Raw genomic sequence first — 144179 nt, forward strand, 5'->3', positions numbered from 1 at the left:
GCAACCTGTGTATCAAGTTCCTCATCTATAAAATGGGAATACTAATAACATCTGTCTCATAGGTTATGAGGATTAAATGAGTTATGATTGGCAAAAGGCATAGGATAATGCCTGGCACAATCATGATTTCCTGACGTAGTATATAGACGTTTAAATAATTTCAGATAGAAACCCATAGAATTAACCTTGCTTTTATCCTTTTTTTTCATACCCTATGTCCACTCTGTCAAGAAATCCTTTTACCTTGAATATATATGTATATATCTGGATCTGACTTCATCTTATCACCTCTACTGTGGCCATCTTGGGTCAAGCCTCCATCATCTCAATCTAAATTGTTTTGATGATGGTCAGCAGATAGTTTTTCTGGCTTTCACTCTTGTGGCCCCTCCTACCCACCCCCCAACTCCCCGTTATTTTAGTCTGTTCCTAAAATAACAACCAGAGTGATCCTTTTCCATCATTTTTACACAATGTTAACTCCTTGGCTGAAAAACCTTCCAATGGCTCCCCATTTCCTTAGGGGTAAAAGACAAAGTCTTCACAATGGCCTACAAGGTCTTGGCCCCACTCCAAACTGTCCTCTGACTCTTTTTCTATGACATTCCCTCATTCAGTCCTCACTCAATGGCCCGTCTAGCCATTCTATAATGGACTAAGAGAGGAAAATATAGTAGGATTGTGAAAATAAGAATGGGTATGACAGTAAGAACGGACATAGTGAATGAAGTGGGGGCAGGTGTGGAGGGTTGGGTTTAAGTAGGTACAGAGCAGCCAAGAAAGAGTCAGAATAGGAGAAGGTCAGAAATTTTTCCAAAGCAAATCAAGTAAGAACAAGATCTATATCCAGCCACTTGGAAATGGGCCTAGTATGAAGGAGCCAAAAAAGCAGCCCCAACTAATACCTTGCAGAGAACCTGGCAAGCTTGAATGCTCCTGAGTCCTAGGTAGAACTGGGCCAAGTGTGGGCTGGCTTTGTTGTGGAGGTAGGTATTCAGTGTGAGAAAGCCTATGCATGTCTTGACAAAAAATATTTCCAAACCTGGTGGTATGCAGAATACACTCCACTAATAATATTGACCTCCTTCTCTACTAGAAAAATGATGAGAACTGAATGTTCCTTGGGAGCAGCTGGGATGAGTGTAGGATGAGGGCAAGGGTTAACACAGCAAAGAGCAAAACTGGCAAACAGGGAATTTGGAGAATTAGGCTTGATCTAGCTCATGGATAAACTTCCTTTTTTTGAGAGAAGAGAAGGCATAGCACAAAAGTAGATTATACCGAGTTTCATCATTAAAATGTCATCTTGATAGGGCCAGGGTTGTAAACCAAACAAGCAGATAGTCAAAAACAAAGCAAATCCAAAAAACAAGTCTTTTGCTTCTCCAACTGAAAAATATTGCACTAAGAAAAAGATCCTGTAACAGAATCTTTTGGAATCCTACAACAAAATCAGGGTGGGATCCTGACTATTGTCTTCTAGCCTAGCCTCATCCCTTGGCTCCTCTCTTTTCTGGTGCTGATTTCAGTCTTTAATGCTGTTCCAGTCTGCACATGTACCTTTTTTGCTGTGTTTCTCATCCATGTGCTCACTGTTATCTCTTTGTTGCTAAGATTCAATATCCCTTACGATTAAATGGCTGTGCCTTGTGTACTCACTACTCACTTTGCTTAGGTCTCTATGCTTTAGTTTCCTGTTGATACAGTTGAACCTAATATTTTAATGTTTCTCTTGCTTGCCTTGTTCTCACCTGCATCTACCTCATCCTGGTTTCTTCCATTCCATGTCCTTGGGATGGTAACTCAGATTACCCTCAGATATATACCTACAGAGATAGACTATGTAAATATCTCACTGCAGGATAGAAAATTCCATCATAACATATCCGGTCACAAAATAAAAGATTATGGAGTGCCAACAAAGTCAAAGCTTGGTTTTACACTACAAAAATTTGCTTTATCTGGGAGTTTAGGACATGGTGATGAACCATTTCTACTCAAATGCAGTCAAGCTGTTGGTTCCCTATGTAGTCTTCCACACAGCTAGTGTATCCTTCCCCCAGCTGCTGAGAGCACCGAAGCTAAGGCTTAGATCTACAACTTTTTGAGAGATTGCCCTTGGCTGATGGGAGCTGGCTCAGCTGAGATACTTGGGAAATTACTCTTCTCTTCTCCTACCAGTCAACCTGGATTCAATTTCAAACCTCATTTTTTGTGTAGGATCAGGTTGAAGTTGGAGGTTGGGGGAGAGCCCATGTAATCACTATACATGGCTCTTTGAGAAAGGTTATGTGTCTGTGACTTTGTGCTGACTGAGTGGTGCCAATTAAAATGATCCTTCCTCCCGTCTTTAAATAAAATTTACCTGGAAACTTAGAATTTTTAGGTGATTCAAGCATGAAAACCTTTCTCCAACTCTGATTAGGGTATTATTTCCAGATGAGGGCTCTGATACATCTATTGGACAAGCTGTCAAACCCATACTTCATCGAGTATGCCTTAACCCAGTAATGACTTGCGTCTTTTGAGGTAATATAGCTTCAGACTTATAAAATACAGGTAGGAGGTAGTATGTTAGTCCCCCACATCAAATTGCATTGATGTGAGGCTCTAGAGAGAGATATTGGATTCTGTTTCCATGGCAACTGCTTCACTGCTCAAGGGGAAAACAGGACAGCAATTGAAGTCTGTGTTAATAGCAGCTCTAAAAATAATCAGTAATGTGTTGAAACAAAGTGAAACACCCAGGAAGCAATAGGTAAAAATTATAACCACGAAGGGTGGGATTGAACAATAAGGTGTTGTGCAAATATTATTACAAATACAATATGCTTTAAGAATTACAGGATGGCTGATGACAAATAGATTTCTGAGGAGAATCAGTTATTTTATTTGTTCATTCAGGTGACTATTGAATACTGATTCTATGGCAGCTATGAGGTAGGGCCTGAAGACACAGAGATGTCTCTATCTTCCAGGTTGCCATGGCTTTCTAGAGACGATAGAATAAAAGTCCACCATAGTTATAACGGATGTTTCGTTTGTCTATCTAACGCCATTCTGTTTCCCACTGTGTTGCAGCCAGGAGATTAAGGATTTGTGTTGGATGGATATCACATCCAGCTCCAGGGGCAATTCAAAATCATTTACAGCAGCTATTGTTTTAGCAATAAGCATGTAACCAAGGTATAAACCTCTATGACACTCTTATCTATAGTGATTGTCTTTTGCACAAAGCTCAGAAATCTTGTTTGATGGTTGTGAGATGCTTCTAATCTTTTTTACCTAGATGCAAAAGAGGGATCATGCAGTCTGCTGTTTCTTCAAGAAGCCACCTTGTGATCAGGAGGAAAGTCAGCCAAGGATACAGCCAAAAAGACCACAAAGAAACTTAGCCAGACATGGCTGAACTGAGCTAAAGCCTACTCTACCTCTGGATATTTGAGGGCAACTAGCCAATAAAATTCTTTTTGTGGAAGCTTGACTAGGGTCTCTGGGTTTTCTGTTGCCTGAAACCGAAAAGCGTATCCACTAATGTCAAATGACAATACCAGGGGATGGGTGAAATAATGGAAATAAGCAGAGGGAATTATTGGATGTACAGAGAAAGAATAAATAAAGGGAGAAAGAGTAGGTAAAAACTAACTTAATCTTGGAGAAAGGAGTGCAGGAAAATCCTATTTCCTGTATTGTGAGGTACAGAATCCAACTTTTCTGTCAGCATGGTGCCTGATTGTCTAACTCTCCAGGATTTCTGGCTACTGGCAAAATGGGTCTCTCTTAACCCAAGCTTCATGGCATAGATGTAGCATGAAACTAAAGAGGCTTCAGCTCCAGTGCCCTTCACTTACACTGCCCCTCTGGGTTTGGGGTCAAAGTAGCAGGCCCAGCTACACATTGGCAGATTGTCCTAACTTAAAGGTCACTCTCTAAAATCTGGTAGTGTTTCTGGGCTGTGGGCAGGGTGGAGGTGGGCTGATGGCACCATTGAACTATTTCTATATTTTTCTGGCTTCTATTAAGCCCTGGTAAGCCTCATCAAGTACCTGGACCTTATATTTGACCCCAATGAACTACTCCCTGCTCTCATCTCTTCCTTGAACACTAAGAACTAGGCTTCCTGGCTGTTTAGCACAGCACATCCCCAGACTGGAAGAGTGCAGAAAAAAGGTGAAATCCGGCTGAGTTAGACCAGGTCCTATGGACAGAAGCTGTGTGTGTGTGTGTGTGTGTGTGCGCATGTGCACACACGTGCAAGTGCCTGCATGTGTAAATTATTTCATAATGTATACATATATCTAATGATCACATTGTACACTTTAAGCGCATATAATTTTATTTGTCAATTATACCCCAATATATCTGGGAAAAAAAAGCACTAAAGAAACAGAAATTGATTGAGTCACAAGATAATCATTGCTAAGGTGAAGGTAAAAGAACGGGAGTTTCATGGTCTCACATGCAGTGCGTAAGTGCTATTAAAAGACACCACCACTTGGGGCGCCTGGGTGGCTCCTTCGGTGAAGCATCTGACTTCAGCTCAGGTCATGATCTCGCAGTTCGTGAGTTTGAGCCCTGCGTCGGGCTCTGTGCTGACAGCTCGGAGCCTGGAGCCTGCTTCGGATTCTGTGTCTCCCCCTCTCTCTGCCCCGTCCCTGCTCATGCTTGGTGTCTTTCTGTCTCTCAATTGTAAATAAATGTTAAAAAAAAAAAAAGAAAACAAAACAAAAAACCAAAAACCAAACACCACCACCACCAAGCTGGAGATGAAAAGTACTCTGCAATAGAAAGTTCAATAATCTGAATTTCTGTTCCTGCTCTACTTCTAACATTAAGCAACCTGAGTGATTGACCTAGAATTACTTTTTTACACTATCAATCTGTTTGGTAATATGGAAGTCAGCAAGAAAGATTTAAAAAGAGTTTAATTAAGAAAACATAATTTAAAAATGATAGAATGATCTATATCTTTGGATAGTGCTGCTGAACATATAAAGGTAAATGAGAGAGAAGGTCTTGTATAGTGAAAATATTGCCTAATTTGAATTCAAGAATTCCGATTCTGGCTGTGCCTTATCTGTGCCTTTCCTTAGGTCATTTGCTTATGCAGGTCTCCATCTGCTTCCTCTCTAAGATCAGTGTGTCATATCAGCTTATCTCTCAGGCCTCTTCTGGTTCTAAGAGTCCACTGTAAAATACAAGTATGTTTCAGTTATCCAAACTTGGTATTGTTTCCTTTATATAAAAATGTTTGTTTGAAACAATCCTTGCTGGAGTTTGTAGCATTTCTTGAATCTGAACTCTCATGGCCATTTTTTTTTCTTCAAATACTGCTTTTGTCAGATTCTCTCCTTTCTTTCTATACCTCAAATTATTCTTGTCTTAAATCTTTCTCATAACCATGTCTAAGAAGTCTCTTATACTCCTTTATGTATTTTCTAACCTAGTAACTGTCTGTGTTTCAGTTTATATATCGTTTTCTGACCCACCTTTCAGTTTACAAATTCTCAACTCTATTTTGTTTTTAAAATTTTTTTAATGTTTATTTATTTTTGACAGAGAGAGAGAGAGAGAGAGAGAGAGACAGAGAGAGACAGAGCAGAGAAAGAGGGAGACACAGAATCCGAAGCAGGCTCCAGGCTCCGAGCTGTCAGCACAGAGCCCGATGCGGGGCTCAAACTCACAGACTGTGACATCATGACCTGAGCCGAAGTTAGACGCTCAAACGACTGAGCCACCCAGGCACCCCTCTATTTTGTTTTTTAGTAAACTGACCAGTAAACTGGTTTTCTTTGACATATCTTTCCTTGAGTTCAGTGAGTTTTTTGGAACTTTGAACTGATGTCTTTTGCCAGTTTGAAAATTCTCTGTCATTATCATTTCATTATCTCTTTCAATATTGTTTCTGCCACATTGTCTTTCTCTTTTCTTCTGGGCCTCCAGTTATGTATTAGATCTTTTAATTGTGTCCAATGTATCTCTTAAACACTCAGTTCTTATTTTTTTCCAACTTCTTCTCTGACAGTTTTTATATTTCTTAGGGACCTGTTTCTGATTTTACAAACCTTGCATTTTTACCTTGTCCAATCTGCCTTTTAAACCCAAATAAATACTTTTCATTGTAGATATTTTTTTTTTCAGATTAAGAATGTTCATTTGATTCTTTTTAATGGTCCCAATTTTCTGTTGAAATTTTCTCATTCTTCATCTTTTTTGTTCATTTTTTGCTTTTTTAACTTTCTAATCTTAGTATTTTAAAGTCTGAATCACCAGTGGATTCTTTATCTCTTTCTCTCTTTTTTTAAAAGTTTATTTATTTAAAAAAACTTTTTTTAATGTTTATTTATTTTTGAGACAGAGACAGAGCGTGAACAGAGGGGCAGAGAGAGAGACACACAGAATCTGAAACAGGCTCCAGGCTCTGAGCTGTCAGCACAGATCCCGTTGCGGGGCTCGAACCCACAAACGGTGAGATCATGACCTGAGCCGAAGTCGGACGCTTAACCGACTGAGCCACCCAGGCACCCCTAAAAGTTTATTTTTGAGAAAAAGAGAGAGAGAGAGAGCACATGCACACACACATGCACAAGCAACGGAGGGGCAGAGACAGAGGAAGAGAGAGGATCCCACTATCAGCGCAGAGCTCAATGTGGGCTTGGGCTGTAACTCACAAACCGTGCAATTGTCACGTGACCAAAATCAAAGAGTAAGATGCTTAACCAACTGAGCCACCCAGGCATCCCCCTGTCACTCTTTTTAAAATCATTGTCTCAAAAAAAAAAAAATTTAAAAAGGGGCGCCTGGGTGGCGCAGTCGGTTAAGCGTCCGACTTCAGCCAGGTCACGATCTCGCGGTCCGTGAGTTCGAGCCCCGCGTCGGGCTCTGGGCTGATGGCTCGGAGCCTGGAGCCTGTTTCCGATTCTGTGTCTCCCTCTCTCTCTGCCCCTCCCCCATTCATGCTCTGTCTCTCTCTGTCCCAAAAATAAATAAACTTTGAAAAAAAAAATAAAATAAAATCATTGTCTCTATTTTATAGCTCAGAAAAATAAGACATTGCATGAAAAATGAACTCCACCGTATAACGTGTAATACAGTCACAGGTCTTAAGTAGAATTTGGTGTAATGACTATCATTTCCCACGTTTAATCAATAAGCATTGTTCCTCTTTTAGAGGACCTGCAGAAATTACCCATATTAAACACACTGAAAATAAACATTAAATACCATTAAATGATGAGTAGCTCTAAATTTCTCTAACCTCTTTGCATTCATTAACTAGCTCTCCAGAGTGAAAATAATTATGGTTTTCTATTTCTTTAAAATATTGACTGAAAAAGATTTCCAGTTTCAGAAACATAAAAACTAATGTCATTTGGTTCTAAACAAAAATATACCTTAATTATCAAGCTAAAACCATAGCCAAAAAAAAAAAAATGACATTATCACTTGAGGTTTTCCTCAGCCTATTTGTTCACCATGTAATCAGACTCTCTTAAATTAATTTCAGCAGAAAGTCTGCCAATTCATGGACTTGCCCCAAAGCACATCAGGGGATCGTTAATACATTGGGCGGTTAGAAGAACAGTGGTAGTAGAACATCTTATTTTATACAGAAGTGGGAATCGTTATGAATTTTTTTTTCTTGTTTCAGTAACAAGATTATAGTACTTTATAGTATGGCATACTTTAATGTTTAAAGAATAAAAAAATGCAAGCGAGCACCATAATACACTTGAAAGAAGTGTATTTATTTCACGGGCCCAAGTGTATAACTTTCACAGGCACAAAGTTCCCTGTTTTAAGCAAATCTAGCTAACCCTCATTGTCCATTAGGACTGTTTCATATATGCCATCTTACAAATAAGCAACACTTTACAAAAGGCTCTTATCTACTACCTAGTTCTTAGAATAAATGTGTTTATACTTTGAACAGTCATGTCATGTGGATACTATAAAGACTATAGCACGCTATAGTCATGTGGATAATATAAAGATTACTATACTTGATGCAATTTATTGCCTTCTGTCATGATTTCTTTAATCTCTTTTTACAGTGAACAAATGACTTTCTAAAAAGTCTGAATCTTGTAAGTACAGGTCACCTCCTGGTTAAAGCTGGAGTACTTCTCAGCAGCTAAAAACGTGATGGGCAGCCATTTTTCCTGGCCTTCTAATGTATGATCCAAACAAAGTTTACGCAAGTCAGAGAGAAGGACAAAGTTTTCAAGTCTTATTTTATGGAACTATGGGGATTCCAGCCAAATTTCTTCTGACAAGAAATTTTCAGTTGCCTTTGGGGGAGATGACCACTGGCAGCCTACTATTGGAGACATTTGGTGCAGGAAGCCATTGACTTGCACAGGTGTATGGGAAGAAGAATGGTCAAGCAGTAGCCTGGGCTAGAGGAAGTCCAGTGTGAAGTGAGATGTGCTCCCAGGTGCAAAAAGTGGCCAAATAGCATTGGACTGGGCTTCTCCAGGTGATCAGGGCCAGCAGTGGTGACTCTGTGGTGGCCCTGTGGATGGCACCTATATCTCTTTATTTCTTGTCTTTTCTCTTCATATTGGTCATTTTCTTTTATTTTTAGCATGCGTATAATTTTCAGTTGCTTTTCAGATTATGAATGATAAACTGTAGAGGCTTTATAGAATATTCTTCCAAAAAGTATTAAGATTTTTGGTCAAAGAGTTACAGTGAATGACCTTGATCCAGTCAAGACTTGTTTTTCAGCTTTGTTATGCCTATTTCCATTTTGCTTTTATTCATAGGGGTGGTCATTAGCCCTAGGGAATGCCTAGGTCTCAGCGCTTCAAGTCTCTTCCATCTTGAATAACAATCTTTTAACACCCTGGTGCTGTCTGGTTGCTGAAATCTACCTCAGTTCTTGAGCTTTCTGTCTGCTGTTTACTAATTTATTCAGGATTGCCTTGCACATTCACAGTTCAGAAGCTGACCAGCCATTTGAGGGAAATTTGAATGCAGATTTTTGGGCACTCCCTCTGAAGTTCCTTTCTCTCCAATATTTTGCTTCTCAAATCCCATCTCCTTGGGCATCCCCAAACTCACTCTCTGACTCCTCAGACCTAGCAGCCCGCTGCTTTCTTATTGAGCTCTTTTCACTCTTGCCAACACTAGGAAAGTGCCCTCAGAAAAATTCTGAGTAGTGCACATTGTGTGCTTTCTTTTCTCAAGGATTCTTGCTGCTCAATGTTACTTGAGCTAGCTCTCCAATGTTTTCAAAGAATTTTTTATGTTTTCCCAACTTTTAAAGTTATTTTTGGTATAAGATTTAGTTCAACATAAGCTACATTATTGGGTCGAGCGCCAAAAATTTTATCCATTAAATTTTAATTTCAACAATTTGTTTTATTACCTCTGAATGGTATTTTATTTTTATTTTTATTTTTTGAGAGAGAGAGCATGCATGTGAGTAGGGGAGAGACAGAGAGACAGAGAGAGACAGACAGAAAGAGAGAAAGAGAGAGAGAGAGAGAGAGGAAGAATCTTAAGCAGGCTCTATGCCCATCATGGAGCCTGACTTTGGTCTCAGTCTCACGACTGAGAGCATGACCTGAGCCAAAATCAAGAGTCAGATCCTTAACTGATTGAGTCACCCAGGCACCCCACCCATGAATAATATTAAAAAAACTTTTTAAAAATATGTCCTCATTATTTTTAATCCCTTTTTATTGCATGCTCACTTTGTCTTCCTTTAAACATTTTATATATATATATATATATATATATATATATATATATATATATATAATAAATTTATATGTGGATTCTGGCAATTCTAAAATTTCTGTTTTTTTTTTCCTTCTTTGCATGCTTAGTGATTTTTTATATTCACCTCATATAAACTGATAATAATTTGTGGAAGTTTTAAATTTGAGAATCCTTCCTTTTTAGAAAACTTGTAAACAGTGGATTATATATGTTTTTCCTTATTTATTACGGGTCTAGGCTTAAAGTAAGAAGGCCTTTGAGTATGTAGCTTTACATACTGCTGAGGCAGAAGTTATATATTTTAATCTCAAATTATGCTTCCCATGGAAAATTTAGAAAAGTAATACAAATGTTTAGTGATATAGTTAGATTCACCAAGCTTCTTAGACATTTGAAAGCCTTAGCTACAGAAGTTCCAAACCCATCTATTAAACATTTATTTAAAAAAAATTATGTATTTGAGAGGGAAAGTTACCTACTTGCTAGCAGAAATTCAACCAATTTTAAAGGATTTTTTTTTCTTACTTAAGGAAAAGAAAAATCCCTTTTCCAGGATCCAATAAGAGAATAGGTGAAAATAAGCTTTGGTTCAGTTTGAAATTTATGATGGATTGGTAGGTAAATTATTCATTAAATGAAAATGAATAATCTATGAAACTAATCAAGCCAGTCTAGTACCATTACTTGGCAGATGACAAATTTGGCCAGATTAGAATTGCCATATTTGATGCTGGGTATAGGCATGATCTAGAAAACAATGGGAAGACTTGAAATCTGAACGTAGAAGATGTGTCTATTAGATGTGGGCAGATTCTAAGGGTGGTACGTGGGCGAGAAGGTGGAGAACTGACAGAACTAAAAGTTTTTAAAAGCAATCCAGTCTGGAAGGTTGGGTCCTACATGCTGCCCGACTTGCTAGACCACCGAGTATCTTTTTGGAACCCAAAGTAGCATGACTAATTTTAGCAGAATATACTCCTGCTTAATTTTGAAGTCTTTTGTTAAGTACAGAGGGAGATAGTGAGCAAATCCTGGATACCATGCTGCATTGGTAACTTGGTAAGACTGACCACTATTTCTTGAACCTGCAATTATGTATTCATCAGTGTTTTATTCCATCAATGTTTTCTTTCCCTGGTCTCTTTAGAGAGTGCTTAGCATCATCCTTCCAAGAAAAAAAGAGCAAGTACATGGTTTACAGATGGCTACCTTCTTTCTGGGTCGTCACATGGCAGAGACCAGAAAAAGGAGGCAAGCTCTCCTTTGTCTCTTCTTACAAGGGCAAAAATTCCATCATGAGGGCTCTACTTTCGTGACCTAATTACTTCCTGGAGTTCCCATCTCCATTTATATCATACTGGTAATTAGAGTCTCAACATATGAATTTTGAAGGGGCACAAACATTCAGTTAATAGCCCTTACCAAAAGCACCTAGCTAAGAATATTTTGTTTACAAATTCCTCAACTCAGTGGAACTAAATGTAGATCTATTGTCATAAACTGTATTTCTGGCTGTTTCTATATTATGAGCAATTAGTACAGAGGTAAAAAAAAAAAAAAAAGGAGTGTTGTCTTTGAGCTGATGATTACTTCAATCAAGTTTGCTTTATTGCCCAAAAAACTGCAAAATAATGTGCCTTCTTAAACCAAAGCATTGGTAATTTCCTATGGAAAAAGAATTGGGGTGTGTTATATTTAGGGAAATGACATGTTCATTCTTATACAAAAATTTAGTTTTCTTCTGTGTGTCACACTACTTTGTATCTGCTCATTTTTTATGTTTCAGAAACCCATTCCAGGCTTGTCACCAAAGCTTTTTGGCTTATAATTTTTGTCTATGCTACACATTATGTGGCCATGGGAACCCTAGGACCGCCTTTGGAAAACAGTGTGATTTTCCTATAAAAAGTGTCTTTATGGGTACAGATCTGGCGATGGCCTGCAGAGGATTTGATTTCTTCCTGTAATTTTCCTTAGACAGTCCCTCCACACCCAGGAGTGTTCCTGGTTTTCATTCTATGGTTTGTGAATTTTTGTCACTCTCAAATTTCTTCTTTTCCCAGTATCTACATGCTATGACCTTGCTTTGAGAAAGGGCTAGAATCAGTACGGCTGGGTAGGTGCGGGTGCCTGACTGGGCAGAACATATGATATTAGCACAGTCTGTCTTTTCCAAACCAAGGAATGAAGTGTCAAAGAGGAAATGAACTCTCATAAAGAGGAAAAAAGTACAGAATAACTTTACATAAATTACAAATGCTGTTTTGACACTTACGACAACTTTTTGCTCTTTTCTATTCTTCCTTTTTTGGCATTTTCCTATCGTCTTGCTGGCCTGCCCTGTTCTTTTTGGGGTTCCTCAACTAGAGCCATGGTTCTCAAACTTTAGCATACATCAGATTATCTGGAGGGCTTGTTACAATACAGATTGCAGACCCTCTCCTCCAGAGTTTCTAGTCCAGTAGGTTTTGGGTGGTTCAAGGATTCACATGTCTAATAAATTCCCAGGTGCAGTTGATGCTGATGGTCCAGGGCCACATTTTGAGAGACGATAGTCTGGAGATTGTGTTTTATCATCTTAACATTTTCATTCATTTATTCATTATTTCATTCACTCACTCATTCAGTCAACATTTATTGGGATATCACTACCCTTTAGTGGGTCTTTAATAAATGGTAAGTTGTTGTGCATTTCCCTGAGTCTCAGCAGCCTACGGGTACCAAGCACTCTTTAGTGGGAGGACTTAAACTGCACAGACTCTTAACCTCTCCTGCATAAAACAAGACCTCCAGCACCTCTCAAACAAGCATGCAACTGTGTCACAGATGCCAGGGTTTGTCACTCAAATGCTTATCACCCAGTCGTTTCCAGTTACCACATTCCAGCTTCTCATGGATGTTTTCTGTCTGTGCAGCTAGTAAGGGTGACTGACTCACTGCTGAGCCTGCTGTTGCTGCTGCTGCCTTCCACGTGAAGCATGAGGGTCCGTGCCACGGGTGCCGCCTACCAGGGCTCCCCAAAATTGCCAATACCTTGAAGCGGTCAGGAAAATGGGGTCATCCCTGATCCTGCTTCACATTTCCTTGCCTGGAAACCACAGCGGGCTGCTGATGCCTCAACATATCACAGAACAAGATGTGAAAATATATCCATCTGTGTTTGTCTGTGGTTATTTCCTGGGGCTTGAATCTACAGGACTGGGAAGGTGGGAATGGGTGGCTGGGCAGACAATGTGATATTAACACTTTCTGTCTTTTCTAACCCGGCTTCTCTATCAGTTCATGAAACGTGCATGTGCAGTTTTCACACCCCAACGACTTCTCAGATATGCAACACATGTCTGAATCGCAGTGGGGGGACACAGCTGAGTCTCAGAACGGCTAGATGCAAATGAAAAAAGGACCCCAAATTTCTGTCTAGCTTCTTCCTCTGTACTTTTAAGGTGTTTGTTTATAATCCCGTTGCATTTCTAGAATGCCAAATTTAATCTAGTCTAGCCAAGGGGACTTCCTTCCACTGAATGTACTTTGCAGCTTCTTTCTTTTATACAAACTCTGCCTTAGGTGAGGAGAAAAGAGATAATTTGTAGCTCTGCATAATTTTCTGCAAGGAGCCCAAGGATTCAGATGGCTTTATCCAATCTTCACTCATCGACATAGGCTCAAATGGTTTTGGTTTTCCTATCCCAAGCCACAAATTACCTAGGGCTGGCGTGTCTGTCCTCATTTCTGTCTGTGGCCTGGGAGTGGAGGTGGGAGGTAGGGAATTGAGGCCTTCAGCACCCATGGCTGAAAAAGAGGAGCTTAATTGTCTAGACTGTCCAGGGGCTTTTAGAGGGACCTCAGGGAGTTTCTGATTTACCTAATTCTTCTCTGACTCCATGATGACTCTGCATTCTTGGGGTTTAGAACTATAGAAAAAAAAATGCTGGCTATTATAACATGTGTAAATCATCTAATCATCCAGAAGGGAAATAAGAATGATATAAATATGCTCTTTCAAATTTATGTCAGGTTGGCTGTCATACATTTTATTTGTTCCTTGTATTATGCTCTCTCCATACAAACATTGCTTGGTTTCTGGTCATGTGGCAGGGGCATCCTGACGCAGACACAAGTTTATGTAAATAGAACAAATCCTCCCAGGGAAATGAGGCTAAAGGGATGATTATGGTAGATTTCCACAGCAGGAAAAGGCAAGGAGGCTCATGTTCCTCTTTGCCAGGTATAACAGTAGATAGAGGGGAGGATACCCAATGCAATGAAACGTCAGGCCCTTCACCCCTTGGAAATGTGCCTATGTGGTGCCCTCCTGGTCACACGTGAGAGATCAAGTTATGACACTCAGCGTCACTTCACAGATTTGTAAGGCGGGCTCTGAGAAGACAGGCAGTTTTCTTTTCGAGTGTTTCTTCTACCTACAGCAAGTGGATGTGGGTCGACAGGAAAGATGTCCTTAGGAGTGACTAAATAATCTAACATCAGATGAAAGTGCACATGTTTTTAAATCAAATATAACACAATAACTGTAACTTCTTTTGCATATAGTTTTAAAGACAGATATAATATAGAGCACAATTTAAGGAACTACAAACTTCTTGGTAGCAATCAAACACCTTTATGACAACATTTCAAAGACTATAAGCCTAAGGGTTTTTCAGGGTCAGGACAGGCCAGCTCGGGGATGCCCAGGCCTGGTGTTAGAATGGATAGCAAAAGTATTAGCAAATTCTCTCTTGCACTGTTGGTGGGAATGCAAATTGGTGCAGCTGCTCTGGAAAGCAGTGTGGAGGTTCCTCAGAAAATTAAAAATAGACCTACCCTATGACCCAGCAATAGCACTGCTAGGAATTTACCCAAGGGATACAGGAGTACTGATGCATAGGGGCACTTGTACCCCAATGTTCATAGCAGCACTCTCAACAATAGCCAAATTATGGAAAGAGCCTAAATGTCCATCAACTGATGAATGGATAAAGAAATTGTGGTTTATATACACAATGGAATACTACGTGGCAATGAGAAAAAATGAAATATGGCCTTTTGTAGCAACGTGGATGGAACTGGAGAGTGTGATGCTAAGTGAAATAAGCCATACAGAGAAAGACAGATACCATATGGTTTCACTCTTATGTGGATCCTGAGAAACTTAACAGGAACCCATGGGGGAGGGGAAGGAAAAAAAAAAAAAAAAAAGGACGTTAGAGTGGGAGAGAGCCAAAGCATAAGAGACTGTTAAAAACTGAGAACAAACTGAGGGTTGATGGGGGGTGGGAGGGAGGGAAGGGTGGGTGATGGGTATTGAGGAGGGCACCTTTTGGGATGAGCACTGGGTGTTGTATGGAAACCAATTTGTCAATAAATTTCATATATATATAAAAAAAAAAGTATTAGCAAATTCTGTATGACAAGCAAGACAGAGTGGGTGCCCAAGAACCTAGGCTAAAGCCAGGATTATAGTTCTAGAGGGCTATAGGTCCTAGAGAGTCAGGAAAGTTGTGAGCAAGGGTTAGGAACCCAGTGGAAGGATCTGGTCAGCACAGATCCAGGAACGAAGTGTCCATTTGTAGTAGGTGTATAATCTCTGTAACAAGCACGGGCCAACAAGGAAAAGCTTTAATACTTAGGTTTTCAGTGACCGGAGTCCTCATATATTCCTTTTCACTTTCTGAATGGCTCTGAGGAGGTACATGAGCCTGAGCCCACAGTAGCAGCAAAAGGTACATGTGACAGGAGTGAGGAAATGAGAAATGTGAGTGAGAAATCTGGAGCCCTACGCACTGCCCAATCTGGTCCTGGAATTTTCCCAGCTTCAAGGAGAACCAGCCTTTATTGCATTTGGTTCTTACAACTGGAAGCCTTGAAGGATTTAAAGATTATTTTACTGCTGATGAAACCTAAGACTTATCACTTAACTGCATAAAGGTGTTAATTTGCTTCTGAACCCAGCCATTTCACTTTTAGAAGAGTGAATTATAAATCCACACATTGGAAGTTTTTCAAACTATGGATTGCTGGGCTCTACCTCAGACCAATTAAATTAGAATCTCTGGGGAGGTGGATGGGGCCTAGGTGTCTATATATTCTAAAAGTTCTCAATGATATTTTTCTTTAACTTTTTAAATTTAATTTTAAATGCTGAAAGTATCATAGACTCTTCGTTGTAAATAAAAATATGTAAAAATTATTACTTCTCCTCCTTTTCTAGACAGAGGCAGAGCATATGCAAGATATAAAGAATATAAAAAGACTATTTGTCTACCTACCACCTCTTTCATAAATCATAAATGGATAGCCAATAGATTGTCCCCAGAGAAACATCCTTTCACAAATATCATACAGGTCAAGAAATCAAATGCTACGACAGGCTCCAGTTCCTGCTCATGTTGCTTTTCCTCACTACCTTCTCTTGCCTCCAGAAAGGTATAAAAAGTTTCCCAGGGAATTAAAAAAAATTTTTTTAATGCTTATTTTTGAGAGGGTGGGGAGGGGCAGAGAGAGAAGGAGACGGAGGATCTGAAGCAGGCTCTGCGCTGACAACTGCGGGGCTTGAACTCATGAACTGTGAGATCATAACCTGAGCCGAAGTTGCACGCTTAACCGACTGAGGTACCCAGGCACCCCAGAGTTTCCCAGGTAATTTTAGTGAGCCTTATAATTGTCTTTTGGGGTGCCTGGGTGGCTCAGTTGGTTAAGCGACCGATTTCGGCTCAGGTCACAATCTCACGGTTTGTGAGTTTGAGCCCCGCGTCAGGCTCTACACTGACAGCTCAGAGCCTGGAGCCTGCTTCCGATTCTGTGTCTCCCTCTCTCTCTGCCCCTCCCCTGCTTGCACTCTGTCTCTCTCTCTCAAAAATAAACATTAAGAAATAATGAAATAAAATAAAAAAATAAAAAAAGAATTGTCTTTTCACTTTGTTTTCCTCATGGATTTTTTTTTTTAATGGAGAGAAAGTACTTTACACATGAGGATTTGATCAGTCTCTCTGATCACATAATATTAATACCAGTAATAAGTATTTTGAGTGTTATATGTACACGCACATGTTATAGGTATGTGTGACTCTTATATCGTGGTAACAAATTTTCATGCCAGTATTCATTCAAGGAATTGAGGTTTATTTTTCCAAAACAAAATTAAACTTCTCTCTTGAGCCACATGACACCCGATGGTAGAATATACCTTTCTATTCAGTGTCAACAGTGACCATGAGGAATAGATTGCCACTGCTTCCCCCTTCTAGAATGAGGCTCCACCACGCCAAGGGAAATAGGTTGCTGCCTTGGGAAGCCAGGGGTTGCTGAGGCCAAAGATCGTGGTTGTGTGTATCGGGCCACTTGTGGGCGATATATACAGGCCCAAATGAGAAAACCACCGTGTTGGCCATTTTAAATGCTGAGAAACAGCCTGAAAAGAGATGACCTCAACAGAACAGAGGGCTACCAGATCCCAAGGGACTGAAGAGACATCAACAGCCAGCGGGAGAGACAGTAACAGGGGTGTTTTTGAAGCAACTGCAGATGCCCACCAGATGATCAGCTTTATATACCTGCACTAAAGTCCAGAGACCTTATAAATCAATTCACGACAATGTAATGGAGTAGCAACACATTTCTACTGTTACTACTTTTCTGTTCCCACTACCCTTCAACTCGGGAATAGCCAGAGAGACTCGAGTGGGGTGAGTGGGCATGTGGGTAAGGAATTGAAGGTCTTAACAGGAAAAAAAAAAAAGCAATCCAGGATGAATTTTCCCTCCCCCTTTTCAGTAGGTTTTGGCTATGCTTTTTGAGGGACAGATGATTTCTGGAAAAGGAAAAGTTAAACAAAATTTGAAAATTTTGACCCTGTTTGGATCAAACATTTTGATCAGGTTAGGTGCAGATTATGTGTGTGTGTGTGTGTGTGTGTGTGTGTGTGTGACTAAAATGAGTGGAGACATTTTAAAAAATCCAAGTATGACTAGAAAAGTCATATCCGGGTTTTTTACCCAAGGGAGTGGGAAAGCACTACTAAGCCACAGAGCAAGTTTGAATAGGCAATGGGGAGAATGATGAAAACTGTTTTCTGATTACATCTGACAGACAGTCGTGTCCACTGTGTTGGTTATATCCACATATTGACTATACCAATAATTCAATGAGTGTGTTCCTAAATCTACCATGATACCTCCCCTGACCCCCTGCCTCCTTGGTGCAATGGTGATTCTTGTTAAGATGCCTGGGCTAGGAGAAGGGCCTCTGAGAAGTTCAAAAAAGTGCTAGAGGAATAAAGAACATTAACTAGCATTTCAAATTGTCATTCCATCACCGCTATCTGCTTTAACCATTACAAGAAACCAATGGGGTACGTGCTGTCATTAGTCTTCTCTTAAAGACGGAAAATGAGGCTAGAGAGGTAAGGCTACCTGTCACAAGGGACCACAGCTAGGAAGAGAAGAAGGGCTAGAAGCCAGGCTTTCACTCTCTGGAGCCCATTCTCTAAATATCCTACACTTTAGCCTCTACTAATCTCTCTTGTGGCTGTAAGGGGAAGCAATGCACTGGTCTTCTTCTAGTAAAAAGACCTTTTTTGGGGAGAGTGGCAGCCAAGCAAATTTACTAACTCATGCACCTCTCATCTAACTCTGAAATGTTTCTTCACTAAAAATTAAATTGCTTTAGAAACAGCCAGCAGAGGCTTCTGTTTGTTACAACCTGGCGTCTGCTTTTAATTTGAGGTGCACTTTTAATTTTGAGAGGTCAGTTGTTCTTCTCGATGTGTGAAAATAATAATATGGTTATAATAAAGCAACGCTGTCATGGCTTCCTTTCAAGAACTTAACATTTAGCACCGAGAAAATAATCTTGTGCTCATGGAAGTGAGCTTTAAGAGTTTTGGAACACAAAGAAAAATGCTTTTGGAAAAATGCTTGAATTCTCATGAAGGTTAGCCAAAATCCACAGGTACTTCTAGGCCATTGTCAATAGTGGAATTGTTCCTCTCCTTTCTCTATGTGGCAGAACTTTTAAAAAAACAGAGAGGTCTGAGTTCGAGTGCTAAAGTAACAGTTGTATTAGAATTTTTTGGCATTTTATCACTTAGAAGATTGTTCTTTCCTTTTCTCTATATTTTAATTCCCTGATCTTTTATTTCTTATTGCATTGTAAAATGTAGTAGTTTTAGGATTATATATCATATGCTAATCTCTTACCCCCTCCCCACCCCAGGATCCCAAACTTCTTTTCCAGTGGGGAAAATGTTTCCTGTAGCCTTCCTGCCTTCTGACTCTATTTGCCATAGAAGCAAAAAAAAAAAAAAAAAAAAAAAAAAAAAAAAAAAAAAAAAAAGGAGCTTAAATGACACCCAGAGGTCATCAACCCTACCTTTGTGCCAGGACATGCAATCTCCCCAAGCCAATTACTAACCTGTTTTTAAAACAACCTCCAATCAGAGAGAATCCTTGACTTCTTTTTGTGAGCTGTTGCACTGTGCAAGACCACACTATAAATGTCTTCGCCTATCTGTACGTACTCTTATCTCACTGTTCTATTTTTTTCCTCGTGGAAATTAACCCTTTCTTACCTTTTTATAAACCTGTAGGCCCCTTCTTCTCAGAAGAGTTGGCAGACACATGTTACTCTGTAAACAGTCAAGATGGTAAGGTGAGTCGTAGTTCTGGGAACCTGGGTGCTCTAAATCCCCAGCTACGTGGGAGGGACAGCAGGGCAACGGGATTCCTCATTTTATAAAGTATTTATCCGGCTGCTGCCAAGCAAACACTCCCAATCCCTTTTTAACTTAGGAGACTGACATTTCTGAGTCTGTTTCCAAACAGGACACTAGAGGGCTCCCAGAGGTTAAGAATAAGTGGAAAATTATTTGAATGAAAACTGCTTCTGTACGGCTTTTGTTGTTCCAGAATTTAAAATCAAAGTTTATTTTTTAAACTATTAAAAAAAAAAAAAACTTAGGCATCTGAAAACTTGGATAGCAGCAGCCAGTTCACAAGTAACTGTTTTGCTTTGCAATCAGTAGTTTTCAAGGGAGCTTTTAAAGCTGAGCTGAAATATTTGAAATGTGGAACACTCTTGACCATGAAATATGTTCTACTTACATGCTTCAGCCTTTAAAAGTTCTTTGCATTACAGTCAGGGATTACATTCTTCCTGGAGCCAAGCATGGGGCCAGCTGTGTAAGTAAGGTTGCTTGTGAGTTCTTCTTTTTCATAATGTGAAAAAATAGAGCTTAAGATCCCTTTATTTTCTTTCAGCTGACTTTTGTGGGAAGAAAGGGAATGAAAAGCAGTCGGATTTGTGTTTTGTGTGTATGTGTGTGTGTGTGTGTGTGTGTGTGTGTGACTGAATCAATGTAACTTCTGTTAAGATATATGGATGTTTATGGTTTCATATTACAATAATTCCTAATGCAGGATGTTGAAACACTCTGAAGAAAAAACTGTACCATCAGATTAAGATAATATGTTTCTGAAACTGAATGTTAATACTTGATGCTTCTGCCCAATTTGTAATGCAGGACTTTAAAAAGTAAACACGGGATGGCAATAGATTGTTTTTAAAAACTACCTATCACTTGTCTTAAATTATTTCTAAATGTCAAAAAGGAAAAGCCTGGGTTGGTCAAATGTCAATACATTTCTTTCAGAATCAAATTAAATGACTCCAGCTACAAGTTATAAAATATTCTTGGATTTTAGGGCTTTGTTTTCATTACTCTAAACTGAGTATCAAATCTATACATCTATCTTGTGTCTATTTGTTAAACTCTCTTTAAAAAAAAAAACATTTCATGGTGGTGATATTTATGAAAGGAAAGGGTTACTTTTTTTTTTTCCTTTACTCTTGAAGAGGAACTGAACTCGTCTGAGATTGTGACTCAGTTAACTCTGTTTCCATTCATTCTCAGACGCAAGCCACACTTCTCCTCGGGGAAGCTGATAGGAGTTTAAAAGGTTTGTCTTGGCGAGCGTCGGAAACATTCCCAACTTCATCACCAACCCTTTACACTTCCACCTTTACTCTACCCACTGGAGACCACTTATATACCTAAGCAGAGGCGACAGCTGAATTCAGGAAACCATGCATCATGTCAGCAGGAACCAACGGCAGACTTTAAAGTCTGCTCAACATGTGGATGCAGCAGAGAAATGACCTGTCCAGACAAGCCAGGGCAACTCATAAACTGGTTCATCTGCTCCCTGTGCGTCCCGCGGGTGCGTAAACTCTGGAGCAGCCGGCGCCCAAGGACCCGGAGGAACCTCCTGCTGGGCACTGCCTGCGCCATCTACTTGGGCTTTCTGGTGAGCCAGGTGGGACGTGCCTCTCTCCAGCAAGGAAGGGCAGCAGAAAAGGGGCCGCACCGGGGTCGTGACACCGTCGAGGCGCCCTTCCCTGAGATACCCTTGGATGGTACCCTGGCCCCTCCAGAGTCCCAGGGCAATGGGACCACGCTGCCGCTCAACGTGGTGTACATTACCCTACGCTCCAAGCGCAGCAAGCCTGCCAATATCCGTGGCACAGTGAAACCCAAGCGCAGAAAGAAGTATGCAGTGGCATCTCCGGCCCTGGGGCAGGAGGCTTTGGTTGGGCCATCCCTTCAGCCACAGGAAGCTGCAAGGGCAGCTGATGCTGAAGTGCAGGGAGGAAACCCGGGCAAGGTTGGGGAACGACCCTGGAGGTTGATACGGGGTTCAGGGGTGCAGGTTGGTGGCTCAGATTTTCAGCGGCCAGAGACCAGGGAGAGCAACATCAGGATCTACAGCGAGAGCGCCCCCTCGTGGCTGAGCAAAGAAGACATCCTCAGAATGCGCCTGTTGGCGGATGGTGCCGTGGCCGGTCTTCACCCAGTTTCCTCTAAGAGCGGAGCCCGCTTGCTGGTGCTGGAGGGGAGCGCCGCTGGCTCTGTTCCCGGCTGCGGCCCCAGCCCCTGTGGACTGCTCAAGCAGCCCTTGGACATGAGTGAGGTGTTCGCCTTCCACCTGGACAGGATCCTTGGGCTCAACAGGACCCTGCCGTCTGTGAGCAGGAAATCAGAGTTCATCCAAGGTAACAGCTTCACATGCTTCGTTATTTGCAGCTGTTGGGGATTCGGGTTGATTTTTCTCTTTTCCCTCACTCTCCTTTTCGAAATGATTTTCTCCACCCACGTTTCACATTTGGACAGCAGCAGCATGTCTTTCCATACGTTTGGCATTCTTTACTTTCCCAGCTTTGGGAGGATATGAGAGTTCCAGGGAAATGCTGTACTCAACATGCAAGAGTAAGCCCACACTGTGTAATCTTTGCTCTCCATTTCCCTCCCTGCACTTCCCAGTGGCTTATTAAATCTAATTAAAGCCAGTGGCAATTTGCATGATGAGAAGAGGAAGCGGGGTGGAGGCAAAGAACTTGCTGACAGTCAGGCATATTATTAGAGAGGTTACTATGGAAGTAAGTAGAATTTCATTCGTTAGGAGTTTTTGAAAGGAAAGGGGAAATGGGTTATCTTTCTTCAGCAGATGGAATCTTCTTAAAAGGCCCGGAGCCAGACCATGTTAGCTTCGACCCTTTGATTCTTTTACAGTGGATTTAACCTCCTTATTTTGCAGAGAAAATGAAGCAAAAATAGGTAATTTGTTCAGTACATATGCTAACTAGCCCTACGGTTTCTTCAAGCCTGTGACTGCAATTTATTGAGCCCGATTTCTAAGACTCTCTCAGGTGACGGACGATTTGGCAGGTTCTGGGGATATGTAGCCAGTCACTTTAGTTGCAGGCAAAGGGGCTGATCTGTGGCCATGCTTATGCCATATAAAGGATATTCTCTGAATCCTGAGGCTGTTCCAGGCTTTGAATACCAAGTAGCGTGGGTCAGTGGCTCGTGTTTGCAAGCAGAATAATGCCAGAAATTGCCAGTATGAATCTAGGTTGGCCCAACAGGCTAAAAAGGACCACAAAGGGACCATAGACTCAAAGAGTATTTTCTTGCTTTGTGTCATAAAATTTAGCATTTTATGGAGCCTGGACTGGAGTGGATTAAGATTCTTGGGAGTGGCCAAGAACTAAACTGCATTTCCAATGACTTTAGCATTGTAATTTAGTCTTAAAACCAGTACTTCTTGAAGTACCAGTGATATACTTGGAAGTACTTGGTATTCCTTACTTATCCTGGTTCATGCCTAAGTGCTTCAGATTCACAGGTATGTTTCGATGTCTCCAGTTCACAAAATAGTCCATCATGATTGTGCTGATACAACTCAAACATTTAACAAAAGGTTGGTAAAAGCTAATTTTTATTGGGTGCTCGCTGTTGGCCATGCACGATAATAATTGATTCATACAATTCGTACATGCCTTGACTGTATGTTTCTCACAACAGTGCTGTAAGGTAGATACCACTATTATTTACATTTAGTGGATATGAAAATTGAGACTTATTTAGCCAAAATAATCGGCCTCAACTTCCACAGCTAGTAAATGGCTAAGCTGAGTTTCAAACATAGACCCGGCAAACTGCAGAACATAAGCTCTAAACCACTGGGCTTAGGTGACTGTGTTACTTATTATCCAAAGTGGAACACCCTGGAGTAAAAGAAGATATTAGTGGGCATTGAGATAATGGGTATATACCAAGTCTGTCTTGGGCAAAGCAACACATAGCATAGAGTGACTCATTATCCTATACTGTCATTCCCTATCCTGTCATAAAAGCCCCTGTGTAGAGAAGGTGAATTCTTGAATAGATCCTGAGGCATAGTACCCCAATATGGCACTCCCCTGGGATGCTCTTGGATGAAAGTCCAAAGAATAAGATAGTGGGTAGGAACTTGGAGCTGTTACCAACCATGGGACCCAGAAATGTTACAGTATCTCTGTATGGCTCAGTTTCCTCAACTGTAAAGTGACAATAATACCTGCCTCATGAGGTTATTGTTAGTGAATCCATGAAAAATACGTGGAATGAGTGCTTGTCACACAGTAAACCTTCAATAAATATTGTCTACTTTTGTTACTACGCTATACACATGAGGTACCAAGCTCACTGAGTCACTCACATAACCTCCAGTCCTCACATAGATATCATTTCTTTATGTGACATGAACAGGTCTAAAACCCTGGTTTCTTGATTGCTCAGTTAAACTTTTTCAAAACTAGGATTCCTTGAATATATTTCATTCTGTGCTCTGAATATCCAGCATTTTTGGGAATAAAGAGTGCAGTTGCATTCGATTTGAAGGAGAGGTTTATAATCCCAATATATCCTAGCATTCTTCTCTTGTTTCGGAAGTAAGTAGTGATGGAAAGAAACCAATGAGGTTGTATTGATATGACTCTCCATGTGATGAGTTAAATACCTAAGATTATATCTCAAACAATACTATATCTTTCTTTGTTTTTTCACTTCTCCTCTGTAGTTATTTAAAGACGTAAAATCAAGCCAATTTCCTCAGGAGTCTATGAGATGATTTAAATATAGTTATGAACACTCTACACAATATAATTCTACTTATGTAGGCTATTACATTGGTATAAAGTACATAAATAGTTCAGTTCTGCTCATGGTAGGAGATGTATGTGGACAGTCTTAGCTTCTTGGTATCTCTCTCTCCATCCACCAATTTCTAGGCTTTTCCTGACATGTCTTCCCTTTCTTGATTTTTCTTGTACTTTTTCTTGTATTTTTTCTTGTACTTTCCTCTGGGAGCCTCTTATTCTTCTTTTGGTCCAAGCTTAGATTTGTTTCAGCCTCCCTGTCTACATAAGGAGGTGATAGATTTTATCTAGTTACCCACGACCTATTTCTGCTTCATTCTGTATCATCTCTTTGTATTTTGGTTGTTCATTCAATCATCTTTTTTTCCCACTAGGTCTGTAGATGTGTGAAGGCAGAGATATTTCCTGTCTTGTTTTATCATTTCTAGATTCTAGTGGGGAGTCTGGCCCATAGTAGGTGTTCACTAAATATTTTTGAATGAATGCAGGAATATAGTCTGAGCCTGTTCCACTGACTCCTAACAGTAAATCTGTATTTGCTTCCATCTTCCCATACTGAGGACAAGGACTAACATTTTTAGCCCTAAACATTTGTTTTAGTACTAACAATTTTAGGCCTAGATTTCTCCTGGAGGATCTTACAAAGAGCTCATCCTAGAGGTAGTGGGAAATGTCCTTGGCAGTCTCTGTATCATGCAAATAATAACGTTGATAGAGCTTATTCTTATGAGGACCATCAATATAGTCTGCTGGCCTCATACTATAGTTATTCGATAATGTGTTTTCTGTAGGAGGAAGTGTTGGATTTAGTTTAGGTATGTATTTCTCTGATGATCTGGCTTGGTCTAAAAGTAGATATTTTAATATCTGGGAGAGTGAGTAGTCAGAAAGTCCTGTAAGTCATCCTGTCCTAAGCGTTGTTTCTGTTCTGACTTTTGATTAATGTTTGTGAAAATAAATTCATGCTCAGTACCGTTGTAAACTCTGGGTCTAGAGTTTTTTCTTGTCTAGCAAGAAAGCGGGACACAGGATTAAAATGCGAGAGATGGCTAATGTCCGGGAAAAGACAAGAGCCCCGATTGAGGGTCCTTGTTCCATTTTTATTAGGATCAGAAGGCTTACAAACATGGTGATGCACGTGCACAAAGAGACAATGAAACTGTGAACAGTAACTCATGGACGTGAAGGAAGGGGGGTTTTGAAGATATGCGGGGTTAGGGGTTTGCGTTAATATGAAACAAGATCCTGGTTCCAGGGGAAGGTTGTTTACAGCAGACTTAGGCACTATGTCTGTTAACCTAAACTGGTCTAGGGGACAAGAAAGACAGAGCATGCAACCTCAAGGTCAACAAGGCACCTTTCTTTTGCTAATTATCTCTGCTCTGGGCAACCTTGCCCCACAGCCGGTCTATAGCCCTATTTACCTGTTTACCTAATTTGGTTCTTCCTTCCTGTGAAAGCAGCTTTCTGCCATTGTACTAAGCTGGGGGGCGTTTCCGCCCTGAATACCTAATCTTGTTTACCGCATATACCTTCATATTGGGGCCTTTGCCCTGCCCTCTCTATACCTATTTACCTAATCTTATTTACCCACACTTGGGTGTGAGCATACTATAGCTTTCTGATTCTTTATGCCTTGTTAATAACCCATCAGTGCAGGCCCAGGGAATTCCTAACCTTATGGGAATAAAAACCAAGAACATACCACAGTACCAAGAACACAGCTAGTATGTATTGTGAATCAAATATAGATATTTGGCTTATCTAAGTAAATCTTTCCAAAAAACCTGTGCAGTAGAAGTTTTTTAACCTTCACTTTAAGTCGATAAAAGATAGGGACGCCTGGGTGGCTCAGTCAGTTGAGCCTCCGACTTCGGCTCAGGTCATGATCTCCCGGTTTGTGAGTTCGAGCCCCATGTCAGGCTCTGTGCTGACAGCTCGAAGCCTGGAGCCTGCTTCAGATTCTGGTCTCCCTCTCTCTCTGCCCCTCCCCTGTTCACACTCTGTCTCTCTCTGTCTCTCTCTCTCTCTCTCTCAAAAATAAACATTAAAAAAAAAATTAAAAAAAAAAAAGATAGAAGAAGATTGCTCTCGGTCATGCAATGAGTTGGATATCCAGAAAGAACTTCCTTGTCTTTCCTACTTTCATCAATCTGCTTCCTTCAACAAATCCATTAAGGGCCCTTAAGGAGGTCTTCTCCCTCCATCACCACAACATATTAGTGTATCTGGTTATTTAATATAGTGAAATAGATGGCTTACACAGTGATGCACCAGTACAGGCTACGAGAGCCTCTTTTTCTCTCAAGGAGTCAACTACCCTAACCACAGCAAAAGTAATGTTGAGGTTAGGATATACTAGGCACCGTTTTAGGTACTGTTCATGAGTTATCTCATTAAATCCTCATAAAAATTTTACAAGGCGAGTACTCCATGAAAAACGTTTTGTAGACACGGTGGTGGAGGCCCAGAGTAATTACGAACTTTGCTCGAAGTCATGTAAATTGCCTGTATGTAAAAAGGATACGTGAGATGCAAGAAGAGATGTAAAAGAGAATCAAATGCTATGATTAAATGATCTACCTGCCCCCAGCCTCTCAGATTGATCTTTCTGTTGATTCAGTCCAAAGACGAAAGGTCTCCGTTACAAAGCTTGTCTTCAGGTTTTGTTTGTTTCTTAATTACTAAAACTGTTGTGGGTGATCCTTTCAGCACAGAGCCATTAGCTCAGGCTAGCTTGGGACAGGTCCTTGATTGTATAATTTGATGACTTCTATGTGATTCTCCTTGAATACAAAAAATATGTATGTGAAATTAGTGGACTCGCTGACCTTGTACTGTATACCAACCAGTTTTTGACAGATGCTACTCCAAAGATAACCCAGAAAAGAGGACGGGTGTACTTGAGGAAAGGCAAGGTTGTAATTAGGTAGGGCGTGCCAGTGGTGTACCATACTACAAAATCTAGCAGTTATCACTGGAGCAGATGCCTATCCTGGGCCTATCTATGTGGGAAATGCACAGTTGAATCAGAATATACCATCAAAGGGCTGTTTTTAAAAAATCATTTTCTGAAATAATAACACCTTCTTCAATTGTGAATTTATAATGAATCTAGTGTTATGCATCACACCATTCCTGTACTGCATTTGGCGTCTTATGTCTATTGTATCACTTAACCATTATATAAAGCAGATACTACTGATACTTTAAATACGGGAATCCTGAAATTCGGCAAGATTTCTGAAACTTGTCCAAGGACACACAGCTAATGAGCAATGGAACTAGAATTTGTAACCATTCTGTCTGATACTAAAGCCTCCTCAAGTTGATTCTCTTAACCCATATTGCCTCTCAGATATAACTTGGTATAATTATGGGATAGTGGCAAAAATGGGCAAATTTTAGCATGGTGATTTCTAATTTGCCACTACACCAACATGTCTACTTAATTTCTTTCTTCAATTCAACAATTTAACATTGCTGATATTTTTATGCAAGAAAAGTAGGACATATCACTCTGAACATTGCTGCAAGCTTTTTGTTTTTTGTTTTTTTTTAATGCAAACCAATGCTTACCAGATTTTCTTGTTTTACCATAAATGATCATATAGATGCAAACGTGACTGAACATAGTAGTGTATTTTCTGCCAAACTATTGCAAAAGTCTTAAATCATTTCAAAGGTCACCAGATACTATACGGTGCTGATACATTTAATTTTTTTTTAACAAAATATTCTAAAATGTTTATCTAAGATTAGAAAAGCAGACTACATTCATATAAAAGTCAAGAGCATAAGAAGATCCAGCACCCCTCTGTGATCTTCGATTTAGCAGCTTTGCCCAAACTTCCCTAGCGGTCTGCACAGTAATGTGAATGAATCCCAAGGGACACCATTTTGGTAGCATTTAAGCATTATACTATTTTTCATGCCCAGCATGGAAGATGCATTATGTATGCTTTATTTTTAGAATGCTGTCTTATTGCCACAGAGCTGTCATACCGAATTAAGGTAGCCTGGTTCCAGGAATTCTGTATGTCAAGGCTGCTTAGATGACAAACTGTAGGCACCCCACCAACTTCCATATGAATTCATTGTAGATCCCTAGTTGCTCACTGTTTCCCAACTTGCATTGCCTCATTTTATTATAAAGTAGGAGAAATCTAATGTGTATTTTCCACTCTCTTTTTGAGTCCATGTGCACAGCACTGTATGTGCTGAGTGATGGGGCAGTTGCCAGAGCGGGGGGACGGCACCTGCACATTTCATGTGGTTTTAGGGTCTCAGGTGAGGACAGAAGCGTTGTGTAGGGAGTAATGAGCATAATATAGCTGTCCTACAACCTGGAAACACATGGACTCTAAATCCTAAAAATCTTGGACGTATGTACCAACTTTCTTAAAATATTTATTTGGGAGTGTAGGAGTCACGTTTTATTGTTAAAAATCTGGATGGAAAAGATTGTGTTCTTTATCAGAAAAGCCTAAGGTTTTATCTTTAGCAATCAAATTGAGCTGGTCAGCTTAGTACTTTAATTCACTGGCGAACACAAGTTTGCTGGCATCCCCTCCAAGCAGCACTCTGTTCCAATGTCCTCTTGTTTGCTCACTACATACCTTCATAGACAAGCGAGGGGACCTGGTAACCTTGTCTGCCAGGCCTCTGCACCTTGTCCCTTGATCCCACACATGGCTGCGATAGAAAGGACATGACTAGTTACCACAGCATAAAACATGCACGTGCCTCAGTTCCATGCAACTCACATTCGTCTTTTCTCCTTTTAAGAAATACATTATTGAGCACCTACTCTGTGCCAGCTGCTCTTCTAGTCATTGGGGGCTACATCGGTGAACACAAAAGTCAAGAATCTTTGTGGGGCTGACACCAGTGGCCTGTGTGAGAATTCGGTGGTCCGAATCTTTTGCCACTGATTTCAGGATCCACTCAGAACCTTCCTGAGCTCAAGGTTATGATCTTTCCATTAGTACTAAATCTGTTTCCATCTTTAGATTGGTCTATGGACCACACGGGTGCAGAAGGACTAGACAACCTCATTCTGATTTCAGTGAATGGACAAATATTGCAGTCATATTCAGTCATAATTGATAGCATTTACTTTCTAGAAGCACTGTTCTAAACATGGGGAAGAAGCTGTGAGCTCTCTAATTCAAATAGCTTTGTAGTTAAGGGTATGGATTGTCATATTAGTTTTCTAGGGCTGCCGTCACAAAATACCACAGGCGGGGTGGCTTAAACAACATACATTTATTTTCTCACAGTTCTGGAGGCTGGTAATCTAAGATCAAGGTGTCCATAGGTTTGCTTTCTTCTGAGACTTCTCTCCTTGGCTTGCAGATGGCCACCTTATCTTGTTCCTCTCACATGGCTTTTCCTTTGTGTGTGCCCATCGCTGGTGTCTCTTTGAATTCTAATATTTTCTTATAACAATACCAGTCATTTTGGATGAGGGTCTACCATATGGCCTCACTTTAACTTAACTACCTCTTTTTAAAAATATTTTTAAAATGGTTTATTTACTTTTGAGAGAGAGAGGGTGAGGGCAAGGGGCAGAGAAAGAGGGAGACAGAATCTGAAGCAGGCTCTGCGCTGACAGCAGAGAGCCCAATGGGGGCTCAAACTCATGAACCACAAGATCATGACCTGAGCTAAAGTTGGATGCTTAACTGACTGAGCCACCCAGGCACTGTTTAAGTACCTCTGTAAAGGCCTTATCTCCAGATACAATCACATTTTGAGGTACTGAGAGCTTCAACATATAAATTTGGAGGAACACAATTCAGTTCATAATAACTAGCAATCTAGACTTCTAGTTTGAATCCTGATTCTATACCAGTTGTGAATCAAGTGGCTGTGTGACCTGGGATAAATTAACTTAATCGCTGTGAGCCTTGTTTCTTCATTAGTATAATAAGGATGATGAGAGTGAAAATAATGATGAGGACAGTGCTTAGCTCATGAAGTTGTGCAAATGAAGTGAGTTGATATGTAAAAAAATATTTCTAAAAGTGCCTAACACATCGTAAGGCTCAGTACATGTCACCTTTTATTTTCATCCAGGTTTAAAGCTGATTTAGCCCTTTGTGATGCGTTTGCTTAGATTTTCTTAATTTGTTTATCTGGACTAATGTTTACTTGAACTAAGTAAACAGGCACCTAACATGGTCATTTAAAGAAAGTGCTTGGAGTTGATAGTGGATTGTAACAATATCTACCATCTGGGGAACACTGAACACTTTACATTTATTATGTCACTGAATTTCGCAGTGGCCCCATGCATCAGATATTATTAGACAGATTTTCTGTGGAAAAAAATGAGGCTCTGAATATAACCTATGTCCTCCAAAGGTCGAGAGGTCATGTGTAGTGGGGTTGGAAGAACCCCATAACCTTGTTCTTAATCACTGTACTATACTATCTCCCATAAGCCCTTCATATCATGTGTTAGTCTCCAAGGTTGTAGCCTGGGGCTTTCCCAGTTAATCACATATTGGGATTGTAACCTGCTTTTTCCCACTGTCCCGCAGTCTGATTCCTGAATGTAGCCATGATGCCTTAACTATTCCCCTTCTCATGACAGTGATCTGGGGTCAGGAGGAGAGAGGCCGGTGGGTCTTTCCACCACCCCCATTTTCATTATTCCAGTGACTCACAGGATTATGGAAACATGGAGTGACTATTGAGCACAAGCTGGATAGAACCTGGTCATGGAAATCTCTGCATATCCTCACCTCCGTTTCTCAAGTTTCTCTCTAATCTTTCTTAACTCATTTAGAGTGAGGACACTGTTTACTGCAAGGGTATCACACGAACCAAACTTCGATTCTGAGACAATTGACTATTCCTTGGATCTTCAGAGCTGTAGATAAAACTTGAGGGATTCTGAAAAATTCGTTCATTCATTCACTAACATTTTTTGAATGCTTGTTTTCATGCAGACATCATGTCAAGAGATGGAGGTCCAAAAGTGATTAAGAAATATTCCCTGTTCTCACAGAGCTCTCTCAGCTTGGAGGGTAGCAACAGCTAAGCAGATGTATCATATAAAATGGGTATAATAAGACTGCAGTGGAGATATTTTTAGGAGAACTTGCAGGCATAGAGAGGGAAAATTTAGCCCAGAATGTGTGCATAGGGTGGTGGGTGGAGCATTGTAAAAACTTTCCAGAGAGCTAATGTCAGAACTGGATCTTAAGTCCCTGTGGGTGGAGTGAGAGATGGGGTGGGTGTTGGAAGGGTAGAGAGAATAGAGATGTGGAAAACTTGTGAAGGCAGAGGTGCTTAGGAAACTGCAGAGTTCAGAAGGAGACTAGGGTTTGGGAGGGTTGTGGGTGGGGATGAAGTAAGATAAAGCTGTGGTCTGTGGAAAGTGGCTGGGTTTTATGTCATGTAAGGACATGGACTTTATCTTGCAGATAATGGGGAATCATTGAAGGGTTTGAAAAAGAGGAGTGATATGATGAGTTTTGCATTGTAGGAAGGTCACCCTGGGCAGGAATTCATGGCTCTTTTATCTACATTAATAAACACTACCTTATTATCTACATTAATAAATTGCCCAGGACTGGGTCACCCTAATGTGACCAGGACTTTGTTCACACAATATGATTGTTGGTGGAGCCTGGCTCCATCATAACCCCCCCCCCCCCCCCGGAAGTCACATTTGATTTCTGTTTTCAACGTTTATTTATTTTTGGGACAGAGAGAGACAGAGCATGAATGGGGGAGGGGCAGAGAGAGAGGGAGACACAGAACCGGAAACAGGCTCCAGGCTCTGAGCCATCAGCCCAGAGCCCGACGCGGGGCTCGAACTCACGGACCGCGAGATCGTGACCTGGCTGAAGTCGGATGCTTAACCGACTGCGCCACCCAGGCGCCCCGTGATTTCTGTTTTCTAAATGGAATATCGAGATAGGAATTTTCTGGGAGTTTTAATTTATACAGTGGCAGTCCAGAGCAGACCTAGAAAGCAGAAGTTCCTGTCCATTAGTCTGTTCAGAACAGAGAAGGACACTTTGTTTTTAAAGGAGAACTGATGATTTAGATTATTTAAGTAGTTTGTGATGGAGGAAGTCACAAGACCTTTTCCTTTCCTGCTTCCTCAGCTTCACACTTAGCTAACTCTTGAGGAAATATGGAGATTATTTTAACTCAGTCCAACCTAGAGAAAACAACTTATAAAATGAAAAACAGTTATATAAGTAAATAAATACTTTTTTGGTTGTTTGAATAAAAGTGTTACAAATCACCCAGAAATCTGTTTCTGGTACAAGTCCCTGTAATGAGGATTTGGTTGGCTATAGAGAACGTATACATAGGTTTTATACCTATGTATGTACCTATGCATAGGTTTTATGATTTAAAAAAAAAAAAAGAGAGAGACAGAAGAATTCTGCCTTTCTTCTGCCTCTCTTTTTTTTTTTAAATCATAAAAACCTAACCTAAGTTTGGTTCTTTTAAATATTTGACAGTGCTGTATTTTTCAGTATATCATTAGACTCTCACCCACCCCTGAGATAGATTTGGAAGGTACTCTTCTCAGACCTTGGGGAACTCAGTGCCTCAGTCAAGCTGACTGAAGGACCTGGCTCACGTCCTGTGGAGACCAGTGATAAGTCAGGGATAGAATCAACATTTGTGATTTCCTTTTCTACCACACCTCATATTCTCAGCTCCTTTTCAGCTAAATCTCTTCCCCTATTTATTGTGACATTTCAGCACACAGCTATTCTAGGGTACAGCCTTTCTTTATTTCTTAACTTTGCACTGAAAGCTCAGTCTTTATGTTAGTCCTTTACTCGTTCCCTTCAAACACTCATTCAACTGGCAGATATTTTTGTTTGGTTGTCATTTGTGTGCACACTTGTCTTTCTCCACTAAACTCTAAACTGTCTGAGGCCTGGGCCTTGCCTGACCTGGGGACCTTGCAAGTCTTCCGTGTTTGCTATGCCTCGCTGAATCCTTTCTGTCTGAAACCCATGAACTAATAGGTCTATTTGAGGACAATTGAGGGACCATTGTAAAAATTTGTGTTTTGAATAAGTAAATTAACAACATTTGAAACCCTGGGCAGAAGGACTCATCGAATCCTCCAAATTTCCTCCTTCCTCAAGGCTGTCCCAGAATCTTGTGTGCCTGTTTTATCCTCCCTCACATTCACTGACTTGTTCACATTGACCAACTCTAAGCCAAGAGATCTCACCTGCTTTTTCCCTTCAGCGTAATATTTTTAATTGCCAAAACCCTACTGGGATAAAAAAATTAGAGCAACCAGTACTTAAGGGATCATTAACAACTAGACACCTGCTACATCATCATTGGCATGACACCAGCACCAACAGTTGCTTTTAGCAATTAGAGATCCAAGACATTGAGGTTTGTCTTCAATGCGTTGTGGATAGTTGTGGTGGAATCTGGCAGAATTCATTTCCTATAACAAAGATGAGTCTCAAGTTTTGATTGGCCTTTGTTTTCTTTGATAGATTTTGTAGTCATTTTTAATGATGGACTCTGAACCTGAATTGCTACTTCCCTTTTTGTCTTGTTCGCGGGGAGCCTTGGAGCAGTCTTGGAACTTGGCCCATATGGTAGAAAGGGTTTTTGATATCAGAACTCAGGACATCTTTACTAATTTTTGCCCAGGGAGAAATGCAGACAGACACTCACAACTTGACCCAGCGTGCTTAGCATTCACCTTTAGTTCAACAAAACTAGGCAGTCAGTGTTCCAAGTGGAGGGCATTTCATAAATCCAGGCAAAGGAGATTGTATATAGCACATTCTTGGTGAATTTTCATGTTCATCTTTTCAGAAGAATGTCTTCTTTGTCTTTCGAATAAAGAATGACTTGGGAGAACACCAGCAGTAGAGGAGATATTCAGATTTGGGGGAAAAAAATAAGTTTTCTGGCAAGTCTCATTTTTAAGGCAGCTGTATAACCTTTAATTCACATGAACACCCACATATCTTTGAAAACCTGCTTTCTCACCACTCTGACAGTTAAAATTTTATCTCTTCACTGTTAAGATTTCTCTAGAGAGTACAGTACTGCATCATTTTGACAAACCTGAATGTGAAGAGATGAATGTCCCTCATCTCTGAAACACTTCAGGGTAAGTTGCTTTAACCAGTTTCCTGTTTTCAGAGGCTATTTTTCTGTCATCCCTTCAGATCTATCAAAGTTCATTTAATTCTTTTAACAGCCATATTTTATAAAAAGTGGAATTATTTTCACAGTAGTACTCATAGCCCTGAGATCTGGAGCCATACTGACTACTGTTATCTCAAGGGCCATATGCACAGAGACTCAGCAAGAAGACCAGTGTGTGGATGGGACCCACCCCACCCACGCTCAGCCTGAGAGGTACTACTCATCCTACTTTCTTCTTGCTTTCTAGAAATCCCCCTTGCCTGAGGTGCATGGATTTCCAGCAGAGCAGGATGGAATGTTTTTATGTTATAGTCAGTACTCAAAATATTTTGTTGAGGGGACGTGAATGGAGGTGGAGAAAAACCCGGAATACTAATTGAAAATGAATTATTCCTATCAGCTTAAAGCTCCCTTTGGAAGATTGAGAACAGCTTTTAAAATAATAGTTTAGAAAATGTATCATTCAAACAATTCGATGTGCTAAAGTAGAGAAATGGTAAATGAAATACAGTATGCTCATAGACTAGATCAGGGGCCGATTCACTACAGTCTGTGGGCCAAAGCTGGCCCCTCGCCTGTTTTGAATGCCCTGTGAGCTACAAATGCTTTCTCCAGTTTTAAATGGTTGAAAAAAATCAAAAGAATAATAACATTTCTATGACACTTGAAAATTCTATGAAACGCAAATTTCAATGTCAGTAATAAAGTTTTATTGGAACACAGTCACATCCATCTGCTGATATATTGTTTTTGACTGCTTTTGTGCTATAGCAGAGTTGAACACTTGCTGGGGGAATAGTTGTAATGGAGACTGGATGGCTGTCAAAGCCTAAAATACTTTACTATCTACCTTTGACAGTTTGTTGACCACTGGGCTAGATTATTGTATGGCAGTTAAAGTGATGCTACTTAAAAATATTTAATTATAAGAGAAACTCTTATGGTAAAATATTTAGTAAAACAATTGTGACACACTGTATATACAAGACAGTCCCAAATGTTTATTTTCTTTGCCTGTTTGCCTCTTTCTCCTGGTGGAAATGTAAACCCTAAGAAAATAAATAGAAATGGGCATTTATTTATTAATTTTCTTATTTGGAGTTTCTGGAACAATGCTTGGCATACAGTAGATACTCAAAAAACAAATAAAGGCAGCAGAAGACTGATGAACTGTGCAATTGCATAATGTATATGTGTAATAACATGTGTAATAATAATAATAGTTACAGCAAAAGCTTTCTGGGATGTGCATATATGTTAGGCATCAGGTTGAGGACTTTAAATGCATCCTAAAAGCCAGTTTTAGAAGGTGTGTTATCGCCACCCCCCAACCCCCCTTTTTTTCAGAGGATAAAAGCAAGGCTTAGAGAGGTTGCTTAACTTGTCTAATGTTACAAAGCTAAGAAGTAATGTGACCAGAATTCAAAAGATCTGTTGGATTCCAGAGTCTAGGCTCTGATCATAAGCTATACTTCTTAAATTTCTAAAAACAATTTCCATTTTTTTAGGTGAAAAGAAAGGGATGGGGAAAATACCAGAGGTCAGTATATAAATAATATAACCAATTACTGGGACAGAAGATTATAGATGATTTTTGTTTTCTTAGCCTTACATTTTGATGTTTTCCCACATTTCCTGAAATGAGTAGATTTGCTTTTAATTGCTTTAAAAATAAGAAACAAATGTTTCTAAGGGAAAGGAAAACAGCCCAGAAGGTTAACTGTTCCAATTGTTTATGTAGATCATTTCCGTGTTTCTCTGAGGGCCTCCTGTGACTTGCTGAGGAACCTGCTGGCCTGTCTCCTGTATTGATTTGTGTTGTTGAGCTTCAGTATTAGGTTTCAACTCCCTTTGAGTACTTCCTAGCCCTCAGAATCTAAAGTGCTATCTGTGTAAAACTTTTATGTAAAGACACTGATGGCTAGAACTTCTTGGTGTTTATCTTTAGAAATCTAAAGTACGTGTGTCTTTGAAAGCTATGTTGTGTCTTCCACTCATATTTGATTACACTGGTCTCTACATGTCTCCCACTGCACGATGGACTGCTTTTATGTGAATTTTATTACTATGATTTTTTACATTGGTGCAGTATTTGGGGTACACTCATTTAAAATTATATTTATCTTTTATCTAAGAAGACAGTTGGGTCCCAGCAGCCCCCAAATCATTTAGGAAAGTCAAAGGAAATAAAAAGGGGAGATTGATGTTACAGATGAAGTTCCTTAGTTTGGATCTATGTTGTTTATTTATTTATTTTTTAAATTGTGTGTCAATGACTGTTACATAATTTCCAAAATCTAAAGGACTTCTTACATACCCAGGTCTAAACTAAATTGCCAGGCTAAATGGAGGAAGACTTTTTTTTGAGCTAAACTGGAATGCAGGTTATCAGAATGATTAAGTGAATGCCACTAACATTACTGAGGTCACTGTAATAGCAAATTCAAGACAGGTTGTAGAAGATGATGGTTTCCTGTAGTAAAGACCACACAGACATAGGAACTCTACAAGAAGGCAAACAAGCTAGATGGTAAAACAAATGCCTTTAACAAAAAGGAATACAGTTATAGATTGAGTATCTCTCAGGTTATGTGAAAGGGCTTTTAAAAATTCCTGTGATGTGTCTTAGACATTCCAGTCATAATTTCAGAGGCCTCTCTTGTCCAGGCCTGTTAAGAATGAGTTAAGTGGGCTTTTCTAGCACTTTGTGACTTATTTATTTTTTTTTCCCAAGAGCATCATTCTGATTTTTAAGTGATAAGCAAAATCACTTAACATCATCTCTCAGTGACTTTACTTGGCAGAAATGGGGGCTTGAAAGCGATGTTATTGGTTTTAAGCTTGAAGTGTCATTTAATGGACCCTTCATGGTCTTTTCCATTTATGATGACTTCACTCAGGCTCATCATTCTTTATATAGTTTAGCAGTGGAATTTCTAAACTATCAAGAGTGAGACAAAAGCAATTAGGGTGACAGATTTTTTTGAAAACATCATCTGTACAGATGCAGTTGAAGAAATGACATTTGCTTAAAAGCACTTTGTGAGGTTATGTGTGAATAAACGTCCATTATGAAGAGTGCTGTTTCCATCAGAAAAGAAAAAAATTTCCATCTTGCTCCTTTTTTGTGTCTTTGGAGAATATAGTGACTGATGTGAACCAAACAATTTCACTTTTAAATTTGCGACTTCTAAAAATTCTTTTTCTGTGGCCTCAGAAAATCAGACAGTTGTTATTACAAATAGCAGCTCCACTCAGACATTGAATAGACAATTATAAATGCCTGGCTTCTTTCCTTTTTCGTGGTAGCTGGCTTTTAGATGTGGAGTAAAACCACATTAACCAGAGGACGTTGTTATTGGTGATTAGTGGCTTATTGCTGGGCCACATCTATAAAGCGTCTTGTTTCAAAAAGCTTTCCTTTCATTGTCCAGCAAGGACCATGAAATATCATTTGCTCAAACTCCTGCGTTTGGTAGGTGAGAGATTGAAGCTATGAGTGACTGCCTGAAGGCACATACTGAGTTAAAATCATGCTAAAGTATGTTTGTTTTTTGGATTCTGTAGATGGCCGCCCATGTCCTGTCATCCTCTGGGACTCATCTTTATCTCCAACAAGTAATGAGACTCACTCTTCTGTTAAGCTCACCTGGGGAACTTACCAACAGTCATTGAAACAGAAGTGCTGGCAGAATGGCCGAGTACCCAAACCTGAATGGGGTTGTACTGAAATACATCATCATGAGTGGTCTAAGCTGGCACTCTTTGATTTTTTGTTACAGGTAAGTTTATCAAATCACATTAGTGGTTATCTAAGACTGACACTGAGTTGTAGAAGTCTGACACGAAGGAATTTTCTGTACCTTGAGTTTTTGTGAAGCCAGAGTTTAAGTTCTACAATGCTGTATTTGGCAAGTATAATACCACATTACAAAATTTTGTGTTCTTTTGGGAAATATTCAGAAATGTCCCTCAGCTCTTTTATTAGTTTACGAAGGAGTAATTTTTCAGTTCTTCAGTTCTGCAATAATCATAGAACCGATTTGTTGAGGAAACCCATGAAAAGCTCTTCAAGGTGAATGGTCTTCTCGTGTTTGTGAGGTGGATAAACTGATGTTTGATGAGGCTAAGGAACTCATCCAAGTTCTTACAACTATTAAAACCTAGAGGCTGGAGCTGGGTTTCCCTGGGATCTGTTGATGGTAAAAATTTGTCTTCTTTCTACACCTGAAGTTCCATCATTCCACATTGTGTTTCACTGGTCCCTTGGCCATGTAGCTTATGGCCACCATTTCTCTTGTGTTCTTTCCAGTAGTTTTTTGCAAATATTTAATTAAGATTGGATATTGTAGAATAATAAATATTGGCCATCTACATAACTGAATGACTCAGAATCCTACAGGTTTCTTATAACTTATCTCCTTTTGATAAGGATCTCAATACTCTTGATCCCTTCATTCTGATTACTGCTTTTCCCTTTCTCCATTTTAGAAAAACTGATTGGCTGCTGTTGTTGCATTGTTAAGTAGTATTTTGTGGAAATTTAGGTCTGTCTTAGGACATTTTCAAAACATTCTCCTTTTGTTTTTAATTTTTTTACTTAAAAATTATTTTTTAATTTTTCTTTATTTTTGAGAGAGAAACAGAATGCAAGTGGGGGAGGGCCAGAGAGAGAGGGAGACACAGAATCCAAAGCAGGTGCCGGGCTCCAAGCTGTCAGCACAGAGCCCACTGTAGGGCTCGAACCTATGAACCATGAGATCGTGACCTGAGTCAAAGTCAGATGCTTAACGGACTGAGCAAAGCAGGTGCCCCTCTCCTTTTGTTAATTCTGTGTGTGTGTGTGTGTGTGTGTGTGTGTGTGTATGTATGTGTGTGTGTGTGTGAAGGAACTAGAAAGGGTTAAAATTGTAAGAAGGAAACCAGTTTAGTGCAGAGTCACAGTCTAAGGCGTAGGAAGTTTCAAGAGGAGGATGATATATGTTGTCAGTTCTGCAGAGCCATCAGTGAGAACTGACCTAGAGAGCAGGCCATTTGACAAGGAGGCAATCAAGAGTTACCAAAAAACTGTTATTGAGTCCAGCTATGAGGCTCAGACTGGTTTCAAGCATTGTATATATATTATATCAATATTCCATTTAATTAACATACTGACTCTGTGAGATAGGCATCTTTTCTCCATTTTATAGCTGAGTAAAAGGAAACTGAAGCATAAAGAGGTTATTATCAAGAACTGTGGAAAATCTGAGATCTTACCTTTCTTGAAAGCTAACAAATTAGCCAGCCACCTGTTCATAGATGCTAGCAGGTGACAAAAGATTCCTGGGTCAGAGACAGACAAATGACTTCATTACTCTTAGTAGAGAAAGTGGCATGAGCTTCATGTTCCTTTGCCCCTCAAGTCCCATTGGGTTGATTCAGGGTGGCCCTGGTGAATGCTGCATAAAGTGGGTTTGGGTCACTACAGAGAAACCCTAAGCTTAGGAAACCCCAATCTTATAGAGGCTGCTAGCAAACCTGCCCAACCTTTCCCTGGAAGGAGACATTATCGTGGTCAGCAGACAAATCAAATCTACTTTCCACATCAGAGGGAGATACTCTTTATATCTTCAAAGGCTATCTGCTATACTAACATCTTTGAAGAGACAGTGCAGAGCAAAATCTGATGTCAGATTGCATAAGGTTGCAATGGAGAATTGTTTCTCAACAGTTACCTAAAACTTGTTTGGTATTACATAGCTAGTAAGTTCCCAAAGATTGGGGTCAGCAGGTTTGGCTACATTCCATATTTTTTAACCATTACTGTGTGACAACTACCAGGTTATCCTTAGGTTAATGAAGGGAGTTGATGTGATAAAATGTATTAGCAATAAAATGAAGAATGAGTGAAGATTTCTAGGGCTAAGTAGGTAAAGATATTTACCATGAGGCCAAGTGTTTGGGGAGTGGTCAATATAGATCTTGAAGCTCCTGAGGGTGATGACTAGGGGCAGGATGGAGAGGAAATTCATGAGCTTGGCAGTGAAGTCTATGAGAAAGAAATGACTTTGAGGTTTGTAACTGAGTCACATTAAGAGCTAACTTACACTGAATAAAGGGCAAACCCTTTAGAAGTTGTCTCTAGTGACATTTGTTTTAATTCTGGAATCTTCAACTAAATCTCAACCTACCTTCTGTTTTTGTCATTCTCCTTTCTCCTGAGGGAAACAACAACTATGGTTCAACCAATAATAATGTATTTATGCAATTCCTACCGTGCATTATACTGTAGAAATTGACACAGGGTAGCAAACTAGTAAAGATGGTTTATTCCTCCATCCCTATCCCTGTTTTTTTTTTTTTTTTTTAAATCACTTAGGAAAGAATAGTGTATGAAATAAAGATAGATACCTATAAGAATGGCTGGATGAAATAATATAAAATTTCTCACTGGTATAAGGTTAGCAAGGGAGAGCATTTTGCCATAAAATAGTAAAGAGGGAAGAGTCTCACTAAGAATGCAGGCTGTAAATGATAAAGAGGATAGACACAAATGTGAGGAAGAATATGGGGTTGGTAATGTTCATAGGATATTTAGGGCATCCTGAATGTACCATTTGTCTGAAACAGAGTCATTTAGGGAAGTAGTGATACTCCCTGCCTATAAGGGATATCATAGATCACGGAGGAAGAGAGCTTTTTTTTCACAAAAGGTGTGTTCACATTGTCACACTCTCTTCATTACTTTGACTGAGTGAGAATAAATTCCAACTGAGCCGTGGTCTCCTGAGTATGTCAGCAGCTTCTATCATCATGTCCATTGTCTGTGGTCTTTAGGATGAATCTAGGCACATCACTAGTATAAGTTTTCAACAAAGATAAGTATTTTAAGTTCTTAAATTATTAATAATCTATTATATAACACTTTCTATGTGCTTGGTACTGTTCTAAGCATTCTATACTAAGCACTGAGATATTAACTTATTTAATCCTCATAACAATTCTATGAAGTAGATATTATTATTATTATTCATATTTTAGAATTGAGAAAATTAAGACAAAGAGAAAGTAAGTAATTTGGCTAGAGTCACATCTCTGGGACCCAATAGAATTTGGAGTCCAACTCATGAGTTCTGGCTTAAGAGACACACTTCTAAGCAATGCTTTCTTCCATTCATTTTATAGGACAATGGCACCATCATCTTCCAATTTCCCAAGCCAAGAATTTGGGAGTCATTTATATGCCTCGTGATACTTATCCTCACGCGCATACAGTGACCAAATCCTTGGTATCTACCCAATCCATCTTCTTGTAGGTATGGCTCATGCTCCTATCTTAGTTCAGGCTTTGCCAGTTATTACCTGGATGATTCCCTCCAGTACACTCAAACTGCGTGAGGCGAGATCACATTTGGCTTGAGATATTGGGCGTCAGGCTGCTGCTACCTCTGCAGAAACTGATTCTATTGGCAGGTCAGTTCTATTTGTAGTCTGTCTTCTCTCTCCTTCTGCCTGGGGGAGGTGGTAAGGGTGTCTTTCACATTCTTGATAATCCGTGAGGCTGTGATCTCTGCAAAACTTTACTGGAACCTGTTCAAGTCATGACACCAAGATTGGACTTTCCAATTTTGGCTTGGCTAAAGTACTGAATCTGAAAGTCAGAAGTTAATTCGATTGTTCAGAGTTAATTTGGTTAGTATCTAAAAGAGTATATCAAATTATGCATATGAGGATGTCATCTGTGAGAATAGACCTACTTTTTTTTTTTATTCATCCAATATTTAGTTACTTCCCAAAGTGCAACAGACAAAAGGCTAATCTCCTATAGGTGCTGTAGCATTTTATTATTTTACCAGTAAGGTGTGAGAATGTCTATTTCCCTCTCTGTTGCCAACCTTGGGAAGTGGAAAACTGATTAATATTTTTAGTGATTTAATGGAGGGTAACAAGATCTTGTTTACATTTTTATTTCTTTCATTATAAGTGAGATTAAGAATATCATATTTTTAAATATTAATTATTTACAGTTCATTTTTTTGTGAGTTGTCTGTTTAAATTATTGCCCTTTTCATTGCATTCCATAGCTTTTCTTTATTGATTTGTAAAGATGTTTGTATATCATGAAAATTAACCTTTATCAAGCTTGTATGTCTCAGATAATTTTTTTATTTTGTTGTTTTTCATTTGACTTTTCTCATAGTAGATATTACTCCAGAGAAATTTTACATTTTCATATAATATTATATCTTTAAAAATATCTTTTTATGTTTATTTTTGAGAGAGAGAGAAAGAGAGAGACAGAGTGTAAGCAGGGGAAGAGCAGATAGGGAGGAAGACATAGAATCCGAAGCAGGCTCCAGGCTCTGAACTCTGAGCTGTCAGCATAGAGCCAAACACAGGGCTTGAATCCATGAACTGCGAGATCATGACCTAAGCCAAAGTCCGACACTTAACCGACTGAGCCACCTAGGTACTCCTGATAATATTATATCTTAATTTATCTTTTTACTTCCTGTATTTAGCATCATACAGTGTTTACAGAGAGTTGTTTGTTGAAAATGTTTGCTAAAAATAAAAAAAAGGAAAATGTTTGCTGAACAAATAAATGAATAAATGGACATACATAGGCCATTTTTCATGGGTACTATAATAATTATCTTTACTACAACAATCCTTCTCATCAATTACACTGCAGTGTTTACCTTAAAGTCAAATATATGCCTCATTTAAATGGTGGCTGGGAATGTGTTGGGAGTGCATTGGATGGATTTTGTTAACAATCTTAGGAAAGTTCTGCCTGAAGCAAATGAAAATCACTTGTTCTAGGATGCTACAGCAAGGCAAGAGAGTACAGAACCCAGTTGTTAATTTTCTGTGCACAACATTCTTATTGTTTTACCCAATTAACAAATCTACATTCATAAAGGCCATGCCATTTTACTGGGTCTGTAAAATGTGACGGAGGCACAAGTAACCTTTTATTCTTGAAGCGTGGGGGTATGAACTACATAGACAAAAATTTACCTCTGTGAGGATGACAAAGGGCAGTATTCTAAAGAGCATTTGAATTTCTAAGATTGGAAAATTTCTATCAAAAGTTCATATAAAATAACAGGAAAAGATTTAGGAGATAGAAAACTTGCTTTTTGAGCTCAGAGATAGTCTGTATAATGGTTAGGAACTGAGATTCTGGAGCCAGCCTTCTACATTTCCACCCTGATTACCAATACTAATTTTTTAACATTGAAAAGTTAGTTAATCTCTCTCTGCGTCGGTTTCCTCAGGAATAATTATATTGTTTATATAGAGGGCCATTGAGAGAATTCAATACTTTTACACACATGAAGGATTTAGAATAATGCCTATACATGATAGGTTCAGTGAGTATTACATATTAAGAAAGTGATCATCCAGAAATAATAGTAGAGGTCAATACCAATATAAGAATTAAAATATTTTATCATTATTTTTATTCATTAAATTTTAAGTAATTGCCAAATCATTAATTTTTTCTACTCTTATGGACTTCCATACTTATATTATAGATCTTATGCTATTAAGTTTTAATTATTTTTGACTAGTCTGTCTTTTTTAATAAGCTGTGAATTTCTCAAGGGCAAGTCCCTGTCTTATCCAACTCTGCAACCTTCCAGTTAATAGCAGAGTATCTGAAAATGTCACACTCAGGGCGTTATATTTTTGGTCAAAGAAAACTACCTAGTTATATTAAAATATTAAATCAAAAGTGTCAAATTAAAGATGTCAGAAGTGAAAGAAATAAAAGTGTAATTGCAATAGAGAAATAAGGTTTGTTAAGAGAATTAGAAGTTTAGGGGCGCCTGGGTGGCGCAGTCGGTTAAGCGTCCGACTTCAGCCAGGTCACGATCTCGCGGTCCGTGAGTTCGAGCCCCACGTCAGGCTCTGGGCTGATGGCTCTGAGCCTGTTTCCGATTCTGTGTCTCCCTCTCTCTCTGCCCCTCCCCCGTTCATGCTCTGTCTTTCTCTGTCCCAAAAATAAATAAACGTTGAAAAATTTAAAAAAAAAAAAAAAGAAGAAGTTTAGAAAATAAAAAATCAAATGAATAGAAAATATTAAGTATTTTTACTATTTAATGAAGTTCTTTCTGTACTTGTATTTTCTAAGAATAGCTATTTATTTGATGAGAAATTAAGGAGTGTTTAGACAGAGGAGGACTAACAGAGATGTGTTTGGGGAGATGTTTGCTTCTACCTTCAACCAAATAAGTTATACATATTTCTTTGCACTTGCACTTACAGACTTTTTTTGGTCCCTATTCTGTTCTAGACACTTGGCAGGTTTAGTGCTGGTGATAAGATGGTTGAGACAGTGTTCCCGACCTCAAGAGTTATAAGTCTAATAGCATTAATAGAAAACCATAATAAAATGTATCAGGCATCATAATTGAATGTTAAATTCTTTAGAAATAAGTAAGATGCTATTGGTTCTTATAGATTGGTAGAGAATGTGGATGAAAAACGTGACATTTAATCTAGAAACAAAATCTTGCAGTATCAGGTGAGTATAGAGATAGGAAGAGAGTTTCAGAGAGAGGGATTCTAACAAAGGGCTAAAAGTATGAAAAAGTTGAGTGGGAAAAATTATGCTTATGGAAACCTCCTGTGCCAGTAGGTAATTTTCTCCCAGGTGGCTGAGAGTAGTAAACTTATGTTCACAAATTCAGCAAACAACAACAATATGACCTGGTAGGTCTTTTCCCCCTAGAGTTGTCTTTTGTTAGTCAACTCTCCTACCTTTTACCTGGCTTCTAATGATTTAGTTCCTGAATATAACACATGAGATTAATAGGTGTTAATCTTTGACATGTTGCCTTCCACTCTTTTTTCTATGCATCACTTTTTTTTCACTTAATGATGTGATAATAGTAAAAGTAAAACTTCCAACCAACTATCACCTAAACAAGAGAAATATAAGTTCTCACTAAAAGAATATTTTGTTCTGTAGGAGTATCCAAATGCTAGGCAAAGAAAGATTCCCATTGTAGCCTCCATGATAGATTATGAGAGTCTTCCAAGCATCCCCCACCTTTTATCCCTACTACTCAGTGATCAAAGATCTCACCTCTGACTTTCAGAGATCACTCATAGACAGGTGCTCTGACAACAAGAGACATACCAATCCAGGGTCTTGGACACTGGGATTTCTAAGAGTTTGGATCAGTTCTATTGTTTTGCAGAAGTAGCATACTGCCAATGACACGGACAGTCAAGAAAATTTGATAGAAGAGGATCCCATGATCAGTGACATTGGTTATCAGGCACATTATTGGTTAGAGATGTTGGTGACTGGAGACAAGTGACCAAAGTCATTGTTAAGGAGACACTGGTGATGAAAACAGTGTGATTGGTGATATTGGAGACACATGGGAGTGCTCAGATCTATCAACTGTTAGAAAAACATTGATCAGTGACATTGCTGATCATGTTTCTTGATGAACTAGGACATTGGTGACTGGTAGCCTTGTATTTATTGGTAAGTCCAAGCAAGCAATTAATATAGTTTTTTTGTTCATTTGCTAGCAAACAAAGAGATGATGTAAGTCAGATACTGTCTTGTCTTCAAGTAGTGAAGAAAGTCTGGGATTAGCTTTGGCAATACTGGTTGACATGCTGAATTGGCAGGGACCTAAGGAGCAAAGATGGCCAAGGCCCAAAGGTTTGGAAAATATATGTTACTGCTTTTTATTCTTTGTTGAAAAATCTTCACTATTTCTTTTTATGATGAGAATCACAGTTGTTCACTTGATTACAGAGAATATCTTGCTAAGGTAAAAGACATGGGAGTGTCTTATTCTAGGCATTAAAAATGACCAACTCTAAACTTTGAAGGTGTAGGCGTGCTAAGAACTGAAACATTATGGTTTCTAGAGAATTTTAATTGTATAAAGCTAAGTATGCCCGTTAAAATGAAATTCAAGTGTCCCTTCCTCAAAATCACTCCAATTATGGTTTTCTTTTTATCTCTATTAATACTTTCTAATCAGATTCTTATCAATATAGGTCCAGACGTTGTAAGGGACTTCTAGCTGATCTCCTTGTCTCTCTCTTCCCCAACTGTGATTTGCTGTGCAAATTATTGCTGAGTTTATTTTTTCCTACTTTCCTTTTAATTGTACTAATTGCTTCTCACAAGAATGAATGAATGAATGAATGAATAAATAAATGAATATGTAAATAAATAAATAAATAAATAAATAAATAAATAAATAAATTAAAAAAACTCAGAAGACTTCCATTGGATTGGAAAATAAATTTTAAATGCCTTCGTGCCTTACTGGAGAAATTTAAACATATACAAAAATAAATGAACCCTCAGGTACCTGTCATCCAAATTCAACAATTAATCAACTCATAACCAGGCTTGTTTTATCTGTATCCCATGCTACTTCCCAAGCCCACATTAATTTGGAGCAAATCCCAGACATCATATTCTTTCATCTGTAAATATTTCAGTCTGTATCACTAGAAAATAAAACACGCCCAAAAGAAAAATTAACAATAATGCCAGTCACATATCCAGTCAATGTTCAAGTTTTTGTCTTATAAATTATTTATTTATTTATTTGTTTGCTTGCTTGCTTATGTATTTATTATTTCAGGTTGTTTCTTTGAATCAGGATTCAAAGAAAGCCTAGACTTTGTGATCAGTTGATATGTCTTTTAATCTATGGATTCCACCCCCCACCTCTTATTTTTTCCCCCCTATTAGCCTACTTATTGAAGAAAGCATATGTCTTGTTTTCTACAAGTTCTAGATTCTGGAGTTTGCTAATTACACTTCTCTGGTGTCCTTATTTGTCCTCCTGTCATGTGTATCCCATATACACTGGTATGGAGTTTATAGACTTGATCACATTTAGATTTCACTTATTTTCTCAAGACTTCTTCATAGATAGTGATGTATTCTTCTGCTGGGAGAGATAATGTCTTTTGGTCTTTCTTTTTTGCAATGGTAGCAGCTACTGATGCTCAATGTTGATCCATCAATTCAGTAGGCATTGAGAGACAGAGATATTTTAATTCCTCATCTCTTCTTCCTTTATTAGTTGGAGTACTTCTCTAAGGAGTAATTTCCCTTTATCTCTTATCTAGTTATCGTTGGTATGGCTGACATAATACCTGGTTGTCTAGTGGTACCATTTATCTAGAAAAATATTAACACCGCTTTTAAGAAACACTATGACCTAGGGCACCTGGGTGTCTCTCTTGGTTGAGCGTCCGGCTCTTAGTTTCGGCTCAGGTCATGATTCACGATTTGTGGTTTCGAGCCTCACATTGTGGTCTGTGCTGACAGTGCAGAGCTTGATTGAGATTCTCTCTCTCCCTCTCTCTCTTTCTGCCTCTCTCTTTCTCTTTCCCTCTCAAAATTGATAAATAAACTTAAAAAGAATAATAATAATAAAAAAAGAAGCACCATGCTTTGACCTCCTAACTTCCTTTCCATTCTTATCTTCCATCTCTTATATGTACTTCTGCACTGTAGGCTGAAGGGTTAACTGCAGGGTTATGTGTGCGTGTGTCTGTGTTATAGTTTGGTTAATTTACTGTCTATTGGACCCCTCCCCAACCCCCCGCCATGCTTTACTCACCACTGTGCTACTGCTTCTGCTCTCTCAGCTAATATGCAGCCTGTTCGTCACACTCCAATCAAATCCCTTCTTTGCAAAGTCTTCTGGAACTAATTCAATCGTATTAAGCTTCCTCTTTCCTCTGAATGTTCAATATCATTCTAAAAAATTTCCACAAGTTTTGAGTACATTAAATCCACAGGGCAACAACATAGAATAGTAATGATGTAAAACAATAGTACTGATATAATGTTGGCTTCAAATCCCAGCTTCTTCAATAGTTAGCTCTGTAATCTTGGGCAAGTTCTTAATCTCTGAGCTTTGCTTTCTTTATTACTTAAATGGAGAAAGGCGACTTTAGTTGGAGACTGATGTGAAATGAAATCCTTTCACATGAAATGCTTATCATGGTACCTGCCTCCCTATGGTCTGAATGTTTGTGTCTCACCAAAGTTCATATGTTGAATCTCAGCCCCCATGGTGATGATATTAGGAGGTAGGGCCTCTGGGAGGTGACAAGGTCATGAGGGCAGAGCCCTATGAGTGGGATTAGTACTGTTGTAAAAGAGGCCTGACAGAACTCCCAAGTCTCTTTTACCAGGTGAGGACAGGGTGAGATGTTGGCAGTTTGCAATTGGGAAGAGGACCTTTACCCAAAAGAGATGATGTTGGCACCCTGTTGTCACACTTTCAGCCTCCAGAACTGTGAGAAATGAGTGTTTATGAACTACCCAGACTGTGGTATTTTGTTAAGGCAGTGTACATGGACTAAGGCACTGGCAGATAGCAAGTACTCAATAGATCAGCTCAGATATCATCTAGAATCACCCTGTTTATAAGAATTTGAATGTATATATGTACACATAGCTATGATTTCTTGAATCTCCAAATACTGCAAGTCTTTAGTAGTAGGGCTCATGTAGGTTTTTCTGTGAATTTTCTGCAATAAAGAGCTGCTCACTATATAGCATTTGATGCTGTAGGAAACCATGTGATTCTATGAGGTTGTTTCTATGGACCTGCTGCTCAGGTCAAGTTGGGGTAAAAGGCTTGTCATTTTTTGCACAGATGAGGGAACTTCAGGAAAACCTCCTTACATGTCTGTTAACTGAAAGGTTCTCAGCCTACAGAACCTGGGAAACTAGTTGGGATTATATTCTGAGATTCTGTTCCTCAATGTCTCCATTCCCTTTGTTGAGACAATGAAAACAAAACAAAACAAAACAAAAACACCTCAAAGAACAAAGACTAACATAACAAACACAATGTTTCCACCTTCTAGGATTATCCTGTCAACTTTTTTTTTTTTGCATATTTGCTTTTATAATTTACTTTAAAAATATAAACACATTAAAAATACTTCAAGTCCCCTTTGGCCATGTCTTCAAGTCCTCTTCCTACACTTTCTCCAAACAGATGATCACAGTCATGAGATGAGTGTGCATGTTTTCAGCCAATTGAAAAATAATTTTATATGCATAGTAAGTGGATATTTGTGTGTTTTTAAAAACTTAGATACTTTAAATGCAGTTGACCACATATTACTCCTATACTTTTAAAAATTCGAGAGAAGCAGGGTTCTCTGTGGTTTTATGATGCCAATAAAAGGGGTGGTGTGGGAGGTGGATATTAGAAAGATTCTATTCCTGAGAACATCGATCCAAAGGTCAGAAGCCAAGAAATATTCCCTAGGTTGAAATAGCCTCTTAATGTAACAAATACCTTAAGGCATTTATTTGTTGCTTTTGGCCACTTCAACATCATGTGAAAGGCTTTCTTGGCTTCGGAGGTGTTTTATTTAAATAGTTTGCTTTATAACCATTTGTTCTGTTTCCTGTTTGCATAGCATAGTACTTTTTATTTTACTTTATAAACAAAACCCAGGAATTATAAGCATACAGGGTACTGCTTTTGAGGTTCAATTCAATTCAACACACTTGAATTGAGGAATTTCTGTGTTCTGTCTAGACAATTCCTAATCAATCTGTGAGGCTCAGTCATCATTTGAGATTTTGAGACTTGGCTTTGAATCTGACACAATGTCATTTCTATGCCTGGGAACTATTGTACTCTTGTTTCTCAGTGTAATTCCTCTCCAGATGTCCTCTTGGTTAATCCACACAGTCAATTCCCCTTTGACTATTCATGGAATACATCCCATTTACACATGCTCGCTCCTTCAGAATCCTGTCTTCCAAAGACAGTCTGATAAAAGTCTTTGGAAGTCTGTGAAATCTGTCCCCCTCACTGAAGAAACTGACCTGCCAGCTTGTACCTGTCCCCTTAGCAGTTAGGCCTCAAAACCTTGGAGAGATTATGAAACAGAAAGTAGAATTGTATTGGCCTGTACTTCAAAAGGCAAATAGTTTCACTTCTTCTGACCTTCAAGTGGAATGTACGTCTGCTGCTAAAAACTTTCTACAGCAATATGACAGGATTGAGAAAGTAAACACAAAGGCACTGGCCTGTGAATCTCCGTTTTGGGCTTTGACATCATTGTTCTAGTGAAGGCCTGACTTTTAGAAACTGCGTTCTCTTACTTCACAGCATTTAAGCTATTTTTTTGATTTTTCATGGAGACGACTTTGAAGAGAAACAGTTGTCTAGCCATACTGACCCTGGTTTATCACAGAAGCATGGCTTATTAGCTACCTGGCCTTTACAACAAGAATGCATTTCTTTGGATCCCGGTCCACTTCCTGCGTTAAGACTGCTCTGTGTTTCAAAGCATATCCCTCCTGTTAAGGATCATACGGGTTCCTCAGATGTCTGCTTCCAACTTAAAAGCTTTTAGAATTTTATATATTCTTTCCGCCTACTGTCTAGCATTTATTCTCAGAGATTTCTGGCATTGATTATACTTAAAGCCTAATTTGCATAAAACGTGGACTAGGAAATTGACTCACAGAGTCTGCTCTTTTATCAGTCTGAATCAAAGGGGAAAATGTCTGGTCAGGTAAGTTATATTCATAAGCTTCATATTGCTAAGTGACAACCAACTGAGCATTCCGGGGTCAATTCTAATTTAATTATTAATCAAAAGCACAGTATATGTTATTTAATGATATGCCATTTTTACTTATTTCAACCCTTGCCATGGAATTTATAGACTGGGCTGAAATTGATTAGTGCATAATTACTATGTCTCAATCCTAAATCTTGTATACATAGCTGGGCTGGAGAGATCAATGATTTGAGGCAGCCTGTGTGATTCCATAACAACCTTTCAATATTCAAAGATTGTTGAATGCATCATTTGAGCTAGCTTTGGGATTGGCTTCCCCACTAATCCTATGCCATTGAACCACAGACAATTTGAAACCAACCTTAACTGCTGTGTTCCAGGAAAATAGGAGGTCTAAGCATCGGACCTGCATAAAGCCACCAGGAAGCAAATAAGAAAAGCATGGAAAACTCAATATAAATTGTATTTTCATAGGAACACTTGAGAGGACAGGCAGATGTTCATCTGGCTCAATGTTTTTTGATGTAATTATTTTTAAAAGATTTATTTTGAAAACAATTTTGCCCACGGGTGCCTGGGTGGTTTAGTCGGTTAAGTGATTTCAGCTCAGGTCATGATCTCACGGTCCATGAGTTCGAGCCCCACATTGGGCTCTGCACTGTCAGTGCAGAGCCTGCTTGAGATTCTCTCTCCCTCTCTGTCTCTGTCTCTCTCTCTCGTCTTTCAAAATAAATAAGTAAACATGAAAAAAAAATAATTTTGCCCAATGAAGTAGATTCAGAGAGGGTTAAGTGAGAGCTGGTGCATAAAGATGCTGTTAGTTCCATGCCCTTGGCAACCATATTCAAGTGTTTGTTTATGGACATAAATAACTAAGAGATAAATGGAACTTGAAAAAATTATTACCAGATGGGATTGTTTAGGGCAATGGCTTTCTTGTGGCTATTTCAGGGGGTCCGTGAGGTCAACACTATTTCCATAATAATGTTGAGACTGTTTTTTGCTTTTTTCATTATGTGGATATTCTCAGTAGTGGGTGAATCTGTTGGTGCCTCAGCATGAATCAAAGCTGGCACCAAATTGTACCAACAGCTGTCCTACTCTTCATTGCCACTGTGCTCACATGAAAAAATACAGGAAAAAAATGCCTGATTCACTTAAGAATTTCCTTGATGAAGCAACGAAACTATTGATTTTCTTAAATCTCTACTGTAAATATACATCTTTTAAAAATTCTGTGTGGTAACATGGGAAGAATGCCTAAGGCACTTGTAATGCCTCCCACAGTGCAATGTTTGTCTTGAGGAAAACTGCTTATGCAATTGTTTGAATTGTGAGCTGAACTAGCTGCTTTTTTCATTAAACACCATTATAACTTGATAAAACAATTCCATTTCTCTTATTAATTTTGTTGGAAAGTGTAGCAATTTCTTTCAAACAGTTTAACATTTGGTGGATGTATCAGTGTTATTTTTAATTTTAATTTTTTTCAAAAATTATTTATTTGTTATTTTTAAAGCTTTTATTTAAATTCTAGTTAACATATAGTGTAATGTTGGTTTTAAGAGCAGAATTTAGTGATTCATCACTTACATATAATACCCAGTGCTCATCACAAGTGCTCCCCAGTGTTATTTTTAAATGAATTAATACATAGGTAGTTAATGTTTTTTAGGTTTAAATTCTATATAGTAAGTAGCCCACATAAATTAATCCCTTTTGGTGTCTTCAATGACTGTATGTGTCAAAGGTTCTTAAAGAAACTTTGAGAAGCATGGCCTAGGGTCATTTTTCTGACATAAACTTCCCTTTGTATAGTAGCTTATAACTTCACAAGTGTTACAGCTCTGTGATTCTAAGATTCTGTGATTTTGATTTTAAGATTCTGAGCTTTTTACAAGAAAATGGATAGAGGAAAACATGAAGGTCTTGTCTAAGGAGAGGTCTTTTGGTAGTTAGCTATCTGCATTAGATAGGTTTCAATAGGTGAGCTGAGTGAAGCCGGCAATCATTCCCTCATTTTTTCAACAGTTATTGAGTATGTGCACGGTGCAAGATGTGATATTGATCGATGTGGAGGATACACAGTGAATCATACTTAGAAGCATCCAGATTGTAATCTCCATGAAAACAAGAAACTTGTCTTTTCTACCTCAGGTGGCAGTATGATGAGTCAGGCAGAAGTTGGTAGAAATTCACATCATACACTAATTGTATCTCCTTGGACAAGTTACTTAGGATCTCAGCTTTTTTCTTACTTGTAATGTGGGGAAAAACTGATATGTATCCTTTTAGGTTATTTTGATAAAGACTTTATGATATAAACTTGGATTTTGTATCCAAGTTGCATAAAGGGCTTTATTTTATAGCTATTTGCTAACTCAAGGAGCATAAAAGCAAATCTATCTTCAAATAGGAACTTCTGTGTGTACATGTAGCAATAGTCTTGAAAAAAGTTTAATTTAGGAAAGCAGAATTTATTTATTTACTTTTTTCCCAACTCTATTGAAGTATACTTGACAAACACAATTGTGTTTGTACAATTGTAAAGTGTACAATGTAATGATTTGATGTTTGCCTATATCGTGAAATATTTACCACAATCAAGGTAACTTAAACATTTATCACTTCACATAGTTACCTTTTGTGTGTGTATGAGAGAGAATGCTCAAAATCTACTTAGCAAATTTCAAGTATGTAATATAGTATTATTATCTATAGTCTGAGCCTCAGAACTTATCCCTCTTGCAGCTAAAAGTTTGTACCCTTTGACCAACATCCTTTCATCTTCCCACTTTCCAGCCCTTGGCAACCACCACTCTACATTCAAGCAGTACTTAGTTTTCAATAACCAGAGAATAATCCATCTGTCAGAATTAATTAGCTTTTTATAAAAAGAACCAATTTCCATTGAAAGATATGAGTTTAAATAGCTTTGGGATATGCTATATTAGCTTGTGTTAATCATGGTTAAAGAAAGAGTCAGTGACACTTGTTAAAGGTAGTAAGGAAGACTATTCAAGATGATCCTTGTAGGGATAGGAATCATTGCAATGGGATTTTCTAGTGGGGGAGACAGATAAGGCTCCAATCTGAATACAGCATAGTCAAGTGTGAATGTGTAGCCAAGGAGCAGGATAGGGGTCAGTGGATGGCAAATTATGAAGAGGAAACACCAGGGGTAAGAGGAGTTCTAGTTTAAATGGCCTAACCATATTCTTGCTGAAGACAGACCAGGGTGATCAGACATCGCCCTGGGGTCAGTGGAAGATGAGGAAGATGAGATATTGAGAGTTATCAGGTATCAGTGGTGGGGGGATTCTGGTTAAACTGATTTACAGGGTTTTGCTAAAACTAGATTTGATATGGAAGGCCAGGGAGAAAGTTTCAGGAGCCTGACTAAAGTTACATCAAGCAAAGAATCTTTGTCACTGTAATCAGAATTGTGTTTTCGCGTAGTCATTTAGATGATCTTGTTTTTGCCAATCTCCTTATAATAAAATACCACATTATTGGGGAAACTAAAATTGATAGAATTTCCATAAAAATACTAAAAGCTAGTACAGTCAAGTCAAGCAAAAAGTTAACAGTGTTTCCTCAGATGTAAATGTTCGTAATCTTAAGCTTGTTTACAACTCTATTTAACGTGAAATTGTTAAAAATGGTGTTTCATTTCCTCAAAAGAAAGCACTTTTTAAACATTTTACTTATACCAAGGTTACTTTGTTTTTGGTTTACATTTCTTTGTTTAATATAAACTCATTCCATAAATCAGAACTTCATGAAACATAAAAATTATTGTTTTCCTTAGTCTGAATGTTCTTTATAAATCTTTACAGGAAAGTGGGTGTGTCTTTGGCAGAGGCTGCTTCCTTGCAGCCCTGCTTGTGCAGATTACAGAAAGGGAATTTTCTTTGTCTAAAAAGAGATTATCACTTGTTTGGTGACTCTCTCCAGAGTCTTAATGTGGCAGAATGATGTTTGACTTCAGGTACTTTTTCTGAGGTACAGTATATGGATTCTAAACATTGCATCCATAGAAATAGATCCAAATATATTGCAGCCTTAAAAAATGCTTTTGTGTGTAAATACTGTTATTTCTTTACTTATGATTCAGTAACATGGACGAAACTAGAGATTCTGCATTCACTTGGTTCATATTGATAGATATCTTTATGGAATTCTAAGATTAGGTAGTATAGAGCAATGGCTGCTATTTACAGAGGCAGAGGCAAAAGAGAGCCTGTGGCCACTGTTAGATGTATGTATTGCAAACTCATTTTACTTTTCTCATTGTTCATCAAATGTTCTGCTAGTCACGTTTACATGCGTAGTAATTTAACAGGCACCTGTTGCCATGGCAACACAGAACAAAAATGAAATCTATTATTTTATGAGGTGAGAGTTCCCAAGTGATACCGGTGTAGGTTGGTGAGACCACTTTTGATTTTGCTTGTGTGTAGTTCCCAAGGTAAGACACTAAGTCTGTATTAACAAGACTGTATTATCCTACCACGGGGACTGTAGGATTTGTTTGAAGTTCCTCTTTATGATCTGGTCTACCTTCACACATTCATTACACTACGGGGATCCATCTAGTTTTTCACTGATAGCATGGCAATCATACCCTGGTTCACATCAAGACAAATTCATATATAAGGATTTTCCAATGTGAGTTAATAGCTTATAAGTAAGTCTATATGTTTTTGTGTTTCTCTGTACCTAGGGTGGGGCTGTTAATGGTAGCAATTCTCACTGTCTTTTTGCATTTCAGGAGCACCTGGGTGGCTCAGTCGGTTAAGTGTTTGACTCTTGATCTCAGCTCAGGTCATGACTCATGGTTCTTGGCCCCACATTGGGCTCCGTACTGACAGTGTGGAGACTGCTTGTGAGTCTATCTCTCCTTCTCTCTCTGCCCTTCCCCGCCCATATATGCACACACTCTCTTTCTCTCTCTCTCTCAAAACAGATAAATAAACATCAAAAACAAAAACAAAAACAAAGTGAATGCCAACTTTCAATAGTTCTTTTCATAATAGACATTTATCCAGTGCCTACTAGGTGCCAGGCCTTGGATGAGTTACTATGGTAAATTGTGAAATTCCATCTATTCCATGTCTTATTGTATTTCTTAAACTCTTTCTCTAAAAATGCAGTTTTCTTTATAAAGGTTCTGTTTTTAAGTGGTTAAAAAAGCAAACAGCTTGAAAAGAGATGGTGGTATTGACTTCCCAATCAGAAACACACATACATACACACGTATGCTCACTGAGACCCTTTAAGAGCTATGCGAAAACTGAGGTGGAAAAATTTTACAGGGTTATGTAATTTAACTAAAAAAGTTGAGTGAGGAAAATATCTGGATCAGAGGAATTTCTCATCTAGATTAGGAAGAACATCTTCATTTTATTCTCTTCAGCTTGCCTGGGTTCCCTTTAGTTTTTGTTCTTTTAACATTTCCCTCGATGCCCTGTTCCCTTGCCTTTTACCTTTCTTCCAGCTCTACATGAGAAAATGATAGTGAAACGTGAAGACACATCAGATTTTTTGGCTTCCCTTATAGGTACAGTCCTCTCCCTCAGCTTTTCCTCTGCTACCTGCCTTCACCTTCACCTTAGCGACAGTGTAGTCTTGCACTGTGCCGCTCAAAGTGTGATTCAAGGACCCTGCTGATTGACTAGTCTGTGACAAGTACAAAAATTGCAAGTCAACACTTAGAAACTTTGGTAGCAGTTTGGTAAAGTAATTTCATCTGTTGATTCTAACAAACTATTTGGCTGGTATTTTGTACTTTTAAAAATTTTATTTCTCTGAGGGTGCCTGGGTGGCACAGTCGGTTAAGCATCTGACTCTTGGCTTGAGCTCAGGACATGATCTTGTGTGGGATTGAGGCCCATCCAGCCCTGTGCCATGAGCATGGAGCCTGCTTGGGATTCTCTCTCACTCTCTCTCTCTCTCTCTCTCTCTGTTTCTCCGTCTCTCTCTGCCCCTACCCCACTCACGCTCACTCTCCCTCAAAATAAATAAACTAAAATTTTCTCTAGTAATAAATTATTATTTTTAAGTTTATTTATTTATTTTGAGAGAGAGGGAGAGCACAAGCGCAAGCAGGGGAGGGGCAGAGAGAGAAGGAGAGAGAGAGAATCCCAGGCAGGCTTTATGCTGTCAGCGAGGTCCTGATGTGGGGCTCGGAGCTCAATCCCACCAACCATGAGATCACGACCTGAGCCCAAACCCAGAATCAGATGTGCTTAACCAACTGAGCCACCCAGGTGCCCCTATTATTATTATTTAACAAACGACAACCCACATGAATTGTGGGGCTGAGGGAAAGAAAAATAAAAACCGCTTCGTCTTTCACTACAGACAGTCCGAGAAGCGCTGGTCTAATGTACTCTCAGTTTTTCTAAAGGTGTCTTTTGATTTCCTACTTTCACGCCTTCGCTTATTTTTTTTAGCTAAGACTTCCTGTCTCTCAAAACACAACTGTAATATCTTCTCCTTCATGCTTTTTTTACCTAAACTCCTACACTGCAGTTCTTCGTACTTCTGCTGAAAGCTTATAACCAGCGTTTGCTGAATGCAGTAACATTTACTATTCTATACAAAGGCACTTGGCTTTTTTGCAGTGCCTGCCACCTTGGCTACACCTGAGAGATACAACCAGGATGGGAAGGAGCATGGACTTTGAGATCATAGACATCTGGGTTAGAATCCTGAGTTCTGTCATTTATGAACACAGGGACCTTGGGTCAGTCAACCAGCCTCCTTGTGCCTCTCTGTCTTTGCTTATCAGATGAGACTGTGGGTAGCACCCATATCTTCAGGTTGCTCTGAGGATTAAATGAAGCAACACGTGTAAAGCATTCAGCGCACAGTTCCTGGCACAGAGTAAATACTCAGTAAATGACTGCTGTTATGTTTTTCATTAATATTAGGAGCACTTTTAGAATATTTTTTCTTGCTTTTGTTCAGGCATTGCCTGAAATTAGTCATTTAATCCCATTATTTTGAGGAAAAAGAATATGTGAAGAAAGTACCTCAATTGCTTTGGTAGACCCACATTTTGAAGGCACAGCTAGAATGGGTGGTGTGCAAAAGGGTGGAAAGTCATTGGATTTCTGTAGATTCCTAAGGGGCTCTGGAGAGCTAGTCAGTGCAGTGCAGGCATCCTTCTTTAGGCTCTGTAAACATAACTGAGTCACTCAGGAGATGTTTTCATGCAGGCAAAAGTAACACCACCAAAAGGAAAATGGAATTAAAAAAAGAAACTTTAGGAGAAGGCAGTATATCTAAAAATATTGCCACGACCAACCAAAAAAAATTTGGCTGGAACACCTGGATTTTTCTGAGTATAATTTTAGTTAGGTAAACATTGAAAAGATATATTTTCCTAAAAGAGGACAGAGTAATTTTATGGAAAATGATGGTTGGCAGTAATCTTCTGATTCAGAAGGTCAATTTTGTAAAAGATTTTCCTTGTTTAAAGGGTGAGAGGTTGTGAATTTGAACAAGTTGCAGAGATGATGATCAATACTCATAGTCACTTACCTGATACAATTTACCCCCAGTGAGCCTTCTTTGTAGGATAATTACCTAAGGATGCAAACATGTTCATGTGAACTACAGTGCTTAATTATGCGATAGTTAAATGAAATGATTGTTTTAATGTGTGCACTAAAAAGTATATTAGCACCATATTATGGATTCGTAGCTATCTAGGATATGCTTTATCAGACTTTAAAAATAGGTACACTCTCTTGGCAGTAAGCAGATATATATTCAATATATAACTAAATTAAATGCCAGGCACATGGCACTGAATTTAAGGGAGTGGATGACGGTTTTGTGGTCAAATTATTTTGGGTATATTGAATGTGAATTCAAAAGGAAGACTATAAACAAAATTCTGAGAAGAGCTAGGGAACAAGATTTAAGAGCTACGTAAGCCCTTGCTAGACAAGGGCAATAATACAAAGACATAATTTACTATAGTTAGAGGATAAGAAAGACAAAGTAAAACCCAGATTATTTAGGCCTTACAGACTGGTTCTGTATCTGTAGGTGTACACACAAACACATACACACATACACACACTCGACACGTGTTACCGTACCCACCGACTTCAAGTGTAAATCTGAATAAAAGGAGGGGTAAACATCTCATGGAAGAGGAGTTGAGTTGAACACACACACCCGTTTTTAATAATAAGGTCTGTTAGACTTGAATGGCACAACAGCCTGTCGGGGAAGCGGTGAAATCATCACAGACTGTTGAGTGATTCAAAATTAGATCAGATAAAGCACTTTAAAAATACACTGTAGGAAACAATCTCATGCTGGGAAGGCAATAAAAAAATGACCTAACTTGGTCTTTTCCACCTCTAACTTTTAATGCTTCCTTGTAGTTTAAAAATAGAAAAGTATAATATTTATAGAAGTACCGAAAGTTGGGGTCTAAACTCTAAAGTGCTTATCGTTTAACACTAATATATTTGATACTCATGGCTTTGTTGTAGAAATGACAGAAATGTAGCTATAGGTCTTAGTCCTTTCTTCACTGGTGTGAAATCAAAAACGAAGAGAGCTCAGGGTTCAAGACACCATTTGTGAAGAGTTTGATAGATTGGTCCTTATAACTTAAGTTCTAAACCATTTATCCAACATAACAGACCTTGATGTTGTAGTCAAAAGTAAATAGGATTTATTTTTTTTTCCCATGTATTATATTTTTCCCCGTGTATGCCATTTGATGATGGCATTATAAACATATGATGATGAGGGGACAATGGTATAGAGAGTTTTGGAGAATTAATAGTTAATGTAGCAAAAAAAGGGGAGATTGGATGAGAAGCAGCTTCTAGAAAGCCTATTTTTCATGTTCCCCCTGATTCCCTGATCTTAAATAATTGCCAATCAGATACAATCTCTTTATGTCTCTTGGTTTCTCTTATATTCAAAGGCAGTCAAGTTACTACACAAAATTAATCAGACTGTTTGAAGAAAAAGGGCACAATAAATTTTTCTAATAGTTTCTGATCTATGCTTTTTTCATCTAACCTATAGTGATTTCCTTGGGGCACTCTTGCTCACCTTTGGGGAACCCCTGTCCTCATGTCAGGCAAACACACTTTAACCAGAAGTGGGAACTTACTGTTCTCTGCAGTCGGCCTCTGTGACCTTTTGGAGAAATCATTGCTGAGACTTACAGCCCCAGGGATCAGCTGCCTGGAGCCAATCCTGACAGAGGCCTCCCTTTATCTGTAGGTTGCTTGTGGATCAGCAGTATACCCCCTGAGCTATCCACATGCCTCTTGGCTCACTGACCACCCCTGTCCCATGTGACTGGTTTTATGCAAATGTCATAGAAAATTGGCTTAGGCTGACCTCTTTTATAATCCTTGTTTCTCAAAATATTGCTATTTGATACAAAGTCCACTTATGTGGGGAAAACAGAGGAAGGTCATTCGTCCAGTTCTTAAAGTTTGCTGTGGTAGTGAGACAAAATTAAAAGACCACTTCATTTCCATCTGGGAGTAGTGGTGGTGGGGAGGTACTGACCATGGGCAACTCTTTTCCTTGGTGCCCAGCCCACTGATAGGTGGTAGAAGATGTTCAATAAACATTTGTTGGATGAATGAGTGAATGAGTGGGGACCATTTCAAAGTAGGCTAAATTTTGGCACTACTCTCTCTGCATTCCTTCCTGAGCAATTGGCCTCCTCGAGTGGCTAGCCCCACAGGATCCGCAAAAACACAAGGGAAGAGAAAGGATGGGAATGACTGCCAAAGGAATAGAAGTGACAGCGTTCAGTCCAGCTGTTTTTTGAATCATGAGCATATGTACTTTCTTTGGCTAGCCTTAAACTGTTCACCATGATGTGTTAGGGGGGAAATCATGGAATTTTGGAGACAAATATAGTTGTGTGTCAATCTTTGCTACTTACATATATTCTACCAAGAGCAGATTATTTAACCTCTCTGAGGCTCAGTTTTTCTTCATTAGCGTGGAGAAATTGCCTTTTGTCTTCGAAGCTTGTTTTGAGGTAAATCACATCATATAGTGTGTGTGTGTGTGTGTCTCAACAATTATAACTGTTTTCAGGTTTTTTTTGAATATCTTCTGGGTGCCTGCGTCAGGGCTGGAGGGTGTATACATATTTTAATTAATCTTCTTACTGACTGTAAAAGGTATAGTACAATAGTATCATTCCCATTATACAGGTAATTAAGTTGAGAGTCAGTGACGTAAAGGAATCTACACAAGATTGCAGAGCTAAGTGTGAGAACAGAGATTTGACTTGAAATTTATCTAATTCCTAAGCTGAGGCTTTTTTTTTTTTTTTTAAGTAGACTTCACTCCCAGTGCAGAGCCCAGTGTGGGGCTCGAACTCATGACCTGTGAGATCAAGACCTGAGTCAAGATCAAGAGTCAGACGCTTAACTGATTGAGCCACCCAGGTGCCCCTAAGCTGAGGCTTTAATTTACCCTGATTAATAAATATTATTTCTTTCCTGCCCCAAAGAAATGCAAATAACACAATTTTCCCTTTCTAATTAATCTATTTACCTCTTCTGTAGGGTAGAATCCCTATCCCTGTAATAAACCCCACTGGGCCCAATAGCTTTGTTCATTCTGCTCACTTATTTAGAATCTAACTGTGGGGTCCACGCAGGTAGTGTTTTTTTGTTATCATTATTGAATGTCACATCTTTTCCAAAGATTTGTTCTAGGTTATTTCAGGTTAGATAGTGTAATACTAAAGCCCAGAGAAACTAGGGGATGCAGTAAACTTTTAGAGCCACTGAGATAACTCAGGTTTTCTATAACCCAACCCAAGGAAGAAAACAAGATACAGCCTTTAGCTATGTGAAAGTGCAGTGGTTTCCATCTTTTGTCATGAATACAGTCAGAGATTCTTCTGGCCATGTGTCTACATATGATGTCAGTGGGAATTTTTAATGCTAAGGGTGGAGATGTCTAACTTGGATGATCTGACTTTGGAACTGTTAGAAGCTGGAAATGCTTTTAACCATGGCTGAGTCAGAAGGATATGAACCCTGGACTTATTCTGACAGTTGCCTTTAATTAAGTGAGCCTGACCTTATTAGATTCTGGCAAGGCAGCTATTTAGAAAACACTAATTCTTTGGAAATCTAGCTTTTCCAAGTTTTGTTTTTGCTCAGCATCTTGGATATTGTTTTCGTTTTCCATTTTCAGATTTATAATCGCTTAGATATAAATTGCTGTGGATTCAGACCTCGAAAGGAAGATGCCTGTGTACAGAATGGACTGAGGCCAAAGTGTGACAACCAAGATTCTGTGGCTCTAGCACACGTTATCCAGCGAAAGCATGACCCAAGGCATTTGGTCTTTATAGACAACAAGGGTTTCTTTGACAGAAGCGAAGATAACTTAAACTTCAAATTGTTAGAAGGCATCAAAGAGTAAGTTTTATGCTATAGTAACATCTGCAGGACATCACATTTCTGTTACATAAGTAGTACGGTTTTGAGAAAACTTAAATCCTATTTAACCTATTTAATCCTGATTTAACCCTTGAATGGCATTGTGGATCTGGAATCTGGGAATGGAGGTCCCGTAATGGGAAACAGACCTAAGCCAAAACGAACAAGATCACAGTCATGGCGTCACTATCACCAACCCATGCAACCTAGAAAACTCTTGCTACATTTCACATCTATCGTGTTGCTTGTCCCTCAGTGGAAATCCATGTGGGTAAGGGTGGAAGCATGCAGGGACCTCTGTAATAGGAATCGACAGAGCATGGATGAGCATGTGACAGAAGCTCCATTATCAGGCCATGGGGCAGGGAAACTAACAGGCATGCAGATATTGACACGGCGGGATGTCCAAAGGCACAATAAACTCAAGAGACTTCTGGATGCAGTAGGAAATTAGAGCTAATCTGCTGACTAGGACACAGTATTAAAGGACAGTGGCCATTTAATTCAGGTAGAAAGGTTTTGGAACATTTAGAAATGTTTCCAGTAGACATAGACTATGGGGAAAAGTATCTTAAGCTTACCTATTTGGAAATAAAGGAAACTAATGGGAACCCTCCTATAGAGTCTGGGCTATTCAACCTTGGCTGCAGCCACTGAGGCTGAATTTCAGGCCCCAGCTCATAGCCACTCTTCTTGGTCTTCCTACCTTAGTCAGAAATCAGAGTGTCCGGAACACTGGGGTATGTTTGAGACTTGAAAATAAGGGGGTGCATTGGTGAAAGACTGAGCCAGCTGTGTGAAGCTAAGTGACTTCTAGAGAGCACATGGATGAGTCTAAAACTGAGGGTAGAACTCCAGTTTTCCAAATCCAAGTCCAATAATTTTCATGCAGTAACTTGTGTGGTTCATGCTGTTATTTTTATTCTTGTTAATAACACTGAGGCCTATTTCTTTAGTTCTTCCTAGCACTCCAAATCAGCTAACGTGTATTTTATGTACTTTCAGGACTAAAGGTAATACTGTTCCTATGAGAGTTTCACGAGCCCCAATTTCATGAGTTTTTGCCATGTCTTGCCCTGTTAATACTCGTTATCACATCTCTTTGTGGATTTTAGGTGAATATATAGCAGATTCTTTCTTTAAAGTGTTAAACTAAGGAAATTTTATATGTAGAAAAATTTACAAAATGCATCACTTACTGAGTTGATGTCATGGAGTCTTCTTAAATCTCTAAATTTTCTTTAGGAATTAGGAGTGCTGGAGAATATGGTCCATCCATTCTATACATTCATATTAATGTGAATACTGCTTTATTTATGCTTTCAAAGAAGATTTAACATTAAATGCAATATGAGGAGCAATGAGTTTAAAGTTAAATTTTCTTTGAATAGGTAAATCACACTTTGCAAAGCAAAAATGAGGACTTTGCTAGCCCAGATTTATGCATAGACTATTCCTATTAATCAATATAACGCACAGACAGGTAATTTTTTTGATTTTCCTTTATGAAAAGGATTAGTCACTAACGAGATCCATGATTTTAACAGTTTCATCTCATACACTCTGACACAGCTAAATTAGTTGAAGGGTCATAGAACTTATATATCATGGATTATTAATATTTCATAGAGGAAAATGCTTACTTAATTAATACTGTGGCCACTAAATTATATCGTACATGTCTCTAGGGAGCTAAGAGCATCTTATCAGCATTATTTAATTCCATTCTTACTCAGATTCATTAAGCACGTCCAGCATTGTGGCCTTTGGTCTTTCTGCAGCACTCATGCCCCTTGAATGCCACCCCTAACTCACTCCACTGAAATTTGGAAAAGGTGTTTCAGAGGCCTGAAACTTTGGGCTATTTGTACATCTCAAACAAGCGTATATTCTTGTTTTCGTTTTTAAGGAGCAACTAAGTTTACTTGAAAATTACTATTAAACCCCCATGATTTTATTGTGCGTTCATCAGTATTTGAATGAAAGCTGGATGGGGCCAATGGGAGATTCAAACATTCCTTAAGATTTTGAACCAGAAACTTGACAAAGTTCTTGCGATAATGTATGTGCTAGACCCTCTGTTTTTACTTTCTAAAAGAAGAGCAGGACATATTGCCCCTCTTAACATAGTTCAGCAAGGACCCTTCCGGATTGGCCTCAGGTTTTCCAGGGATGGTTCATTGTAGTATGCCTTGGCTCTAAAACTTGAGTTTTGCTAAATTTATTTGAAAACAATTTAATATTCCAGTTTAGTGACATGCTCCCAGATTCTCAGAATTCCGAAGTATAATCTGAATCAGAAGCAATTCTTCATTTAATTGGGCATTATGTAATGATTTCTTTCTTTTTTTACTACCTACATTTTGGATTATTTCACATTAAATTCAGGCATGCATTTGTCAGCATTTTGCTTCTCACATTTTCTTGCATAAAACCCCACATTGACACTTATGAGGATACTATTCTACTTGACAGATTGGAGAGGTTTCCATGGGTGAAATGGAGCTTAAGACGGAGGAAAGTATTTTTGCCCAGCTAACAGAACTCTTTAATTCTGTGCCTCTCATTGCCTACAGATAATGACCTTAAGTAAGACATTAGTATGTCAAGTTCTCAATGGAAAATTCAGCATAGAAAATTCAGTTCCCTTGAAACATATTCTTCTAGTATATTATTATTAAGAGAAGTATGTCAGTTTGACAGTGACAAAAATGTTTTCATTCTCCAGGTACCATTTGATAGTGTGATTTATGCCAGATTAATGAAGGGCAAAGCAATTGGGTAAGGCATAATATTTCTAAGCAATTACTAAGAATGAAATATCATTTTATCTTCTCAGGTTTCCCGAATCTGCAGTTTCTGTTTTGAAGAGCCAGCACTTGCGGCAGAAACTCCTTCAGTCCCTGTTTCTTGATAAAGTTTATTGGGAAAGTCAAGGAGGTAGACAAGGAATTGAAAAGCTTATTGATGTAATAGAACAGAGAGCCAAAATCCTTCTCACCTACATCAACGCACATGGGGCCAAAGTATTACCTATGAATGAATAACGAAAGGATCTTCTGGCTAGAATACTAGATATATTTATGCATTTGGTTTTGTTTTGTTTTGTTTTGAAATCAGGTACACAAACCTCAAGTCCTTTTAGGAATGAGGCAGCGTGGAGGAATACATAAAAGAAATGAATTTGACCAAGTGTATATGATGGATCTGAGGTCTATAAGCAGGCTTAAAACCTTTTAAAAAACATACTGTTCAAAAAATATTTGTTTATATTTTTCTCTAACATCACATCATAGGAGTCTCAACATCTGGTTACAGGTGGCCGCAATTATTATTCCAGTTAGCTTTGTCATGCCATTTAACGGAACAGCGTAAACCAGAGGTGCGGACTCCTTTAACAAAGCATATTTTATGCCATATTGACTGGTCTGACTGAGTACTGATAGGAATGGCTCTTGATATTCTTTGGTTGCTGATTGTTAAAACAGGGCAGCCTCAATATGACCCAGAGGCGATTCTACATTGGAAACCTGAGGCTGCGATCTGCAAAAAACATCAGGGTATGCGATAATTCTACATAGAAATGGTGGGTTATTTGCAAAAGCACCAGTATATATTTTATTTTATTTTATCTATAAATGATCAGCCATCTCTGATTCTGAGCAGCAAGAATCACATTTTCCATTTTTAAAATAAATTTATTTTGTTTTCACTATAGAAATCATCCAAATCTGACGGTTTATATAGTAGGTAGTTTTGCTTTCTCAGTTTGAGTCCAGTTTATGTCTAGTGGCTTAGAAATTAAATAATTTTAAGCTACAAGTTACCTATTTGAAAATATAATTTTAGAATGCCTTTTTTAATGGATGCTCTTTTGAAAAATTTTGTCATTTTTACAGTGGATACACTATAGTTTTTGTATATTTTATTAATAATAGCGGATTTCTTCAGATTTGTTCTAATTACATTTAGACTGATTTAATTGATCTTGCTCAGATATTGACAATAGAACCAGATAGCGCATGTATTTAAATATATTGTTTGGCTTATTCTAATATGAGAAATATGAACAAAATAAATTAAAACCTGACTCTTTTCAATTCTCCTCAATGACTAGAACTAACAGTGAATTTGGATACAGGCTCAAATAATTCTCCCCAAACTCCCTCTGCCTTCATTTTAATTAGGCATAGGGACGTGGACATATAGTTTTCATGTGTTGGGTCTTTGTGTTTTGGCAAGATACCATTGCATTTTCTGTGTCCTAATCAAGGGCAAATTAATATCACCATAAATTAGAACTATTAAAGGCATTAAAATGAAGACTTTTTTTTTTAAATAACTATGTATTCCAATTTATACAAATGTGTCGAGGCAAAATGTCAAAACAACATGGTAACTACAAGAGGTAGTTACCTTGGTAAGGCCAAGGAGAGAGGGGTCATTTGATTATCTAATTATAACTTTTCTAGGCTCACATTCATGTACTGTTTTCTAGCATCCCTATTTGCTGGGCTGACCTTTGGAGAAGTGGTCTTCAGACCATTCTTTTCTTCCATTATCCCTCTACAGCTCTGAGTTCCTCCCTCTGATTCTACACACCCAGCAAACTCTGACTCTCCTGAGTCTCCTCTTTTACCTGATGTATTTGGGCTTTTTAAGTCCCCCTTTCCCTCATTAATCAGTATATTACTAAAAAAATTGGCCTAACAAAAGTTTGGCGACCCAGGTTTTATATTGAGCCATTGACTTGAAATAACTCTTTGTGAGGTTGCCTTATACCTTGCCTTATCAAGCTGGCATGTTTGCATTTTAATATGCTTTTTATGGAATATATCATCTTTATCTAAATTTGGGAAATTAATGGCGGGAATTCCCATCTCCTCAGAAAGGAGCTTTAATTTTGTGTCTCAAGCTACACTGCTTTTGGGCAGCCGGGTTCACTCTTACGTGGATCTAGCCTTCCTTATTTCCCTCCAGTTATTCTGACATGCTTAATTTTAAATGAAAGGTCCGGGAACACATGTTTATTTTAGTCACCTTTGCTTTTTAACAATGTATTTTGTGTTATAATCAGTGAATAATTCATGCTGCATTATTTTTGAATAATGGATAGCTGCAGCGCCAGGCTTTTAATTTTAAGTAATGCTCTTTTCTCTTACTGAAACAATGAGAGTACTCGGAGCCTTTCAAATGCACTCAGATTATGCCCCGGTTTGGTTCACGTAAGCATATTATGTGGTTTATTTATAACTTGATAAATTTAAAATGAAACAATTTACCTTGGCAGACATACAAAAGCTGATTGTTGTGTGATTTATTTTCTTTAAGCTGATAATATGCAAATAAATGCATATCTGAAAAATCTATAATAAAAATATTAGAAATTAAAGATGTGTGCCTTTTATTTTGTAAATGGGTTTTCTTTTGATAGATTACTCTTCTTCAGAAGTTAAATATAGAAGACTGCTACCCTTGCCCATGGTGAAAGAAACAATTGAACCATTAAGAGTTTTATTGGATTGTGTTTATGTATGCATATTTGGTATTGTTACTAGTGATATCATGCTTTCTCTTGGCGCATATACAACATTGTTTTAGGTGGTATGCAAATTAGTTAACAGATGTCACAAACTGTGAGAGGTTAGTTTTTGTTTCTGTTTGCTGGGGGTGAGTCTTAGAATTAGAGTTAGGGTTTTCCATAGAGCATTCTTATTTATTAAGTTTATTAGGTACCCAGGGAATTTATTGAAATATAAAATGTCTTAGACTTATGTTCAAAACATTTATGATCTCTGAGCCTGTATAATAGCCTGTTTACTCTGACATGCTTAATATTAAAGGTCCAGGAACACATGTTTATTTTAGTCACCTTTGCTTTTTAACAATGTATACATTACATTATATCTAATGACTAAAATAACCTGGATATAGATTTATCTACAGTGTCTTATGACATTCTAATGTTTATCTCAGCGCAGAACAAGGTAGGGCACATTTAGAGCACTAGTCTGAAAATAAGATATGGAAATTGCACATGGGTCAAATAAAGACGATAAAGACCCTCCTCTAAAAACTAGTATCATCAAGAATTAGGAACTTTTATTCATGAAAGACAATTTGACTTCTTAGAAAAGTTATCTGACACTTTGAAATAGCCAGAAGAGATTTTTGAGTGTTCTTTCAGTGCAATGCTGGGCTTGCTTTTGTATTGAATTGTCTATTTAACAATGTTGTAGGGCAGAGGTCAACTTGTAGATTTTTATCCCATAGAGATGCAAATAATTTCTGCCTGGTGGAAAAGACAACCCTAACGGTTTTGCAGTTTATTACCCTGTTGGACATTGACCAGTTTTATATCTAGTCCAACAATCTTATCCTAACATTGCCTGTAGATACTTGGCTTTTGAAATACTCTTTGAAATGGTTTTACCATCTTACTGGTTTTCTCATTAATTTAATTGTTTAAATAAAATCTTCGACATATGTTCATTTTATATTTGCATAAGGATTGGAGTTTCATTCTTTTGAAAATTTTGCCTTTATAAACTTTTGACTACAGAGTCCTATTCTGTTTGCTTGATAGTCATGATTCTAAATTTTTGAAAATGTTATTTTAATAATCTTTCAAAACATTGTTATATACTTTAAGAACTGAAGGGTACCACGTGATTAGCGTTTTGAGCTTATTTTCCTTTAATCTTTTAATTTTTTAAAGATTATCAGCTGATAATCTAGTTCAAGGTCTGACTCAGAGGGGTTGCTGGCAGACTGTTTTGCAACCTAAAAATGCACATGGCAAGTGAATGAAGTCACAGAAGTCTTTTCTTACAACAACATTGCATATGGTTAACTTAGTTCAACCATTTTTTTTCCATCTTAGAAAGTTACCTTTTTACCGTTGTGATTCCAACATGCATTTAGTTTACTGATAAAAAAATGCACAATTATGTGCACATTAAGAAATCTCTATGCATCTCCTTTCTAAAAAATGTAATCTGTATTTCTTAGCAGTACTTGTCAAGATTTCTAAAGCTTTTGAGACAAAGAGCTAAAAAATAAAACCTCCCTTGTCAGTGGCTTTAATCACATGCTGCAGAATAGCTAGCTGGGCTATATTTCAAAAGGCAAACTGGGCTGCAAAGAGTGGGACCAGTCACTAAATGAGACCGAAACAGCTGTGATTTTGCAAGATGTGCCAACATTTTCTTTAGCTCCAGGACACCAGACATTATTTGGCTCATAAAGTACCCTATTTTATTGGCTCAACTTCTGTTTAGAACAAGAGATCTTGTTCTGTATCCTTGTTTCAGGCCCTCAGGGGTGTTAAAATTGAGGTCAACATTTATTTTTTTTCCTTGTAGTAACTTTGTATAAAACAAAAACTTTGATTTAGATATCCTCTCCAACTTTGTGAAATACATTATCATTAAGCTTGCAAGATTTGGGCCTTTCTTAAGAGAATGATGAAATAATGTATAGCCTCTCGTAAGTGTCAGTTTTCCACTCTTAATCAGGTAATAAGTGCCAGTTACAATATAGGACGTGAGTTTTGGTGACTATTGTGACAATACTATTTGCTGCTCATATTGTATCATTTCCTTTGTCTTATTTATTATTGGTTGCAAGTGGAGATAGCATGTTGTGTTTAAAGACGAGTGACATGGCAGTGGCTGGTGTAGCAAATTCCTAATTAAAGACATAAATTGCTAATTAAATCTTCACATTAGCCTGGGCAGTAACGCCCTCCAAGTGGTGACAACCAAAAATATCTCCTGATATGGCAAAATGTCCCCTTAGGAGGCAACGCCATTCCGCGGTTGAGAACCATTTGTTCTTCGTGCTTTAGTACATTCGTTAACAGAAAGTCTTCCACAAATGGTAAACCTTTTAATTTTTTTGTCCTTTTGCATTCAGCTAATGAAGGTTTTCTCTGTCGAATTCCTTGTATTAGACTGTATTGCCACATTGCAAGGCATCACTCAGAGACCTAAGAGGTCCTATGGTTTGGAGAAAGAGATCAATAAAAGAAGCCATATAATAGGAGGAAGGGGCATATTGGGCTCTGAAATAAAATTTTTAGGTGAAGAATAAATCTAGGAGAGTATAATTAAGTATCGGGGTTTAATTTTTGGAATGGATGGTAGTTGAGGCAGAAGTGCTTGAAAATCTGCTCTACCTTCCTCTGTTCCAGAGGCCCATATCTATAGTCTTGGAGAAGTTGCCTGGAATATAAAGAAGCCATACTCTCATCAGGACCCAGACAGCTGTGTGGGAGCCTACTCTGACAGTGTCAAAGGAAATGGAGGGTGTTTCCTTATTAGCAGGATGGGAAAAAGAGTAGCAAAGTGCATTGGAGTGGAATTGTTCCACTGTGATACAGTCAGTAGACAATGGATGGTGAAGAATCACAGTGGGAAGTAGAAGAATGAAATATCAACAGGGTAGACTAAGTAATGCTGTAGTAACAAAAGGCCATCAAATCCCAGTGGCTTAAAGCAGTAAGTGTGGATTTCTCACAGCCTATGTCCACCACAACTTGGCAGGAAACTTTGCTTTGCATAAACACCTAGAGACCCAACCTGATGAGGCAGCCTGGATGTTTCCACTTCTGTACCAGAGTGAAAGAAAGTTCTGAAGGGCTTTACACATTGCCACAGCTAACTGGACAAAAACAGTCTGGAGAGCAGGGAAATTTGAACTGTCTGATAAGTAACGTTGGTAACTACAGAGGATGGTGAAAACTTCCAGTGGTGGTTCTGATTATATTTGAGGCAAACATATCCTGAATTTATTATTGTCTATCAAATAACCCTCTTTGGGGATACTCCTGTTTCCTGCCCCCTCCAACTTCACCTCTGCTTGGGCTTTTAGGCCATAGTTGATAAGTTCAATGATGTACATGTGACTTAATGCTGGGCCAGTCACACTCCCTCTGTTCAACTCTGTTTTCTGTCACGATTGGTTCAAAATTGAACACCTGACCTAAGTAGGTCAATCAGAAAACTTGCCTCAGAATTTTAGAATGGAAAAAGATAAAAAGAAACCAAGACCCAGGACTAAAGCAATTATGGGTCATGTTCTGGAGATCTTAGACTTTCCTCTATGTGAGTGGAGAAAATTAATTGTAGAGGAAAAGGACAGATCAAGTGAAACCCTCAGAGGGGCTGGTAGATGAGATGGGAAGGTCTGGTGCCTTTTTAATCCTTTGTGTTAGTTGCTCTGGAGGTCCCTTCCAATTTTTGGTTTCCTTGAAGTTCTTTCTTAATTCACCTTTTTGTTTCAACTTAATCTAGGTGGATAGCTTTTGTGATCATTGCAATGCATGGCAAATCTGTAATTAGTTTCTAAAGTAATTAGGTCTTTTTCTAACTTATCAATTTCAGAAATTATATCATGAGTTCTTCCTATGACAGATAAAGATGTTCATGCTCTTAATTTCGCTGACTCTCCCCCACCAACTTCTTTCCTTTGCAAAAAAACTTCTAAAATATTTATCATGCTTACATGTTAATTTTCTTAATATTTACTTTCTGGTTTTCACTTTGTCACAGCTGAATTAATTCTATTTTTGAATGGATTTCCTGCCCACCATCAATTACAGCTTCTTCATTCTTGAGGTTTTTGTTTGTTTTCTTCATTCATCTCTTTGCTGACTGGCTTTGTCATCAAATGATTTTTACAGACTTACCCCTGAGTTCCATATTCAGTGAGCCTTGCTTATTTGTGTATAGCATTCTGTTTTGTTTATGTAGGTAAACAACAGCCTGGTGATTTAAATTTTGGATTCCACACTTATTTTTTTTTTATTTTTTTCAAAACAAAATACCCTTGGAAGTCTATAGACATTATAATACTGTCACTTGGCATTAAACATTGCAGATAAGATTTCAGAGGCCAGACTGTGTGTGTGTGTGTGTGCGTGTGTGTGTTTTCCTCTAACTAGTAGGTGATTTGCTTTTCTGGTTTTGATGTATGTTGAATTCTTTTTTTTTTTTAAACTTTAATTTTAATAAATTCTCAGAATGTGTCTTAAAGTTGGTCGTTCTTCATCACATTTTTCTGGAACATAACACAGAATCAACATATTTATATATTCTTTTAGGATGATTTTTACAATATATATTTGAATATTTTTTTTGGTTCTATTCTATTTGTTCTGTGTTCAGGTAAAGAGATTTATTATGTGTGTATGGACTCTGCCTCTGAATCAACTGTATTTTCCTTTTTTGCTTGTCTCTGTATTTTTTTGAACAAAATGTACTATTTTCTCAAGTGTTTCCTTTCTATCTCTGACTTTATTTCAGCCCCATCTGTTCTACTTCTTCCTGCTTCCCATTAGTCTTAATTTCTCCTAATGATTTTATTATCTTCAAATTTCTTTTTGGAGAACTCAGCTTTGATCTTTTGCTGCTTTATTAACTCTTTATTGACTTTTCATTTTTCATGTTTTTTATTTGAACTCGTTTTTCAAAGAACTTTTAAAAATATTCTTTGAGACTGTAGGGAATAGATTTTGAAACTATTAAAATTAAAATTAAATTAAACTAAAAAGTTCATTCCCTCAGTCATCCTAGCAACATGTCAGATTTTCAGGAACCATGTGTGCTTTGTGGTTACCATATTATCAGATAGCACAGATGTAGAACATTTCCAACTTTGTAGAAAAGTGTGTTGGCTGGTGTTGCTGTAGAACACAGGTCTCTGTATATTTTCTTGTGTGGTGGGGTTTGTATTTTCTGTCTTCAGCAGGAGTTGCTTGGTCCCCCCATCTTCTCCCTTACCTTATCTGCCAGGCAGCATATCTAGGTTAGGGTTTTGGTCTCTGTCTTAGTTATCTTGGGTTGCCTTAACAAAACACCACAGACTAGGTGGCTTTAATAACAGGAATATATTTTTCACAATACTGGATGGTGGAAGTTCAAGATCCAGATGCCAGCAGGGCCAGTGTCTGGAAAGGGCTCTCTGCTTACATTGTAGATGGCCACATTTTTATAGTGTCTTCACATGGCCTTTCCTTGGTATATGGTGGTAGAGAGAATGCAAATTCTTGGGTGTCTCTGCTTATATGAGTACTAAACCCACAATGAGTGTTCCACCTTCATGACCTCATCTGAACCTTCAAAAGGCCCCATTTCCAAATACCATCACACCGAGGGCTTCAATGTATGAATTTCAGGGTGACACATTTCAGTCCATAGGACTAGCCCTTCCAAATTCATGTCCTTCTCATACACAAAATACATTAATTCTATACCAAAGAGGACAAAGTGTCTTAACTTTTTCCAGCATCAACTCTAAAATCTAAAGTCCAAAGTCTCATCTCAATATCATCTAAATCACATAGAGGGGAGACTTGAGCTATGGTTTGTCCTAAAGCAAAATTCTTCTCCAGTTGTGAACGTGTGAAACCAGACAAGTTATGTGCTTCCATAATACAGAGGTGGGACAGGCATGGGAGAAACATTCCCATTACAGAAGAGACAAATAGAAAAGAAGAAAGGGGTGACAGGTCCCAAGTAAGTCCAAAGGTAGAAAGGCAAATTTAGGGTCACCTGGATGGCTCAATTGGTTAAGCATCTGCCTCTTGATTTCAGCTCAGGTCATGACCTCACTGTTCATGAAATCAAGCCTTGCATTGGGCTCTGAGCTGATAGCACAGAGCCTGCTTGGGGTTCTCTCTCTCCCTCTCTCTCTCTGCCCTTCTCCCTGCTTGTGCTCTGTCTCTCTTTCAAAATAAATAAATAAACATGAAAAAAATTAAAAAGCAAAGGCAAATTTCACTGGCCTTTAAGCATCAAGAACAATCCTCTTTGGTTTGATGTCCCACCTCCCAGGGCCATTGGGGTGGCAACATCACTCTCACAGGTCCATGGCTTGGTCTTGCTCCTTTAGTTTGCCATCACCCCAGGGCTCTCTGCAAGGGACCTGCCCTCCTGACTCTCTGGGAGGGCAGCCTTCTCCTGAGGCAGCTGAAACCAGCAGAAACCAGCTCTGCCCCCTGGGCTTGTGGTGAAAATAGCAGTGATCTCTGAATCACCTTCAGCACCATTCTTCCCTTTTCTTTCTGAGAACAGGACACATTTACAACCCAACAGCTTTATAGTCTCATCTTGTTGGTCATGCAGTAATGGAGGTTGAGAAGTCTCATGATCTGCAGTCAGCCAGCCTGATAGCCTTCTCTCATCTGTCCTGCTTTCTCTTGTCCCTTTTAGTCTAAACTGGCAATGTCATTCCTGGTATAATCCCATTTTCTTTTAATTAGGTCTTTGAGAACCCTACTGCTTATTTTCAAAGAAATCTACACAGTGCGTTCTGGTTTGGTGATAGTTGTTTTACAGCTTTCTACAAGATATATCATTCTTTCCCAGATTTTAATTTTCTGTATTAACTTCAGTGGTCCTAAGAATAACGTTATGCCATTTTTCTCCTGCCATGTTTTACTGAGAGGCCATTATAAGTTCTTAGGCAAGGAAGCCATGTCATAAAAGTGTTTCTTAGAGTTGATTGGCATGTGTGTTGGGAGGACAAGGTGGGGAAGACATGATGAAATAATTTAGGAAGTTTTAGAAATTACTTAGGCATAAGGTAATCAAGGGATGAGGTAAGATGGGTCTAATTTTGAAGTATTTTTCACACGTAATTGTGGACCATTGCATATTTTAAGATTCAAAGTGAATTAACTAACAATTCTGAGAAAAAATGTCATTGCTGTTGGAGACAACTTGAAAAGATATTCTGGAAACACTACATAAAACAGGCTGCTTAGGGCTTTAGATGTATTTTCTTCAGATATAGTCACCACCCCAGTATTATCTAAAGAGGCCTATCTAAACTAGAGAAGGTCACTTGAGTTTGTATTATTCAGAAACATTCAGAAGGATGGATGAAGCAACACACACACACACACACACACACACACACAAACATGTGGGCAAATGCATGAAGTGATACATCTAGATAAGGAGCTAGATTGTTTCTTTTTCCATAATGAACAAGCTGATTTCTCTTCTCAGTTGATTATAAACCAAACTACTTGCTATTATCAGGATTGAGGCTCGGAACTCAGGTTGGGGTGCCCCAAACTATGAGATCAAATTTATATCTCAGGATGTTCTGGCCTAATTAGCTCTCAGTTGGTGATGATTACAGAGTTTATTTGCTAATTTGACTTCTCTAGGGCTTTATTTATTCATTCATGTAACAAATATTTGTTGAGTGCCAGGTAGGTGCCAAACACCGCTTTAGGTCTTAAGATATAGGAGAGAAAAATAAGTGAGCACCTGCATCTTTAGCAGCCCTCTTTCTTCAAACCTTTGAAAATTAAACTGCATGGTTGATATTTGTGTATATGTGATATAACAGAAATCAGAAGCATCAGCCAAAGTTTTGCATACATTAGAACTAATTTTACAGGGTTCCTTAACCTTTCCTTTCTGCTTTTGAATGTTCCTGTTAAAAACAGAAGCATGGGGGCGCCTGGGTGGCGCAGTCGGTTGAGCGTCCGACTTCAGCCAGGTCACGATCTCGCGGTCCGTGAGTTCGAGCCCCGCGTCAGGCTCTGGGCTGATGGCTCGGAGCCTGGAGCCTGTTTCCCATTCTGTGTCTCCCTCTCTCTCTGCCCCTCCCCCGTTCATGCTCTGTCTCTCTCTGTCCCAAAAATAAATAAACGTTGAAAAAAAAAAAAAACAAAAAAAAACAGAAGCATGATTGTTCAGATATATTTGTGTACATAATCAGAATCTTTCGAGTAATATCTCCAATATCGTTCACAATACCTCCAGCCAATGTATTTTATCCTCAGGAATTGTGTGTATTGCGCAGTTTACATTCTGCTCTTTTTCCATTTTGTCTTGGTAGGAAAAACTACCTGTATCAATCATGACAAAGACTACAGAAAGAGAGTTTGGATTTTTGCCAATCTTGGTAGTCTACTTTCAAATCAAGGAAATGTTCTACGATCAATATTTAAATAGCGTATTTGGCCAAATGTTCTCCTCTGAAAGAAATGGATGACATTTTTTGAAGAGTAAGAGTAATGGGAACCAGACAGCATAGTTCAAGAAGCTGTCCTCCTTAAGCCTGCTTTCCTTTGTTGCAACATAATCCTTTTCAAGAGCCTTCAGCATCTCAGATCATTGCTCTATTGTGAGCAGTATTCTTTTCTGTCTTCACATTTTGTTTTTAAGTTCATGGCAGAATTGCCACTTCTATCTTATCTTTTCTAGAAGCCTCTTCAATGTAATTCCTGGCCATTGGAATAATTTTGTGCAATATACAGCCATATCGTTTTTGCAAAATCTCCAGTGACTCTTTCTCTTTTTCAATAATGCTGATTTCCCCCCCTCTTTCTCTAGGACACAGAATGCAGAATTTGAATTCTTTCTGTTCTCATGGTTTCCTCACTCCTATCTACTTTTCCCCCTATGTTTTTGTTCTCAAAAAATTCATAGCTTTGTTTCTGCTGCTTAGACAAATGGCAGCTAAATTAGCTTTGTTCTCACTGAATACTTTACAAAACTCTTGCTTTTCTTATCTTTTAACACTTTAAAATTTCTTATATAAGTATAGATGCCATTTAAATCAACTGAAAGAGCATGAGATAAAGCAAGAGGCAAATATTGGATTGTACAGACGCAGTTGGAGATCTGGTTGTTATTTAGGCTTATTTGGTACAAATTTTTCATTTATATTTTGAAAATGATTACATGTGAGTTCCAGAGAGTTGTGGCATGAAAGAAATAGGGTATTTCTTCTAATTTAATAACAACAGCCACCCATAACAGGTTCCTACTATGAAATTGGCATGGTTTGATGCACTTAAAAATATTATCCATCCAATTTAGTCCTCATGACTCTATCTGACAAATGAGAAAATAGAAGAATGGAGTTAATAATTTGTCCAGGAACAAAGAGGACCAAACTGAAATTCATGTCCGAATCTACGTGACTTTACCACGTATGCTTGTTATGATTAGGCTACACTGCCTTCCCAATTCCATCCAGTCTCTCTCCCCTCTGTCACAGTGACTGACCTCCCTGATAGAATTTGTCTTTCTTATACACACTGAGATGAACTGCAGAAACTACGGCCAGGTGTTTAAGTGGAAAAATGGACTAATAGACATCTGATAGAGATAAGCAGAAGCCACTCAAGTTTGCAATATTTCAGACATGTCTGGTCCTACCATGTCTGGTATGTGAGATGGTGATCCTTCATGTCTCCCACTATCAGTAACTAATATTTAGAAGTGTTATGTTGGGCCATGTGTTGAGGCTTTATGATTCATAAGAGACAAAGAGAATTTCAACTCTCAATTGCCATCTCAATTCATTTGTCATGATGTTGAGTTACACAGAACTAGGACACATGTAAAATAAATACCTCTTTCTGTTCCAAGCCCTGATGAGCATTTTTCTCGATGCATTTGGATTCCTCTGGTAAGAAAATCACAATGTAAAGCCATTCTTTACATTCGATGTTGGGTTTGAACAAAGAGCTGTGAGACTGCTGTGGTGTGAAAGCCAGTAAAGTTCACAGAACAAAGGAGGGCAAAGCCCCCTTAAAATCACAGCATTCCACTTCATTTTACTTTGTGTTGTTATGTTGAAAATTGAATTTGCTAGTTTGCAAGTAGATATAATAGCCATTAGAGCTTTGGTCAACTGATTAGTTAGTGTGTTTAAAGCAAGAGATTGAAAAAAAAATAAAGAACACATTTAAACTCCTATAAAATCAGCTCTGTGCTGGGAAAGAATTCTTACTTTCACTTAGTCATATAAAAAAGCTTATTTCCATGACCAAACAGTGATACTTGATAAACTCTTATACCATTACTGCAATTGAAACACTGTTTTGCATTCTTGTTTCCAGTTGTATGAGTGACAGCACTCTTAAAAATGGTATAAGTCCTCAACATATATGGTCAACAATTAAATATCTATTTGGTTGGCTTAAATAAAGCTTTGGAACTTTATATTGAGGATTGTGGAAGATTGAGAAGTAAAATATACACGTCCTTTTATAAATAGGCATGCACGGTTTTTCAAGAACATTGGGACTCTCCATGCAGCTGTCTCATCGTGAGCGTGAAGCAGCTTCAAAGTTTATAGTCAATTGGGTATCTGAGATTGTGACACACAAAACAATATGAAATTCATGGCTTCAGTCCAGTTTCTTGGGGGGGGGGTGGTTATGAGGTGCTTTTTAAGAATACCATATTCTTTCTTTTTTAAAAAACATTTTTATTACGTTTATTTATTTTTGAGATACAGAGTGAGACAAAGTGAGAGTGGGGGAGGGACAGAGAGAGAGGGAGACACAGAACCCGAAGCAGGCTCCAGGCTCTGAGCTGTCAGCATACAGCCCGACGCGGGGCTCAAACCCACAAACTGTGAGATCATGACCTGGGCTGAAGTCGGACGCCTAACCAACTGAGCCACCCAGGCACCCCTAGAATACCATATTCTTTCTTATAAAGCCAAAAGAGTCTCTCAAATCTATTTCACTGCTATAATGTGGAAATGAGAGAGAGAAGCCATTCCCAAAGAACTAGTTAATAAACCCATTATAAAATGCTATTGTTGGAAAACAAAGCTCTATATTTTATCTATCAAGACATTCATTTATATGGTAATTGACTTATTTTTATTAATGTATTTCTCTATGTCATTCTAAAAAGGATTTGGAGCACCTAGTTTCCAGGTAGGAGTAGCAAAATACCTAAAGCTATAAAAATACAAAATGACAATGAAAACGTGAATTTTGGAAAATAGAAAAGAAAGAGACTAGGAAATAAAGTGATTATTTTGAAGATGTTGGCATTGGATGTAGGACTTTATGAAACAGGAAAAAAGTGAGCAAGGCACTTAGGGACCAGGACAATCAAAGTGTAAAAGATTTACGAAGATATGGGAAAGAAATGCCTCTGATGTCAAAGCCATATAAAAGTTTTATTAATTCCAGGATTGGTTTTGAAGATTAGAACCAAATTGTAATATATAAAACATATTTACATTATAGAATACATATGAATATGAATTTAAGGCACTATATTAGAAATATTGTTATGTATATTATGCATACTGTATTATATATGTGCATGCATATATTTAATACACATATATACCCGTAAGATATATACATCTTATATACATAGATGCACATATGTATATATGTATGCGTATAATATATACAGACATTTATAATATATATATGTATATTGTATGCATATATGTATCTATATTATATAATGCATTAACGATTTAGCGGCTGTACATACCCTGTCCATACGTAGTCTGTATTCAGGCATACACCTAAAATTTGAAGTCCTTATACATTCAAGTCTCACAGAACCTTTACAGCTGGTGTTAGCCAAGTAATGATTCCTGTTAAATTTCTGGTATACATTAATTCCTTCAACAAACATTTTCTGAATGCCTGCCATACCTATTCCAGGCCCAATAAAAAAGAGTGAATTCAACAGACATGGTTCTTGATTATATGAGACTTACATTTAGGGGAAAATATGAACAATAACATTGAAAGTTGAATAAATGTTGTGAGAAATAATAGAGTAGATGTGTTACAGTTTGGGGCACAAGTTAAGGCCTTCTGGAGGGGGGGTATTTAAACAGATCTGTAGATTGAGCAGCATTTACCCTGAGAATTGGAGGAAAAGCATTCCAGGTAGAAGGAACAGTGCGCAGAATTGTGGAGGTGAAAAAAGCGTCATCCTCCAGGAAAAAAGAGAAAGCTAAGTTCTCTAAAGTGTGATGAATCAGGGAATAGTACAAAGGTGGTTAATGATATCATCAGGGCCCAGATCATGAACACCTGACTTGAGGGCCCTGCTAAAGATTTTGAATTTTGTTAGGAGTGCAATGAGATTACCCTGTGTGGAAAAGAACTAGAGATGGGCAAGTTTGGAAGGGATACAGATTAGAAGACCATTTAGCAGCTCTAGTGAGAGATGATAGACTATGATGAGGCGAGTGGAGATGAAAATCTGGTGATGTCAGGTACATCTTAGAGGGCATAGTCAACAAGATTGGCAACAAAGGTTTCAAGAATGGCCACCGGATTTCTAACTTAAATAATTGGGTTCATTATGGTGCCCTTAACTGAAATGGAAAAGATCAGTGAGAAACAAATTTGTGGATAAAAAGAAAAAGAATACTTGGTTGGATACATGCCAATGTACATTCGAGTGGAGGTGTCAAGAACAAATGAGACGGATGGGCTCAGCAGGGGTCTCTCTACATTGGCACTACTGATATTTGGGCTGAGATAAGGTCCTGGGAATTGCAGAACATTTAGCAGCATCTCTGGCCTCTACCCACCAGATGCCAATAGCACTGACCTCTTGTTATGGCAGTCAAAATATCTCAAGACATTGCCAAATGTCCTTTGGGGGTAAAAGCACCACTAATTCAGAATGACAAATTTAGCAATATACTTTGGGAATTAATGGAATATAGAGGGAATTTAAAATCCATTCAGGTCGAAGAAATCACCCAGGGAGTTTAAGTTCCACCTTTTGGTATAACAAATAGATGCAGAAACTCTCCCACCATGTTTGAAATGCTTGATAAAATAGAACAATATCACAAATTTAACACTGAGAACATAGAAAGAAAGAAAATATCCAAGCAATAGAATAATAATAAATAATAAAGAAGAATGAAACTTAAGTAAATAAACATAGAACTGATGCTGTGGTGGCCCTGATACTGGAGTTAGAGGGGTTCCATACTCCTTGTGAAATAGCACAGGACTGGAGTTTTAGTTCTTCTATATGGACTGTGCAAGGCAAAGATTCAGAACTCTTTGTGAAAAATACTCTTTCACAAAGTATGAACCACGGAAGGCTGAAATTTCAGTGAAAGGTGGACATAAATATCTGCCCCATGACCCAGGATTTGATGAGGAAACTGATACTTGTCTAGTGTCTGGGAAAAAGGCTACTCCAAGCAATCAGAAGCCTAAAGTTATGTCCCATTTTGGTTGGAGTCTAACTTTGGAGTATCTGAGAAGGCCAGAATCATCTAGCTGAGAAATTAACCTAAAAGGTAGTCTTTATGATACCTTTTGGATAAATAGAAGAAGTGAGGCAAAACTTCCTCAAAGGATCATTCCCACAACTGGTCAACAACAAGACTCCATCAAAAACCAAACCCCTTTCCAGGAGTACTGAATTAAAAATTAAAATATAAAGAACCCATTTATCATGAAACAAAATTTATAGGCACAGTACACAGGAGAATTATTGCTCTAATCACTTGAAACAATAAATAACCTAAAGCTGACTATAAATCAGTAATGTGGAAAATAATTAAAAATATTAAAACAAATATAGAAGAAGGATGAGACACCAGGACAGAAAAAAGAAGAGAAGATGGAATTCTTGAAAAGACAATTATAACAAGTGAAATTACAAATGCAATGGAAATTAAATAGCAGCTTCTTGCTCTGCAGAAACCTAAGCTACGGAAAATAGAGCTGAGGAAATATCCCAGATTATAGATACTAGGTGGTGACAATCAAAGAGCTTAAAGATGACTTTATGGAAGATAGCATGAAATGGACCAGCACATATCTGTTAGGAGTTCTGAAAGGCTAGGATAGGAAAAAGAGAAAAATGACAAGAACTGAAAAAACAATGCTTATAAATTCAGCTTAAGTACTGGGTTGGAAACTGCAGATTGGTGAAATGAAATACAAAATATTTATTTATTTATTTATTTTTTTTATTATTTTTATTTTTTTTTTTAAATTTTTTTTTTTCAACGTTTATTTATTTTTGGGACAGAGAGAGACAGAGCATGAACGGGGGAGGGGCAGAGAGAGAGAGGGAGACACAGAATCAGAAACAGGCTCTGAGCCATCAGCCCAGAGCCTGACGCGGGGCTCGAACTCACGGAGTGCGAGATCGTGACCTGGCTGAAGTCGGACGCCTAACCGACTGCGCCACCCAGGCGCCCCGAAATACAAAATATTTAAAAAGAGTGATCTTCAAAGTAAAGGGGACAGAGACAGAAGAGAAGAGGATTTACCAACAATTCCTGAGGAACCTTAAAAATTAGAGAAGGCAAATCAAGTTTAAGAGAATGTTTTGGAGATTAATCTGAGTAAGTTTTCTCCTGTGTGGTTTTGCTACTCACTATATACAAGCAAAAAAAGGGAAAAAAAAATCAATCTACCTATATATTTCTTTTTCCTCCTGGGCACATGGACAACATATATACCTCAAGGACTAAAACTATTCTGTTTCTTTATATATTAGTTTGATCTTGGGACCTTCTGCTTGTTTCAACACACACCTATCAAAGGTCCTCAACCACAGCCCCAAACTTTCACTTGGTGTTAACTTCAGTCTTTTTTTTTTAAATGCTTATTTATGTATTTTTAAGAGCCAGAGAGAGAGAGAGAGAGAGAGAGAGAGAGAGAATTCGAAGCAGGCCCTGCACTGTCAGCATAGAGCCCCATATGGGTCTCAATGTCATGAACTGTGAGATTATGACCTGAACCAAAATTAAGAGTCAGATGCTTAACCGACCTAGCCACCCAGGTGTCCCAGAACTATAAACAGTCTTAAATTTTAATTTCCCTTTTCTTTTATTAAAGTGGTAAGGAATCAACTCTGTTGTGTGAAAAAAAATAATTTTCTGGTTTTATTGAATTATGATAATCAAATATAGCCTTTATATTTATTTATTTTTTGAGATGTTCTTTGTATCTTAATACATTTGGTAAATATTGCATGACTCATTGCAACGGATATATTCTCTGAATCATAGAAGATTTTGTAGATTCTGTTAATGTCATCTTTAAAATTAAAAAAATACCCAATGACTTTAAAAATTTTTGTTTTGATTCCCACTATAGGCTGACAGCATTTAGTTAGAATTTTCCTCTTTAATATTACTATTGAGTTTTTCTTTAATCTCACATAGACTTTATTTTATGCATTTTTCTATGCCCTTGTATTTGTAACATAAATATGTTATTTTTATATCCAATATATTCTTATTTTTTGTTTCTGTATTACCTGACTTTAGATGTATCTCTGTAAGTAACATCACACTAAATTTATACTTCAATTTGATAGACTACTTTTAAACAAGTCAATTTTAGTCATATTATGTTATTGTCAAGATCATTACCCTTGGTATAACTTTAATTTTGCAATTTTTGGGTTTCTTTGGGTTCTTTTTTGTCATGTGCCAAGCACACTTGCCCTGTTTACACATATTAATAATTAGTATTTGTAGTTGCCAGATCTTTTTATGTAATATGAATAATGGCTCAAGTTTATCTAGCACTTTCTATGTGACAAATACTTTGTGAGGATTTTCTCTTTTAGGTTTCCTAACAACCTGTGAGGAAGGTGTTATCATTATCTCTGACTTGCAGGTGAGAAGCCTAAGAGAAATTGGCAGGTCACCCAAGATCAGAACACATAAGGAACAGAATTGAATTTAAACCCAGAGTGCTGGACTCCAGAGCTAGTGCTCTTAACTGCGGGTTTCCTCCCCACATATTAACTCAACTAACTTTCATGTTATCGTGTTTTACAGATGAAGGGCACAGTACCCAGAGTGCTTCAGTATGGTGCGCACAGGAGCGTGAACAGTAAACCAGAGATTCCAAAAGCTGAGGTCTGACTGGGAAGATTATGGAACAATGTTCCCTTGGGAAATGTTTGGGAACTTGGATGTTTTAATTGTGTAGTAATTTTGTAAGAGACATCAAGTGCAGCAGATAAGAGTCCAGTACCGGGGCTAGACAAAGCCTGACATTGACTTCCAGCTGGGCCACTTTCTTGCTCTGTGTCCTTGGACAAATTGCCAAGCTCCGCTAAGCCCAGGTTCTCCATCTGTAAAGTGAGAAGAGTAGTACCTGACTGAGGTGCTGTGAGCATTGAACGAGATACTGTATTTGATACGCCCACTAATACAGTGCCTGGTGTAGAGTAAGTGCCATAAATTGCTCTAGAATAAATTTTATGGCTTAAAATTTTGAGGGGCGCCTGGGTGGCGCAGTCGGTTAAGCGTCCGACTTCAGCCAGGTCACGATCTCGCGGTCCGTGAGTTCGAGCCCCGCGTCAGGCTCTGGGCTGATGGCTCAGAGCCTGGAGCCTGTTTCCGATTCTGTGTCTCCCTCTCTCTCTCTGCCCCTCGCCCGTTCATGCTCTGTCTCTCTCTGTCCCAAAAATAAATAAACGTTGAAAAAAAAATTAAAAAAAATTTGAACCATTCAAGTAATAGGAAGAATGGATGCTATTTTGCAAAAGAAGGAGAAACTTTGGAAGCAAAAAGAGAATATTTTTCTATTTAAATGCCTGAAGAGATTTCATGTGGAAGAGGAAAAATAATTAATCAGGGATTTCCTGAAAAACAAAAACAGAACCTGTGGTTGGAAGTTATAGGGAGCCCGATTTCATTCCAATTTAAGACATTTTTTCACAATCAAAGCTATTCATAAATTTCTGCTTCTGAGGATGTTTGAGTAGAGACTGGTGACTGCTTTGTTGGGTGGGGTGGGTCTGACTCTAGATTTTTAGAACAGCAGTTTGCAAACTGCCGATGCAGGGCTTGTCAGCACTCACTGGGAAGGAGAAAAGGAGACAGTTGGGGAGGATGAAAGAAGAAATACATACAAAGAGATCAGGACCATTATAGGGGACTATCTCTTAGTCTTTCATGAGAAAACAGTGTGTTATTGTTGCAAATTAACCATTTATTAATTGAGTATTTTTTGAGAGTCTAATTTATAAATAACAATTTACAAATCCCTGCCCTCCTAGAGCTTACATTCTGGAGGAAGAAGGCAGATGATAAAAGAATTAATGGTACAGAATGTTGAAAGATTGTAAATGGGATGGGAAAAAAAATAGAGCAAGTTAAAGGAGATCAGGAGTGCCAAGGTGAGGGTTGTAATTTTAAACTGGGTGATTAGAAGACCTTCGTAAGAGGTGACATTGTGAAAGCAGGGAGGGACTGAGGCACACATATACTTGCAGGAAAAGCATTTCAAACTGAGGGAACATTCATTCAAAGGTACTGAGGTAACAACTGCCTTATGCGTTCTGGAAAGAACAAGAGGGCTAGCATGACTGGAGCAAAGGGAGCCATGGGAAGACTTGCAAGGGATAGTATCAGAGAAGTAACAAAGGGTTGAGCCATGTAAGGACTTGTATGCCATTGTAAGTACTTTGGCTTTTATTCAGATTGAAGGATTTAAGGGATGACACCATCTAACTTTCCTTTTGATAGGCTCAGTTGATGTGTGAAGAATGTACTACATGGGTGAGAGTAGAAGCAGAGAGGCCAGTTAGGAGGTTGTTGTGATCCAGGTGGGTCATGATGATGGTTTGGTCCATGGTGAAAGCAGTGGCAGTGAAGGGAGGTGGTCAGATGCTGAATGCATTTTGATGGTGGAGCTAGCAGCCTGCATGTGGGTATGAGACATATAGAAGAATCAGTGACGACCAAGATGAGGAAGACTGTAGGTTGGATGGGTATTGGGTTGGAGAGAGGTTCACTTTTGTAAATTTTAAGATTGTGGTGTTTATCAGGCATGGAGAAACCTGAAACGGAGTGACCAGCAAGATAGATGGAAAACCAAGCTATTTTAGTGTCCTGGAACCAAGAAAAATAAAAACAAAACATAGCAAAGAGAAAGGAATGAGAAACTGAGTCTGAAGACTGAGAATTGACAGTTCACTAGTGCCCTTAAAAACAGTTTCATTGGAATAGTGGTGGTGAAAGTCCAAGTGAGGTGGTTTTAAAAAATGTAGGGAGAGAAATTGGAGACGGTGAGTATATAACTGAAATATAGTTTAAGGTAATAAGAAATTAATTTGAAATTCACAGTCCCTGGGAAATCTAATTTTCTTATATCATTCTTTGGAATTTTCAATACTCTATGACGTTTTTACTCTTCTCTATCAACCCAACCCTAGAGAAAGATCTCTATATGACAAGAAAGAATAATTAACCCCCAAAGACTTATTTGCACACAATGTGACCAAACCAATAGGATATTAAGTCAAGCGTGCCTTAAACTCGTCTCTTAGCATACTCTATGGAATGATCTATTAGATAAGTTATACATTTTCAGATACTTATCATTATGGTATAGGCTTTTAATATTATGAGCAGTTACAATTTACAACTCAAATATAAACAAATAATTTTCCTATCCTGATGTTTGATTCTAAAGTTATTTTTTGCCACAAAGCTTAACATGCTGATCATCCAGTCTGTTCTCTGGAAGAATATCCTTATTTGGGAGAGAGAAGAGTAAAAATTGAAAAGCAATCTTTTTTATTTTTGGTCTTAAAAACAGAAGCACCTGGGACTTTAATGAGAAAGCTACGCCAGTGTCGGTGGGGATATTTTCATGAATGTCCCAGCAGAGAGTCAGGCTGCTCCTTCTCACTAACTAGTGTCTGTAAATAACACACATTTGACAGGTTCTGACTCTCAGAACATAAAGACCAAATTGTACAGTAAATTTTAGGTTATTGTGTTTTATATCAGAGATTCTTGTTCTATGTTTAGTGGATGATCAAAGAGCCCTGAAGCACCACTTTGGTTTATGTTTTATGTACCTTTTTCTTCCTGCAATACCTTCTTTGACTTTACTTGTTCTGCCTTTCCTGATGACTTTCAATCAATCCAATGCCATGTATTTGTTGATGACCTTCCAGGCCTGCATCTTCTCCGTAGGATTGACAAAAAGCCAACAAAAGACAAAAAGCAAAACAACCCCCCCCCCCAACAAAATAGATCTGGAGCAAATGGGTGGAGAGGGGAGTTAAAAGAAAATAAGTCTTGGGCATGGAACCTATTGGAATAAACTATGTACACTCGATGACTTTCCATATGATAAGAGGTAAGAAAATATCAGTGAAATATGGTGCTGATATCTGATTACAGTAACAGGCATTTGTTTATGTTGCTGCGCTGGATAAACAGGGAAGAGATTAAATACATGAATACAGTGAAGTCACCACCTTTAAAAAGTTTAGGAGTACTTTGTGGTATCTCTGAGAAAAAGAAACAGACATAAAATATCAAGTGGCTCCCTAGTAAAAGTAATTAGAGACTAGATATTACCTGAGTTAAATAATCGTTAATATTAGTTAATATTAATGTAAATAATCGTTAATATTAGAACCAAATATTAGTTAAATTTGGGTCAATATTTTTCTTTACGAAATGCTTCCTTATTAAAGATTTTATTTTCTTTAGTATTTTAGGAATATTTCCCATCATTTCTCAGCCATATAATGGAGGGGAAAAAAGCTTCTCTGGATGGGTATTGCTTCAATAACCACCTCCCACCTCTGCCCCTGGGCCCAGGTGCTTCTAGCACTCTCCAGCCCCCATTTCCCTGGAGGAGAGGTAAAGGAACAAGGACAGCTGTAAAAACTGGAACGTTTTGCTTAGGGACCAATGGTAATAAGCACTTCCTGGAACTCAAATCTGGGTCAAGATATTTGCCTGCCTGAACTTACTATCGGAAGATAAAAATTGTGCTTCTTTCCTAGCTAATCGACATGTTCACTTGATCCTAATGTATGCTTTTCTCTACCCCATCTCTAAACACAGAGACTGTGTCTGAAACCTGGAAATTAACCTGGAAACTCATAACCAAGCAGACATAAGCAATATCAGACAAGCATAAGGGAGCATTTGTAAGTGCCGAAATCACAGTGAAATCCTATGCAACAGTTGGTCAGGGAGCATTTATTTATCATTTTTACAGACCATTGGATTTCCAAATATTTCTGCAGAATTACTTTTAATTAGAGCAAATTAATCACTTGGTAGAATTTAGCTTTGATTCTCAAATAACCTTGAGATTATGTTTTTTTCCTTTGCTGAGGATTAACTCATTCCCTAAACCCAGGTACATAGAAGAAATGTCTAAACAAACTTGCAAATGAGCATCATTTGTGTGGCATTTCCATTGTGAAGCTATGAAAAAATTTCATAGTTCCTTTCAAAGTATCTGTCCTAACAGCGCAGGGATCCCATTTAATTCCAGCGATTCATGAATTTCTGTTGTTGACTGTTCCTCAGGGTACGTAGTCTGTTTTGCAGATTGGAGTTGATATTTAATAATATTTTAAAAAATTATCTTATTTCAGGGGCGCCTGGGTGACTCAGTTGGTAGAGCGTCCGACTTCGGCTCAGGTCATGATCTCACAGTTCGTGGGCACGACCGGGCTCTAGCTGCCATTCTTGTCTATCCCTCCTTTCCTGTAATTTTCTTCGTCTCTCATTTACTGGATTTTTTCAGATAGCTCTGACCTTGTTTTTGTTATTATTTCTGGATAACAGTGTGGGCAAGCATCTGCTTCTGCAGTTGGCCAAGGTTATTCGCCAAGAACAGAACACAGTTTTTTTTTTTTTGTTTTGTTTTGTTTTTGTTTTTTTTTTTAGCATATTGCAAATAAAAAATTCTCTCTTTTTTTAAAAATATTTGTTTTGGGGCACCTGGGTGGCTCGTCGGTTAAGTGTCCGACTTCGGCTCAGGTCATGATCTCACAGTCTGTGGGTTCGAGCCCCACATCGGGCTCTGTGCTGACAGCTCAGAGCCTGGAGCCTGCTTCCGATTCTGTGTCTCCCTCTCTCTCTGGCCCTCCCCTGCTCATGTTCTGTGTCTCTCTCTGTCGCAAAAATAAATAAAAACATTAAAAAAATTTTAATAAAAAAAATATTTTTTTTATTTCAGTCGTCTCTACACCCAATATGGGGCTTGAACTTACGACCCCGAGATCAAGGGTCACATGCTCTACTGACTGAGCCACCCAGGCACTCCGTGAGATAAAAAATTCTTCTTTTTTAATAAAAAAATTCTTTAAAAAATGATTTCATCAGAATGGGAATATTTTGCCATTAAAAAACAATGGAAAATATGCTCACTATTTTCGGAGAAGAAAAATGTTTATAAATTATACATTTGCTTGTTGGATGGGCACAAAATCTATCTCACCTTCCCTACTCAGAGGTGTCTGCATTAGATCTTGTAAAAATTTCAGAGTGATAGCCTCAACAATGATATTTCAATAGTGCTTTCTCGCTTAGGTTGGTATTCACAAATCTCTGTAGGAAGTAAATAGCACTTTATTTAGACATACTTCTTCGTTTTAATGTACCTCTCAAGCACATGTGCCTTCAGGGTTACTCATACTTTGTACTGGTGTGTGTACTATTGAGAATAACGTGTTTCAGGGATAGAAATAAGGAGGTGGCCCCTGTCTGTAGGTGGAAAAAAAAAAAAGACGTGTGCACAGCCAGTGCTTAGAACTCCACTTATCATCTTTAAGAGGCATCTACGGCTACTTCTTGGGTCTTTCACAACTGTAAGAAGCTTGGGGCAAGGGAAAGAGTCCTGGCAGATTGTTAGATTTTATGTATGACTTATTTGTCACTTCATGATATCTTTGACACTTATTTTTACCTAATTTCTCCTGTACAAATTGTTGTTAGGGGTCACACTGTGTTTGTTAGTATTCTCCTGGATTATCTTCTCTACTCATGCATCTTCTCTACTTCTCTACTCATGCATCTCCAGAGAAGCTAAGTCCAAAATGTGATATTTCACACTTTTAAATTCCAGGGGAGGCAATGAGCCATTTTCTTAGACACACTACCAGGAAAAAAAAAATGGAAATGAACTCAGATTAAATTTTATGGGTCATGGCCAAATTCTCATCTTTTGTAACCTTATTAAGAAATGTTATGAAAAACCTCTTGCCTATCTTTATGCATAACTTTTCTGTCCTTTTTATAAAATATTGCTCCAAAATTCATATAAGAAATCAAATAACCAGCTTTAATATGGTCATTAGGAATGGCTTTTGAATACTTTTAAAGTGAGTTATTCATAAGTCCACTTGTTGTTTCCAGAGAAGTTTCTCTTGTGTGGATATAGTGTTTTGTTGCTTTGTTTGTTTTCTTACTAAATATATTTTTGTAAACTTCCTTAAATCACTTCTCCATTTCTTATTGTTAAGGAATAAGTGAGTAGACTTTATTCCCTTTCCTCCACCTAAAATCATGTATTCTTTTAGATTTCCAGATACTGACCTTGACATGAATAATCTTGATATCAAAAAAGCCATTCCTGAAATTAACCGAATATCTATGTTCCCCACTTCCTTAACACAATAGTCAATCCATAGTAGTTAATTTTAGTAAGATCAAGTTTGGACAATATATTAAAGGAAATGTTTAATGAAAATTCAGCATTTGATGTAAAACCAATCCATATATTATACAAATAAGTCAGCTCTGTTTTTCTTGAATTTTTGCAAAACATGGGTTTTTAATTCTCGGGATGTTTTAAAACAGAACTTTTAACTGTGAAGTGTTGGTTGAATCTGTGCCAAGCAGTGAGTCCCTGCATAGGCCCTGTGGGGTTTAGACTGTAGTAAAGCCTCATTTTGGGGTAAGAAGTATTTGTTTTGAGGGGAAGAGGCTTATTTATAGAAATTGGAAGATTCCATACAGAAAGAAACATTAACAATAACTTAAAGTTTTCCACTGTAATCCATTTGCTATAATGACTTTCATAAAATCATATTCTGTTTTAAACACAATATAACTGAATTTAATTTTTTTTGGAAAATGGAAAAAAAGAAAAATAATCAGTTATAGTTGCACTACTTGTAGTGGCATTACATTTACCCAAACATACCTTTGAGGCAAGCATTATTTATAATCTTTGTTTTATACACAGGAAAATTGAGGAAGGCTTACAAAGGTCAATTCATTTGCCCAAGGTCATATGGCTAGTACTTTGTCATCTCTGGCCTTGAATCCAGGAAATCTAACTTCAGAGGTCTTGATTTGAATGTTATGCCACATTATGTCTCTGCAGAGTTATTTTTGTAGATTAAAATTAGTTGTATTTATGTAGATTGAAAATAAAATTATCTGGCTTTTTCCAGAAAGAACTCGACCATATTTCTCTGTTAAAGATGTGAGTTATGGGCTCCAAACTACTTTATGTAGAATAATTATTGACAATATGATCATATTGTTCAAATTATTGGTCTATCAAATAATTATTTTTATATAATAAAATTATTTTGGTATAATAAAAATAATAATTATAAAAATTATGTTTAACAATATCCTTAATGAATATTTGGCTTAGGAACTAAGTTAAAATACGTTTAACTGGATTTCTTCCCCTTTATTTTTGACTAAATTTTCCCTTCTCTGGCATAGTTCTCAATCCTTCCCTTTTCTTTGACTGTGGACACCTAGATTAATAAATGAACATATTTAGCGCTGAAAAAGATACTCGCATACTGTGAAACGTTTCCTCTTTGATTTTAAAAAAGGGATCAAGACAAAATTAATCATGCTCCCTTTTAAAATTCATTCCTGCAACTATAAAGACACAATAGTGCTCAAGATTCCTGATTGTACAGAAAATGAAAATTGGAGAAAAGATGAGGGAATTGCAGTGAAGAAGGTGTAACTTGCAAAAAGTCAATCTGAATTTTTATTGTCCAGTTTGAAGGGCATAAATCATTGTTTGATTAAGAATGTGACTGTTCCATGTGTAACTATCTTCTTTATATGCAGAGCTAGACATTAGCAGCAGCCCAAGCAAACCCTTCAGTGCTTTCTTGGGCAAATTGAAATGCTGAGAACTAGAAGCCTGGCGTGCAGAAAACAGACTTTGAGAGAGGCAAGCAGCTGCATAGAATGTGAAAGACGCTTTGGTTTTTCCCAGATGCTTATTTATTAGAGTACAGAATGACAATAACACACGTTTGCCATATTGGCATATTATAGTGTACTTCTAGGTCCTCGGAGTGAAATGGGGAGGGGAGGATTCCTTTCCCAGAGATAACTTGGGAGCCCTCTCCTCCACATTGGCCATAATCAGGAATGGAGAGGAAAAATTGAAATGCCAGTACCCCACATATATTTTTGTGAGTTATACTGACATTACAGTGTAGTGATCAACTGAGCAAAAAAACAGACGGTTCGACACAATTGAGGGATATGTGACTCTGCTACTCACTAAAAGGTTAGCTTAAGAAACAGCTGACCTTTGTGGGGGCTTAGTTTCCTTCTCTGAGCACAATGGGAAGACTGGATTGCTCGATCTTCTAGTGTCACCTTTATAGCATTTTCAGTACCTCAGTTCTTAGTATGGTGTTAAGCACATAGGAAGCCATTAAATAGCTGCTAATTAAGTGACTGTTAAATAAGATGCAGGGGAACCTGGCAGTAACCAGATAACGCAGACGGAAAAAGAATACAGGTTTTACATGATTGATAAATAATACATAAATGAGATTGAGGAAAGAAGGATTACAAAGTTATATTTTAATGGTCAGTGTCTGACTTGAACATTTTCCTTGATTTCTATCAGGGCTTTGATGCCTGAAGTGATAGTCTTCAGAGTGAAACCAAATCACTAAATTCTATAAAGTGTTCAGATAATCAGGCCTAAGTGGAATCTTGGCTTCAGTGATTCCTAACTTAACTTTTAAATTCTTCAATAGGTAGGGTAGTGTTATGATTGTGTGTCTCTGCCCCCTCCAAAGATATGTTGGAATCCTCACTCCCAGTAGCTGTGAATTTGACCCTATTTTGAAATGCAGTCTTTGCAGGTTTCATCGGGTTAGGGTGAGATCATTCATCCAATGTGACTGATGTCCTTGCAAGAAGAGGGAGATTTGGACACAGATGCAGAAGATGGAAAAGGCCATGTGAAGATAGAAGCAGAGTTTGGAGTGATGCACCTGCAAGCTGAGGACCACCACGGACTGATGGCTGTGATCAGATGGTAGGACACAGGCGAGGAACAGATTCTCCTTCAGATCCCTGAAAAGAAGCCAACCCTGCCGATACCTTGATTGAGAACTTCTGGCCTCCAGAACTGTGAGAGAATCAATTTCTCTTGTTTTAATCTGCTCAGTTTATGACAATTTGTTATGGCAGCTCTAAGAAACTCCTATAGGTAGGCAACTTCTTCCAAGTCATTTTGTGTTGGATGATGGACCTAAAATACATCCAAGTAATAGAAATAAGCCCCTGAGGAAGAGTTGTGAGAAACCTGAGGATTGTAACCTTGAACTAAATGTTCTCACTGATGCCTCGAGAGGGGGTCCTTTGTTTCCTCCTGTGTTTAGAAGTTGTTCCCACCATGACCCACAATGTCAACAATTTGTGAATCTGCAAGACTCTCCTGCTTTCTTTTAGTAAAAATGATTTCAGACTTTAACTCTTTCAAGATTCAAGTATTCAGGTATACATATATGTGTGTGCATGAAGGCAAATAACAACAGATCTCAATGATCTATAAAGAGGCTTCCCAGTATGGCTGACTAGCTTTTGTAGCAGTAATATGACACCATTTTTCTATTTACCAGTATGTAATGGTAGGTATATGTTATGTTCCCTGTCACCTCTTTTGTCGCCTCAAACAAAATATTAAGGCAGAGTTCCTGCCTCCCAGGAACTTGAAATGGAGTGAAAACAGGAACAAGAGTGCAGACCCTGGAGTGAGACTGCCCTAGCTTTGACTGACCTCTACTCATACTCTCTCTAAGACATTGAGCAAATTACCCTTCCTCTGCTTCATTTGTTCATTCATAAAATGAGGTTAATGATAGTAGCTACTAATTTTATTTTATTTTATTTTATTATCTCTACACCCAAAGTGGGACTCAAACTTACAACCCCAAGATCAAGGGTCACATGCTCTACTGACGAAGCCATCCAGGCACCCTTGATAGTAGCTACTTTATATGCCAAAGGAGTTATTTGTGTTAAATTAAGTGCTTGGCTTAGAGCAAATGCTTAATAAATGTTGCCTATTGTTATGTCATTAATGTCATTTATGAAATTGGTTTTAGAAACTATATTGACTATATAATCTTGAATCATATATCTATAATATAAAAAATTTTACATTTAGTATATAAAACCCCAAATATATAGAAAATATATAGAATAATTAGAAAAGACTATTGGCAATAAATGCTAAGAAACATAATTGAACTCCGAAACAAATAGAATTCATTGCATGTTAGACTTAACTATTTTAATCTTGGTATAGAGAACCAGTATCATAGACGAAGAAAGGAGGGCTTGCAAGTGAGTTGTGTAAAGAAGACCTCTGACCAATTAATTTTTTTGCCAACTGCATTAATATTTTTATCAGGTTTTTCATCAACTCCAAGAAAAACTTGCAAATTTCTTTTCTTAAAACTTTGTGTTTGATTGAATGTTTTCCAAAAGATTTCTGTGATTGCCATTCTCATTGCTTAAAAATAAAAAAGTAAAATTTAAGACAACAAATGCCAGCTGTGACAGGCAGAATAATCATCCCCTAAAGATATCCATATGCTAATCTTTGGATCCTGTGAATGTTTTACCTGATGTGGCAAAAGTAACTCTGCAGGGGTGATTAAGTTAAGAATCTAGGCGGCTGACGGTATAGTGGATTATCTAAATGGACATAATATAATCACATGAGGTAGTCAGAGGAAGATATGACTACAGAAGAATAGTCAGATGGATGCAAAGTTCCTGGTTTTGAAGATGGGACAAGAAAGCCATAGCAGGGAAATATGGGTGGTCTTTAGAAGCTAGAAAATGTAAGAAAATGGATTGTTTCTTAAAGTCCCCAGAAAGAAATTCAGTCCCGCTGACTCCTTGATTTTAGACCACTGAAACCTGTGTCAGGCTTTTGACCTAAAAAACTATAAGTAATAAATTTGTATTGTTTTAAGTCATGAAGTTTGTGCTAATTTGTAACAGCAGCAATGGAAAGCTAATCCATCAACTACTATACATAATCACAACAAGCTAGGAAGAGGAATTCTTCCATGATCTCTCTTTATCTACTGTTTTTGCCTTTGTTCCTTTAGTCATTTTTTTTTTAATAAGAGGAAAAGTTCCCCTTCTGCACAAGGAAAAGTATCAGGTACCAAAAATTTCCTCTGGTTTATGAAACAAAACACACACACACACGCACACACGCAAAAATAAAACCAGTATATAAAAACTGTTGTTAAAACAGTGGATATCAGGCATCACAACATAGTGATCCCTGGAGGACAGTAAGCCCCCAGGTTGTAGCACAAGGTGAGCCCCCCAGGCAGAACCAAATGGACTCCTTGAGTTGAGAAGTTGGATATGAGAGAGTTGAATCTGGAGACAACAAGGAGGCTAGATTCTTAGGACAGAATATTGGAGATGAGAGAGCTGCACAGAATTAGATCCTTTGAGATGTTAAGATGGTCCCCATGAATATTCAACAAAGCACTAATCAGTGCATGCATGTGAAGAAGAAACTATCCAACACTGAGAAAACAACCAACCAAAAGGATTAAGTGAACAGTTTCTGGCACTCACACAGGCCTGGGAATGATTCCCATTTCTACTAGCCAGAATGGAAAAAGTCATAATTCAAGAAAGGTCTTGCCCGAGTACTAGGAAATTATTAGAATGAGCACCTCTCTGCTTCTGCCTAAAAAAAAGAAAGGTAAGATCCAAAAAGCTTAAATTATTTCCAAGTACCTTAATTGCATCTCAGAATAAAACAACAAACAAGGCAAAATTCATCATGTTTGTTATTAAACAAGATTACTAGTAATGCAAAGAAGTAGGAAAACCTAATGCATAATGAAAAGAATATTCAGAAAATCAAAATTGACCCAGAACTGCCACAGTGTTAGAATGAGCAAAAAAGGATGTTGAAACCATTGTAACTGTATTCCATATGTTCAGTGTGTTCAGTAGGGATAGAAAAATATTTAATTCAAAATTTTAGAGGTGAAAGCTACAATGTATGACATGAAAAATGTATGGAATTAAGAATAGATTAAACATTGCAGAGGAAAACATTAGTGAACTTGAAGATATAATAACAGAAACTATACAAAATGAAAAGCAGAGAGAAAAGAATTTTTAAATTGTAAAGCATCAGTGAGTTGTAGGGAAATTTCAAGCAGTCTCATGTACTTGTAATTCAAGTTCCTGATGAAGAGAAGTGGAAGGGCAGAAAAAAAAATATTTGAAGAAACAATGGCCAAAATTTTTCCAAACTTGATGAAAACCTTATTCCACAGATAGGAATCAGTTCATCAAAAACATGTATGTCTCGAGTAACAGAACTTCAAAATACATGAAACTAAACAGGTATAATTGCAAGGAAAAATGGAAATATTCTCAGTGATAGAAACATCAGTACTCCTCGCTCAGTAAATGATAGAAGTAGGGAGAAAATCAATACGCATATTATAGACTTAACACTATTAACCACCTTGACCTATTTGAAATTTATAGAATACCCAATGACAAAATACTATACTATTTTTTCAATTGCATATGGAATATTTACCAAGGTAAATCATATTTCCAGCCAAAGGACAAATTCCATTCAAAATCCCAGCAGGTGTTTTGTAAAAATGGACAAACTGGTTCTAAAATTCTTTCAGAAGTATAAAAAATTTAGAATAGACAAAACAACTTGGAAAAAGAACAGTTTAAAGGACTAGTACTAACTGGTTTCAAGACCATCAATGAAACTACAGCAATCATATAGTGTGGTACTGCTATGAAGATAGACAAATAGATCAATGAAAAGAATAAAGCATTCAGAAATAGGCCCACACATACTTGGAAATGGATTTTTAACAAAGATGAAAGAGTTATTTCATGGAAAAGGGATAGTCTTTCCAACAACTTGTGCTGGAACAACTGAATGTGCAAAAATAATAAAATTAAAATACTTTGATCTATACTATCTCAGAGTACACAAAATTAATCCAAAATGTATTATAGACCTAAATGTCAAACCTAAAATGGTAATAATTCTAGATGTAAACATAGGGGAAAACCTTTGTGACCTTGTGTTAAGCAAAGATATCTTATATACATTTCCAAAAGCATAATCCATAGAAGACTAAATTGATAAATTGGATTTCATCAAAATTTTAAAAATCTGCTCTTCAAAAGACACTCTAATGAAAATGGAAAGACAAGCCATATACTAGAAGAAAATTCCAGGATTGTGACTGGAAAGTATAAAGAACTCTCAAAATGAAATAATTTTAAAAAAGAATCAACCCATAAAAAATCAGCAAAAGATCTGAAGAGATGGCTCACAAAAGATTTGTGGATGACAGATAAGCATACAAAAAGATGTTTATTCATTAGTTATTAGGCAAATGCCAATGAGAACCATAATGCAATGCCACACTGTAGACAGTGTAAAAATGATTAAAATTAAGATTTAAAAATCCATGCCAGATGTGGGAAAAGATATAGAGGAACTGGAACCCTCACTTCTTCATGGCAGGAATGTAAAATGATACAACCATTCTGGAAAACCATTCGGCCATATCTTCAAAAGTTAAACATGCAATTGTCACATGATCTAGCCATTTCATTCCTAGGCTTTTACGCAAGAGAATCACCAAAAGTCTTATATACAAATGTTCATAGCAGCTGGATTGGTAAGAACCACAAACTAGAAATAATCCAAATATGTATCAGCATGTGAATAAACAAGTGGTGCTGTATCCATACACTAGAGCATTACTAAGCAATAAAAGGTAGTGAACAATTATTTATATATGCATCAAGATAGATGAATTTCAAAATAACTATTCTGAGGGAAAGGAGCCAGGCAGAAAAGGAGAATATATATTGTATGATTCCATTTACATGTAAGTCTAGTTATATTTATAGTAACTAATGCTAATCTTAGTAATATAATCTATACTAGTCTACAGTAACGTAAAACAGGTCAATGTTTACTTGACTGGGGCAAAGGGAAAAAGAAAGGACTAGTTTGGGGGTGATGGATGTATACATTATTTCGATGGTGGAGACGGACTTCCCAATATGTACATAACATCACTCAGTATGAGCTGTGAGGATTAAATGCACTTATACAAGAAAAGCTCTAAAAAATGTAATAAGTAAATACTTGCAACTATTAAATATTTAATGAAGAATCTGAATTAAGTGATTTCCTATATCAGACCTTTATGATTTTCTACTCAATTTTTCATACTTAGAACTGTTCTTCACACCTTCAATGATTTTGTTTTTCATCCTTTTTTTTTTCTTTTTCATGAGTTTTTTTCATTTTACTTCTCCTTTTACTTTTATTCTAAAAATGCAGCCCTACTGCTGTGGAAGTCTACTTCTTGCTATCATTGGATTTCTTTGTCAGTGAAAATAATGGATAGTGTAATAGTCCCTGGATTAAAAAAAATCAACCAATAGGGACACTTGGGTGGCTCAATTGGTTGAGCTTCCGACTTTGGCTCAGGTCATGATCTTGTGGTTCCTGAGTTCCAGCCTAGCGTCGGGCTCTGTGCTGACAGCTCAGAGCCTGGAGCCTCCTTCAGATTCTGTTCTCCCTCTCTTCTCTAGCCCTCCTCCGTTTGTGCTCTCTCTCTCTCAAAAATAAATAAACATTAAAAAAAATCAACCCAATAAATATCTTTTGGATGAAGAAATTCGTCACAAAACAGATTAAAAAAATGTACCTGCTTTCTATAAACTCTTGTTAAAGATGTTTTACATGATTGATCAGCTTTTATATTAAGAAACCTAGCGTTTTAAATGTACGAAGTAATAAAAGGACTGAACTCACTGTCTTTTTAAATTATAAAAATAATTAGGGATAAAGAGTTTCCTGATTATGTTTTGCACTATAGAATAAGGACAGGGGGAAAGGTAAGCTATTTCCTACTTCAAGTTTTTGGTTTTTATTCACTCTGGGTTAAGGCAAGAAACAGTGAAATAAACTAGATCCTATCTGCTCATAGGTAGTGTAACTGGGATTCTTATGAGGAAATATAAAAAAGCATTTTAGTTCTCTTAATTTATACAGGGGAATTAGGAGTAGGAAGGGGAATAAAGAGAAGTGCACAATGTGTCAACTCAAATAATGCATTCTTTATGTTCTGCCTTTTTTTCTTTGCAATATAGAAAGGGGATACAGACTGGAGAAATCCAAAGATGAAACAAAATAATTGTAGCAATTCTCCCATGTAGGAAGGACTATGTTGGTGAAATGAAATAGCCCAACAATTTTCTTTCCACTAAATGAAAGAGGAGGGTACTCTCAAGAGCGGTAGTGATTATTTTTTTTACAAGTTAAGAGTAACTAGAGTCAAATAGCATTTCCTCAGTGCCCTGTAATAATACCTTAGATTCCTTGTGTATATAGCCAAACATGTAAATAAAAATGCCTTCATATACATTCAGTATCATAAACTATTTTGTGGGGAATGTGCACTGGATACATAAATACCATAGCAACAGTTTATGTTGGTCTTATTCAACCACAGAGGGTCATATTGAATATGTTGAAGGAAAGGAACAGACTCAACTATTTTATAGATACAGACTACACTTAAAGAAGCAAGGAAGTATTATTTCGTAGAGAAACAAAATCATGAATGTTTCAGTATTTGTGGGCAGATGCTTTAGAATATTGTGATTTATCATTTCTTTATTGTTAATATAATTGCTTTTCTATGGACTTACTTGTTGCCGCTATATCTTGAGCTGTAACCACTGTTCTAGACAATTTTGGCCATTATGTGGGTTAAGACCCTATACAATTTTTTTTTTTCCATTTTGGACCTTCTGTATCATCGCAGGACCTATCCGTGACTTAAATGTTTGTGAATAATCTGTGGTCGTTGAATGAAGCAAACTTTGATGAAATAAGTCCCTTCGTGACCATTTTTTGAGTGTGAAAATTTCAGAACTTTTTCCCGTAATTGCACAATTTAGTTTTGTTAGTTTTAGGTTTCTTTAGTTTAGCTATCTGTGCTTCTAATTTTTGTTTTGACTACTACACGTGCTTCTTGCAAATTCCTCTGCTTCATCTTTCAAAAAACATTCAATAAATATTAGCCATTATATTTATAAAAAATAAAAATAAAAAGGAAAACCAGCTACAACAAGAATAGACAAAGACAAGAACAGAACAAAAACTTCTTTCTCCTTTTTCTCTTCCTCTTCCTCCTCCTTTTTCTTCTTTTTAAATACTTACTTGTTGAATCTCCCCCTCTTGGGGAGAAATACAGTTACTCTAAAATGGCAATGAAAATGAAATCCATCAGATGTTGTAAACCAATTGTTTCCTACACACTCAAAAGTCAAAGCTATACAGTTCTCCAAGTAATTGTGAATATTTTTCCTTATTAATTGTCCTCTAGTTTTTAAAAAATCATGAAAGTATGAAATAGGGACAAATGTGGCAAAACAGAAGGTGTTGAGTGAATATAGGGTAAAATGAAGTTATATGCAGGGATCCAGTGCCATCATGAAAACTCAAGACTTTCAGGAACTTTTGAAGGGGGACCAATAGCTTATAGATGCTGCTTAGTTAATTACATACTGTATTTCATTTGCTGTGAAGTACTACTATTGAATGTAAAATTATCTTTACCCTTACAAATGAAAATATCTTGTCTCTTGCAGATTAAAATATTTTAGCCCCCCCAACCTGCAAAAAAAAAAAGTTATGTGGTGGTAGTGTGTGGATGTTGTGGCCTGTCCCGGAAGGACCATTCTCAATCTGACATTTTATTCAGTGCAGAGTTGCATATAGACGAACATGCTTTCAACATCACATTGGCTTAGATATTCCCCTATCTCTTAAATAATTTTTTTAAAAAAAATTTTAATGTTTATTTATTTTTGAGACAGAGAGAGAACATGGGGAGGGGCAGAGAGAGAGGGAGACACAGACTCCAAAGCAGGCTCCAGGCTCTGAGCTGTCAGCACAGAGCCTGACATGGGGCTCGAACTCACGGACCGTGAGATCATGACCTGAGCCGAAGTCGGACGCTTAACCAACTGAGCCACCCAGGTGCCCCTTAAATAATTTTTGAAATGAAATTAATTTTCTTTCCATTTTCTCTATAGCAAAATTTTGATGAAGCTAAGTCAGCAATCATTCTTATTTATAAGGTCTAACCAAAGCATTTCAGTCAACTACTAAAAAAACATTAACTTCTCTAATTTACACTATCTATTTTTATTAAAATATTTTAGGGTATATCATTACACACACAAACACACACACATATATATGTATATATATGTATTTTGAATTTAGGAGATATCATTATATATATATACATATATATATATGTATATATGTATATATTTGGAATTTTACCCAGGAATCTGAATGTATTCTAATATTTTTTGTAATAGTATGCTAATTGCAACACTTTAATACTGATATTAGAGAATAAGTACACTGACAATTTCATACTCAAATAAACATTAAAAAAAACTATTCCTATAGAACTATAGTAATACTATACCAAATGTATGCCAAATCTGGCTTAGTTAAATTAATAACTATTTAATTATTCTGAGAAAAAATACAGATGAAAATTAATAGTATACAATCTCAACTTAGGAAATATTTGTTATTTAAGGATAAAATTACTTCATTTTTGGATTTTCAACAGAAAAAGCTTCTTTTCAATGAGTATGTTGGTTGTAAATGAATCTCAGACATTTTCAAGCAGCTCCAACGTCACTTATATTTAGTAACTCTATCCCACCTATTTTTTGAGATAACGTATGTACTGGGAAAAATGAAATTATAATTTTTGAGTGTTTTCTACAATTAAGATATTTTTGATAGGTTCATTGACATACAATTCACAAACCACAAAGTTCACCTATGTAAAGTGTGCAATGCAATGGCTTGTAGTATATTCACAATTGTGTAGCCATCATTATAATCTTGAAAATGTTTTAAAGTTTATTCATTTTTCAGAGACAGACAAAGCACGAGCAGGGAAGGGTCAGAGAGAGAGGCAGACAGAATCTGAAACAAGCTCCAGGCTCTGAGCTGTCAGCGCTGAGCCTGACGCAGGCCCCAACCCATGGACGGCGAGATCATGACCTGAGCTGAAGTCGACGCTTTACCGACTGAGCCACCCAGGCGCCCCACTATAATGATCTTTAGAGCTTTTTCATTTCTCCAAAATGCCCATTAGCAATCACTCACTATTTTGCCCTACTCCAAGCTGCAGAGTTAAGCTGTTACTGATTTCTATTTGTAAAGATATGCCTATTCTGGAACTTTCATACACAGTATATAATCTTTTTGACAGGCTTCTTTCATTTAGCATACCGTTTTCAAAGTTATCCATATTGTAGCATGTATAGAAACTTCACTCATTTTTATTGCTGAATAATATTCCATCATATGGTTGTACTTCACATATGTATCCATTTATCAATTGTTAGACATTTGAGTTATTGCCACTTTTGGTTCTTATGAAGAATTCTATCACTATAAAAAAAATTAATGCATTAAGAGGTTTATTTGAGTAAATGGCCTGCAGTGGATTTTGCCCCAGAATGGAGGAAGGAACAAGCAGATAGCCCTTTTTCTTTCGACAAAAGCTCAAAGTCATAAAATTTTGTGCGATGTCACTATGAGCACCCCTAGCAGTATTAGTGCCATTGGAATAATAAATTTGATATAGTAGTGAAAAAAAAAAAAACAGAAAATTCCTGTATAAGTTTTTGTGTCGACATGTTTTCATTTCTTGTGGGTATATCCTAGGAGTTGAACTGCTGGTCCCATGGTAACTCTAAGAAACTCCTAGACTGTTTTCCAAAGTTGTTGCACCATTTTACATCCCCCAAAGATATGTGAGAGTTCCAATTTCTCCACGTCCTTGCCAATCCTTCCTGTAGTCTGTATGTTGGATTATAATCATCCTAGTAAAGGCTGTGGAATGGATTATCCCAGTTTTGATTTGTATTTCCCTTCTGGCTAATGAGGTGGACATCTTTTCATGTGTTTATTGATCATTGTGTATCTCCTTTGGAGAAATACCTATTCAGAAACGCCTATTTAATTGGGTTGTTAATTTATGGTTGGTTATTGACTTATTATTTTAATTAATGAGGGTAGACTCCCTAAAGCTGTTTTTTAATTGGTAAGCTTTAATTGACTGTATAAAAAATGACTTCCACCTTTAAGGTAGAGCCTTGTACTTAAGCCTAGTATATAACATTGGTTTTTATATGAAAGTATCAACACATTAAAATATCAATATAATTTTATACTTTATTTAAACATCAGTTATACCAAAACTATTTCATTAAGCAATACTTTTAAAATAATTTTATCTTTCCTTCAAAGACAACATTTCTTGGGAAGAAACACATCAAGAACATTTAAGAAAGCAAGAACTACTTATTGGCTTATAAACAGTCGGGCTTGATATCATGAAAACATTTACAGTTCCAAGAGGACCTTGGCATCTAGACAATGACAATATTGTTTGAGTAGAAGTTATTTTTTTAATGACGCTAACTTTTCCCTATCCTGCTTTGGTAAGTTCTCCTGAATGTCTGTGTAGGAAGATTAACAATGTTGTCAACATGAGCTACATGTCTGAATCCTAAACACTTGAAGGTGGCTGGATTTCATAGCAGCAAATAAAAATATTTTCTGCCGAACATCAACATTCTAGCATATTGATCCTGAAGATCCCTGGAAATGTACCTTTGGTTTTTAACATGCAAGCTCTTTGTAGAGTGGCAAGGTTAATTAAAATAAATATGAAAATACTAGGGACTCCTGGGTGGCTTAGTTGGTTAAGTGTCCGACTTTGGCACAGGTCATGATTTCAGGGTTTGTGAGTTTGAGCCCCGCATTGGGTTCTCTGCTGTCATCATGGAGCCCACCTTGGATCCTCTGTTGCCCTCTCCTCTGCCCCTTCCCTGCTCTCCTTCTCTCTCTCTCTCTCAAAAATAAATAAAATAAACATTAGAAAAAGAAAATACTAAAAAATGTTTTAGAAGAAAGCAGCATTAATATATTTCCTGAGACCATTCTCAAAGGGTCTCTAAGCATGAAGCATAATAATAACATTTATGTGTAATTTTTTAATTATATACTTGGCATTTCATCATTTATACTCATCTGTCTTTCATAATAAAAACACTCATTAAAAAATTCAAACCACTACAGATTAATATATTTTTATCTTTTAAAGATTTATATTTGAAGGGCAAAACTTTTCTTAAGTTTTTTACCTATAAGTTTCTTGAGAACAGAGAACCTGGTCTTGTGGACCACAGAACCTGACATAAAGAAAGTAAGTGCTTAATGTATGTTTATTGGTGAGTGAATTAAAGCTATTTTTTAATTTGTGAGTTTTAACTGACTTAAAAAAATGATTTCCACCTTTAATGTAGATCCCGTTCAACTTTAGCCCCATATAAGATATTGATTTTATTTAGCATCAATATAATTTTATACTCAAAAAATATAGCTCATCTCCCCCCTCCCCCCTCTGCTGGGATGCCTGGGGGGTGGGAGGCGGGACTTGCTCTGCTTCAGCCCAAGAACATTCAGGAGGTTAAAAGCCGTTTGCTGGGCACCTGGGTGGCTTAGTTGATTAAGCATCTGACTCTTGATTTCAGCTCAGGTCATGATCTCAGGGTTCATGAGATCCAGCCCCTGCATGAGGCTCTGTGCTGACGGTGGGGAGCCTAGGATTTTCTCTCTCCCTTTCTCTCTGCCCCTCCCCTATGCATGCTCTCTCTCGTCTCTCTCTCTCTCTCTCTCTCTCAAAATAAATAAATAAACATTTAAAAACTTAAAAAATAAATACAAGCGGTTTGGAGAGACCAAAACCATCAGGGATTTCAGGGGGAGGAAAGTCCAGGGAGAGGAGGGATGGTTTGGCAACTGGGGTGAAGGACTGCCTTCCTCAGTCTGGCATCCTCTCAGTCCCCCTGGCAGTCAGGTCAGCCTGCAACCTCTGTGGGCAGGTTGGGGCTGCCAGATGCTCCAGGCAGGTAGACTGGACAGAGACCCATGAAGGCTTGCTCTGCAGGGAGCAGGGCCCTGTCCCCACAGCTTCTCTACCAGTGGTCCTTGACCTACGCCTCTGAATTTGCTCGATCCGTTTCTTCTTGATGGTATCCTTGCAGGTGGCCTAGATCACTTTGCTCTTAAGGGGTGCAGACTTGGGCCCAGAAGATAAACTGCAGGTCCTCCTTCTGACTCTCCTTATTAAATTTTTACACATTAATTTTTTTCCTAAGGCAGACCCCCTATTATGGCAAAGGGTGTCTGTAAGGGTTATTGTTGAAAAGAGGACTCAGATGCTTATCTATGCATTTTTCCATCAGGTCTGCAGCTACTGGAGACATGATCTGTAAGCCTTCGTCACCTAATCTCTCAGACCCTGAGAAGTCCATCTGGACCCACTGTCTGTTACAGGTCACAACCCCACTTCACACACAGCTTCTCAGTGGCATTTGTATTCATTTCTTTTCAGATTCTCCTCGGGGAAAAAAGGAAGAGGAAATCCATTTGCCTTTTACATTATTTAGCTGCTGATGATTTCCAAAACAAATAAACATTGATTACCATTGGAGAGATTGTAGACAACTACAAAGCCATTTGTCCTGCACACCATTGCTTCATGATTTTGAATATTTTTAGCAAATGCCAAATTAGCACCGCAGCAAAGCTGTGGAACAGTGACTGTACAAGCCAGTGCTGAGAAATAACAGAAATCGAAAGCATTTGACTGGCCACAAATCAATTATTTCAACAATTTTCTTTTACTTGTAAGAATGCAAGCGATCTTAGGCATGAGTTAGTATTTTTAGAGTCCTAGTTATCATCAGCTTCTTTCGATTCTAGGCTCAATTAAGAAATTAGAATTGCGTAGAAAGGACCAAGCATGACAACAAACCTTACTTCACCTCAATCATGAGCACACATGCATTGGTTTTTTCCTCCCTAGTGATATAGAGATACTATGGGTGAGATAATTAAATTTCTTCTGCATTAAAGAAAAACATGGAGGAAGTAAAACACAAAAGAGATTTTTTTTGAAGAGAGAGGACCTTAGAAATGTAATCTAGTGATTACTCAACTGTTCTTATTCTGCAGACAAGGACATTTAAGCCCAGAAATGCCCATTTCACAAGAACAAACTTGAGACACCAAGCAATAAACCTCAAAATAGATTACAGTAACAATTAACTATCTGCAACACAGCTACCAAAGGGAAAATGTACAAAAATAGCTCTTTGCTAAACATATGCCACAAACCCATGGTCAAAGATGAAGAACTTCAAATAAACCCTGCCAATCTTTTCTGCTACAGAATCATTAGCAAACCATCAGGGTTCCAAGTCCATTAGAGATTAGAAATAAATATTAGGACTGGGGAAAAGTCTCCTACTTGGTCCTCAGCAGCAAAAAATGATAGATGTTATGTCAGGGGAAAAATGACTTATTCACCTTCACTGAGCAATTTTAACATCTTGCAAAATTGGCTTTACCATTCTCTCTCTCTGTCTTGTCCTTCTCTCACACATACACACAATTATTATTTATTTATTTTTCTGAACTATTTGAGAGTAGGCTGCACATTCAGATCCTTTAGCTGCTAATGTTACAGTCTGTATTTCCTAGAAACAAGAGCATTTTCTTATAAGCACAGTGCAGTTAACAGATTCAGGAAATTTAACATTTCAATCTAATCTACATTTTCTTCTTGTATACAGCTAATTACATTAGCATCTAATTTATTCTTTATTTGATTGTTTTTGGGAAAAAAAAGCAGATTTGTATACATTTTCTCATTTACCTAAATAGAATTGTTTATATAATAAGTCCATTAAGCATAAACAAATAAAGTACAAAGCCAATTTTGAAGTAAAATTATTTGTATAGATTTTGGAATATTTTTATTCCTTCCTATGTCTTCTGTCCTTGCTTCTTTCCTGCTTTCTTCCCCCCTTGTTTGGCACAAGCCAAAGCTAATTTTGCAACTAAATAAGGAATCAATGAGAGGCTCCAAACAGAGAATTAAAATGATCAAATCTAAGATTAAGGAATCCAATTGTGGCCATTGCATGAAAGAGATAGTAAAGTGGGGAGACAGTAGAGGTTGAGGAGGCTAAGTTAGGAGACTACTGAGATTTTCCAGGTAAGAGATGTTGAAAGTCTGAATTAGGGTCATGGCTGAGGGGGTAGAAAGTGGTGAGGATGACCGTCCTCTGAATTTGGAGAATGAACAATATGAAGAAGGCAGAGATTCTACTGAGTTTTATAGCCTTGGAAGATAGTGCCAGCATTGTCTGAATTGGGAAACAGAGAAGGCCTAGAGTTTAAGTGGGAGAAAAGATGAATGGTTTGGTTGTGGACCTGATGAGTTTGAGGTACTGGTATTCCATCCACTTGGAGAGATCCAGGGCATGATGTGACAACATAAAACCACATAAGAAAAACATGGGTGCTATATAGACTGGGTATAAGAGAATGGTTTGCTCTATAGTTTCATTTTATTGTTTTCATGCAAAGCCATCTTGTTTCCTTTGAGCCTATCCAGGTGGGCCTTCAGTGAATAAGTGGTGATGCTTATAGGCTTCTTCATGGTTACACTGGAAAGCGAGGCTGAAGCATCATGGTCTTGCTTTTATTCCACATAGTTGCATGAACTATTAGAATGCAGTCTTGATAAAGACAATGTTCTACCAAAGACATTTTGTAATAATGCAATTTGGTGTCTGTAAAGAGATCTGACTATTGAATTCTTTTTCACATTCTCCTTGTAAGACCTGAGTGAGATTTGAGAATATTCGTGGAAGTGAGCACAATTCAATGTCCAACCCCACACCTGTTCATGAGAAAAACGCACACATGCATGTTTTTTTGGAAAGAAGTCAAACTTCTATTGTTGTTAAAATTCTTTCCATGGAGAATGGATGTTATTTTTCTCTACATATATTTTCCTGTTGTACATGGAGAGGAAATGTTTTCTCTTGTTTCTAGTAAACAGTCATGCATAGAAAATGGAAAATCTCTTTTGAAAGAGAAACAAGTCTCTATTTTATCCTCTCTATAGCTGGGAGAGACAGCAGCTTTTCTAAGAATTCTCCATGCTCTGACTCTGCTCTCCCCTCTCTCCTCCACAAGTACAGTACCTGTCCTTTGTTAGGGCCTAAATAGGCCATGAATATATAAGAAGAATCCCAGCACAAGATGTGTCAGAGGGAAGAAGGATACTGCGGTAGGAATGGTAATGATAATCCCTCTTTTAGGTGTATTAATGAAGACAGGCACATTCCTGTGACAGTCCTGCTATGCTCCCGTTGGTCAACACTAGGAGTAAAGTTGCTAAGAATGCAGAGGCCCCAGGAGCTCTGTGCCCACTATGGAATTCTGACTCTTGTCCTGATCTTTTGTCTGCAACACCTCTTTGCCATTTTTAACTCCCATCTTACAGCTTGACTTGAGCTCAGTTGATGACATAAGGTGTGAGGCCACAACACAGTTCATTATGATTATAATATTTGTTTTAATTCTTATACAATATGAAACTTTCACACTAGGCTGTACCTGTCAATTCTCTTTTTTGTTCTTGCCTAAGAAGGATTTGCTATTTTCTGGACTCTAATAGGAGAAACAGATGCTTCCTAAGTAGTAAGGCACAGCACGGGAACTGTGATTATATTTGTTCATATAAATTTTGGTATTGTGTTTGTACAGTTTCATTACTTTATTTCCACCAGACATGCCTATTGTGTGTTCTTGAAAATGAGCATTTGAGCATTTCCTACCTCTTAGGTAGGTTTCATTTGGTGTCTTTATGCCACCTCATTTCTTCCCACATTTCCCTCTGGTTAATGCCCCAACTCTCTCCACCTACTTGTATATTTCTTAACTTTCTAGATTTAACTTAGATAAATTTTGTCTTAACCCCTTGTCCTACTTTTTATTTATTATTATTATTATTATTATTATTATTTTGTAAGTAGGCTTCATGCCCAGAGTGGAGTCCAATGTGGGGCTTGAACTCATGACCCTGAGATAAAGACCTGAGCCAATATCAAGGGTCAGACACTTAACTGACTGAACCACCCAGGCGCCACTCTCTTCATTTTTAAAATCACACAGTCACCTTTTCCTCTTAAATACAGAGAACAAACTGAGGGTTGCTGGTGAGGTGTTGGGTTGGGGGATGGGCTAAATGGGCAATGGGCATTAAGGACGGCACTTGTTGGGATGAACAGTGGGTGTTATGTGTAAGTGATGAATCACTAAATTCTATTCCTGAAATCACTATTACACTATATATTAACTAACTTGAATTTTAATTTAAATAAGTAAATAATAAAATTTAAAAACATTAAAATAAATAAAATGAAACCACAATCATGTTTTCTTACTCAGAAATTGTATACTGCTTCCTGTCTGTGCTATTTATTTGACTACTGTACTCGTTTGCATGATTAGTTTCCTTTCTCTATGTCTAAATCTTGACTTTCTAAATAAATGCCATCAGTAGAATGAGGACCAAACCCTTGGGCTTTGGAGTCAACAGACTTGGGTTTGAATCTTTGCTCTTCTCCTTAATAGCTGGAAAACCTTGAAGGTTCTTAATCCTTATCAAGCTTTGGTTTTCTCATCTGTGAAATGAACATAATCTTAGTAACTCTAAGGTTGTCCTGAGAATTAAATGAGATAATATATATATACGAAAGATTTAAAACAGTGATGAAGAATTGGACCAAAAGTTTGCTCAAAACTATTTGTTGACTGATCTTTTAAAAAAGTTGCTAAGTCCATAAATAAATCAATCAAATGGGACTATCATGTTGGTGAGGAATGACCCTACACTAGGGTGATACCTTGGTTGAGAAGCACTGGGGTGTATGCTAGATAAGACTATTTAAAATGGAAACCCTTTTCATGGAAGGCTGATAATGACATTAATAAACAACACACTCTCTTTTGGCACTATCCCAGCTCCCTTCTAATTGTTAGTAATAAATTTCTGCACAAAGGCAAACTTTCCTGCCTTTTCTTGAGACTAAACAAGTACAGCCTGCATAGCATGTACATATCAGTGTCATTGCTCCTTTGTCCAAGAGGCAGTATGAGCTGAAAATAAAGTTTGACTTTTCTGTCACTGGAAAACAGAAGCATAATATTTTTCAGAAAGAATAGGTAAGACAGCCTCACTGAAGGCCTCTGTGGAGAAGTCACAATGCTGTCTCAACTCTCTCCAGGGTACATAGAAGCAGAGGAAACAGATCTCTTCTTATCCCCAACCTACTGCCTGGCACCAGTCTCATTCTTGTCAGCCATTATTTTTAAAAACCATACCCTATTTCTTCTTTCCTTAAAAATGTTATTTGATAAATTGCCTTTAAAAGTTCTCCTTTGGCTATGTTTCTACCATTTCTGTTCCTGGTGTTTAAACTTGTGCCCCAATCCAGCTTTTCTGAATTGAGCCTCTTCCCCCATCCCTTGAAAGATACCTCAATTTTCTGTGTTTAGATCTACATTTACATTGTACATTATGCTGCGCACATCTCAAGACTATTAATTGCAGTAGAGTTTCATGGACTATACATCCAATAAGAAAGGAATGACATTTGGGTTCTAATTTAGGTTCTATCATTCACTGATTTTCTCATTTTGTCTGCATCATTTAGCTGCTGGGAGCCCACCTCTGTATCTGCAAATTAATTAATTAATTAATTAAGTAAGTAAGTAAATAAATAAATAACTCTTGAGAAAGGTTGAGGGGGGCAGAGAGAGAGAGATAGAGAGAGAGAGAGAGGAAGAAAGAGAGATAATCCCAAGCAGGCTATGCACTGTGAGTATAGACCCTGATGCAGGGTTCGAACCCACAAAACACGAGATCATGACCTGAGCCAAAGGTGGACGCTCAACAAACTAAACTACCCAGGAAGCTCTGCAAAATGAATATATTAGTACCTACTTTGACTGCTTCAGAGAATTTTAAAGAATAAAGCATGTTAATAATGAGAAAAGTATTTAGAAATATTATGTAAATACGACTGAACTTTCTACTGTTAATCAGTTATTATGCAGCAGTCTGGAATAGAGACTTAATACAATGTAAGTGGGCCATAAAATTATTACTATATTTAAAATATCTTTTCTCACAAAATATTAATGTATATATGAATTTTCTATAATTCTCTCAATGTATCTCTTAACCATCTAGATATGTTCATTAGCCACGCTGGGCATAGAGAAAATTTTTGTAACTGCATAATTATAACACAGAGATTTGTTATAGGGACTGAAAGTAGAGGGTGAAGAAATAGGAGGAGAAGAATAAAACTAGCATGCATTCATGTCTGTTACATATCACTCACAATCCTATTACTTAGACAGTTTCCATGTATTGCCCGTAAGCTTAAAAGAGAGAACAGAGGGGCGCCTGGGTGGCGCAGTCGGTTAAGCGTCCGACTTCACCCAGGTCACGATCTCGCGGTCCGTGAGTTCGAGCCCCGCGTCGGGCTCTGGGCTGATGGCTCAGAGCCTGGAGCCTGTTTCCGATTCTGTGTCTCCCTCTCTCTCTGCCCCTCGCCCGTTCATGCTCTGTCTCTCTCTGTCCCAAAAATAAATAAACGTTGAAAAAAAAAAAAAAAAAAAAAGAGAGAACAGAATTAAAAGGCATTAAGAAGAAAATTCAAAATACGGAATGTGGACAGTGATCTTTTGTTCATTTGTTTGACTTTTTTTTTGTGACTGGTTATTTTTCTTGGGCAATGAAAAATAAAATAGGGATAGATTTAAGGTTCTTTTCCACTCATGACATTTAATGACTTTATTTTTCTCTAAAAAACTGAAACAGGGAAGTTGTAAGAGAGGAAAACAAAAAAAAAATGTGTTACATTGCCTACAGATATGATCAGTTCTTTTAATTTCAACATGCATGGCATCTTTAAGTACTCATGCATTTATTCACAAAAACAGAGAGCAGCTAGGAATTTAATTTATTGAATTTTATTGAGTCAAATTCAATTCAGTGATTTATTTAACACATATCCCTTTAATCATGTTGAAAGTTTTACCCTTCCCTCAAATTTCCTTCAACTCTTTTATCATATATTTACTCCTCACATTATAGTATGCTGATAACAGAACTAGAACCCTATGAAATATTTGCTAAGACAATATAGTTTTCTTTGTGAAATATCCACAATAGGTCAAAACAAAATAAACTGTGAAATAAAAGAAATAAATTAATCCATAAATTCTACCAATTATAACCAATGTGTATCTGAGGGGAGGGGAAGTTTAATGTGTGGATTAAAATGATGTCAAATTGTATCAGATGAGTACATTTATGGATTCATGGCACCTCAGTCACAAAAGGCACACAGTTAATGAGATGTGGGGCCTTGGATTATTATTTGCTCCTTACCATACCTTTATAAGTCATTTATCTTTAACAGATAGGCTAGATGGAAGCAAACGATCATAAACTTGCCCAAATCTGGCGTGCCTTCTGTTTTCATAAATAAAACTTTACTGGAACGCTACAATGCCGATTTACTTGCCATTTATAGCTGCTTCACTACAATGGCAGAGTTGGGTACTTGTGACAGAGTCCTACAAAGCCTAAAGTACTTACTACCTGGCCTTTTACAGAAAAAGCCTGCTGATACCTGAAATAAATTACAGGTAAAAGTCAAACAATGCAACAACTCACGTTATCTCCCTTCTATGTTGAAGAAAAACCAATCCTGATTCCTTTCTGTTTCTCTGTGTTTTAATTTTTATTGTTTTTATTAAGTGCAAAAGTTGAGAATAACATTGTGTTTCCAATTTATCTACGTAAACATATGGGAGTATTTCCTTGACAGTATTTCCTTTTGAAAACATTACCAAAGTTAATGGTAATGAATACCTCCCTAAATTTTGTAAATTCCATACAAATCATATTACTAGTTATTATCCACGTTGGCAATTGCTTTCTGAATCATTAAGTAAGGAAATGTTGGAAAATCTTTACTAACATTTTTAGATCAATTAAACTTAATTTCTTTTAGCAGAATATTTAATCTTTCTAATAATTTTAATCCTCTGGTAGCCAGAATCTGAAGTATAAATCTGCAGTAGAATTGTTCTCAAGTTTTCTTTTCTTATTCTCTCCTATTCCTGCGCAGGAATAAACACAGTGGCCAAAATCATTGTTTTTGACAAGATCATGCTGTGATCAAAGTAAGTCAATGCCCAATTCCTGAGTCAAGGTAGTCTTCTGCTCTAGAAATAATGACTGTACTGATGAAGTTTTGTAGGGTGGTTGAAAGATAGAATTGGCCCCTATCAGTTATGTGAGGTATATGGAGAGACTTAGAAAAGATATTGTCCCTACTTTAAGGAATCAGAGCTTTTTGAGTGCAAGTTGATGGACTTCTGAGAGTGTACCCGAGAGCATGATGAGTAAGCATGTCAAGGACAATTTAAGTGAATGGCTTTGAAATTGTGCTGAATATCTGAGTGAAAGTACTCCAGAAGAGACAGGAATTGGAATTAGTCCTCACACTGGTAAGATACTTTCATAGGAAAGCTTTGCAGCACATTTGCAGATCAATACATTCGGCTTAGTCATGGATAATTCTTTAAGGCCCTTAGGATCTAGAGACCCTTGGCAGTTTAAAATAGAAAATGCTGGTGCATGTCCTAAAGGGATTATGACCATCCTACTAATTATTCAGAATTCTAAATGATATTCTGACTTATCAGAAGTATAGTTTTACCTGTGAGAAATGTGATATAGTAAATACTACAAAAGTAGAGAGTTGCAGGTATGGATTAAAACTGCTGTGTTTGGATATAAAATACATTTTAAATAAAGCTTGGGCCCTTTAGACTTTCCGATCTCACAGCAGTCCTGTTTCTGTATTCCCATTTGTTACCTTAATCAAAATCGCACAAATATTTAGGGGTGCCTGGGTGGTTCAGTAGGTTAAGCGTCCAATTCGGCTTAGATCATGATCTTGCAGGTTCCTGACTTCAAGCCCTGTGTGGGGCTCTGTGCTGACAGTTCAAAGCCTGGAGCCTGCTTCAGATTCTGTATCTCCGTCTCTCTCTGCCCCTTCCACAGCTCATGCTTTGTCTCCCTCCCTCCCTCTCTCTCTCTCTCTCTCAAAAATAAATATTAAAAAAAATTTTAAATCTCACAAATATTTAAATTTTTAGTTCTTGCCAGTAATTTAGCCTATGATCATCTCATTGCTAATTTCAAAGTAGACAATTATTTTACTGGTGTGTAAGTTTTTGAAGGAGAGCAGAAGGAGAGGAGACTCTAAAATATGACACTTTGGCATGAGGATTATTTTGAGCTAAAGGTAATCAAAACCCAGCAGATTCAGGAAGAGCTCTTTACCTCCCCCTGACCTGCCTAAATTTACATTGGAAAGGCAGCCTGCACCAGGAAGACAGTTGTTATCGGATATACGTTTTTAGCTAAGAAACTTGTCTGTGTAACAGGGCAGGCTTTGTTTTTCTTTTTTCTTTTCTTATTTATTTATTTATTTATTTATTTATTTATTTATTTATATTTCAGAGAGAGAGTGCGCTCAAGCAGGGCAGAGGGGCAAAGAGAGAGAGAGAGAGAGAGAGAGAGACAGAGACATAGAGAGAGAGAGGCAGATAGTCTCAAGTAGCATCCGAGCTCAGCATGGAGCCGAACACAAGGTTTGAGCCCTGGGATCATGACCTTAACCAAAATCAGGAGTTAGATGCTCCACTACCCAGTCACCTAGGGGCCCCAGGCTTTGTTTTTCAAACATCTCCTCTCACCTTTCTAAGCAGCCTTCCTTTCCTTTGTATCTCCAGCTACAGCAAATGCTGTATCTCCAGACCCCCCACCCCTTTCCACAGCTCAGGCCTAGGATTTTATATAAGCCTCAGTTCCTGAGTCCCTTTGGGTCTCATATTTTAACGGGGCTTCCATTCATGCAAAATTAAAGCATTTCTCTCCTGTTCATCTGTGTTATATCAATTTAATTATTAGAATAGCCAAAGAGGGGCTCCTGGGTGGCTCAGTCAGTTGGGCCTCTGACTTTGGCTCAGGTCATGATCTCACAGTCTATGAGTTCGAACCCTGTGTGGGGCTCTGTGCTGACAGCTCAGAGCCTGGAGCCTGCTTCGGATTCTGTGTCTCCCTCTCTCTCTGTCCCTCCCCTGCTCACACTCTGTCTCTCCCTCTCAAAAATAAATAAACATTAAAAAAGAAAAAAAAGAAGAACAGCCAAAGAACCTAGAAAGGAAGAAAGGAAAACTCTTCCTCCCCTACATTTTCTGTAACAATGCATTTCAAACAAATAATGTTTGAAGTGGTCATGCAAATAAGAGTACACAATTGAAAAGAGATGATGTGCTGTAAAATGTAAATGTCTCTTCCTACTGCCATGTGTCAACTCTCTAGTTATCTTTCCTGGGAGCACTCACGGCTACCATTTTCTTCTGTGTCCTTCCAGAGTTAGTCTGTACATATGCAAGCATTTACTCATATGTATAATTTTTATGATGCTAATAGTACCATGTTCTTCATACAGGCCAGGGCTCTGTTATTTTATCTTGATATTATATGTTTGAGATAGTTTCCTATCAGCACTTCATTATTTTTAACAGCTTCAAAATATTCCATTGGATGAACGAAACATAATACTTTTGAGCAGCTCCCACACCAGAGTTTTTTCTAATTTTCTGGCTTTCTGTTTTCTTTTTTGTGTGTCTGTGCCTGTGTAAGTGTGTGTGTGGTGTGTGTGTGTATGAGTGTGTGTTGTAGGGCTCAGACTCAGAAGCTCTATTGCTTAGTTCACTCCTACTATCCTGTTGGACTGTGTAAGTCTCCTCTGTCGCTCCATTTTACCCTTGCCTTTGCCCTTGATCACCAAATGCATTTGTTCACTTCTCCTGTACCACAGCCGTTGCTCTAAGGTGTGGTATTTTCTCGGATATTAATATATTTTGGTAAGCTACAAACTACTGGCTAGTGTGTGTGTATTTTGTATTTAAAAATTACATTAATGGCATTGTGTTATTGATACTTCATGGTCACTACTTCCGAACTATTGCATGATATTTTTTAATATGCCTGTTATTTTTTTTTAATTAATTTGCCAGCCATGGACACGTAGGATGCTTCCATCTTTCATGTTCACAAATAATGCTGTAGCAAACATATGTATACATACCCCCATAGGGATTTATACATGAATGTTTCTATATCCAACATCGCTGGGCATCATAGCATTGCTAGGTCATACTCATGTTTGTTGGGTACTTTGCCAGATCATGCTTCCACCTGAGACATACGGGCTTCCTATGTTTTCACATCTTTCATCAGCATTCGGTATCATGTAACTTTCTAGATATTTTAATCAGTTGGATATAAAGTGATAAATAATTATTTAACTTTGGATTTTTCCGATGATCAGGGAGATTTGAAATATCTTTGCGTGTTTTTCAATCTATGAAGCTTCACTTCTTATTCTTATAGATTTCCCTTTGTTATAACTGGAGCATTAAGTGTTTTCCAATTTTGTAAGAGACTCTTCTATTCTAGATGACATTGTCTTGGTTTTTTCTTTGCAGTTTTCACCCCGATGTTCTCTCGAAACTTTGAAAAGCAAAGATCCTTAATTTTGATGTACTTATCAATATTTCACCTTCTGATTGGTGCTTTCTGATATCCTCTTTACCATTAACTTTAGAGTGCTACATTTCCCATTTTCATACTTAACACATCAAAATTTCATTTGTGTAGATTTATTTTTCTCCATAAATATCTGGCTCTCTTTCCACCATTTCTTAAATAATCACTCCTTTGCTCACTCCTTTGTGGTTCCACATGCAACCATCTTGATCTATGTAGCTATGTCGGGTTTTGAGGGTCCCTTTTTTCTATTTCCCAATTTGACTGCTTTTCATATCGCAACTTTTGTGTTGTCTATGTTGTGTCTCACAATCCAGTTACACAATTTCCCTTTTCACTTTAATATCAGCAAAATCTGCATATTGTTTTTACGTGTCATTGTCTTTTTCTTCATCAGTCTTGCCAGAGGTTTATCAGCTGTATTATTTCCTTTTTTAAGAGAACAAGCTTTTCTTGTTTCTGGCTTCACTGATTTTATTTTTTTTGGTCTATTTTCAATGTAATTGATTTTTGTTCTGCTCTTTATTATTTTCTCCCTTCTGCTTGCTTTAATTTGCTTTTCTTTTTCTAGTTTCTTAAGGTAGAAGCTTAGATTAATGATTTGGGACATTCTTCAGTCCTGACATAAACATTTAATGCTAATGAAGCTATTCTTTTTCTTTTTTCTTTTTTTTTTCTTTTCTTTTAAGAAAGAGCAAGCATGTGCAAGCAGGGGAGAGGGCAGAGGGAGAGAGACAGAGACAGAGAGAGAAAATCTCAAGCAGGCTCCACGCTCAGCACAGAGACCAACCTGGGGCTCCAACCCATGACCCCGGGATCAGGACCTGAGCCTAAATCAAGAGTTGGACACTCAACCAACTGAGCCACCCAGGTGCCCTGAAGCTATTCTTTAGTGGATTCTTCAGGCAATTGTTTGCGTGTCTGAAAAAGAATTTAACTTTCATTAAGAAATGTTTTCTCTAGATACAGATATGGGATGACAGATTTTCATATTTGCTTCCAAAATTTAATGACACTACTCGTTATCTTCTTGCTTGTGTGGTTTCTGATGAAATGGCTGCTGTAATTTTTGTCTTTGCTCCTCTGTATGTGATAGGTTTTTTTTTTCCCCCTTTGGCTGATTTCAAGCTTTCCTTTTTATATTTTTTAGCAGTTTGAATGTGATATATCTATGTGTACATTTTTAACTACTGCTTTCCGTTCTCTTAACCTCTTGAGTTTCAGTTTTGATGTCTTTCATTATTTTGGGAACCTGTACGGCCATGATCTTTTCAAATATTTCTTCTGTCTTGTGTTCTTTCCGTTCTCCTTCTGGGACTCCAGTTACAAATATTTAGATGATCTGATATTGTCACACAGCTCTTTGATGCTCTGTTCTGTTTGGTTCATTCTTTTTTTTTTCCCCCTTGTGTTTAAGTGTTGGTGATTTCTACAGATGTATCTTCAAGTTCACTGATCCTTTCGTCTGCGAGGACAAGTCTACTGCTGAGCCTGCTGTAAGAGTTCCTCAATGGATCTTTACTTATTCCCCAGGTTTGACACATGTCAGTTTTTCTACCTAAGGCATTTGCTTCTTAGGAGATAGGGGAGCAGGCAGGGAAACGTGATTTTTGCCTTTGCAGCAGTGGCAGTGAACCCCCTCCTCTATGTCTTTACCAGCAGGAGAAGTTCTCTTCAGTCTTTTACGCTGCTGCTGCCCCCAGTCTTTCACTTACTACCCACTGGAAGTTTTGTAAAAATAGTTTGTGAGTAAATGCAAATTCCTTTTGTGTCTGTTAGCAGGTGTGTACTATTAGGCTGTCTCATCCTCAGTCTTTAGGAATGTATTAAAATTTCAGATGATCCCTTCTTACCATTGTGTCTTATGATCCTGTCTTCATCGTATGTTCTATCATAGATGAGACAGTCCACACTTACGCTCTCTCTGATGGATGCTTGCCCCTTATTGGATTGGCAGGTTACTTGGTGTTGCTCTGTGACATCAGCTTTTTGAAAGGTTCAAGAAAATTGACGATTTTGCAGTTGATCTGGCTTTTTCTTGTTTTAGAGGGAGAAGCCTTCTTTTCAGCTCTCCACTGCCTAGGTTGAGAAAAACACTCTTATTGATTTCTTTTTAGATTTTTTTTTTTTAGAATAGTTTTAGATTTATAGCAAAGCTGAGGGGGGAAGACACAGAGATTTGCCATATACTTCTTACCCGTACACATGCATAGCCTTCCTCATTATCAACATCCCTTGCCAGAGTGGTGCATTTGTTATAATTATTGAACCTACATTGATAGGTTCATTGATACATCATTATAATTGATATAATTGATTCATCATTATAACCCAGAATTCATAGTTTACATTATGATTCGCTCTTGTTCTTTTACACTCTGGATTTGAACGAATGTATAATAAAATGTATTCATCGTTGTAATAGCATACAGATTATTTTTACTGCCCTAAAATCTCTGCTCCACTTATTCACCTATCCCTTTTGCCCCAATCCCTGACAACCACTGACCTTTTTTGTTATCTCCACAGATCTGCCTTTCTAGAATAATATAATTGAAACCACACAGTATATTGCCTTTTCAGATTGGCTTTTTTCACTTAGGAATATGTATGTAAGTGTTCCTCCATATCTTTTCATAGTTTGATAGCTCATTCCTTTTTGGCACTTAATAATATTCCATTATCCAATGTACCACAGTTTAATTATTCTTTCATCAATTGAAGGGCAACTTGGTTGCTTCTAAGTTTTGGCCATGATGAATAAAGCTGCTATAAACATCCATGTGTATGTGTTTGTGGATCTAAGTTTTCAACTCCTTTGGGTAAATACCAAGGAGCATGATTGTTAGGTCTTATAGAAAAAATTATGTTTAGTTTTCTAAAACATACACACACACACACACACACACACACACACCAAAAGCTGCCAAAGTACCTTCCAAACTGGCAGTGTATTTTGCATTCCCACCAGCAATGAATGAAAATTCCTGTTGCTCCACATCCTTGCCAGCATGTGTTTTGTTCTTTTTCTAGTTTTTGCACACTCTAACAGGTGTGTAGTGGCATATCATTCTTTTCATTTGCATTTCCAAAGGATATGGGACATCTTTTCATATCCTTATTTGCTATCAGCATATCTTTTTTGGTGAGGTGTCTATTAAGGTCTTTGGCTCAATTGTTTTTAAATGAACATCATTAAAAGTTTATTTATTTTGAGGGGCGCTTGGGTGGCTCCGTCGGTTAAGCGTCCGACTTCAGCTCAGGTCACGATCTCGTGGTCCGCGAGTTCGAGCCCTGCGTCGGGCTCTGGGCTGATGGCTTAGAGCCTGGAGCCTGCTTCTGATTCTGTGTCTCCCTCTCTCTCTGCCCCTCCCCCGTTCATGCTGTGTCTCTCTCTGTCTCAAAAATAAATAAAAAAACGTTAAAAAAAAAGTTTATTTATTTTGAGAGAGAGAGAGAGAGAGAGAGAGAGAAAGGGGCAATGGGAGAGGGAGAGAGAGAGAACTCCAAGCAGGTTTCTCACTGTAGGCACAAAGCCTGATGTGGGGTTCAAAATCACGAAGCGTGGGATCATGACCTGACTTCAACCGACTGAGCCACCTAGGGGCTCCTGGCTCAATTTTTAATGGGCTATTTGTTTTCTTATTGCTGTGTTCTTTGTTGTATATTTTAGATAACAGTCCTTTATCAGATGTATCTTTTGCAAACATTTTCTCCTATTTGTGGCTCATCATTCTTTTGACATTTCATTCACAGGGCAGAAGTTTTTAATTTTAATGGAGTTCAGCCTATCAAATATTTCTTCATGGATTATGCCTTTTGCATTATATTCTTATTCAATTTTATTATGAAATTTAAGGTCAGTGTGTTTAGTGCCAAAAATAAATCAACCTTGTGTTTTTTATTGTAATTAAAAAATTGGAAGTTAATTGAAGAGAACTACCATCTTATTATGTGAAGCTTTCCTGTTCAATAGTAAGTTGTGCCATACAATTTTTCAAACCTCTTTTTGCATCCTCTGGTAGGATTTAAATTGCTCTTCGTGTACATCGTGTGCGCTTCTCAAATTTATTTCTAGACATTTTAGTTATTCTTGTGTTATTTTAAGCGGATTATGTCTTCCAACTGGCAGTTATTTGTTGATGTGAAGATCATTGGTTTCTACATATTTAATTTTCCACTCCACTTCAATAAATCTTCTTACTGCTTGTAATTTTTTTTCAGCTTATTCTTTTCCCCAGAAAACAAACATGCAATCTAAATATAATGATAATATAACTTTCCTTATTTTCAATTTTTATATTTTTTTCTGTGATCCAATTGCACAAATATATTCAGAACAATGTTAATTATCATGGTGCCAAAGAAGAAATTTTTTTTTATTCTTGATTTTAATTAAACTGTTCTTAGTGTTTCCCAATTAAGCATTATTTAACTAAGTGAAATGCCTTCTAGTACTGAGAATACTAATAATTATGTTAGCTTTTAGTTGTAAGACTTTTCATTATGTATGGAAATTACTGTATGATTTTTCTTCATTGGTACCTTAATTAATATGTAAATTTATAGAAATAGATCTATTTATCTAACCATAACTAAGATTTAACAATCCTTTCATTTTTAGAATAAATAAACTTCTAGGGGCGCCTGGGTGGCGCAGTCGGTTGAGCGTCCGACTTCAGCCAGGTCACGATCTCGTGGTCCGTGGGTTCGAGCCCCGCGTCGGGCTCTGGGCTGATGGCTCAGAGCCTGGAGCCTGTTTCCGATTCTGTGTCTCCCTCTCTCTCTGCCCCTCGCCCGTTCATGCTCTGTCTCTCTCTGTCCCAAAAATAAATAAACGTTGAAAAAAAAAATTAAAAAAAAAAAAAAGAATAAATAAACTTCTTAAGCTGTATTATTTTAATGTGCTCTTGGATTCTGTTTGTTATTTTTTTTTTTGTTTTTACATTCATAATCATTCAATAAGGATGATTTTTACTTTGCTTTGCTTTTACGCTATTGTTTTTGGGTTCTAGCTCCATATTAGAATAACTTTCTAAAGAGTATTTGAGTTCTTTCCATTCTTTTCTTTGTGTTTTTGAGCAGTATAAATTGCATTGTAGTTATTTTTTCCTTACAAGTTCAGTGGAAATCCCTGTGAAACTAAACCGCTAATTTTTGGAAATAGCTTTATAGTGACATCCTCCAGAATAACTTGTTTGTTAATATTGTATACTGTTTGGGGATTTAATTTTAATTTATGTGTTCCCAGAAAATAATTTATTTCATATAAGTTCTCACTGTCATTGCACAGGATGATGAGCAAAACATTCTGTTATCATTCTTTTTGTTTCTTTTCTATTCATAATTATATCCACAAAAAATTTTTATATTTTGTATTTGTGCTTTTACTCATTTGTCCTTGATGTGATTATTAATGGTTTATATATTTTTTTGTATTTTAAAGAAAACAATTCTTAGATTCATTTTTATTTTATTAATTTAATGATTTTTAATGTATTAAAGTCTGGTTGTATATTTAATCCCTTCTATTTACTTTTCATAGGTTTATTTGTTTTTATAACTTCTCAAGATAAATGTTTTAGTCATTCATTTTATTATTTTATGAATTAATTTGATATTTGAAACTACAGGTTTTCCTCTGAACAATGTTTTAGTTCTGTTATGCATGTTTGTTCAAAGTTTGCTATTCCAGTGTGAACTTGCATTTCTTTCAGAAGTTATTTCCTTATGCCAAATACACTTTTAATATTTGATTTTGCTGAGCCAAATGAACCTTAAAGTACTTTAGTTATTTTGGAGTGGCTCTGTATAATTACTAAATAAAAATATATCTAAATAAAATGATAGGGTATCAAGTACATACGTGGGAAATATGTTTTTTTTTTCCATCTGAAAGAATAAAGCATTTCTATTGTATGGGTTGGCGATAATAAAAAATGAATAAATGAAGGTTCTAAGGCTCAGTCATTAATGTTCTCTTTTGCTTAGCTGGTTTGCATATCCTAGACTGAGAATAATGACTTCTATTCTAACCAACGTCTTAGAAATTTGAAAAATACAACTGGCTTGCTCTTGTTCCAGTTTACTTGTAACCACAAGCTTGAGAATGACGTATCCTGCTGTGGTGTAACAAAGAGCTTTACAGTGCCCGAAGGCTGTGTATGTCTATGGATAGATTCACAAAGAGTAGTTGAGTTTTATGGGAATTCTTAGAATGAGCCCATTTTTCACGATACGCAGTCACTTTATTTACCTTGGTGATGGCCTGAGGATCTGGAAATTAGATAGGATTTTAGATTTTCTATACCCCATAAAATTAGTTGGGTAACTTCTGTGATTTGGTTACGTGTAGGCTTGACATTAGCACAGAAAGCCAGAGGGATACAAGGCTGAATGATAACTGAGTGAAAGTTATTGAATTGGCATTTCCACATTCAGTTCCATTGCGAGTCGGCAAGATTGTGTTGATTTATGCTTTTCCCGCCTCTTCCCACACTCCCTATTTTCTCCATGCCTGAACCCTATATGAGAAGTTACATAGTAATAATGATTAATAGTGATAGAGCTAATGTACTGAGTATTTGTTCTTTCCTGGTATTAAGTGTTTTATATTTATAGCTCACTGAATCTTTACAACAAACCCATGAAGTACATACTGTTATTGTGGTAAGCATCCCAAAGTTGTTCAGTTCCTAATGTCCAGAATCTGTAGATATGTTAGATTGCATATTATATTATGTGACAAGAGAAATGGCTTCAGAGGGAATGAAGGATATTTCTCAGCTCTTCAAATGGAGAGATTATCCTGGAATATCTAGGTGAGCCCAATGTAATCATAAGCATTCTTTAAATGTGGAAGAGGGAGGCAGAAGGGAGAGTCAGAGAGAGATTTAGATAGAGGAAGGCAGGCAGCTTTCAGAAACTGTGAAGGGCAAGTAAACATATTCTCCCATTTTCTCCCCTTGAGCCTCAGGAAGGACATACCCTTCCTGACAGCTCAATTTAGCCCAGTGAAGTCCATGTTGGACTTCTGAACTCCAGAGCTGTCTGATAACACATTTGTGTTGTGATAAGCCACCAAGCTCCTGGTAATTTGTTCCAACAACAATGGGAAACTAATGCAATTATCATACTTATTGGCAATGATGGGATAAAAAACTGAGGTTAGCTAACTGTATTATTGTTTTTGTAAAGCCAGGTTTCTTATCAGTTACCAATAGCAAAATTTACCCTTTTCTAGTGCACAATTTTATGAGTTTTGAGAAATACATATAGTCCTAAAACCAAAACCAAAACGAAGATATCAAATATGTCCATTATCTTAACAGGTTCTTGTACCTCAGTCGTTAGAACTTCTTTCCATCCTAAGTGCCTGAAAACCACTGACCTATGTTTTGTCTCTATGATTTCTGCCTTTACAGATTGGCATAACAATGAAATAATAGTTGTGTGGATAGCTTAGCAACTCATGTCCACAAAAAGTGTATAAAACTGGACAAAGTTGTCAAAAACAATCATGAAGCGCACTGAAAATTAACCAAAAGCAGATAACAATTTGAGAATTATTAATTCCCAAAAACCTGTGAGAGCTTTGGGCTAGGATGGCAGGAATCTCTGGCCATTTCCCGGGGATTGCTCACATCCCTAGTCCCTGCCTGGAGACAAGAACTAGATTCACAGGTTGTGGCTGGGTGAAAAAACATGTGGCTTTGTTGCCAAAGGGGACAGACTAACTCAATTCAGGGTAGGGGTCAAACCCCCCCACTTTGCTGATTAACAATGGTGATGGAGTCAATTGGGAATAGGCAGGAAAATCCTCTAGCCAGACATTTCATGGGGAAATGAGAGAGCCATAAAAGTGCTGAGACAAACTTTCCATGTGCCTACTGGCTGACTGGGAACCTATGCATGGGCATGAGAAGTCTAACAGGGCCCAGGGGGGAAAAACAAGAAGAATATGAAGAAAAAAGCCTAGGGAGACTTGAAAACAGGCTGCAACATTGTGTTTCTCAAACCACATACAGGTAAATTGGCAAGGGGTGGAAACTACATGGTCAAGGTATTTTAGCAAAACCTCTGTCTAAAGCATTAGTTAACCCTTTAGACAAATACAGGAGGTGATAACTAGGAAGCCAGGCTAAAATATCAATATGAGAATGAAAAACCTGAGCAGAGACATCAGTGATTCTGGAGCAGATAGATTCTACAGTTTAAATCCAGACAAGGACCTTTTAAAAGTCCAATAGGCCTCAGAAAAATAAAATAAAAAAAAGAACCCAGAGTTGCTACAATAGATAATCTAAAATGAACACTTTCCAAAGAAGCAAAAAAAAAGACAAACAAAGAAATAATAAAGTGTGACTCGTACTCAGTTACAGAAGCAGAAGCTGTCAGTAAAGATTGACTCTGTATGGGGTCATCTGCTAGATGCAGCAGAGGTTTAAATACAACCATTATAAATATATTCACAGAAGTAAAGGAAACGCTGTTCCAAGAATAAAAGTAAATCAGGATGCCCATGAGTTGGTAAATAAAGAATGTTAGTAAAGAAATGTAAACTACACAAAAGGAAATAAATTCTAAAGTTGCAAGTTACAATGACTGCAATGGGGGGATCCACAACAGCTTTGAGGTGGTAGAAGAAAGAATCCCCATGAATGTGAGAAGCACCATGAATTCCATCTATCTCCTATCTTCAACTAGGAGAGAGAGGGAAAGGAATAGAAAAAAATATTTAAGAAATAATGGCTAAAAATTTGCCAAATTTGATGAAAACTATGATGCCCCGGATCCCAGAAACTTGCTGAATTCTAAGAAAGATAAATACAAAAACAACAACACCTATCCATCTTGTCAAACTGTGAACGCCAAAGGCATAAAAGAAAATCTCGAAAGCAGCAAAACAAAAATGATTTACAACAATATGATTAATAACTGATTTCTTTTTAAAATTTTTTTAATGTTTATTTTTGACAGAGAGAGAGAGAGACAGACAGAGCATGAGTAGGGGAGGGGCAGAGAAAGAGGGAGACCCAGAATGTGAAGCAGGCTGCAGGCTCTGAGCTGTCAGCACAGAGCCTGATGCAGGGCTTGAACCCACGCACCGCGAGATCATGACCTGAGCCGAAGTTGGCCGCTCAACCGACTGAGCCACCCAGGCGCCCCTAACTGATTTCTTATTGGGAACAATGGAGACCAAAAGGCAGTGCGGAATGACACATGCCAAGTATTGGTGAGGAAAAATAAAATCAGTGAAGAATTAAATATCATATTTGTGTATATGTGTATGTATATGCACTATATGTTATATGTAAAAGTAAAAATCGACAGAGAAAGTAATACGGTAAACTAAAAATGTTATTCCAAAGGAAGGCAGTAAAAGAATGACAAAAATATGAGAAATAGGAAAAAAAACCCAGCAAAATGTAAATCCAACCCTAACAATAATTATGTTAATGTGCATAGACTAAACTCCAATCTAAGACGGTGTTTGCCAAATTGAATACAAAAGATCCAATCCTATGCTTTCTATGAGAGAAATATTTTATTTATATCCAAAGAAATAAATAATTGAAGTAAAAAAAGGAAAAGAAATGATATGCCATTCAAACAGTAATTCTCAATAACCTGAAGTAGTTATATTAACATCAAAGTAGAGTTTAAGACAAGAAATATTACCAGAGGCAGAAATAGACTTTTCTAATTAATAAAGTGGCCAATACACTAAAAAGATTTAACAACTGAATATGAATAAATGCACTTAAACAGAGTCCCTAAATAAATTAAGCAATTTCTTACATAATTATAACAGAAATAGACAACTCAATAATTATAGTTTATTTCAATACTCTTCTCGCAGTAACTTTCTTTTAGAAAAAAATAAAAAAACAGTAAGATTGCAGAGGACTTGAGTAACCCTATCACCAACTTGACCTGAAATATTGAGAACTTCTCACCCAACAACAGCAGAATGCACATACTCTTCAATGCACATGACCCATTGTCCAAGATAAACCCTACGCTAGGACATAAAATGAGTTTCGATAACTTCAAATGGATTGAAATCATGTCAAGTATATTCTCCAACCACAACAGAATTAAATTGGAAATCGACAGCAGAAAGAAGTCTGTGATTAGAGGAAAATTTGTAACTTTATGCACTTACGGTGGAAAGGAAGAAAGATTTAAAACCAATAATCTCAGCTTCCACCTTCAGAAGCTAGGAAAACAAGAGCAGCAAACCCAGTGCCAATAAGAGGAAGATGGAAATAATAAAATCAGAGTGGAAATCAATGTAAGAGAAAAGAGAAAACCATTAGAGGAAAATCAATGAAACTAAAAGTTAGTTCTTTGTAAAGATCAACACAGTCAATAGATATTCTGCTGGACTAATAAAAATAAAAGAGGGAGGGATAGAAGCTATTGCACAACAACAACATTAGATGTTGACCTTGATCTTACCTCTGCCAGATGTAGATTGCAGAGAGTGGAACTCCCAAGATAAATTTGGAAGATGGGAGGTCACTAGTGTCTCACGTTTTATATGAAATACTAGGTAATGCTAGTCAAACAGATATTTCCTATGCCATAATGACATAGAAGCAGTAGACAGAGAGGGTCTGACATGATCCCCAGCCTCCTGCAATGCCAAAGAATTTTAGAAGAGCATCCTAACGTTCTCCAGGCCACTAAGAAAGGTTTGGAACCTAGCTAAGGGACAGTTAGCAAGAGGATTCTCTAGGGGGTGAGGGACACAAGAAGAATATTTTTCCTTTGAGAAAGACATTGCCCATATGTTTTAATTATTAGATTCCAAGACGGGAATCATATCTTAAATGTTCAAACCCCATTTATTATTTTTTTTTTATTTTCTAGGGAGTTTAAATCACATTTTTGTGATTTGTAGAGGGACTGTTAACATTAGATAAACAGATTCAAGCACAGGTTCTCAGGCCCTGGTAACAGGGACTTGGTACAGCCACCTAAACTCCTTGAGTTTCTTCATCTCTAAAATACTGTTAATCACTATCTACTTACACTTAATTCTACAGAACAATAAGATTGTTATGCTACTTAAATGATGCTCAGTATGGGAAAGGTGTTTTGAAAATGTCCATAAGCACCATAAAACATTATTTAGTTATTAATTGTTGTCCATTTAAATTTTTCTGCTGAATTTTCCTCTAGTTTGCAAATTTTTGAAAGCTTTTCAAACTACTACAGAAATTTACTGTTTTATTTTTTTTTTTAAAAAAAGAAAGGAAAAGAAAAAGAAAGAAGCAGAAGTCTCGTTCATATTAAGTCCTGTAAAATATTATCCTCTCATAAGTTTCTGCTTAGATGTAAGATGTGAGATTAAGCCCACATTTTTCTGAAATTTTTACCTTGGCCTTTTCCACAGTTACCCTGATGGACTCTTCTTTTCTTTACCTCTTCAAAACCTGCATTCAGAGAATTCATACTAAAATTCAAATGTTTGCCAATAGCTTTAGGTGAGAGCTCCAGTAGAAGTGTGGATAGGATAGGGAGAGATCAAAGTTTCTTATGAGAAATCAAAGTTTCACACGTATTTTTTTCCAATCCCCAATATTCTGATTCAGCAATTCTGGCGGGACATCTGTATTTTGAAATAGAGTATTTTAAAACACTGAAGGCAGACCTCCTTACAACTTCTGACCTGAGGGATAAAGCATTTTGAAATCTTTTTTAACGTTTCTTCATTTTTTAGAGACAGAGATAGAGCAAGAGCAGGGGAGGGGCATCGAGAGAAGGAGACACAGAATCTGAAGCAGGCTCCAGAAGCTGAGCTGTCAGCACAGAGCCCAACACAGGGCTCGAACTCATGAACCTCAAGATCATGACCTGAGTCGAAGTCGGAAGCCCAACCAACTGAACCACCCGTGTGCCTGGAGCATTCTGGAACGTCAGAAGTCAGTCAGCACATATGGAGGGTTAGGAAGGACATGTTGGCCTGCCTGCCATGCGTCCATCACGTCAGAGATAACTGCCTATTGTCTTAAAACCAGTCAGCACATAGAGCACTCTCTTACATCTGATGGGCTTTGACGGAACACATGGAGTCTTTGTCACCAGTGCTATCCTGAGACATAGAAGTGCAGTACCCCAACTATTTTATTGTATGTTCTTTGTCCCCCATCTATATAGTTATTTATCTTGGTGAAATGGTAAATGTTGATAAACAGTCAACTATTAATGAAATATAACTCAAGGTAAGCTATATTTTCATCCCTCATTGAATAATGCTTTAATTCATACTTCATGTTACTTCATCCTCAAGGGTTAGATTTCACAATGATATGAGCGAATTACTCAGGCATTCATGTTTATAATAGTCTTGGATCCTTCTGAGGCCCTTACATAAACATTTTGTTCCTGGAAAAATTATTAGAAATAGCAACATCTAATTTATTGTAATTATACTTAAGATGCAATAGTGTGATAGGCAAGCATTTATTTTTTAAAAAGTTTAATTTCCTATAGGATTTGAAGATGACTCTTAGAAAAGTATTATATACTTTTACCATATAGATTAGCAGCCAAATATGTCATACTTTAATATTCTTTTGTCGATGTAAAATTCATATGATATGAATTCTCAACAGATTGTTCTCTGAGCCATGTGGATAGTGAAATTGACTCTTCCTGAAGATGAGAGCAGAGGCCATTTGCTTTAAGCAAAACATGATACTATTTTTTAAGTTTCCAGATAATTCTGATGTCCATCCAGGTTTGAGAAGCACAACGTTTTTAAAGTATATAAAATTTATTAAATAAGACTACTTGGTTTTACATATAAATGCAATAGTGTCAGTTATTTTTTATAAAATGCACATTTATTAACTGGCTTCTAAATGCCAGGCACAATTCCAGACATTTCCATATCCATGATTTCAAAACATTCTCTTTAGAGATGTAACTTACTAGGTTCAAAGAGCAAACAAACAATATTAGCCTCTTCTTTGGAAGGAATGCAACATGGCGTCATGATGCTTAAGTCAGAGGAAATATCTCCAACAGCTACTGTTTTAAAATGAAACAGGCCTTGTCACATTCCTTTTCTGAAATATCTCCAGCCTTATTTGTTGTTGGTCGAGCAGTAGTGAGGAAAGGAGGTGAAGAGAGGACAGAATTACTCTATTTTCTTATTATAGACCTTCTATTCTGTGCTATATGATGCCAACAGAAATAACTTAAAATATCCCAAGTCCCTTAGAAGGTTGGGAGGTACAGTTTTGCAATGTTGTGAGGAAATGAGGTCTCATTCCAAGTCTCAGATGCCTGGAATGCAAAAGTGTTGGGTTACTTTAAAGTTCTCCCCCTTCCCAATGCTCTTTACTGCAAGTATCCTGAGACCATGTCAGGGATGGGGCAAAGGGATTGGTATTCTTTTAAAATCCCTTATGAGGTCTCTGTGCTGCCTTTGGTGCCAGGGTAGTTGGGAAACATTTTCTCTCAACAGTTTTTTTTTAAACTTATGAGAGAACAGGGACAAAATAATACATAATATGTCAAAACTCTTAAAATTCCTTTCTTCCTCAGAGCCAAAACCTCAGAGCATCAGTGTAAAACTTCCACTTGAATCCCAAGGCCCTTGGAGGAGTTGATTCATTGAACACTCACAATGAGGGAGGGAACTCTTTCCCAAGAGAAAGTGTGGGAGTCAGGACTGGGAAAGCTGGGACTCAACTCTATGTCTGTTCTTACTCACTCTTCTGAGATTAAAAAAAAAAAAAAAAGACAACTGAGATATTAAAGGGGGAGAAAAAAATCCAAACTCCTCTGCTTCCTTGGGCACTATAAAATCAAAGATCTAATATGAAGAAGAAACTTAAACGATCATTTGGTCCAAACACCTACTTAGAGACTTTATATTATATTGTTTGGGTGTGTAATCTCTGATAATGTAACAGAGGTCCCAAGACATTAACTAAATTATTTTAAATTACATATCTGGCTGACTGCATTCTAACTCTTTAGAATCTAAAGGCTTATTGTTATTGTTTTTAATTTGACAACCGTGTAACAGCTTTCTAGCATGGATGACATCCATTTCCTCTGTCATTCTCAACCTTATGCTGAAACTGGGATTTTACATCCTTTTCTGAAACAGCAAAGTGCTGGAATCTCTCAGTTTTCCTTGTCTTGTTGTCCCTGGAATAAAAGACTCATGGTCTTTAGGCAGCAAACACCAAATTCCCTCTTTCACATTTTTGGTCTGGGCTAGATTATGTTAAAATTTAAGATGAGGTTCATATTAACATCTAGAGTGTCTTTGTTTCTCCCACAATGAATTGTTTTTGTGTATGAAAGAATATTTATGTGATTTAATACATTATTATTTTTAAAACATCAACTCATAGCACCTTGTTTATGAACAGATTAGCCTATATGTTGCCCTATAGCCGGTCTAATCAGACCTGAATAAAAATGCCTTAGAACACTGACTGAAGAGAGCACTTATCTAGACACAAACAAAAGAGTTCAATAATGTCACTTATTTATTCAATTAACCCAGGGCATTCAATGTTCATCATTAATCCAGGATTATTTAGTGATTAGATAAAAGTGGAAGAAAACACTAAAAAGTGTAATATGTTAACATTCTTAAATCGTAACTTACCTCTAAGGTATCTGTGAAGGTAAATTGGTCTTGATGCATTAAAATAAATGTTTAAAACAATTGTGGTAGTATACTGAGAAAGTAAAACTTGTCCTCAAGTTTGCATCTGTGATAATAGATATGTCTTCAACCAGGTTTATTTAATTTTTTGTCTTATTTTCCTCATTTTTTATTTATCTATGCATTAATAAGAAAAACCAGCTTCAAGAAAACAAAAACATACCCAAACCATTGATTTGAGTATCTTTGGAAACGTCGAGATCTTTATTAAAAGTCATTTTAGGTAGAAACAAATTTATTCTTTGTGTGTTTTATTAATTCTTAATAAGTCATTCTTTTAGGGTCTACATACATATTCAGAAAGTAAATAATTTTGGAAAAATATTGATTTTGAAAAAAAAAAAAGCTTAATTTAATCAGAGCTTGCACCAAACAAGATCTCAAATAAGACCACTTTTTCCATGGATGGGGATAAAAGTAACAAAACTTTTTCCATGGATGGGGATAAAAGTAATCAAAACTCATTTGATGCCATCAAGAAGAGGATCTTGTTTCTCTCATTAAAAACAAACAAACAAACAAACAAACAAACAAACAAAAAACAGACAGAGCAAAGGTAGATAGGGATAATTATAAATGGAGTCTTCCCAAATACTACTGGCTCAAGTTCAATAGTTGGGCATTTCTATTGAAGTATCTTTGTGTTGAATTGCATAAATAATTGCCTACTTTGTGTTTAGGTTTAATCTTAAACCCTTCAATAAATAATAATTTTAAAGACAGTAATTTATTTGCTTGTCCCCACTGAATTTCAGATATATAATGGGCGATCATCTTTTGTTTTCCGAAGTACAACTGTCTCTTTAAATGAAAAAACACCAATTTTAAAATCTGAGATTATAAAATGAGAAGTTAATTTATTAGTAAATTATTTCCTGGCTTCCAGTTAGAGTGTCATGAATACAATTTATTAATGCAGAGCATTGTTTGAATTGCCATAATAGTCCATGGATATCAGCTGTCCAATGTTTGAAATGTAGGTATATGATCGGCATTTAAAAGGATTCTTTTGATTCATTACCGATGGGACATCACAAGACAGTAAATAAAACTCAGCAATAGAAACTCAATGAAGAAGGGTTAACTATAGGAAACAAATAGTCTTAACTCAATAAAATTTAGAAAACAACTTTTTTAAAGGACATTTTCTGACTCTTCTTACCATGTTTGTAGAATATTAAAAAGTCAGGGAAATACTCTGAGGACCCCTCAAATTTACTGTCTGATACATTGAAATAAGTTCCTATTTGTATCTAAGGAAGCTAAAGATAATGTTTGTTGCCAAATTTCACATGTATATGAACTAAGGTTGATTTCCTTAAACCAAGCAACTTTCTTACAAAGAGTTCAATTTCTATATGTACATAGGAATAGAAATTGGTTGAATGAATTTATACATATGAATAGAAATTGGTTGACATAGGGCACTCTCAGAATTCAAATCTTAAATTGAGTATTGAATGTCCTTTGATGAGAAATGGATCAGACTCTATGGGATGTCGCTGACACCAGAGATGCAATCTCTGGAAAATTAATTTCTTGAGCCTTTCATGTCACTTGAGGAAGGGACGGACATGTTTCAGAGGAGAAAAGAGCTCAAAGTGTATCAACTTTTAGAACTTTAGATCAATAGCACTTTTTCAATTACTTTATATGTATTTATGTCAGAAAGGAGAGTTCCATGTATGCTGTATAACAAGCAACCACAGTGTCTGAATAATTTAAAGCCAAAGGTTTAGTTTTCTGCTCATTCCATATGTATTTCGAGGATTAGCTTTGGGCTGTATGCCACCTCATCCTCACTCAGGAATTCCAGGTGTCAGAATGTCTACCCTTTAGGGGAAAGATCATAGTGTGCTGGTTTTTCAAGCTTTCTACCTGCAAATGACACATTACTTTCACTCCTATATTATTGACCAATACAAGTCGCATGATTATGTCTAACTTCAAGAGACAGCAAAGCACAATTTTACCACAGACTGAAAGAGAGCAAGAAATGGTAATGAAAATACTAATGAACTATGCTAGTGATTATGATCACCTAGAATACTGGTCACCAATTTTGAGCTTATTAATCTACATATTACAACAAATACACTTTCTCCCTCTTGTGGGTAAATAAACGTCTCTGGATTTCTCAGTGTTCCTGTAAAAAGCCCTAGCCTTTTGAGAGAGAGAGAGAAATAGAACACAAAGTTAGGAAATGTTTGCTTTCACTTTTTCTGGAAGCATTTTACTCTTCACATATCATGAGAATTATTTCTGTGCCCATTTAGACTAGGTCCCTAGGTTAAGCTTCAAGATGCATGAGCAACTGGAGAACTCTCTTCCTAGGTACTTACATTCCCAAGTCTATGAAGTTCAGAGGTTGGCGATATTTCTAGGTCACAAAAGCAGGAGACATCCAGTGTTTTATCTGGCCCTTGGAAAGATGTATTTACATTCCCAAAGATTAGGGTCAGAATCCGGGATCTTCTCCATCCTTTCCCAAAGGAGCAAAAGTGTCTTTTTTGTTTTTGTTTTTCCTTCTTCTCCTTTTAAGAGGGGTGGGGGGCAGACAGCTGTCTCTTCACTGGATATAAACAAAGAAAATCCATTGTTCTCCATTCTTTTGGAGACACAGACGTTGAGGTTTGTGTGGGTAGAACATTTTATGTGACTTTCCTCGTATCACTCCTGAGGCAAGAACCAGGGTAAGAGGGACCACAATGTTATTATTTGCTTTTTAAGTAAATAATGATAGTCTGGCTCATAGTCCACATCCTTTGTGCATCCAGGAAAAGATGAACCAAGATCAATATTAAATATATAACACTTCTGTAAGGGAAACAATCCAAAAGCCAGATCTCGTCACAGCATCAAGACCAGGCCTCTAGTTTTACACAGCAGTCTCCACCTCAAGGGATGGTGCTGGGATCACTCCATGAAGTCCATCCAGGTCTGGCATCCCCTGATCCAGAGATTTATGAATATAAAAAGATATTTGCCTTACATGTGCTCAATATACAATGACTGCTCAGCTTCAGGACAGTCATGATAAAGACACCTGTGGGAAGGGGAAAATGCGAGTCACGTAGCCAACTTGTCCCTACAGTGATAAGATTCTGCTGGGCAACATATCAAGGACTCTTCCACTCCTTCCACTCACATGTTTTGTGGTCTGAATGTTAACCGCTTGCCATACTTACTGCTATGCTCCTTGGACAACATGTGCCATCTGTAGAATAGATGTCCACCCCCTCTGCACCTACAGCCTTCCCCATACGTGTCCACATGCATTTAGTAGGTAATTGAATGTATGTGATTAAAGGTCAGCCAGGAACAACTTATTGAAGACAACCCTGTACAAAGATACACGGTTGGGATGATGTACCCATGGAATTCCCCATCTTCTCAAAAATGTGTAGTTTTTTAAATTATTTGAGTATTTTACTCAAAATGCATTATACTTAGCCTGAAATTTACTTTCTCTATTGTGGGTAAAACTTTTTAGTATTAGTAATAAAAATACAATCGTTCTTATTTCTACATACACACATACACAATGCCAATCTATGGATGGTAGCACATTTCAAATACCTCTTAAAGCATCATAGGAAAAATGAGGCTAAAACACATTTCAAACGTGTTGCGAAGCGGAATGGAAATACAGTTCTTGGAAACTAATTTTAAAAATTTAAATCAAGTTTTATTATGATTGAAAAGGCAAAGTTAAGTAATAGTGCTACCCACCTCAAATTTTCTTTTAAATGAAACACTTAATATATTTGCATGCATAGTGCATATGTATATTTGCACGGTATCTCAATAATCACCCAGTATGTATTCATAAGAGGATGTATGATTTTGGTTTGAAACAGCATTACTTAAAGAAACTTACATTAAATGTTCACTGATACGATAGCAAATGTTGTACTTAAATTAACTTCAAATAAAAATAGAAAGTGTGAAAGTCAAGTGGAATTTATCCCTCCCTCCTTCTTTGTCTCTATCTCCTTACATTCTTCTGCTCTTTCCTTCCTTCCATTTGTTCGTATAGGAGACAAGTGTTATTCTTATGTATTCATTCTCTCAACAAATACTCATTGAGTACTTGCAATGCAGCCTTTCTATTATACAATATTCTGTACTTTGGGAAGATATTGTATACCTTTTTAATTAAAAATATTTATTTTGAGTTTTCAGTCCATTCATAAAGTTCAAAATCCAAGTGATATATACAAAGATATGTATTTAGACATTTAGTTACCACCCCTGCCTTTGGTCACCCTGTATTGACTGAACTCCCTTAGGGAACTATGTTTTATTATGTTATTGTGTAACCTTCCAATGTTTCTCCGTGCAAATATAGGCACATGTAAATATATATTATTACTTTTCCAAACAAAAGATATGACACTGTTGTGTACCTTGAATTTTTTAAAATGTGTATTCATTTATTTTGAGAGAGAGTGAGAGAGAGTGTGTGAGGGGCAGAGAGAGAGAGGGAGAGAGAATCCCAAGCAGGCTCAATGCTCAGCACAGAGCCCAATGCAGGGCTTGATCCCACCACCATAACATGACCTGAACTGAAATCAAGAGTCGGATGCTAAACCGACTGAGCCACCCGGTAGTCCCTTGAGTATTTTTAAAAACTTAACTATATATCCTGGAAGTTTTCCATACACGGATATAGAATCTTCTAAGGTCTTTCCCCCCTCTTCCTCCAAATCTTCACATGGGTAACTATACCAGTTTATTCCATCAGTTCTCTTTAGATGAATATGACTCGCTGTCTTTTGCTAACCCAAAAGTACTGTGGGAAAATAACCTTCTAAATAAATAATTTCAGGTGTCCCTGCAGGATTAATTCCTGTAAGAAAAACTGCTGGATAAAAGATACATGTATTTTAAATTTTGTTAAATTTTGTCAAGTTGTTCTCAACAGGGGTTGTGGTATTTTGTACTCCTACCAAGAATGAATGAAAATGCTTTTTTCCATATAACCTCCCAACAGAGTGTTTTGTCAAACATTTTGGATATTGACCTATATGATAGGTAAAAAATGTTATCATACTTTAATGAAGATTTCAGTTGTAATGAATGAGGTTGCATAATTTTTATTTCTCAGGGGATATTTTTACTAAATTTTCAATAAATTGTTCATGTCTTCGCTTATTTTTCTACTGAGCTATTGGCTTCTTGCTTCTTGATTTCTAGGTATTCACATATCTGGGAGATAACACATTGCCTACAAAAAGGTTCTTTTTATTTTTAGGTAGGAAAAGTGTCTTTCTTTTTGCTTATGGTGTCTTTGTGATTCATTTCTCTTATAGTGGCATTTAAAAAAATCTCACTTATGATTTTATCAATCTCACTTTAATGACTTCACTTTAAGTCATGGTTAGAAAGATCTTCCTTCTCTATTCTTTCATCAGAAAATACAACCATGTTTCTTTAATACCTCATGGCTTTATGCTTTGTTGTTATATTGTTTTTGTTTCCTTTATAACTTACCTTGGATTTTCCACCAGTACAATTAAATCATCTGCAAAGAGTGTTGATTTAACTTCATTTCATTTTTAAACTTCTAATAAAAAATAAATTTTCTGCCATAATTGCAATGGCTAATACCTCTAGCAGCTTGTTCATTAGTCATCTTAATGGTGAGCATTTTCATCTTGTTCCTGCCTCCAGTGTTCTTTCCCCATTTGGTGTGCTGGTTTCAGGGCTTGATACGTGTATGTGTGCCTATGTGTATACCCAGGTGTTAGTGAAAATTTGACTGATTTTTATTTTCTGAAGTTTTTTGTTTTGTTTTGTTTTGTAAATAAAAAATCAGTAGAAAATTAAACAAATGCCATTTCAGTGACCAGGAAAAGAATCATTTTTTTTTTAACCTTAGACCAAAAAAGAGAATTAAATATAATAAAAGATTTTCTAACATTCACCCATTTTTTTATGCCTGTAATAAATCTCACTTGTTGTTTTAAAAAAAAATTTTTTTTAATGTTTATTTATTTTTGAGACAGAGACAGACAGAACATGAACGGGGGAGGGTCAGAGAGAGAGGGAGACACAGAATCTGAAACAGGCTCCAGGCTCTGAGCTGCCAGCGCAGAGCCCAATGCGGGGCTCGAACTCATGAACTGTGAGATCAGGACCTGAGCCGAAGTCGCAGGCTCAACCGACTGAGCCACCCAGGCGCCCCAAATTACACTTGTTCTTGATGCACTATTTTAATATGCTGCTAGATGGGCTTGCTACTATTTTATCTAAGATTTTCTTAAATATTGAAGATTGGTCAGTATATCTTTTTTGCTTATTTGTTTGTTTGCAATCTTTTTTAAAAATGTTTTAATATCAATGTAACTCACACTTTATTAGAGCAATTTGATATCTTATTTTTTAATGTAATTTAGAATTGTTTATTTGTTTTAAAGTTTAGAAAAATGCTCTGTGAAACTGTCAAGGCCTAGTGTTTATTATTTTGGGGAATATCTCTTTTATGTGTAACTTTTCGTTTGATTTTTTTTTTTTTTAAGGATTTATGTAGAGTCCATGGTCAACTTTGGTAAGTTATATATTCCCAGAAAATACTTATTTCATCCGAGATTTAAATTTGTTATGTTTAGAGGTAGGAACGTTTTTTAATATAATACAATTATTCTATTTCTATGTTATTATGTTCTTGTGACCCTTCTGTGCACATAAGATTTTTGCTGCTTTTTTCCCCCTAGATTCTAATAGCTAAGATTTTGATCTATTTTTGATTTTTGTTACTTTTCTTGTCTTATTTTAATACATAAACTAATTTTTTATTAGTTCTAATCTGCTTTTTTCCCATCACTTTTTAAAAACTTTAACTCATTCATTTTTGCCTTTATTTCTATATTTATTCATTTCTTCTTCTTTTTTATGATTTATATCTGAAAAATATAGTATCTTCCATCATCATTACTTTCTGGATATTTTGAATTTTTGGTTTACAGTTCTTTGTCCTCAACATTTATAAACAAGATTTAATTTTTAAAATTTAAACAAATAAAATGATTTCTAAATGGAAGGACTTTTGTTTCTTATTTTGTATTAATTACTGAATTCACTATATTATGGTCAGGGGATGCTTTTTGTACTAGTTCTACATTTTTAGATTTATGAAGTCTAGATTTATGACCTATTGTATGATCTTTTTTATGCATAAGGCATCGGCCCTTGTGCCTATTCTCAGGGAAATATTTGCATATAGGCATCAGACCTACTTTAAAAAATATATTGTTTAGGCCTTCATTATTTTTACGTACGCTTTTATCCATGCAATCTGTCTCTGATTGGCTGGTGAATTTTTTAAACTAGTGTCTCTTATAAGTACCTCATGCCATTTAACAAAATTAAAATAATTTTGATCAAATGATTTTCACATTTCAGTATCTTTCTCTCCTATTTTTTAGCATAGTTGCAATGCAGTGCGGATGTTAACTGGAGGATTTCCAGATAGTGTTTTAACTTAACCACAAGTTGTTAAAAGTCAAAGGTCAAAAAGCTGTCTTGTTGTCAAGAGGGCAGATTCTGGACATGAATTCCTCACACAATGTTGCACTTGTAGTTTCAATACCAATTCTTCATGAACATCCTCCTTCTTTCTGATGAAAGTTTATGAAAAATCTAGCAATTTTTTTTTATTATTCCTCTGAAGCGAACATAATAGTTTAAGTTGATGCAAGTTACTGCCACAGAGCACTATTTATATAAAATGTGACTCTGTCTGCTTAGGGTTAAATTCCTTACATTCCGAAGACATGTGTGGCACCCTTTCCCCACAGAAGAATGCTTTTCTACAATTTATCAAATTTCATTGTGCTTGTGTAAGTGGACACGTCTATTATGCACAATGAGGTCTCAAAAAGATGAAGGGGATGTCAGAGAAAAATGATGACTCCTGACCTCATACAAAATGTATGTATTCTACTCAAGTTAAAGATGCAAATACAAAAAATATGCCTAGAGGTCACTGTGAAAGAAGAAAGCAAGAAATGTTCTTTTGATGTATTCTTTCCTACGTCTACTCTTTTGCTTATTTAGAAACATAGGAGAGTTACTGACACTTAGTTGAAGCAGACTCACTTGATTTTAGAAAGTGAACACAGAACTTAAAAATACAAGTTTTTAAAAACTGTGTTCCTACAAATAAATAATAATTAAAAACTATTTAGTAACACAATATAAAAATATGGAAAGAACATGGGGATATAATTCAAAGAAAGAAAATATACCTAGCCTAGAATCAGAAAAATCTAACATAACTTTGAAATGGTATCATGATCTTATATAATATTGTAGAAGTTCTTTAAAAGGCAATTTCAGTTTTAGTAAGGGTGTGATGCAAAGGCATTATGATGAACTGCTAATGGGATTGTAAATTGGTGCAATCTATTTGTGAAGAAATGTGGATAAGTGTGCAATGGCAAACACTGAGACCTAGAAAAGTACTTCTTATATCAACGGAAATACCTAGAGGTGAGTACAAATCTTCATATGTCAGCATAGGATCATTGAAATATTGTTTATGACAAAGACATTCAACCCTCTCCTTGGACACAAACTTAATGTTCAATAATAGGGAAAAAAATTAAATAAATTGTAGCATATTGATAATATGGGAGATTATATAGTTACATAAAATTAGTATTTTTGAAGAAAATTTAACAGCATGGAAAATTAGAGTGTAGCACTAAGTAAAATAAAAGCTAGCAGCATACTTGCATTTGCATACTTATTTTAATGTTTATTTATTTTTGACAGAGAGACAGAGCATGAGCAGGAAGGGGTGGGGGGAGGGGCAGAGAGAGAGAGGGAGACACAGAATCTGATGCAGGGTCCAGGCTCTGAGCTGTCAGCACAGAGCCCGATGCGGGGCTCAAACCCACAGACGGTGAGATCATGACCTGAGCCGAAGTCGGATGCTCAACCGACTGAGCCACCCAGGCGCCCCTAATATTTATCTTTATGTACAATCACAAAACATACATTTTTAGGGGTAAATATACAACACACATAAAAAGAAAAATTATTAGAAGTGAAACTCTAACATGTTAATAGTAGGTAAATGCTACTAGATGAGAGGATTATATTAATTTAATTAATTAATTATTTGTTTATTTATTTAAGAGAAAGAGAGAGAGTGCACAAGCAGTGGACCGGGGCAGAGGGAGAGAAAATCTTAAGCAGGCTCCATGCTCAGAGCAGAGCCTGATGTGGGGCTCGATCCCACAACCTCGGGATCATGACCTGAGCTGAAATCAAGAAAGAGTCAGCCACTCAACTGTCTAAGCCACCCAAGCACCCCATTTTTCTTTAGTTTTTAAGTATTTTTCCACAGTTTCTTTACTGACTGCATATGAGAAAAGTTTTTATACTAAGGTTTTATATTGGGGGAGGTTATTAGACTTCTTATTTATCTTTATTTTTAGCTTCTCACCAATCACTTTTGCAGGATTATCAGAAGAGCCAATGATCACTTTACTGAATTCAGTTTCATAATGCAGAGTTTCAGTGATCAGTTGCAGATTCATACTACCAACTCTTCATCACTTCCCTTCTTTCCCAGTGATTAGTTCCAAGCTCCATTCTGAAGCATGTGCATTGCATGTGAAATTGGAAAGAAAAAACTCTGTCCGTTCATAAAACTTAAGTAACCATATTGCTTAGAAGTGGAGAATTAAAAGAAAAAAGTATAAAAACAATAAGCAGCAATCACACACACACGCAAATACTAGGTACATTTATTGCAATGAAATATAGACAGAAAAGGGTTTAATCTTCCAATGTAACTTTTACTAAAAATACAAATTGAAAATTAAATGGAGATCTGCATTATTGATGGAACAGTTTAACTCAAGTGTTAAGGTAGTGAGAATTTTCTCTTTGGTGTATTGAAAACAATCGCGGGCTGAAGATTTGTTAGATCCGGTACTTGCACCATCTTAAATGACGGCCTATCAGCACACCGCAGGGCTGCTTTCTTAGCAGCATGCGATTGGACTCCATGATTGACCTCCAGATCGCAGAGGAGATCGGGTAGTTCCAAGTAGACACAGTTAACTCACCTGGGAACCATATGTGTGATGACGTGGGAATGAGGGATCAGCAAAGTCAGACTCCTCTGCCTAAGTAATTTTTGATTTACCACAAAGGTTGGTGAGGTGGGGTATGTACCCGGTTGCTTTGCGGATATAGAACAGATATGCCTGATTTAATCCTCCTCTTGACAATATTGAGGAATAGAGAAAATCATCTTGCTAGCTAGATCTAAGTACAGTTGTCCCTTGAACAACATGGGGGTTAGGGACGTGCTGGCACGTCCCCCCGTCCCCCCATCCCCGTATAGTTGAAAATCCATGCATAACTTTTGACTCCCTCTAGTTTTTTAAAAACTTTTTTTTTTTTAAAGTTTGGTCTATTTTGAGAGAGAAAGAAAGAGAGAGCATGTGCAAGCCAGGGAAGGGCAGGTAGAGAGGGAGAGAGAAAATCCCAAGCAGGATCCATGCCATCAACACAGAGACTGACATGGGGCTTGATGTCACAGACCGTGAGATCATGACCTGAGCCGAAATCAAGAGTCAGATGCTTAACTGACTGAGCCACCCAGACATCCCGACTCCCCCCAAATTTAACTAATAGTTTACTGTTAACTGGAAACCTTACCAATAACATAAATGGTCTATTAACGCATATTTTGGTATGTTATGTGTCTTATATACTGTATTTTTATAATAAACTAAGTGAGAAAAAGGAAAATGTTATTAAGAAAATCATAAGGAAAAGAAAATACACTTATAATACTATACTGTATTTATCAAAAAAACATGCACACATAAGTGGACCCATGCAGTTAAAACCTGTGCTGTTCGAGGGTCCACTGTTCACTATTCTGTAATATTGTCAATTTTGACTCTAATCTCCTTCAGTTGTAGGACTTCAAACAGTTATAGGTTAACATTTATTTTGCTATAATATTTAAAGTTAGAGCTTTTTTAAAGCTAAAAATATATATACTCTGACAAAAATAGTAAGCATGCATGTTTATTCACTTGCCTCTATGTCATACTGGTAAGTGCTATTTCTGACATATCTGTGTGATTAATTTTTTTCTCAGAAGTCAGTATATGGACAGACTAGTAGGTACTTTTTAACATAGGGCTTTTAGCCAAAGAGATTACATTTATAAGACAGAGGTATATTTTCTTATGTACATGGACTATTATGCAAAAATGAGCAGTGATCCAAAAACATTACTATCAAGTAGGTATTGAAATGGAAATATCCCCTTAAAAACTGACATCCGAGAACTTTCAAACTTAAAAGATATCTTTGAATCAAATGCGCTTCTTGACTTAATTTAGATTGGTTTTACTCGAATGAAACCCAGTTCACCTTTATTTATTCTTCCAACTCATTGTGGATTTATCTGATTTGGAACTTATACAGTGGTAAAATATTCATCTGATTTAGTTATTATTTAACTCACATAACACAAATATTGTATCAGATGCTGTACGAAACCAATTATAATATTCCTCTAAAACTCTTCATCCAAGACCATCTTTGTTTAATCTAGCAATTGAGATAAATGTTTCTAAAGGTGTCTTACATGCCATGCAAGGGTATAGTCATAGACCGTCAAGATAATAGTCAGCCTTACATAAATTCATCATTTCAGCATTTACATTCTGCAAAAATAAGATTTTCCTCCTAAGTATAACTTCTGCTATTTCAAGATTCAGTATACTAGATTGTAATAAAGAATCTGACTCCATTATTGATGTTTGTTTGACTGTTGAAAGCTTTCAAGCCCCATCATACCCTTTCCCCTTTTGCCCTACATCTGGGCAAGTTTTGGGAAAATCCAGTTTATTTCCTTCTTAGACTAGCAGGAAGTTTGAACAACACAAGCCTTGGTCTGCCTTTGGGACTCCTCACCCAGCCCAATTGCTTCATAACAGTAAAAATTAAATCTCTCAAGCCATTTTCAGACCTGCACTGCTCTCCTCAGAAAATCTCATTATGTGATCAATGAACCTTTCCATGCACTCTTAGTGTGTGTAATCATGCGCCATCTCAACATCTGAACCAAAACTGGAGTGGGGATCCACCCTGCCTTATAGACTGATCACAGCACAGATTCAGTGGATTATGCCCAGTTACAAAAATATGAGAACTCAGAAATAATTTGAATTCTTTTATACAACAAATATTTAAGTATTTGAAATTTGTGATTTATTGCTTCTCTGATTCTTTGTTCTTCAATCTGCTTATGTTCAGTTTATTTTGTCATTTTCAGGGTCTGATATATAATCCACCCCTGAGCATTTGATCTAGGCCTCCAATTTTCCTTGTTCAGATAATAACTCAGATAAAACTTCTTCATCTTTTTGAAACTTTCCCCTCCAAGTGTTAGCTCATTCTAAATGTTACCTTGACATAACTGGAAACTCATTTTCTGTGCTGATCTATTTGTGTGTGGTGATGCATTCCTATTGATGGCTTATCCTTTGTATACCATTCTTTGAT

At 37.3% G+C, this 144179-nt stretch overlaps 1 protein-coding gene across 1 annotated transcript; it reads left to right on the forward strand.

Annotated features, from left to right (window-relative positions):
• The first annotated feature begins 19738 nt into the window (after nucleotides 1–19738).
• On the forward strand, nucleotides 19739–67779 carry GASK1B (golgi associated kinase 1B). The gene is made up of 5 exons (XM_030312847.2): nucleotides 19739–19904; nucleotides 20636–21774; nucleotides 37939–38153; nucleotides 62143–62369; nucleotides 65230–67779. Exons 2-5 carry the CDS (start codon nucleotides 20877–20879, stop codon nucleotides 65435–65437), a joined length of 1548 nt encoding a protein of 515 aa, XP_030168707.1. The 5' UTR covers nucleotides 19739–19904; nucleotides 20636–20876; the 3' UTR covers nucleotides 65438–67779.
• Nucleotides 67780–144179: the final 76400 nt, after the last annotated feature.

The sequence above is a fragment of the Lynx canadensis genome, chromosome B1, assembly GCF_007474595.2.
Source record: "Lynx canadensis isolate LIC74 chromosome B1, mLynCan4.pri.v2, whole genome shotgun sequence".
NCBI classification, from domain to species: Eukaryota; Metazoa; Chordata; class Mammalia; order Carnivora; family Felidae; genus Lynx; species Lynx canadensis.

Bases quoted from the DNA above. Each gene is read 5' to 3' on its own strand.
- GASK1B (XM_030312847.2), top strand. From the start codon at position 20,877: ATGACCTGTCCAGACAAGCCAGGGCAACTCATAAACTGGTTCATCTGC. The intron at 21,775-37,938 runs GTAACAGCTTCA...TGGATTCTGTAG, and splicing joins GAAATCAGAGTTCATCCAAG to ATGGCCGCCCATGTCCTGTC. The intron at 38,154-62,142 runs GTAAGTTTATCA...TTCCATTTTCAG, and splicing joins TCTTTGATTTTTTGTTACAG to ATTTATAATCGCTTAGATAT.